This window comes from Papilio polytes, unplaced genomic scaffold (genome assembly GCF_000836215.1).
Source record: "Papilio polytes unplaced genomic scaffold, Ppol_1.0 DF823691.1, whole genome shotgun sequence".
Classification (NCBI taxonomy): domain Eukaryota; kingdom Metazoa; phylum Arthropoda; class Insecta; order Lepidoptera; family Papilionidae; genus Papilio; species Papilio polytes.
In genome coordinates, this window is record NW_013525513.1 from 1851755 (window position 1) to 1994139 (window position 142385).

The window sequence follows — 142385 nt, forward strand, 5'->3', positions numbered from 1 at the left end:
TAGTATTTTCATACCTAAAATAACAATACTTAAATATACACTGGACGAATCTATGTAACAACCATCAAATTCATATAAAAACATTTCTGCACATACATTTTCTTACAACTATACTTTAATACTAAGAGTATGCACAGCGTTGACTAAACTATCGCACAACTGTTTAGTTGCACTTAGAATCCTATGAGCTATGGAGATACACAACTTGATTAGTTGTGCTTAACAGTAGTACAAGCAATATGACTACAAATTGTACCAAACTTTTTTTAAGTATACTTTATTACTATAAAAACATTCCTGCAAAGATTTTTTTTTAAATATAATGTGATTTAGTGGCAAAATTTAATCATTAAAAAGTGTCTTTTTTCAAATTCCTCGCTAAGTTCTAAAACGCACACTATTGGTCGAAGCAAGTGGCTTATCTAATATGGCGTCGCTGTGTTGACAATACACAGTTCAGTTACGTTAGTTTATATAGAAATACACTCTTGAAGTATTTTACTGTAAACACGATATCAAAACCAACTTCAAAATAAAAAATAATGAATAGAATTATTAATTACCACTTATTTGTACTAGGAATAATAAAAATGATTTTCGACTTTTTGACCTTGAGATACTTTGTTTTTTTTTTACGTGAAGTGACATCTGAGCGTATGTTATGAATGGAATAAGACGATTGACGTCAATTGTCCCATGTCAACTCTGACCGCGTTTTAGTCGCTCGAAAATGGTCGTAATTTTATTTTATTATTTTTAGCTCAATGGTTGAATATTTTCGCGTGAATTTTTTTCTGGTTATTTTATAACAAGTAGAATCGTTTAAAAAAAGAAAAAAACACATGTATATTCCCTATCGGCTGCGAAACAATCGACAATCGCACAACAGTTGTGCGATAGTTTAGTCAAAGGCGCCCTCTAACAGACGAATTGTGGAACATTACATATTTAAATATTTCGCTTTTCAGTGTCTTAAATGACAAGGCCACGATTAAATTCCAAATTACATTAAAATCGACGTCTATTAACTGTTACGAATATTTGAGATTCGTTTCAGAATTCGGCCGTAACATAATTTAAAAAATCAATATTTACTTTGTAAAAGAAAATTATTACTATATGGTGTAAAAATGTAAAGTTGTAAAGTAAAATTATTAATATTATCTTAACTAAAGGACTAAACTAAATACGTGAATATTAATATTCGACCAACATTTCAATATTCGGCGACTGCATATCCAATATTATCTGATACTGTGAGAACACACAGAGCCAGCAGTAAATCTGAAAAAAAAGTATTGAATGAAATCTAAAAAAGTTAGTAACCAAACTTTAATTTAAAAAAATAAAGAGCTGACTAACTAAATGTAATAGATAAATATACTCAAAAATATTGAAAAGAAAATTTAGAAAAAAAGTTATAGCAATTGAAATTTGAATTGGGTTTTTCTATAATTCTTCCCTATCTATACATTTTCAACTTTTTCATTCATGTAACTTTTACACTGTTAACAAATCTATACTAAATATATAAAGAGGAAAGATTTATACTTTTTGGATTTTTGTATGTATTGAAATAACTCAAAAACTACTGGGCCAATTTCAAACATTCTTTCATTATTAAAAAGTTCCATTATCAGTAACAAAAGCTATAATATTTTATTTTCACGCGAGCAAAGTCGCGAGCGACAGCTAGTTAGTTGTATACTCACATTATATGCCATCCATAAGAAGTCAACAAGTGCAGCAAATGTAGCATCCAACTGAAAATATAAAAATGCATTAAAAACGAGCATAACCACATCTCAGCATAATTGTCGGTCATTTAGGTTCCAGGCAGTTACAATCAAGTCACTAAATGTGTCCGACTAGGGGTTCAGGTTCAGAGCCTACCCTAAATCAGGGGTGACTAGGACATTGTCTTACATACTAGCCCACTGCGGGTTGACTTTACACATTTCTTTCAATTTACTGATATGTGCAGAATTGAATTATGATTTCCTTTACAGTAGGAACTTTGGGAAAACCTATACTAATATTATAAGGAGGAAAGATTTGTATTTCTGTATTTTTATATTTTGTATGTATTCGCGTAGAAACGAATGGGCCGATTTTAAAAATTCTTTCAACATTATAATTTATCTATGAGTTACATAGGCTATGTTTTTTATTATTTTATGATTTCACGCGAACAAAGTCGCGAGCAACAGCTAGTGTACATATAAAACTCAATAAAACATATAAGTACATAGCAGGAATCAAACCCTGGACACGCAGATTACAACTCATGTTTATACACTGAGCCATAGACACCCTCATGTACTTTAATCTATATCTATACTGATATTATAAAGAGGAATGATTTGTATTTTTTTATTTATTGACATAAGTCAACCACTACATGGCCAATTACAACATTTCTTTCACCATTAGAAAACTATAATATTGCTAAATAACAGGCTATAGTTTCAAATTTCATATGGATGAAGTCGCGAGCAACAACCTATATGTGATAAATGTTATCCTCTACAATCTGTCAATTTTATAGCTTCGATATTACACTATCTTTTTTTGTCATTTGGCAGCATATAATAAAAATACATCTATATTATATACAATATCAATGTTACTTACATAAATATAATATCCACCGAGGAGCCATAACCCAAAAACAAACTGGAATAATATTATTAATCCCATTGTAAATAGCCATGGTAGTATGAAACCTCTCATCCAAATGTTAATACCAATTACCTGTAACAGAAAACACAATTTCTTAAAAATTCAACTAACTTGAACCTGGTATTCAAAAAAATGTACTGGCCATATTTATAAGACAAAAACAAGTAACTTTCTACATTCTAAAATATGTTAAAAAAATTTAAGATTAGAATATAAATTGCAAACAAGAGATTAAAATAAACCTTACTTGTATACTATAGTAAGAGTGGGCTCGCTCCTTTGCCTAAACTATCGCACAACTGTTGTGGAATTGGATATTATTTCACAGTGTATTAAACTGTTTAGTTGTACAACTAAAATTCAGTAGGCGCACCTTCATATAAGGTCATAGGAAACAAAGCAAGACTAAACAGTTGTGCGATAGTTTAGTTTCAGGTGTGCACACTCTAAGAACAGCAATGACAACTATTATTTGACTTTATTGGACCAGTAACTATTAAAAATCTCTAATTTGCAATAATATATAGTTTAAAGAAATTCAGAAGAAAATTAAGATAAATGGAATTATTTGATCATACCATTAATATAGATGAAACTATGAGGGTAGTGAAAATAATTATGAAGATGATTCCAAATACTTGTAGAGCTGAAATAAAAATGTTGTAAATTAGTACAATTTCAAAATGAAATAAACAAGTACTTATAAACATAACTGCTGAAAAATCGATGCATACAGCTCTGAACTGGTAACAAAAGTACATATCATACAAACTTAATTAATATGTGATGAGCTGTCTCTTTGCCCCTTATACTATATTCTAAAAAAAAGATATGGATCAACAACTATGAGAGAAGCTGCGTTTCCCGCCTGGCAACGCCCATGTATACTAATTATCCTTTTCTTTGCAAACTAATAAGAAAAAACTTACATCCTCTAACATCAGCTTCAAATAAAGGATTCCAAAGTTGTGTAGAATCTCCTCCAGCCATTTGGTAAGCAATAAATGTTATTAGAATCAAACTCATTGCCGCTGTGTACACTGCCACAGCTCGGCTGCCGGATTTTACTGTCGAAGACCATATACATGGTGACCAGCAAGATTCTAACACAGGCATCGTCAATGGACTATTTCTTCACTTAATTTTCACAAGATTTCTCTTAAATATGATTCAAAGTACACGTTAAACTATTTCTAATAAGCGTGCCACACCTACAATCACAGTTATTTCAAATAATTCTGCCACAGTTTTAATCGGTGTGCGAACTTTAGTACAAAATCTATTGAATGTTTATAGTGTTAACACGAATTGTTATTGCGATTTCATGATTAATTTAATTCAAACTTTCTAGATTTTTATATAATTTGAATCAAATCAGAAGTTGTTTAAGCGTTTGTTGTCACTTGTCATAGATTGAAAACAAAACACAGATAAAGTATGACATGACAATTGAAACAAAAGGATATCAGAATACAGATAATATATTTTGTACATTCAACATTTTTTTTAATTTATACTTAAAATGCTAAGAATACCAATTAATTAACACAAACATATTAACAGAATCACAGAGAGAATATAAAACCCAATTTTCGTAAGTTAATAGAAGGAAATTTTTACCTGGCAACATTTAGAAGATTAATAAAAACAAAAAAAGGATACAGATTGCTTGATTAGGGAACCAGACGCGATAAAATATTTAGATTTTGGGATGTGTTTTGGAGATTAACATCTCCCTCTTCACCACTCGTGGAAGTTGAAAATGAAAATAAAGAGTAAAAAAATACTACTTGTCGTAAAATGTTAAATACAATGTTTTAAGCCTTAATACTACAGACGTGTTTTGTTTCAGCCTTAATATACCACAGGTTCGTTTCCGTGGCCGTGCTCTGGAGGTAATAGGGACAGGAACTGACGTTGATCGCAATAGACAAAACCAAGAAACACAGCTAGTTTATCAAAAACTGAATGCAACATATGTCATGCATCAACATTCAACCAGTCTCGTCCAAGTTCCGAGTGCTTGACCGATAAATATTGTAGAAATATCAACGTAATCGGTTAAACTCATGATAATGCGCCGGCGCGGAGTTACGTCTCGCGAAAATACTGCAATGTCAATAGTTGATAAAGCTAAGATAATTTTTTAGAGTGTGCAGTCATACATTTTACAGCTGTATATTACAAATCCAGTACTGGGAATGAACAGTAGAATTTTAAGTATTTTAGGATTTGAAAGCTGAGCCGTAAATTACCCATTTTACTCTCTAACTCTCTACTACTCTATTACCGGTTTAAGCCGTGCTACCGCCCTGGGCGAGATATCCATGGCGTCCCCTTTTTAGCATTTGGTTAAAAGGATTATTGAGACTCTGTCATTTGCAGACTGACGCCCTTTTCTATCCAGCGCCCTGGGCGGTCGCCCTATCTCGTTTAACGCCGGCACTGGATGTATCGACTTGTGTAAGTCTCCTAATAAAAAGCAGTTCAAGAAACTTTATCATGTACTTGTGCATTAAAGGGTTTTAATTTTTAACTCAAATAATTTAAATTACACACGTGTGTTAAGCAAATGAACTCTTTTATATTTTTATCCGAAAACGAGTTCACATTAAAAATGAACTCATTTTGATCTATTTTAAAATAAGAATAAACTATTTTTTTTTCATTTAATTTATATTTTCAACTGCAATAAAATCTTTTTTTTTTAGTATAAAACGGTTTAAAAACGAAATACTATGTAAATAGTTTGAACATTTCATGAAGATGTTATGGGTAACTAGTTTTATATGAGAAGTTACTGTATAAACTTACAATCCTATAAACTCTACTAATGCCTTTGTAAGTATAATACGCGGTAGCTCAGAACATACTTAAGTAAAACTTAGGCTTTTTGTTAAGTTTTAGATTGTGTATTAAAGGGATGCTGATTTTAAGCGAGTTTTATAATTTACGGGAATGAATATTACGTATTGCATAAAATAAATTGAATACTGTCGTGAAGTAAGAAGCGGTATCGTGCATGATCGCGGCCGGTTCGGCGACGACGTTCGTACACTCGGTGACTTCATACCGGTTTGATCAGTTTTAGATCGGTCTGCGCCCGCGCGACCGTTCCGTTCATATTACGAGTCGGCGCGCTATCGCTTTTTTTATTATTTTGTATCTTAAAAATCGATATCTACACTTTTTTACTTAAACATTAAATAAAACTGTGCAAGAGTGAGATTTTGTTGTGTTTCTGTGACATAACCTTAAAAACATTGGATGTCGATGTTTTTTTGCAGCGCAACTTTTGCATTCGAGCCTTGTGTTGTGTTGAAGTTTTGGTACGAGTGAAATTGGTACCGGTACTGGTCTATGGTCGGTATCTGATACCAATTAGTTCAGCGAGTCAAGTTCATTGTCAGCGGTTTAATCAAGATTTGAAAACTGGTGAGTGGATTTACGGGAGAGACTTTCTTCATTGTTTCTTATAAGATGTTTACTTCGATCGAAGTACGGTGTTAAAACTGTACGAAGATACTTTTCGTCTTCATTCGTTTCAAATTACTTGAAAGTTGTAACTCTACTCGGGCATTCTTTCTTCGTTGTGTAATTATGAATAAAACTGTTTCCTTTTGTTCAAGTTTTTAAAATGAAAACTGGTGACTAATTTGCTAAATAACCAACCCTAGTCTTACTAAAGTACTAACTCTGGCTAAGTAAGTTTTATTTGGTAGTCAGCTCCGATTGATAGGTATAGTAACCCCCCAATTTGCGTTAATGCAGATAATGTTTTCCTTATTTTTCTTACTTGTAAGATTCACAATATATGCATACGGGTAGATTTTGTACACCTAAAATATATAACGATTTTATTATGGTTAAAAAAGGTATTAAAAATAAAATTACGATCGAAGAAACGACAAAACAAGTTGACAAATGCCGTAATTACAAGGGCAGTAACATGCCAGTGAGTACAATACTTGCAAATAGGGGTGTCAAATGCAAATGTGCGATAAAAGAATTTCTTTTTACAATCTAAGAAACAAGAAAGTACTAAAAATGGGTGGTAACGTTTATAAGGGTATTGGTGTAAGGCTGAGCTCTTTGATGACGGTTACTATTTTATGGAAACCTCTTTTAATATGAAATACACCGAGGACCTTCTTTTATTTCGGGGCCAATATAGCTAAAAGCACAACCATAATTAATTTACTTTACTTGATATACTAAATTGGCGTAGCGACACAAAGTGTTAATTAGCGTCTTAAATAATCTGTTTGTGATTCTTTATTTTTATTACTTGAGTATGGAAACTATTTTTGTCAGCCCTACATATTACAATATACAAGATTGAGCGGGTGTGCATGGGCGTTGCGTTTGCATGCATCGTATGCACTGGGCATTGACAAGAGAAGTGTTACTTGCGACTTTGAGGTGTGACTACACTTAACGATTTACCCACGTGAAAATTCAGTCGTGAATAATACCTGGTTTACACTTGGTTGTAGACAGTAGCATTTGATAACTGGTTTGTGAATACGATCAGTGAATCCATACAATCTATGCCTGGCCTGCTGTACTGGAAAATGTGAACCAGGCATAATGCCGTGAATTACTACTGGCGAAATTTGTATTAAAATATTGAAATCTAAGTGTCTCGTTTCATTTGAGCACAAGAAGTAAAAATAATTAGACTATAATTGTTGATTTAAGATGTTTTGATTTCTAGTTGTAATTTCTTACGATATATGATACTCTACAAATATAGATCGAATTAGACGTAAAGGATTTTTTTATCAATGAATCTCGGTGTAAAATTTGAATATAGAATAAAAATATAGCCTTAAAAACATGAATAACGTCGAAGTTAGAGAAAATTTAGATTTATTAATGTTTGCTAAATATGTACAAGTGTATTTTATGGAGATTAGTTACTTTTATAGTATGTAAATTATATGTTTATTACTTAATTAAGGAATTTATTCTATTTTCATATTAAAACGGCTTTATTACATTAAATAGGATTCGATTTGAATTTTAGATTAATTTAGTTATAAAAACTTTTTATACAATACCTACATCGTACTTCTGTTATTGACAAGATAACACTTTTTTATTATATTTTATAGATGCTTATTATTAACTAGCTGTTCCCGTGCGGCTTCATCCGCATAAAATTATGAAAATTTTATTTTATTGTTTACATGTGTCAGGTTGCAAATGTCAAAATGACATGATGACAAAGCATAACAACCTTGATGTTGACAGCAATTTATGGTCTTTTTCCCATATTATGGTTATTATTCAAAATATTTACCCCCTAAGTTTAATGGCGTGAAAATGTATAGCCTAAAGCGTGACGTAAGTGTAGGGATTTTTAATAATAAAAGGATTATTCAAAAATATGCTGTAATTGCTGACATCTTAGGCAACAAAGTGTGTGTTTACCCTTTATTATAATAGATAAATCAAATATTCCTTTTTAGTATGGGATTCCCAAAGTTCAACTATAATAAATTTCGTTTAGTAGTCCGCCCATGCAACCTCATAGAATAAATACAGATGCGTTGGTGTTGGCTTCTATCCTTGTTAAGAAATGTAAATGTGTTTTATTACGATAATCCTTGAGTTATACTAATAATCAAATTATTAAAGATGTGACAAGTTAGTGAATTTTAAATAAAATATTGCTGCTATCTGACAGGAAATTATCGATTTTATTGTAAAGAATTTAGGTATAAATTACTTTGTACGGATTAAGCTATTTAAATTCTGTTATCATCAAATTATTGAATTAAACTAATTCGGAATTCAATTTTATTATTTATTACTTGCATTTCTTTGTTAAACTTTTATTTTTATACTTATTAGTGTGAGACGAAAGATATATTTATTTGTTGACAACAGTTAATATTATCATCTAGTGCTAGTCATCATCAAGAAAGATATAGAAGAAAAATCTTTAAATATAATGTCAATATCGTGAAGTACTTATTAAACAGCGCCATCTCTTGGAAGATGTCTTTAAACTATACATATTGTCAGAGCTGAATAAATGCAAATTAACTTTACAGAGTACCAAGTTGTCAGTGCTTATGTATAAAAAAGTCCTACAGTGCAACAATCTCCAGAATTATCATGGGAAGTGTGTTTCTTATCATTACCAAGTTTCCATATCATTTTTATCGCGGTTCACTTAAGGTATCTGGGTTTATAGGGGAAATCAATAAAATGATTCAATTTGATTAGGTTTTTATCATATATTCTATATTTGACATGGCCTTTTAAGTGATTCTGGACATTTAAGCGCAATTGTTACGTTTCTAAGTATTTTTGTTCTAGTATTTTCTACGATATTCTTCATTTAAATTATAACATAGATTAGTTATTTTCAGACTGCTAAGACAAACAAAAGGCGAATTAATCTTCATTTCGATTTTTAAAATTAAAAATAAACCAACATAAATACAGATCTAAAAATAACTGGCTGGTAAGCATTTATTCATCTGAAGGCACGTTGACAAACAATTGTCAAAAGGACATTGACCTCTGTGTTAAATTGGCAACACACGATGCCCGATGTATTATTATTCTTTTGAAAAGATTTAATACGACTTCGTTTCGTTCTCCTGACTTGAAACACGATACAGCCTACGTTCATAAATAAAATTTAGTTTGCAGGCGTCTTGTAGGGTTCTGTAGGTGATTATATGCAGAACAGATAATTTGACAGCCTTTTGTTTATAATCAACGATTTTCTTATTATTGACTAACTCTCCCGCGACTCCGTCCGCGTGGAATTAAAAAAAACAAAAGCAAGTAGTCGATGTGTTCTTCCAGACTGTCCTCTACATCTATGCCAGTCATTGAGATCCGTCCAGCAGATAAGGCTACAAACTCTAACATTCATCCATCCATCTAAACTTTCGCATTTACAAAATTATTAAGATTAAAGATGGCCTTATTATGTAAATATTTCTGTAGAATATCAGTTTTAGTTTTGTCTTTGATTGGTACGAAGTTTTCGTTTAACAAATACGGAACCCTGTTTGAGATAATATTCGAAACTGGAGTGAGCTTTCATGAGCACTGCCGGTTCGAGCCACGTTTTGTTTATAGTATATAAGATATGATTTAAAACCTTGTTCTCATCAATCCGTTATCGGATTCTGCAAATGTTACGTACTGATATAATGTTTTTAAAATAAACATCGGTACGGTCTTGATTTACACATTAAAACATTTTTTTGTATGGAAGATAATATGTTATTTAGAGAAAAATCTTTAATCTTACTTAAGAAGTACTTACAAATCCAATAGTTTAGATGGATGGATGTTAGAACTTGTGCCTAAACTGCTGAACGGAGCTCGATCATTGACGTTAATTTAAAATATAATGAAAAATCATAGCCGCCTATGTTACTCACCGATAAAATACCTTTCTAACGGTGAAAGAATTTTTAAAATCGTCCCAATAGTTTTTTAATTATTTCAATACATACAAATATACAAAAATACAAATCTTTCCCATTTTTAATTTTAAGTATAGACCACTACCTATGAATAATAAAAAAACTTAATTAAGAAGTGTTACGTTGGCCATAGAAGTCCACATTTCAATGATTAAAATCATTTAAAAACAAGTCAATGTATAACTAGAATATCCAGATATAGTGTTACATAATTATTTAAAACGTTATCTCTGAGTTATTAAAAGTAGTAGTAGCATATGTTTTTACAGATTATTTTACACATCTAAGGGAAACATTGAGGTCAGTAGAGCCATTCTGGAGATACCTTCATCCATCTATCCGTATCTATGTAAACTTTTACATTTCTATACTTATATACTTATATTATAATATAGCGTTAACACACTTCTTTGTTGCCTAAGATGTCAGGAATAACAGGATATTTTTGAATAATTCTATTTTTAATAAAAAGCCCTAAACTTGCGTCACGCTTTAGGCTATATATTTCAACGGCATTAAACTTAAGGGGTAAACATTTTGGATGAAATACCATAATGTGGGAAAAAGACCATAAATTGCTGTCAACATCAAGGAAGCAAGGTTGTCATCATATCATGTCATTTTGACATTTGTAATTGATAATTTGACAGATGTAAACAATAAAATAAAATTTTCATAACTTAATGCGGATGAAGTCGCACGGGAACAGCTAGTTTAATATAAGTTAAAAAAGAACTTAAAAGTTAGAAAAGTTAAAAAAGAAAAAAGAACTTACAATATGATCACGTATTTAGCAGCAAGAGAATGTATAATATTGAGTACCGATAGGTCTAATTACGTTTTTTCTTTACTATTCACGTTATAACTATTATTTTTTTAAAACTGTTAATCATACTTTTTCATACTAATATTAGAAATGCGAATGTTTAGATGGATGGATGTTTGTTAGAGTTTGTAGACTAAACTGCTGTACGGATCACCATGAAATTCGACACAGATGTAGGGCATAGTCTGGAAGAACACATAGGTTACTTTTAATCCCGGAAATAGTTAAGGTTCCGTGGGATACGTTAATTCTATTATAATTACCGCTATAACAGACCAAAGCTACGTTTGATTTCATCCATTCACAATGACGTCACCAAGCTCTTAGCGGAGGGACCGGCTACGTCTGTCAAAATAATTACCAACAATAATCTCATATTGACGTCGCGATTTAAACAAACAGACATGCCCTCGTTACCATAGACCTATGTTGCTATTACAACTGACATCTATGCTAATATTATAAAGAGAAAAGATTTATATTTTTGTATGTATGCGATTCACGTAAAAACTACTGGGCCGATTTTAAAAATTTCACTTTGAGAAAGATAATTTATGTTTGAGTAACATAGGCTATTTTTTAATTTCACGCGAGCGAAGTCGGCAGCAACAGCTAGTGTTAAATAAAACGCTTGGTAAACCAACATAAATAAAAAGTAATATTGTTTTCGATCCATCAAAAACTTTAATTTCCGGTTTGTAATAGAAAAAACGGAAACAGTAAAGTCAAAAACGTAAAATGAAATGGCATTGATAAAATAATTTGTGTAGAATCATGAAAGCTGCGACTTGAGTCAAAATACGAGGTTCAAGAAAATACCAGGTAAATAATTATGTATTTAGCTTTCGCCCGCGACTCTGTCCGCACGGAATTACTATTGAAATCAATGTAATACATGTTTATGGTGGAACACATAATCTCTCTGACGTCCATAATTTTACTATTTAGATGCAAGTAAGATTCAAAAATCTAAACAATTTAAAATTACAAAATTATCTTGATAAAACTAAATTAGTATTACGGATTGTTTATAGTTCGTAATAGGTCTTATCTCGACGAAAGAGTGTAAAAATAATAGAATAAAAGTGTGTCAGCCACGAATGCGTTGCGTAAAGATCTCATGGGTCCAGTAGGGTTGCCACATCGCAAAACACGAGGAATGTAAAAAATATCTATTTTCTTAATGTTCAATACATTTTGTGAAGAAAACAACATTTTGCTATTATTTGATAGTACAGATTATAAATTTTGGTTGTTAATATTTTATTCCATCGAAGCCCTAACATATTTGAGTCTACAGTAAAATGCCACAGGGTCGGACTAAACAAAAAGGGTAAATATTTTTTCGTAATCAATGAAATTCGCTTCAATTAAAGCTTGATATAGTTTTCATAATTCAGTTTATTCCCTTGTAATATTTTAAAATAATCTATAAGGTCCACTTTATTCCTACAGAAAATAGCAAATATCATACTTCATACTATAATATTATAAATACGAAAGTTTAGATGGATGGATGGATGGATGTTTGCTAGAGTTTGTAGCCTAAAAGGGCTAAACGAATTTCTATGAAATTTTGTATAGATGTAGAGGATAGTCTGGAAGAACACATAGGCTACTCACTTTTGTTTTTTTTTTAATTCCACGCGGACGGAGTCGCGGGCGAAAGGTAGTTATTTCATAAATTACCATCGTCCCAATTGGACATTTGAATGTAACAGTTGTCTCTAGGAGTAGTCTTGTAGAGTTATTATTAATTGAATATTTGATTCCCAAAATATAATTGTTAGTCCGTCCCTGGTACCATATGACAGCATATTACAAGAGACAAATTATACGTTATGTAAGATGTTCGGTGCGTGATTGATGAACACTATTAATCTCGGTAAGCATTACGTCTGTTTTGTTTCGACTATTATCAACTGCTTACTAAAATCTTAAACGCTAACTGCTCTAAGTGTCTAAATGCATTTACGAAATAAATGATATAGTAAATGCTTTACTAAAAGGACAATGACGTAAAAAATGCTAGCTTTTGTAAACTGTTTAGATAGATTTATATATTTACTTTGATATGACTAATTGATCGTGAATCTATCTATACTTCTATCTATACTATTATTAGTATAGATAAGTTTAGATATTATAAAATAAAGCGTAAACACACGCTTCTTTGTTGCCTAAGATCTCAGGAATTATAGCATGATTTTGAATAAAACTTTTTTTAATAAAAAGACCTACACTTACTTCTCGCTTTAGGCTATATATTTTCACGCTATTAAACTTAGGTGGTAAATAAATTGGATAAACACTAATGTGTGTGGGAAAGAGACCATAAGTTGCTGCCAACATCAAGAAAGAAAGAATGCCAAGGTTTGTCATGTCATGTCATTTTGACATTTGCTATTGATAATTCGACAAATGTAAACAATAAAATAAAGTTTTCATAATTTAATGCGGATGAAGCCGCACGGGAACAGCTAGTTAAGTATATGTAATTGAACTGGGAATGTTAATTTACAGTGACATCTTCATGTATCACAAATCCAGTCCTAATAAATTGACATTTTCAAACAGTGTCATATTTGGTTGCCAAATCTATTAGATTCTTAACTCTATGTATTAGGCAAATATTCCGATTAGCACGAAACTGTATGCGAGGCATGTAGAGATAAAAAAGCACTGTCGTCTCTAGGCGTATATGCGCTTCTCGGAACAGTCGGCTTTTTTCTTACGCACCGAATATATTATAAGACATTACAATCATTTAAGATTAACATCTTGAATATTAAATAAAAAAAAATCGGCGACATAAAGACACGACTTATTTTGTAAGTACAGGATCTAACTAATTTATACACAGAGATTAAGCTTGCGGTTTAAAGTTTTGTAATCCGCGTTGTAAGCTGTTTAGGTATGTGATTACGTCATAGAAGAAAAAAAAATATGTCTAACAAACAAGAAGAATGCCTTTCTACTTTTAGAAGACTAGCAGTTTAGGAAACAATAAAAGTGAGTTAGCTAGTTTCCAATATAAAATGGAGATTTTCGAATTCTCTGCAGATCACTTTTTATATTTACAATGATGTTAGCTTTCCGCGATTACGTCCTCCATTAAATTATACTAACCTTAGTGAGTAGTCTATTTTTTGTTCCAGTCTATGTTGTACATATGTGATAAATTTCAACGATTTTTGTTAAGCCGTTGTGGAAAAGCATAGTAACAAACATTCATGAAAACTTTCGAATTTATAATATTAGTAAGATAAGATAAGAAGTAACAGTATGATGTAATATTATAGGCAAATTGAATTAAGAGATAATTTAATAAACAGTTACGATATAAGAAATGCAAATATTTCATTGATTTTAATTAACAACCATATTAACATTTTTATGTTATTTTATCATCTAATTTCTAAGTGCTAAAAGTTTTAAAACAATTGTCTTTTATACATGTTCAAGATAACATACGAATTTATTATCTGTGCAAAATTTTCCGTTTATTCGTCAGGATATCAATAAGAAGACAGATTCAATATCATACATCACACTACCAAGTTTTAGTAAGTGTAAGGATCACTTTTGTTATTGACTTACAAGTTAATTTTTATGTGGTGGGATTTTTTTAAGTTTGATATAGCAGCACTAGTAAATATTCTTTAAAAAAAATCTAAAATAATTCTATCTATTATAAATATTGATTTTACAATAAAGTACGGGTTTATTTAATCATTTATTAAAATTACCACAAAACTGAAGTTGTTACTTCAAAGTTGATGTACATAATAGTTCCAATAAACACTAACTGTTGCTCGCGACTTCGTTCACGTGGAATTTTAAATGTAGTAAAAAAATGTAGCCAATGTTACAGTGATCAGTGATAACGAAACTTTTAAATGGTGAAAGAATTTTTCAAATCGGCCCCGTAGTTTTTGAGCTATTTTAATACATACAAAAACACAAATCTGTCCTCTATAAAATATAAGTATAGATAAAGATATAGCAAACGTACTGAACTCGTTGAATTCTTCCTAAACAAATATTTGTTGACAATCTTTTGTCTCGCCGAGCTTTACCATTTATGGCGTTAGCAGAATTTCGCGCGGACATTAAAATATGTAGGTTGTTTGCGTAAGCACTGCAAGTATGGAAACTTTTTAAATTCGCGTGATTTGATTATGAAATCGCATTTATACGGGACTCTTTAGGAATTTTCAAAGTAAAAGCTCTTTTGTTTTTTATTAACGGTAGGTACTTAAAATGCCATTGATGTTGACAGAATACCTTTTAAGGATTTAAAATTTAGATTTTTTTTTCACCAAAAGACAGGCGCTGTCTTTGTTTTTTTCAAACAGAAAAAAGGGATATCAATATTTAAAACAAATAGTTTCAGTAATTTAAACCTTTAGTTTTAATCAACAATATTTTTAACAACATCTTATCATCCCGGAATGCGGGCAAACAAAGATGGCCGCGTCATAAGGCGCGTGCAGATTTTATTCACAATAGAAATTCCTAGATGCAAACGTCGCAAATGATAACGGTGTAAATATTTGTTGATCGGATTATAGTGTCACTGCTAGGGAACACCAAGGACATTTATTATCCAGTTCTATTTTTATACAAGCCTGCTACAATATGGATACTGCGAACTAAGAATTCTAACTGGAGACATCTAAAACTAATAGATTTCATGCAGTTTTTTGACCGACTTCCCAAAAGAAGGTACTCAATTCGTCTGTATATTTATGTGTTACGGCATAACTCCGCCCCTGGTAGACGGATTTTGTAAATTCTTTTTTTATTCCAAAGGTATTGCAGGTGGGTCCCATTTTTTTGTTTCATTTTTGGATTCGTAGGCTACGGGGTAGTTAATTAAATCACAAATCGATTGAGAAGCCTTTAAAACGAACGTATTAAACACCACACAGTCGTTTAGAAAAGTCATATCTTTATAAAACAAGGAGGCCTATTTTTAGTCCTTTTCCCTTTCCACTCTTTTTTTAGAGGACAAAGGAAAAGTGGATTTGACGGTGGAGGAGACGCATACGAAGGGGAAATTTCCTCTTTATGTGCGTTACCTCTTCCTTTAATTAAGAGTAGACAATGCATCTGCAATTGCGGATGTCTATGAGCAGCGGTCGCTTTCCATTTCGGTGGATTCAGGTGGCCGCTTGATCGTTTGCCACCTTGTATTATAAAAAAATACATCGTTTCGTTAGAATTATGGACATTACCTTTGACTCAAAAAGAGATAGAATGATCTTCGTTAAAGCTGATATTGAAATCCAAAGCGTGGGTTGTGTTCAGATTAAATGTTCCTTTATATTCTTTCATCAATCGTATTCGATGATTGGAAATAGGCACTTTATTGCGTTAATATCTAGGTTAAATTGGATATTTTTTCAAATAAAATAACGCTTTTATTCAATCAACGAATATCTAAATGAAATACGAGACACTAATGATCAATAATTATTGGAAAACGAAATGTCCCAAAGGCGCAAGTCAGCGTCACACCTACGCAAACCTGAATGGTACTTAATTAAGAGACCACACAAATCAATGCGTTTGTTTTTTTCACACCGTCCGACACAAAAGATTAATCAAAAGATTACCATCTGAAAGTTAACTCCGACTAAAATATTACGTGTTACGTACTAATGCAATAACATGAGGATCGTCAGGTGTTCAAGTTGTAGTTTATGTGTGAAAACTAAATTAGGTTATGTTATGGTATACGCGGAATTAAAAAAAAAACCTTATTAGTGGTTTTTGTTTTCTTTTAGACTACTTTCTACATCTTTTAATTTCTAACTAACTTCCAACCAAGCAAGAAGATTTTGTACTATTTGTAGATGAGATTTTTCTTCTCTACAATGTTTCGAACGAAAACTAGAATTGTTTCTTAACTAAATTTACCACTAGTTATCAACTACTAAGGATCAATGAACTAAGTATTTTTATGGTAGCTGATGTCCTTATTTGAAGTGAATACTATTAACGGCTGAGCATAGTAAACCAAGAAATAATCGCAACGAAATTAATATTTAGGGTATCTAAACAACCATTTCAAACACAGTATGACTCATACAATATTTATTTTAAAGACCAGTTTATAATAGGACAAATAGTACAATATTCTGTCTAATTTACTAAGAAATTTGTCGAGATAAAATACAAGACGCTGCATGTTCTTGGCAACGATTGCCAACCGCATTCTCATGTCGGAGATGATTTGAGACAGATTTCATGTGATTTCTAAGTAATACTATGCTCACTACGAATTTAGATAAACCTAAAGTGCTGATGAGTTTCAAAAGCATGTCTTGGAATATAAAATTATACTACAATGAATGACAAAGTAATTTATTTTAGAACTTACTAAAGAACCATCCCACAATCTTTGGTCGGTTTCAAAGGATTTAGGTAGTCATTTATTTTTATGACTAAGGGCATGTCCCACTAAATTACAAACTGCCAGATAACAATCCAACATGTAAAATATGTGATGGAAATATCAGATTTTCTTACTTTATCTGACAGTGACGTCATTTTTAAGCTATCTGAGGCTCTATTAGCCAGTAGTGAGACGGGCCCTAAATCTTTTCATTCAACTATCATATATCTTCAGGTACCCAATTAATATAAAACTAGATAGACAAAAAGGTACTCTTGACAAAAATCCGTACACACTTTGTTACAGGGGTGACGAACCACTGGCACGTGTCATAAATGGCACAATACACAATATTTTGGGCAACTCTACGACGGGCAAAAACGAACGCTATACCACCATGCATCATAGAATTGACGTAATAATCAGTCAAAAAATTTTTATGGCACGTGTAAGACCGCATTATACATTTCTTGATAAAATGGCACTTTGATACATGAAGGTTCACTACCCCTGCTTTAGTATATCACGAAAGCCATTCCTTGGAAGATAATACAATAAGCTACATTTTAATGCGAGTACACTCGCACACATAAATGTCTGATGTAAAAAAAGTTATTGCTATTGATTAACCAGGGTATTAAGAGTATTCAATCCTCTAAATGTTAACTACTTTTGCTCCTTCATTCAAGTAAATTTTGTGCGCATTTAAAAAATAATCGATTTATTTGTAATAAATTTTATTAGTGACAGTACAATATCGTCGACAGTATTCGATCACGGCGTTCGATTAATCATTCGAAAGTAATGTGTTCGATTGAACCGATTGAAACCAGTTCGATGCGTGGACCGTCTTTTGTGTAGTCGATTCATATTTTTATTCTAGGACAGTTAAGCCCCACCCACACTCGTGTTATACATTTTATGAAGTCAATTATTTTACAAGATTCTCCATGTTCGACAACAAGCAGGTAGTAAAACTTTTGTTTTATAAATATAACGAGTAATTTACATTAGCGATAGGCACTGAATGAATTTAAATTTAACTTTTATATAAACTACAGAATTTCTTCTCAAATGACAATGCTTTAACTTCAAGTGATGTGTAATTTATAGATCTTACTAGCTATTCCCGTGCGGCTTCATCCGCATATTAAAAACTTTATTTCATTGTTTACATTTGTCAAATTCTCAATTGCAAATGTTAAAATTACCGTTACTAATAACCTTGATTCTTTAATGTTGGCAGCTTATAGTTTATGCTCCATTTCCCACAAGGTTTTTTTTCTAATTCATTTACCCCTTAACTTTAATCGCGTGAAAGTATGTAGCCTAAAGCGTGCCGTAAGTGTAGGGCTTTTTATCAAGAAAGAGTTATTCAAAAATATGGTTTGATTGCTGACATCCTTTAGGGTAGGCAACGCATCTGCAATTGCGAATGTTTATGGGCAGCGGTCGTTTTCCATTTCGGTGGATTGAGGCTGCCGCTTGCTCGTTTGCCACCTTATATTATAAAAAACAAATTTCCTACTCCACAATATAGTGAGAAGTGTAGATTATTAATATTATTGTTGCGTACATTTAGTATTAATGGATATTATAAAAATTGAATCGAATTGAATTAAATCTGATTTATATGAGTAAAAAAAACGACGTCGTAAATTAAGTTTAAGAGATCGTTATTCGCTTCTCAATCGACCGCTTTTCCTTGAAGGTAATCATTTCTAAGAACTACATCGCATCAGAACAAGTACTGCGTTGCATCCACCTCTCACTTTTCTTTTTTTTTATTCCTTATTATATTGAAATAAACCCTTTACAATAAACAATTCATTAGTACATTTTAATATATTTAGATGATCGTATTTTAATGCAAATCCATGGTAACTAGAAGTCAGAAATTTTAGTATAGAACGTACTTTTTATTTAACAAAACTCAACTTCAAAGATTGTTCTAAGTATAATGAAAAAGAATAGCTGGTCTTATATATCAAAATATCAACCTCATTTAACCTTTAGACATTTATCTGAAACTACCACTCAGAATAGATAGTATCTTTTTATTTTTTTTTACAATAAAATTGATTTGAATCTTTGTAGTCTGGCAACACCTTAACAGTTAACCCGATATATGGACACATTTGGTACAATAAAACTTAAAATATTGCTAAATTATTCCATTACTTGACATAATAATGTTATTAACATAATCAGTCGCTAACTTCATTACCATATTGGTACTAATACGCGTTGCGAACAAAACTCTCCGCCGTAATAAAACACTCGTTTGTTAGTACGGGCGACGTTTTATGTGTAGTGCAGGTCAAAGAGATTAAAAATGTATAGAGGAAGCATAGTTGACACTTTACTTGAGACATTTTTCACATAATGTGTACCTCTCAAAGAAGTTACCGGTAACAAAAATTGTTTATTTTGTCAAGTCTATATATTTCTTTAATGTCTATGACGCAGATGCATTGTTGCCCCATATAATATATCCGATATCCAGGGTCACTAATACATATACCAGAACTCAGTATACGATCTTCGGTTTTGCAAATGCAAGTCTTTTCGGTGCCTGTTCTAACGATCTTTGTTTCTTTGTTTTTATTACGTTGATGGTTAATGTTCTTCTACAAATGTTAAAACTAGGAAGTTTCGTTTTAAATTTTTCCCTAAAAATGCTAAAAATCAGTTCTTAGGGAAAGAGAGTTTACCGTTTTTTTAATCTATACTAATATAATAAAGCGTAAACACACACTACTTTGTGGCATCGGATATCAGTCACAGCATATTTTTGAATAATCATTTAATAAAAAGCCCTACATTTACGACACGCGTTTGGCTATATCTTTTCACGCTATTAAACTGAGGGGATAAATGAATCGAAAAAACCTTCACGTGGGAAAGGGAATAAACGAATACCTGCCAACATTAAGTAAACAAGGTTATTAGGTTTACGGTAATTTTGACATTTGCAATTTAAAATTTGACAAATGTAGACAATAAAATAAAGTTTTTCTAATTACATGCGGAAGCAGCACGGGAACAACTAGTTAATAACTCGGAAAGTTTTATTGGTTTTATTTACGATGATATTATTAACCGTATATCGACGTCAATAAATGTAAGTGTATTAAATTGTAATTGCGGTCACAGCAAATCTAAAGGTCAGGTTTAAGTTCGTTTAACTCTGAGGCCTGTGCTGTTTTGATTTACAATGACCCGACTCACAACCTATTGAAATTTAAACCTTATGCAGTTGGCGTAAAGCTCAAATTTATGATTTTTCAATCAAATACAGACACACGAATTATGAGAAACATTTTATAGAAATTGATTTTTATATTAGATTTTATTGGTTTTACAATAAGGTTCAGTTTGGTAGAACGTAGTTTTGAGTATTGCAAATAGGAGACCATTAATTACATGACGTGAAATGAACGAAGTTAATAAATAAAACTTTTTTTGTTGGAAATGTATGAGTTTGCAGACAATTAAGCTACCGGAATACAACTTTGTTGGAGATATTTATGATGGATAGCAGTGAGGAATAAAATAATGATATTAACAAACAAGCAAAAAATATTTTCTTTGCTTTAAATAAAAAAAAATTACCGCAAATTGTAAATGGTCAACACTGTTGAATTATGTTTTCATTTATTACTGAACTTATTAAAAAGAAAACTTGTTAACCGAACTCACTTTCAAATTATGTTATAGACCATTGATACATGTATCCTAAATGTATAAAATATAGTTTTGTAATGTAATATAGGTCATAGTGTCACCTATCCATATCCACGGAAGATCAGCACATGTGCTGAGTGTTGCATGAATAAATAAATAAATCGTTTGATATAGTCAAGCAAGAATATGTGGCCCGGTGAGTGTATTTTCGCGGTAAGTTTTGTCAGAAAAAGCAAATCCTAATTTGATACAGAAAATGATATAAAAAGAAATGGCAAACTAGCTACAGTGCAATAAAGATATTGTAACAATTTTTTGTCATTGACATGGTGGCGCTAGTGAGCTGTCGAAATTTGACTTTGCCTACTGGCATTACAACATACAGTATGTAACAACCCTGTGAGCAATTTGTCAATATAAATTGAATTAAAATCGCTTAAAAAGGGATGCAAAATGAAGCACCCGATCAAAACAGTCTATATCAACAATTGCCGATAATACAAATATTTGATCAAATCTCCGTCGTTCAGGTAAACACTTGATCGGAATCAGAAGTCAATAAACGATCCAAATCACACAGATCATAGTTGAGTAAATATTTTCACACCTCTTGTAAACACACGTCAGCGTGTAGCATCGGCTTTATATCACTTGTTCTTTGCCTTGTTCAATGCAGGGATACAAAACATTTTGACAAATCAGATTTATAATGGTAAGAAATTGTATACAACATTTTTTTAATATTCAGTAAATTTAGTAATTCTTATTTTTTTGCCTCATTTTCGTTGGTTACTAGATATTTGCAGTTTTGCGCACCTTTTAAAGTAAAATACCATAAAAGGCTATAATAATCTGATAACTTGACACTTCAAGTTAACGTAAATAATTAAAAGATATGAACTCAATTATTTATGATAATTAAAAAAATCCATTAGTATATATCAAAGGAATTTGACTTCATACAAAGTTGCACAAGAGTTCCATTTACAGATCAAGTTTCACTTTTATCAGAAGCTCTAAACATTTTATTAATGGACGCTATTAAAATGGGCAAATATTTTCGCCTTAATATATCGTTATCGTTGCGAGGTGTGAAATATAAGCGATTTATGGTTATATTACTAAAATGAGCTATTATACGCCAATAAATTTTTGGTAGCACTTAATTGATTTTATATTACCTAGTTTGTACAGTTTTTTTTAGAAAACATATGTTTAATATGTTCGAAATGTCTGAATGTAATTTATAACCTTTGTTTGTGATGTATTTTTAAATTAAACAAATGATTTCTGCATAATCTATCTTACTTCATACTTTTATTACCTTATTGCTTTACTTAATATTATAAATGCGAATGTTTAGATGGATTGATGGATGTTTGTTAGAGTTTGTAGCCTAATCTGCTGTTCGTATCTCGATTAAATCTGGCAAAGATGTAGGACATAGTCTGGAAGGACACATAGACAATTTTTTTATATTCTATGCGGAGTCGTTACAAAAGCTAGCATCTTTACCAATATATCTACATCCTAAAGCTAAAGACTTCGGAAAAGATATTAATAAAGATTTTTATAAAAAATAAACGTAGGTACTCGTTAAATTAAAATAGCTTATAAGTTAACTCTAAGAGTTCCATATACACGCGTATCAAGAAAAAAAAGGTAAAAAAACGTCACCTCATGTTAACACGAAATCATAATGCAAGATTAATATTGACTTACCAATGTTATGACAGATCCGCTCGCCCAACTGTGCTTCTTCTTATTTTAACGCCTCGTACAAATTTTGATGTCGACAGAAGGTGACGTGACCCAAGTTTCAAATCATAAATCAATGTGTACTTTTAAAAGTAAATGATATTAACGATATAAAAAAATCTTACACGACCCCTTTTTCACTTATAAACTGGTTATTGTATACAAGCTGTTGCTCGCGACTTCGTCCTCGTGAAATAATTGTTAAAAATATAGCCTATATCACTCTCTGATAAGGTAGCTTTTAGTGGTAAAAGTACAAATCTTTCCTGTTTATAAGTATGGAAAACATAGTTAAATAGTTAGAAATAAAGAAATGCATATTTGTAGTAAAACATTTCAAAAACAAAAAAAAATGGCTTCTTGTTTTTGCAAACAAAAGACAATCGGATTTTTTAAAAATAACATTGTACAGATAGCATTTGAAACAAATAATAGAAGAAGAATTTCTGAACTTGGTCCAGTATTATACTCTAGCCCATTACAGTTAGTTTCTCTGTTACGTAAACTAGAGATCTGTGGAGAAAATATAATATAGGTTAATGCTGGTTACGGAATTAACTTGACGGGTGCTTCATTCAATCACGGATCGTTTAGCTTCTAACGTAATATATCAATCGTTTAGCTTTAGAATATTTTATTAACACTGGATAGGGCTTACTAAAGTTTCAGTGAGTTTTTAAAATTATCACTTAAAACTTTTTGAATTTCGAAACTTTTTTCTAGGTTTTTATGAAAAAAAAAACTTTATTTGTAAGTTAAATCGAAAGATACTATGAATTATTCGAATTGCAACACTGTTATTTTAGTTTTTAAATTACCACTATATTGTACTATAAAAATTACCAAAAAATCGTATTTTATCGACGTCATATCCTATTACTAGAACTCGATTGATACTTTAATGAAAATGTACAATGTTACTTTTAAACCTTATGCTATTAGGGATAGAGATAAAAATTGAGTAACATATTTAAAATAGAACGTAAAAGTTAAGCATTGCATCGTTGCCCCCGCATCAATTTTTAAATTTAGACGAAGAGTGAGTGTACATATGATAAAAATACTTTAGTGTGGGGTTGTATAAAAATCTCGTAGTAAATTATGAGACGTGTCTTTGAAAATATAGTTTTCCTTAATCTAGGTCTCACTTTATTTATACTATTCTTTTTTCTAGATGTAGTATTTTCTTCAAGAAAAGTACAAAAAAGAGATTTTATCTTATAAGTAACAATTTTAGAACTTACGCCCGCATACTGACTTAAAAATTGGAATTTGGAATTGGAATTTGTTACGAATTTAAATGCCGTTTCAATATTCGGCCGTTAAGTATATCTGTATGTGTCTGTCTTATCCACTGTCGATTTTCGTACTTTTACTTGTAAAAATTGAGATAGCATTTTATTTTAGTATGATTGTCTTAAATCTCGTCTAGTCAATTACTTCTAAATAAATAAACACAGTTCTTGGTTCTTGCAAACTAATGAAGAAGGTGTTGATTATGCTTTTAAATAAGAAAATGCGCACTCCTGAAGCTAAACTATCGCATAACTGTTTATTCTCGCTTTGATTCCTATTGGCTTATACGCACACTACTCCATTTTTAGTTATGCAACTAAACAGTTGAATTGGCTGCGAAACAATCGACAATCGCACAACAGATGTGCGATAGTTTAGTCAAAGATGAACTTGCTCTAACCTTACCAATCTTACTAACATTGTGAATGCGAAAATTTAGAAGGATAGATGGATGTTTGTTAGAGTTTGTAGCCTAAACTTAACGGATGTTGATGAAATTTCGCTTAGACGTAGAGTCTAAAAGTCAGACAGATACGCGGGCGAAAGCAAGCGATATACAATGCTATATACGTTATTTGAAAACGTTATAAAAACTGGCTGAAAATCTGGCATAATTTAACTATTTTAAAAAGAAAAAAAGTGACATCAATATCCGCGATCCCCGAGGGTATCATGACTCGTTATGTCTCCAGATAAAACATTAGTGTTGTACTTTATTTGTGGCTATCCGCCAACTTTCATTTTTCCGAGTATTCGCTATTTTCTTGCACTTTTTTTATAACTGATCTATTTTGATAGTGTAATACTTCTTTCTCACAATTTCGCTGCTTTCGCCTGGTTCTTATGATAGCTATATTTTCTTGAATTCATAGGTCACTGACAGAAATAAGGTGTTGTTGATATAAATATTGTACAAGTTTTATATTGTTCCGTGATTGCGTTTGTAGTGAAATGTATAGGTTTATATTACCTGGCAATCAATTGTATTGGAACTTTTATTTTTACTTGCTTGATTTAGCACATTCGGAGTTTTTAAGTAGTCACTAAAGGAGCCCTTTAGTTTTTGTTTAGTATGAAAAATTTACACAAATCGACTGCTAAAATGATTACAAACAACTGCAGCAGTTAATGTGTATTTCTATGTTACCTAATAATATAAAGAAGATAGATTTGTATGTTATTAATATACGCTAAAACAAACAGGTCAATTAAAAAATAAAACCATTTACCATTAGAAAGCTACACTATTCCTTAGTACCATCTTTCGAATATTATAAACGCGAAAGTTTAGATGGATGTTTGTTATATGGGCGTCACAGCCATGTTATGCTTTAATAAAATATAGTCTTCATTACCTCTTATGTTTTCTTCCAATTTGCACAGAATACCTTACCAATATGGCCGTCGTCTCGTCGAGCTAATGCAACACCCTTATTTTTGACATCCGACTACTATTCGATTATTAACATAACAAGCACAATTACGACATTTTAAAACCATGACATAAATATTATAAATAATATTTTGAATCACCATTACAAAGTTATATCGTTATTTCAAACTAATAAACTAAACAATGGCATTGATTTATAGCACAGACTAAATAACCTTCAAGAATACAGAATACATCAAAATAGTTAAAAAGCTAACAGCTAGAGTTTGTAACCTAAACTGCTGAACGAATCTCGAGTGAATTTGTCATTGATGTAGAGGGTAGTCTGGACCAACATATACTTTTTTTTAATTCACGGCGCGGGTGAAAGCTATATATGTTTTTTTTTATTCCACACTGTAAAACTAGTTCTGATAAATTTAGACTTGATATTATCTTTGCATAAATGGCTAATGAATTAATAAGTATTTATATTTAGTTACATCCTAAAATAGTTTTACATTGACCGAGATAGACGTATGTGGTCGTATAATAACATCGTAGTTGATACAATTTATATAATGCGGCCTGGGTCTGCGGTTAGGTAACAAGGCCGTTTGGATATCGTATTGTGTTACAAAGACTAACTGATAACTTGTCGGGATATAAATTCCAGTTAAAAGTGTTAATTATTGTTAAGAACAAAATTAGTACCGTGCTGTAGAATTGGCGCAACACTAGATTGTCGGCATAAACGTCACGTCCCTAGCTGACAGCTGTCAATGTCATTAGAAGGCTTGATGATTCGCGCGCATTCCTGAGTTCTCTAGTGGATTGTTTAATTTAATATCGCTAGTTAAGTATATTAATTGCCTAAAAGTAATTACCTCTTTGTTTCATGTAAGTATACACATAAGATTTATTGAACTCTCTCTTTAAGATACTCTCGCGTTTTTAAAGCAAAAATATTGTTTGGATTAGTTAAACAAAATATTACGAATTGCTATATACCCTCTCTTTTAAAGGCATACAGATATTTTCTACCACATTTTTTTTTCCATTATCATCGTTTGATGCGAAAGATGGAGGATGGTATTCTGGAGAAATCCAATCCAATAGTGGGTAGATAAATATCTCAAACTGTCAAGCGATTTCCGCCTACTTAACTTCGATAAATACAATTAATTACTTTCAAGTGTTACTTGACAACCCTAAGATAAAATTCCTACTTAATAAATCGCCGTTTTGCATAAATCAAGTTAACAATGCGACATTGTATTGAGGAAGTTTTTATATTGTCAAATCGTCGAAACGTTTCCTCGGGTCCTTTGTCTGACCCTTGTTGGGTTTAAGATGTAATTACTATATAAGGCACTGATTGATAAAGTGTGGCGCCAAGTGCGTAACTTATCCTTGTGGTAAAACAGTTTTAATGTAAATAAAAACAATATTTTAAGTTACCAAAGTTGTATAAGTTTGAATTGAATTGGGTTACTTGGTTAATAATCTTTCTATGGGTCAAATAATCTTACTAATATTGTAAATGCAAAAGTTTAGATGGATGGAATTTGGATCTCGATTAAATTTAACTTAGATGTAGAGCATAGTTACGAAAAACACATAGGTTACTCACTTTTGTTTTATTTTTTCAATTTCACGCGGACGGAGTTGCGGACGAAAGCTAGTTCTATAGACGAGTATTTTCTTAAATATCATTAATCCTATCTTATCAACTTAGAAGATTAATTTTACAGTAATGTTTCTAATTAGTTTGAATATTATGCAACTTAACTGTCACAATATGTGTATATAATAGGAAGGGCTTCCGCCTGTTTATTACTTTAAACATTTTAGACAATCTGTTTTATGATACTTCCGTACTCGATAACCGACTCGTAAGTTTAGACGGTTACTGCGATCAACCCGATGGTAAAAGTTTACGTAATGACATCTATCGTCAAAGTGGTGAACGAATCCGCTAACCCCGCCCGCCCAAAACGTGGCCGCCTAAAGTAGCGTATTTTGTTGTGTATCGAAAGTAATAGTCTATTTCTGTTTCGATAGATGGCGCTGTATGTATCTTGCAGTATGATGTAAATGAATAACTTCAAACTTGAGTGCCTTTTTAAGATGAATAAAATTAATGGACTAAGATAGCTTAAGTTGTAAATATAGCATCTACTGTATTCTTAGCTTAAATATTTTTTAGAAAATTCGCCTTTCATTTGCATCTGATATTTTATGTTAACGCCATAATTAGTAAAAAATGTATTTTTTTCATAGGTCCGTGTGTAAGCGTGCGCAGCATGCGTGGCGTCACGTGATCGTCAATGGCGTCCGAGACGCGCCCCCGCTCGCCGCAAGATGGCGCGCGAAGAAGGCGCGACTTCACCAGGTCCCCTGTATTTACCGAATTCATTTTATTTTCTTTACTAATAATAGTATTAAGCACTATATTTTTAAGTATACCTAACTTCTGTAATGCCTGCGCCTGCGCAAGTCTGCAATCTGTTGCTACACATCGGAATGCAAATGTTACTACACATCGGAAGACAAGTTTAAGTTCTTATAATACTAGTTCTAGGCACAAGGCATCAATGTAGTTCTGATATATCTCGCTTATATTTCGTAAGACTAATCCTGTGCTAGCTACGTTAATTAATATCAAACACTGCTAAGGTCTCGTTATCGCGGGTGGTTCATGGAACTAGTATAAATGGCAACTTTGTTCTCGGCAACGAGATACCAGATGTAAACACGAGCGCGAGGTCGTCGTTTGGTGAAATCGTCAACGCCCGCCTATTTATATACATGTTCCGTCTGCCACCGCCACCTGCCGTCTCCACGCGAGCTGCACTCGCGCCTCGCGAACATACCACAGCTTACACGTACAGAATCACAGATTCTCAGTCGAACCCACGGTTCATCAAAGCGAGTATTCATACACGATTCATCCGTTCGGATATAACTTGCGGAGTGGGTCGCGGGGAATCCTCCCGGAATTCAGCGACGCGTCGGCCGGCTCTAAATCGGTCGCACTCGCGGTCCAGCCGCTCGGCCGCTCGGTGGTCGCGTCCGCGTCTAAATATACTTCGGCGTTGCAGGTCGCCGTACGTGACGCTGGGCGCGGTACGCTACACCGTGCGCCGTGTGCCGCCGCCGCGCGCCTGCCCCTGCCGCTGCTGCTCCGAGGAGGCGGTGGCGGCGTGCCTCGGCCGCGCCAAGCCCGACCGCCGCACGCTGGAGCGCCTGCACCGGCGCCTGGGCCGCGGCGCGCGCGACGACCGGCCCTCGCGACATCAGCGCTTGCAGGATCTAACAAAGCGCCTGCTGCCGCGCGCGCAGCCCCCGCAGCCGCCGCCCGCTCCTCACACGCCACCCGCGCCGCCGCCGCACTCGGCGCCAGTGCTGCCGCCCGTACCGCCGCCGCGCGCGCGCCACCGCCACAGCCCGCCGCGCGGCGCCTCCGTCGACCGCTACGACGATTTCGACGCCGACAACATCACTCTCGTCCGCGTCGAACCACGCGCTATTGTCGGCTCTTACGCTCAAAAAACAATACCATACAGGAGTGCATCCTTCTCGCAGGGCGATTTTGCACAGGATAAATATTATAAAGGTGATCGTCAGCGATCGATTTTTGATTTTGGAAAAAAGTCCCCCAAAACAGATTCGGGGAAAGGCGGTACTGAACCTAGTAATGCAGATACGAGAAGTTTAGCCACCGAGGAGAATGTGACAGAAGGCGGGTCAGTCGCGTCCGTCGATTCCGCTGTCGGCTCTGACGAGGGACTATTGGCGCACGCGTCTCCGGCGCCGCGATCTCCGCCACCTGAAGGACCACATAAGCAATTCGGTGGTAGGTCCTTGACCCATCCGTTGCCGCGACGAATACCCCCGGTCCGTGAGGAGGGCCCGACTGAGGCCGGCGGCAGTCTGCCCGCCCTGGCCCCCCGCGTCCTACATGAACTTCGTGAAGAAAGTGACGGTTCCCAAGCCGACAGTGCGCAGGCGCATAGTGAAGGCACCTCTCCTATGGAACCCGCTCAACCTTTCGCTTTCCCACCTCTCCCCGCTCCTCCCCCTAACGCGTGTGCTAACATTGACTGTGAGTGCGGTAGCTTTCCCAGTGTTAATGACGATGAGACCGCGAGCGCCATTGCGAGTTCGATACCCGTGCCCGTGTATGAGTGTATAGTGAAACAGTGGTCGAAAGAGTTGCCTCCGGAGGAAGCGCAGCGCTCGGACGCTGCGTCCGACGGATCGTTGGACCGAGACAAAGAGGACGAGACTATTACTAGTGAACAGGTAGCGAGTTTGTTAGCGGCTGTGCAAAATCCATGTACTGCGGCTCCGATCAGTGCCAGGGAACGACGTCGACCATTGGATAAAACAAAGAGACGAAAAGGAATTTATATAACTACTGCCAGTGACGACGGTGGCGACGAGGACCCACCGTCCTCGGTGAACGGTTGCAAGCGCGAAAGTAGCGACGCCTCGCTGCAAGAGATGCGTCTCTCGGCCGAAGCGCGTACCTCCTCGCTTCTCGGGGATAAATCGGACGATTCTTGCACGAATGGCCCGCCGAGTCCTGCGGAGAGCACCACACCCGTGTGGCCGAGGTCGGAAGAGCTACGAGCTCGACGCGCCAGGTTTTCGCAACAAAGTTCCGACGAAAGAGAGGAAGACAATTACAGAGTGAGACGGAAGTATGGAGTGACTTCACGCGGAGACTCTCCGTCAGAAGCAGATAGCGATACCTGTTCTCGCGACCGGACGGCGTCCCCATCGCCGTTCAGTCCGTCGGATACTTCCGATGTGGAAGCCAAAAGACAGCATTTGACGAGAGGGCCTTTTGGTCGCAACTTAGAAGCGCCATCGAATCGATCTGCCGAAACCGGCAGAAGAAGTTTTTCGGACGCGACGGTTCCGTGCCGTAAGATCAGCGCCGGCGCCGCGCCCACGTGTGGAAGCAGGCCACGTGGGCCCACACACGTCAGAGCAACGTCGTCGCCGTCAAAATTGGCAGGCGTGAAGCCGGGTGCCGATCTGTTAGCGGAGCTTCTGCGTGGCAGCTCGGAAGCGCTGTCCAACTCATCGGCCTTCGACAACGTGATTCTGACGCTTCATCAACACAATGTAAGTACATTTCTTCACTATGTTACGCCGTTCAACACCGTTTCCTTTGCGCAAAGCAACAAAGTTGAGAAACTGAGGATGTTATAATGTTTATCTTGGTAGAAAATAGACTTAATACAAAACAGTTTGTCTTATTGCCAATATTGTTTACATAGCATTCGACGTCATATTGCACTGACAGACCAAAGCATTACAAAACCTGTTAAACGTCATGAATAGAGTTTATTTTCAATTCATTTAATGAGATGATACGTGTCTTTTTAGATTCGTTCCAAATAACACGAAGAAGATAGTTAAACAAGTAGGTTTAATTTTAAACTTTTCGCGCGCGTATGTGATATGTCTCGCAAAATCTTCTTCGCCTCGAACTTTTTTCATCCGTGATAACATCGAGTGGCGCGCATGTTTAAACACATTATTCGTGCTCCCCGATGTTTCTCGGGCCAATGTCGTATGAATCACGGCACAGCTGTTTCACAAACATTAAAAAAATCTTAAGGGCAATTGAGTTTATTAATACACCTCTGACACTGAACTTACCGCGTCTTCACGATAAGGACAAATTAAGAAATTCGTCGAATTTAATTTTTCCACGCTCCTCTTATTCCACGATACATTAATTTAATTTATTTAAAGATAATATTTCACCGGATGTTCGCATCGTTGATCACAATTACGAAAAACATTTAACAACAGAGAAGCTTACTTTCGTTAAGGAAGAGGTAAATGTTCTTGTAAATTGTTTCTTATTAAGCTGACATGTGTAATACTTTGGTTTCTTTACACATTCAATAAAGATCACAATATTTCCGTAACGTTCGATGTATATCAAAATACTGGTTTATGGAAATATTACGCCCAATCTTTCTAAGTTTTTTTTTTTATTATTCATCATCACCAGCTCACTATACGTCCCCACCGAGGGGCTCAGAGCCTACCCTAATGTGGGGTGACTATGCCATAGTCAACCACGCTGGCCCAGTGCGGGTGGGTTGACTTCACACATATCTTTGAATTTCTTCGCCAATATGTGCAGGTTGCATCACGATGTTTTCCTTCACCGTAAGAACGTCGGGTAAATTAGGTACATATGAATATTCGAAAAATCTAAAATCACATTGGTGCATAGCGGGATTCGAACCCAAGACCTGTAGATTACAAGTCAAGTGTTCAAACTACTGAGCCACCGACGCTCTCACGACACTTTTTATTATTATTCTACTCCAGTTATAAAATTGTAATGTAACATTTGTAGGTCAATTCATGACCGAGATTCAATTTTGGCTGGATTTTTTTAAATGTTTACTTAGCTACTGTTCTGATTTCATATTGATTCCAAATGATGGATTTTATAGTCTCATAAAGTAGATGAAAGAGGATATAATAACAGAATAATTTCGACCATTATAAAGTCGTGAAACTGAAAATGCGATTTGAGCTTATGATTTCCTGTTATAATATTTTCGATACAAAGTTGACTTTTTTTAGAATCTTTTTACCGACACATTCATTGATTCTATATTTATAGACTGCCAGTAATATAATTTAAAAATTTGCATTAAGAAATGCTGATCAAAGTGTCAAATTTGTTTGTCCCAATATTTGATGATATTTTGTTTGACACTTTGACAAACACGTTTGATCGTTTTACTAAAGCCTTTTAGAGGATGATATAAATAACGTTAGTACCTTTTAAACAGGGTTGCCACGGCATTTTTTAATGGGTTACCGTTTTTTTTGTTATTTCTTTCGGACAGTAGCAATGGAAGAAATCGGATTTATTCATTCAAATTTTATTTTGGCTTCGTCGTGGTTTTTCAATGTGAAATCTTCTAATATAAAATTCGTTTGATCATTTCTCCCACGGCCACGAGGAATTTTTATTACGTACCCTAATTCCGTCCTCACTCAACGATGTTTTGTTTTAAGTCGCTCACTTCACCCTTCCGATGAATCATTAGGTCAAAAAACTAAAGTTGTTCTTTATTTAGATATGATACGATAGTTACTCTCTACAGTTACAATCTAGAATTACAAATGTAACTTTAGCAAGAGAAGAAAATTTGCCTAAATATCGAAGTTACCGCTGCCCACAGATATCTCCGTTTGCAGTTGTATGGTCTTGTTTAATCGATACAGAACGCATAGAAAGAGGATATTTCCCCTTCATGCGCGTCACCTCCTCCGTCAAATTCTCCTCCTCTTCCCATCCCAACCTTACAATATAAAGTCATATACATTAAGCTTTAGGTCATAACTCCGTCCGCGTGGAATAAAAAAAAATACAAAAGTGAGTAGGTTATGTGTTCATCTATACCAAAACTAACAAACAACCATCCATCCATATAAACTGTCGAATTTAAATTATTAGTATGATTAAGTCTACATTTAGTGATGACATAGATGAGGCAGTTTGTTTATCTTAATAGTCACTCAGGGGGGCACTAAGTAGAGATTTAATATAGAGACAGCTGCAAACTTTGCATTGACGTAATTAACAAACAATCGTTTGTTAACAACAAATGAAGAAATGGAATGCAAATGTCGAGTGTATCGCACAAAGGAAATGATAAATAACACCAGAAAGCAATAAATAACTCTGTCGTGAGCTTTCAAAGCAATCTTTTTATCGTAAAGTGATTTTTGTCCAAATCGGACACACTTCTGTTACTTTGTGGTTTGCACTTAATTTCGTATAAGGAGATATTTTATTACGAATTTTGACGTCAACGACAGATGATTGAAGCTTGTTGTCATATCCTTACTTCAATGTAATTTAATATTTAAAATTTTACGCGTCATATTTGCTAAAAGATTTTTTCCCGAATGTTAAAATGATTTTACATTGACTTGGTCCAAATATTTAGTAATGTCAGGATTGGATGCAAATTGTATTTCTCATAGCCAGAAATTTTATAGCTTTACTTTCATCAAGTCATCTACATAAATGTCTATTAAAATTCTCGTATTTAAATGCTTCACACGATTCACATAAATTATCTTTCAGATTGTTACAAATTGGCTACGAGCTAGTTATACGTGATTTTAATTTATATTTTTTGTGTTTATCAACTATTTTGTTCTCAATCTATTTTACTTGTTTTAATTATGCTAAAATTTGTTATCAATAAATTTGTCATAGATATAGAGGATAGTCTGGAAGAATACAAAGGCTATTTTTTTCCGACGCGCACGGAGTCGGTGATGAAAGCTAGTAGAGAATTTTTAAAGGGTTTAAGTCATCAACTGTCATGTCTTTGACGGCCTATTTCGAATTCTGTAACAGCCTTGAGCTACAACTTTTTGCTGATGTTTCACATTATTTATGTTTTCATGGGATTAAAGGAAATGTATTAATGGATGTAACAAGGACAGAAGTGTAATAAATCCGTTTAAAATTATGCGGATGATGTTTTTCGGTTAAAATTAATGTCACATTATTTAGTCTAGATGTCACATAGTAACTATGATAGCCCTGTATACGAAAGTGTATAGAAGATATTCTTCGTTAATAATTCGTGTATTTCTACTATACCACATTGAGGGAAGATTTGTACAGTTGTATGTTAGTCTATACCGATATTATAAAGAGGAAAGATTTGTATTTTTGAATTATTTTATGTATTCGTTTCACGTAAAAACTACTGGGCCGATTTTAAAAATTCCTTTACTGGGAAGGAAGAAAGGTAAATAATCAGTGAGTAACGTAGGCTATATTTTTTTTATTATTTAGTTTCACACGGGGGAAATTGCGAGAAACAGCTTGTAACAAGTAAACTCAAAAACTATCCATTTCAAAAATCCTTTAGCATATATCCCTGAATAAGATGGATTACATCCGTAACATTGTAAAAAGCAATAAATGACGCATGAAGTCGGGACAGTCCACTTTAGTCTTTCTTCTTAGTCTTACTAATATTATGATTGCGAGCTTTTGTATGGATGTATGTTTGGAATTATCTCGAAAACGACTTCATGGATCTTAATGAAATTTGGTTTGTGTATACGTAGAACTCTGGAAGAATATATGGGTTACATAACAAGGATTTTTTTTATTTCGTGCGAAGTCGCGGACAAAATGTAGTAGGTATAATAAGCACGAAAGAATAATGTGGACTAATAAACACTAAGAATTTCTAGACGTAATATTTGTCAGGTAATAAATTCCTATACTGCATTGCCAGAATATAATTAACATATACATTGTAATTAAATTTATGTTTAAAATAATTATGCCTTTTAGCTTTATTATCATAATGATGTCAACTACATCATTTACATAAATATTTTCTATGACGTAAGGGAATATGATACTGATATGTTCATATGTTGACTTAGAGCACGCGCACACCTGAAACTATCGCAAAACTGTTTAGTCTCGGTTTGATTCCTATGATCTTATATGGAGGTGCGCATACTATTCGATTTTTACTTGTGCAACTAAACAGTGGCACAACTGTTGTGCGATTGTCGATTGTTTCGCACCAAATGTTAAAATTTAGCGGGTTTTAAAGGTAACACAAAAATTATGCTTTTTTACTTTATCACGTAAGTGTATGTTCCATTATTTTTTTTAACATAATACAATAAGATCTTCTATCCCAATACAAAATGTAGAAAAAAATATTAAAAAAAAAATGATATCAACCTTTATACTTAGAACATTTTTTTTTGACAAATTTCATCAAATAATTGAAAGAGTAACGTGTTAAGCTATTTAGTACAAATTCATATTATCAACCTTGTTTACAATTTTTTTTGTCTTAAAAACAATGAATGTATTTCAAGAAATGCAAATAACTGCCCTGTTCTAGACAAAGGTTGAATGTTTTTCTGCCAGTAATTAGGTTCTTTTAATAAGCCACTTCCTTAAGTCCATTAAAAGTTGAAGTCTTATTAACATAAGCGCTTTTAATAACCGAGGGCTTGTTAAGATTAAAGAAAAAGTAGGTCAATTTTGAATTTTTTAATCTGGATATTGCGAATATAACAGAATAATTAATAAGGAAATAATGATTTCTTGCTATATTTTTAACTAGCTGTTCCCGTGCGGCTTCATCCGCATGAAATCGTGAAAATTTTATTTTATTGTTTACGTTTGTGAAATTATCAATAGCAATTTTCAAAATGACATGACATTATAAACCTTGGCAATCTTGCTTCCTTGATGTTGGCAGCAACTTCTGGTCACTTTCCCACATTAGGGTTTTATCCAAAATATTTACCCCCTAAGTTTAATGGCGTGAAAATACATAGCCTAAAGCGTGACGTAAGTGTAGGGCTTTTTATTAAAGAAATAATTATTCAAAAATACGCTGTAATTGCTGACATCTTAGGCAACAAAGAAGTGTGTGTTTACGTTTTATTATAATAGTATAGATCTATATTCTCTTATAACGAACGAAGTCACGAAACAAGTCAAATTAAGGTAATAATTCGGCATTGCTGACCTTTAACAGACCTTCACAGTATAATAAATGCAATATTATTAAATAAGTACTAAATTCAATGCTTTTGTTAAGATTATTGTATACAAGGGATTAATATTAACCATGACCTAAAAAATCGAATGAAGTCGAAGTGATATCGAAACAGTTTAATAGTTAATTAATGTAACCACACAAATCGATGTTTATTTCCATACATGAATTCGAATGAAATCGATTACCTTGGATCGCCGGTCATGAGGCGCCATATTTATTTTCAGTTTTACGCACCAATATATTCTTGTCATTCTATACGATCAAAGACATTTAAATAATATATAGACGAGGCATAGTGTACAAAATATTCTCACCGGTACTTTCTCTGAAAGGTAAATCAGTTGACCAGTTTAGTGCCATCTCGTTATAAAATTATATAAAATATAGCTATTTAAATATAATTAATTGTATCGACATGTGGTTTTGTAGATCTATAAATATATACCGTTAGTGATATGTGAAAAATGTTTCATGTGAAGCGTCAACTATGCCTCCTCTATATATTTGAATGTCTTATACGATGGAAAAATTTATCAGATTTACGTATATTTATTTTTTATTCACTAATAAAACTAAGGTCGAAAAGTTTTTTATTATCAGAAGTATTATTTTGATATATTTCTTTGAATACGTTTTTATAGATATAAAAATATGTAAAACGTAATTTATCGATGTTTGAATATGTTTATTGACCTATATAACATTGTTGTAAAATTGTATATATTGAATTTTATTTTTAAATGACTTCTAAAGATTTCTGTATATCAGATTGTTGAAAGATATACGGTTAACAAAATCATATATGTATTATCTTTTTTATTTATGAAAAAAAAATATTCAGACTCGTACAGAACCTAAAAATATCAAACATTGTCAAAACACAAAAGAAAAAATATTAAATACTTTGTTATTGTTACAAAGTCTGAAATTTGGTGGAATCATAGATATATTTGAAATATTACTCGATGTTAATTTACTAGAAATGATTTCGCCATACAAAACGATTGATTTTAAATTCCCATAATTGATACAAATTAGCTTTCGCCCGCGAGTCCGTCTGAGTAGAACTAAAAAAAAAACGTCACCCTATGTGTTCTTGCAGACTATCCTCTATGTATATGCCAAATCTCATCGAGGTCCGTTCAGCCGTTTAGGCATTCAATTCAATTCAGTTTAGGCATCATTTAACAAACAAACATCCATCCATCCATATAAACTGTCTCATTTATAATTTTACTAGCTTTTGCCCGCGACTCCGTCCGCGTGGAATTAAAAAAACAAAAGTGAATAGCCTATATATTCTTCCAGACTATCCTCTACGTCTGTACCAAATTTCATCAAAATCCGTTCAGCCGTTTAGACTACAAACTCTAACAAACATCCATCCATCCATCCATCTAACCATCTAAACTTTTGCATTTATAATATTAGTATGATAATATGAGTACGTTTTATACATAATTATTCGTATAATTATCCGTATTAATTCTTGGCTATATCCGGGAGATTTGTTACAAAACTTTCGTCGGAATCGAAAACATTTCAAAACCCTACTTCTGATACCGCGACACATGTAAGTAATAAACTAGGTATTAATTATTTTAGTATTAAGTCGCTTACGAATCATGCAGACTATCGTATTACGATGTATGTACGGTTATAATCTAAATTGGTTTTTAAACGACGCGACGTGCGAAATTGCCTTAAGACTGTTTGGTGCAAGTGACTAGCTTAAGAGGGAAATGCTTTTTCCTACTCCTGTTTTCTTCTATGGTATTGATTGATTCTAAAACTGCATAAATGTATTTATGCCGGTAGATTTATAAGTGCTTTTACTGTCATTTCACTGCAAATTAAATAATTATTTCCTTGGAGTAATAAGATCTTCTTTACTCCACTTTTATTAGTATCACTACCTCATACCCACGTTCCCAACTATTCAAAGAACCTAAGAACAGATCTACGTGAACATAAGAAATCTTCTAAATAATTAACAATTAATATCATGATAGAAAATCACACAAAGTTTGTAAATTGGACCACCGGATAAAAAAACAGTCGCTACTTCTTTACCCCATATACGGTAAGCCGACATTGCCTGCACGGTGTTTCTCGCGATTTATGGGGTAATTTGTCGAAGTTGTAATGGCAACTTTCTCTCTTAATTAACTTGGAATGGCGTGAAATATTGTTACAATTTTTTAGGAATTAATGTTGCACATATTTGTATAATTTCAGTCGTATAAAATTGATATATGATAATATCGTATAATACAAAAAAAATCAAATTCTTCTTGTTAGAAACACGTACTTATGTAAATATGTTTACAGTACCTAGATTTGGCAAAGAGTAATCTGTAGAGAGTAAGAGAGACTTCTTGAATTCTTAAGACGAAAAAGGTTCTTAAGTCTATTAGCTAAAAGTTTAATTTAAGTCAGTTTCTCTTTACCACCCTTTTCTTATAAGGAGAGGATGGGAAGGGGGTGTGGATTTGACTGAGGAGGAGATACATAGGAAGGGTAGATATACACTTTATGTGCATCTCCTCTGTCGGGTGAGGGTAAGCAACGCATCTGCAATTGCGGATGTCTATGGGCAGCGGTCGCTTAGCCATTTTGGCGGATTCTGGTGGCCGCTTGCTCGTTTGCCACCTTGTGTTTAAAAAAAAGTTAATTTCAATGTAAGAAGGTATTGGCTCATAGAACGTAGGACGTACGAGGGCGTGATGAATAAGTCGGGATCAACTCGGACGCGCGCGCCGTTCTCCTTCGATCCCGCGGCTTTAATTGCTACCGCACGAGGGAATTCAAAACATTATGTGAGCTTTATAGTGGCATTTCAACTATTATTTATAACTCAAAACAAACATGCTATCCTAGTAGAATTCCAATCATGGTTGCTAGCAGACGAATTGCCAAGATGCTTACTAGTGTTAGTGTTGGTAAGAACAAAAAAAAGATGAAAAAAAGATGTTTGTGATATTGTTAAACTATCTATACATTTAAATACATCCGATAATATTCAATAAATATAATACAAATCATCATCATCATCTCCCCTAATTTATCCTACTCCCATAGGGTCCACGCACAGGGTTTTCGTCCTCCAAATAACTCTATCATCTGCCATCTTTCAAACATAATACAAATTAAAAGAAACATAGAAATCTCGAACTGCAACTTAAACAAAATATCAGAACGCACGAAAATATCTCAATATTTCTCTGACATTCCAGAATTGCAAATCTTACAAATGACCCTAACGCTCTTTGTTTGATGGATTGAACAATTTTAAATCATTTCACATCAATCGATCCTCTATCATTTGCCTCTAGAGTCAGAAAAAATAAATCTGGCAATCAAACTAACCAATACTCTGCAGAAATTCGTCCGTGTTTTTCAAACAAAGCGGGCGGAAGCCGACGCTGGCGAAGTGCCAGTTACAGACTCCTCCGGTTTTTACTGTTATTTTAAAAGCACTAGCCTTCGGTTGTGGATTTGCTCAATACTGAAGGCATACACAGTCGTATACTTGAATAAATTTCTCATTATAAGTATCTTTTTTATTTAGATGTTAAATTGATGATTCAATTTGTTACTATCTGACAAGGAATTTGGTTGTCACTTTCGTTAATAGTAAAGTTATTGGTCTTAAATTACTCGACGTTCTATTGTTGTGGAATCCAGCGAAAATTGTGTTTAAAGTTTCATTTCAACCTTTTTGTCTTTTACTTCACTTCCCTGGCTCATCATTATCATTGTCATTTGCTTAAATTAAGGACAACATCTAAAATAAAATCCAAAACAAAAACTTGCTTTTTTCTTTCTAAATTATTGATTACTTGTTTCTGTTCCGACAGATGCGTTGTAATACTCGTATTATTGTAATGTTTTTAATGTCGTCTATCTATTTACGTCTTTGGCATCATTATTATACGTTCGTTTTATTAGTATAATGTCTATTTGCGTTGTGACCTGAAGGTCGATGGTTTGCTACATCCTCGATGCGATCTCACGTCACTTCTAAATCGTAATTGTCAACAGTCTATTTGATTAAACTTAGTATCATAATGCCTCACGTTTTAATGAAATCAGATTTTTTTTGACCTTTGATAAATTGAGAAGCATAAAGCGTGGTATGGATGTTATGCGACGAGATGATGGGGACATAAACTAGAAAGCGTTAATTATTAATGGGGATTGCTACAAAGGACTGAATAAAGTATGGATGAATTGTGGGAGGAGTATATGCTCAAGTAGGCAGTGAATTCAGTTATGACGACTGATAGAAATGTATGGAAGAAAGCATATACTGTGCCAACCTTCCGTAGGGACAAGGGGAAGTTGATGATCAAATATTTGTTGACCTGTTATTACTATATCAGTCAGATTTATTTACCAGATTACGCCGTACAAGAGTGAAGTTTTTCATGGTTATGAATAAATGTTCATGTTTTGTAGTCTAAAAGTGTAAATTTGTTGATTTGTAGCATATCTAATTATAGAGGTGGCAAAGAATGTTAATATAAAAATAGAGTTTGTTACAACTCGTCTTAAATTTAGATTCTTTAAATAAAAAAAAGAATGTCTCTCAACAGCTGTTGAAGAATTGTAAATCTGTGTAGTCGTTTAACGAGAGTACAGATAGACAGACGTCGTCGTTTGGAGCTATAGATGGGATTTATTGGTATTTAATACAGTTTTAGCCCGTAGCTTAGACACCTGCTGATTTATTTATAGTTGAGAACGTGGGACTGTCGGCCCTAAATCAAATGGAGATATAGCGACGCATTTTGTTGCAACAGATTGCTTCCATGCATATTTCTAAAACATTTTTGGAACCACTTTTTAAACATTAAATCTAGAGAACTCCATTTTCTATAGAAATAGACCCAACAATATGTACCTGAAATATTAATTTACTTAATTTTAACGTCCTTCAACTTGATAATAAAGCTAATAAGTGAGCCTAACAATTTTCATTAAGTAGTAACAACGCAGTGAAGGAATGAATTGCCCATGCCTTTACAGTTACTTATAACTTACTTTTTTGTTTAGATAGTAAGAAATAATCGTTTTACGTGGTGCAAAATCCACCATCACTGTCTAAAGACATCTAAAAATGCAGACACTTGCCTTATGTAAGGGAATGCTGAAGTAAGAGATAAGCGTCATTGGCCATTATCATGAAATTTAATCTTCTTATTCGTGAACGCGTTACTCGAGGATTCATAATTCGCAGGACCTATATTTGTAGGCAAACCGTTTGCACGCCTAGACATTTGCATGTAACCTCCGCGAAAACGTAGATACTTCAGTCTTTTACTATCGCCTTACTTGCGTACGATTTTGATGCGAGACATTTAAAGAATTAGAGCCCGAGCATACCAAAAAGTCAAAGTAAACAATCGTATAACTGTTTAGTCGCTTTTTGATTCCTGCGAAATAATCGACAATCGCACTACAGTTGTGCGATAATTTAGTCATTATGCGATTATGACATTATTGTATTACTTTCCCGGATTTTAGATTATATCAATTACCACAGACTATCCTCAGTTAGAGTGTGACTTGGCGCTTGATATATTTATCTTGCAATTTATTGGCCCCGACATGTCTTCTCGCGATGTCATAAACCTGTCACCCACTGTTCTAATTTGGGATTTGGCAACTAATTTTTCTCTTTTGTTTTGTTACTAACTCACCATTATTTAATGTTTTATTGTTAGAAACTAAAATTGTTAGTTTTCCCACTATTTATATTCGGCATTTCGAGTTAGTGCGTCTAAAAATAAAATGTACAAAAACTGGTAATTCGTTACTGGAATAACATTTATTACTAGAAGCAATATATTATATTATTATAAACTAGCCTTCACCCGCGACTTCGTTCGCGTAGTATTAAAAAAATCAAAGTAGCCTGTGTGTTCTTCCTGACTGTCCTTTACGTCTAAGTTAAATTTCACGGAGATCCGTTTAGCAGTTTAGGCTACAAACTCTAACAAAAATCTATCCATCTAAACTTTCACATTTGTATTAGTAAGATTTGTTATTGTTATTGTTATTGGCTTGGTCAACAAAATCTCTACCAACAATAACATTCTTTATAAAGTTTTAATATAGTATTTGTAACATTAAAAAAAAAGAAGTTTACGAAAATATTTTCAATTTTCTAATCCAAAACAATAGGACAAAATGTTTGTTTCTAGTTAAGCGATGTCCAGGCATTCATTATCTATTTCAGAAGGAAACTGAATGCCATTGCCAAGGAATTTTGCGGTAATTACGCAACTACGTATTATGAATGAGATTCTAAATTATTTTTGGGTGCATTATGGAGTGAGTCATAAGTTAAGTCCGGTGCGATGCGGTTTTGATACCATCATGGTGGATTATTTTGAGATCCTTCGGATTGTAAGGTTCTCTATAAATTATTTCAATCGAGACAAAATAATATTAAGCCTGTCCCAAAATTCTTGTAAATTTTCAGATAACAATCCAAAGTATTAAATATATGATGGAAGTACCGAAAGTACGAAGGAAGAGGAAGACCGAAGAAAGTATGGATGGTTGTGTGAAAGAGGATATGCTTAAGAAAGAAGTGGTTTCAGATATGACGGCTGATAGAGATGTATGGAAGAGCAGCACATACTGTGCCGACCTTCCATAAGGGATAAGGGCAAGTTGATGATGATGAAGTACCGAAAGTGTGAGTACTGAAAGTGACGTCACTTTTAAGCTATTTGAGCCTCTGTTAGTCAGTGGTTAGACAGGTCCTCATAAACAAGACTTCTATATCAGGCTATTGTAATACATACTATGGATTATGGACATAACAATCTTAACCCAATATTATCCGACCTCGTTAATATTTTAACGTAAAACTTTTACATTTTATCTGTTATATTGTAATCCTGTCTACGTCCTTAATATAATCGTATTTATATTTTTATTACTTCCAACTTGAAGTCAAGGCACAATTTTACGCAAACCCACGTGATTTCTATAAACAATAGTATATGTTAATGTAGTATAACGCGTCATAGATCTAGGAATAATAAAAAATAGATAAGGCAGTTCGTTGACTGCTATGAGGCAATTTAAGTTCCGCTATGACTTCATAGCGAGTGATGTACAAAAATCACTCTGTCAAATCAGCGACCTGTATTCATTTGTTTAGCGATAACATTGCTACTGAAATCTCGTGGCAAAAATAAATCAAATACAATCCTAAGAGCGGACGCACACCTTTGACTAAACTATTGCACTGTTTTGCGATTGTCGATTGTTTCGCAGCAAATTCAACTGTTTGCACACCTCCGTATAAGACTATACGTATCAAAGCGTGACTAAACAGTTGTGCGATAGTTAAGCTACATGCTCACACACACACACACACACACACACACACACATCGCTCTGAGACAGAAAGTAAAGCATTGATCAAGATTGGTAGATGATGATGTTTTTGATTTTCTAGGGATATAATTAATTAGTCGAAGTTTGATCGAAACTGAAAATCTAATTTATTGCTAATATTATTAATGGGAATGTTTGGATGCATTGATGTTTGTTAGAGTTTGTCTAAACTGCTGAACAAATCTGGATGAAATTTGGCATGTATAAAACTGGCAGAACACATTGGCTTACTTTTTTTTTTATTCTACGCGGTCATAGTCGCAGGCGAAAACTAATACTCAAAAGTCAACTAAATGAACTGACTTAAAAAAAATTGTATTATTGGTCAAAATATGGTTTATAAACTCGACATTTTTCTACAGATTCCTTTTTTAGAACTTACAATGTCTTATAGGAGAGTTACAAGCATTTTTTCGTTTATATTTAACAGTTTTCACAACGAGCAATTCCAATGCAATGAACATGTAACTGACCTAGATACAATGAACTATTCCCGTAACGTCTAAGTAACTTGTATTTTGTATACCATTACCTTATGCAATGGGACATCCAGTGAACGTAGATCAAGAGATATTCAATAGTGCAGTTTGAAACCAAGTTGAGTTGCATAATTGATTTTTATGACAACGATTTTGTTTTGTCTATAACATAATTGGCGTAACTTTTAATATATCTTTCGCCTTTTTCTCTGTCTTGTTACTTAGTAGATTGTCAATTTTTATTAGTAACAATACGTTCATGTAATTTTAAATAATAATTAACGAATTTCTAAAGATACAACTGTGCTATCACTTTCTTTAAGTTTTCGTATTAAAATACATTCTATTTGTAATTTCTAATTTTCATTCTTAATCATCACGTTTTTTTTTTATTTGGTACTAGCTTACGCCCGCGACTCCGTCCGTGTTTAATTAAAAAACAAACAAAAACATAGTATCCATCTAAACTTTCGCATTTATAATATTAGTAAGACTGACTAAATGATTATGAGACAAGTCTTATTTATAGAGTGATGTGTGGTCACACCAGGGTATGTAAGCTTATGGAAGGAACCAGCACGCCACATCTCAATGTTTACACACTGAAAATGTTTGAGTGACTGCCAAAGTTTTTAGGTCACGGCCGCATCAACTACCGTTATCTCCACCAGTTAAACGATACAGAGATTTCTTTTGACTTGGATTAGATGCTTTGATTGTTGCGCAGTCTAGGCTTTTATTAATACAAGCTGTTGAATGTACTAGCTGTTGAACGCGACTTCGCTCGCGTGAAATTAAAATAATATATCCTATGTTACAGATAAATTACCTTTCTAACGGTGAAAAAATTTTGAAAATCGGCTTAGTAGTTTTGAGTTATATCAATAGATACAAAAATATAAATTCTTCCTCTTTATAATATTAGTATAGATTTATGAGCTTTTGATTTTGTTTTATTAAATTATGTCTTATAGTAAACTAACTATCGACTTTACGTGGAATTAAAAAATGGTAAGAAATTTAACCTATGTTACTCAGTGATGTAACACTGTAGTAATGTAGCTTTCTAATAAAAGAATTTTTGTTATTGGTTCAGTTGTTTTTGGGTTTCTTTGTTACGTAAAAGTACAAATTTTTCCTCTTTACAATATTAGTATAAATTTACATTTAATTAATTGTCAAATCAGGTTCATCATCATCATCTCCCCTGCCTTATCCTACTCCCGTAAGGTCGGCGCACCGGGTTTTCTTCCTCCAAATAACTCTATCATCCGTCATCTCAGTCATCACTCCCTTTTTGATCATGTCATCTTTCACGCAATCCATCCATCTCTCTCTAGGTTTACAGCTCCGGTGTACCCCTCCACAATCATAACTAACGTCCTTCTTGTTACATGCGATTCATCCCTTCTCATAACATGCCCATACCACGCTAACCTTTTACTCCTTATTTTATCAACCACTAGGGCTACTCTCAAACTTCCTCTAATATACTCAAATCATGTCCATCTACTACTTACCTATATAAAATTTTGAAGTGTATTCAAGCAGATATTTTTTCCAACATCGATCGAAAAATCCATTTGATACGAACAAACCCAAGCAATAATAAATTTGCTTTTATTTAACGTATTACGAGTGTATTGCTTCGTATATCAAAATAACGATTGTTTTCAGGTAGCCTTTAAATTGTTACACGTGTAAGCAATTTTAGTTTTTATTGCACATAACTCAAGGTTAAATATTCTTTATAGTCAGTACACTATGAAGGGGTTACTAATGAAGACATGAGTTATTGGCAGTGCTTACGCAATATTATTTGGAATGATTGATAGATCTATTTCGAGTTTTTGAGAATACGGAATTTTAAATTTTTTAATTTGTCTTCATGCAAAGAACATATATTAGAAACCCAAATAGAATGATTATGACCGATTATAAACGGTTATCATCTAATTGAGTAAAAGTAATCTATATTTCTATATACTTATACTAATATAATAAAGCGTATACACACACTATTTCTTGGCGTAGGACTTCAGCAATCACATCATATTTTAGAATGATTCTTTTTGTAATAAAATACACTTAGGACACGCTTTAGGCTACATATTTTCACGCTATTAAAATTAAGAGGTAATTAAATTGAAAAAAACCTTCATCTTGTAAAGGGATCACAAACTACAAGCTGCCAACATTAAGGAAGCAAGATTATGCATAATAATATGATAATTTATGCATTTGATAAATGTAAAAAATAAAATAAAGTCATTACAATTTCGTGCAGATGAAGCCGCACGGAAGCAGCTAGTAAATAAAAGTAAAATAAACAAAAGTTCAAACACGAACCGCCACTTTCGAAAAGAGTTACATGTCTTATGAGATTCTTTAAGTAATGGTACTATTTTGATGAATTGGTAAAATTGCATTGGAGTTAGAATTGAATAGAATTAGATATACCACTTTGATAACGTGAAAAGTTTTATCTCAATTTTCCTCAAATCTAATTCCACAGACATCGGCTAATTGTATTTGAAGAACAATGTTCACCACATTACGATTTGAATTGAAGCTCTCAAACTACGGATATGCAACGGAAATTGAACCCTCTACACTCCTCGACAAACTCGTTCACTAATCCATGCGAAATAATATGGAAGTAACGATAATGAACTAAAATTATATTATGTAGCTAAAAAAGAAGTCTTTTTATGTTAATTAAAAGACAAAAAAAAATTAATTAACATAATTACAAAAAAAAAAAACGTTCAACATCGTTTTTATTGCGTGAAAAGTAATATTATTAAGAAAGGAGTGAACTAAAACGACATTTTTTTCCTTTAAGCTAGCGCTTGACCACGATCCCACCTGAAAAGTGTTGATGCAGTTAAAAGATGGCTCTCGTTAGCTTAATAAATAGCTGTTTATTCTTGTTTTGAAGCCGCCCCTCCTCTCCGTCATATTTAGACGGAAAAACTGACGCCGGTAACTTGTTCCAATACCTTGTTGTGAAAATAAAAGATTTTAACTTGTTACTACAATATTTTGTATTAAGGAGGAGGATTTAATTTAATATTCATGCAATTCCGTCAAGTATTTTGTGCATTTCAGTCTAGACAATCGTTTAAAGCGCTAGTTATTTTATACTCAATGAGACGAAAGATATTAGATACATGAATTGAAATAAAACTACAATCGAAATAAGACAGTAATGTAAAGCATTTAAGTGCAAATTACAACGACCTTCAAATCTTTTTAATCCAGATTTATATTTTAAAACGCGTGGGACGAAATTAGGCGCTGCATTTTCTTAAACAACTCAAGCTTTTTCCACTTTCGTTAGTTACACGTCACTGCGATACAAGCTCTAGTGAAACTAAGCGTCCTAAAAATAGGCGACTAGGTATGTAGCTTGTATTCAATACAAACTGTGCAAGAATAGTCGCAATGACGTCACAGTAAACAATCCAGCATCATCGGATCAAGCAAGCCACAATCTTTGATGTTTAAGAGACAGGATTAGTCAAGCGCGAATCCCCTTTAATCAAAAAAAGAAACAATAAATTCCAAATTTACCGTGTCTCGTGTTCTGGAAGTATCAGGACAAAGAGAAATTTTCTTTACTTCATACGTAGAATTTATTTAATAGAAGTTGTTGCTTGCGACTACTTCCCCGTGAAATTAAAAAATAATAAAATGTGTAGCTTATGTTACTCACAGATAAATTACCTTTCTAACAGTGAATTATTTTTTTTGAATCGGCCAAATTTTTGAGTTATTTCAATACATACAAAGATACAAATCTTTCCTCTTTATAATATTAGTATAGATAATGGGTGCAGGCGGCTCTTTGTCCAGTCCATTTCTCTATAATCAAAGGCCACAATCAATGCTGACTGACACATTCCGAGCGATCCGAAATGATTCGAACATTAGCTATAAAATTTATGTGTATCTAAGAATATTTGATTTTAAACTACGCTCACACATCCGCGTCATGTGTGTACGTTCCAAAGTATGACGTATTCACACTTTAAAATAATATTTTTGATAAATAAAGGAAGTAACAGCTCAGAAAAGCTTACCTGATTGATAAAGCACCTCTCATAGAGTAGATGAACTAAACAACAAAAGATATCTCAGATATGTTTTATCAAAGAAAACGTTAACAACGTAACGACTTACAGTCGAACTCGTCTCCAACCATTTTTGGATAACCAAGGTATTTGTTATTTAAGTGTCTGTTTGTAATATCATAAGAAAATTCCAGATTTCGGGAAGATGATGTATTTGCGTTGCTCATAACGAAATCGCATTTATAAAATGTCTTTCTCTCTGTCCGTCCACAAGCCTAGTTTGTTCCGGGTAATCTCCGAAACGGCTGGGCCGATTCCGACCGGATTTTCACTAAAGGATAGCTGACATAGACGGGCATATTATAGACTACTTTTTATCATAATATTGCGTGAACGAAGTCGCGGGCAGCGAGTTTTAAATAAATTCTATTTGCGTCTGCTTCTAATTATATCGGCTTATGTTAATTATATCGTATTATTTAATAGGGTGTGGAGATGAATAAATCTATGAGCGTATTCCGACGTGTTTACCAAACACATTAGATTAACTCATAAAGGCGTTTTTCACTGACCTAAAAAGGAAACTCGTGTCTACAGCTTCTTACGTTTACCTTATAAACAATTTAATATGCCACTTGTCACTTTAATGTTTCGGAAACTCTTTGAATCGAGTCATAAGAATAGAGCAATTGGTGTCGCCATTAAATAGCTTTAAAAAATTTAAAACAGATTTGAACATAATTTTAAAAAGTTTATGGCGATGTCCATAAATACCTATAGAAAATAGATTAAAAAAGTCAACTTATAGCTGTTAGAAAACTTTATATAATACTAGTAAAAAGAACGTTAAATATTAAAATTAAAATCTGTACTTCTATACTAATATAATAAAGAGGAAAGATTTGTATTTCTGTATTGGAATAACTCAATCTCTAAGAATAACTAAGTCGATATTAAAAATTCTTTCACCATTAAAAAGCTGTTATCACTGAGTAACATAAGCTACATTTTTTATTTATTTTATAATCATACGCGGACCTAGCTAACAACATCTAGATAATCATAATTTAAACATGTCGCTGTTCTTAAAATTACAATAGAAAGAAATATATTCACAAACAGTGCATTAAAAAGAGAATTAGTAGGAAACTAACATTAGTATAAAATCCAAGAACATATAACGAAATAGAGATGTTTATTTTATAGGTTACTCTGTTGTCGCTTGTTATAAGTGCATTTGATCTCAGGTCGAGGTTATACCACACGTAGCGCGTCCGTGACGTATCAGGACAGTGGAGCGGACGTAACTAACTTACTAGACTACGTGCTATGGGATCCAATTTATGAACTTTGCTTTACTGTGTTAAGGAGCTTTCACACTCGCCTGTATTTAAAATGCATTTGTATAACATTATTGTTACATTGTCTGGGATATTAAAAAAACAATGACGTTTGTACTTAAGTATTATTGTGTTGATAATTATTTTTAGCCATTCGATTAATAATATGGGACCTATTTAAACATTTTGTGGCAATAGGAATAAACTAAGAAAATATTTATAAATCGCTTCTTAACTAAGTATGTGTTCTTGCAGACTATGTTCTACATTTCTGTCAAATTTAATAGAGATTAATAAAACTAACATTTTGGAGATAGGTAGTAACATCCATCCATTGTAAAATATCGCGTTTATAATATTAGTGTGAAGTATGATATACCGTTAATTCTATTTTTTTTAATAAATCTTTCTTTCCGCTGTTACGAACTTCCACAAAAACATAAGTCCTAATGTAAATGCAGTCTCAGTAGAAGTGCATATTAATAAAAAAAATACGCAGTCTTAAAGTAACCAGAGGAACTGTTAATATCAGTATATTGAGGTTTCAATTTAAAATGTAATAACGTCCGAAGCTTTGCGCCCTCCGTGCCGCCCTGTCGCCTTGTCTCCTTGCCGCCCTGTCGCTCTGTCGCCCTGTCGCCCTGTCGCCCTGCCGCCGCGCCGTGCCGTAATACCCTTCGCCTATCGATCAAAAAGTTATTTCAGAGAAGTCCCAGCGGCGCACCGGCACCGATAGCACGGAGAACATTATATAGTAAACTATTCTGTCTATTGCGTTTCAAAGAAATTACTTCTTTAAAAATGACCTTCATTCCTTTTTTAAATAAAATCTAACTAATACTATAAATACGAAATTTGGATGGATGTTTGTTAGAGTTCGGCTAAAGGGCTAAAGGGATCTCGATGAGATTTGGCATATATATCGGGGATAGTTTGTAAGAACACATCGGCTACTTGCTTTTATTTTTTTAAGCCATGCTGACAGTGTCGCGGGCAAAAGCTAGTATTAGCATGTTTGTACAACCAATCGAACTGATATTTAAGGGTAAGTAAAGTTCACTTTAAGTAACCAAACTTTGAAATGGTAGACAAACAAAGATATCTGGTTCGGTTAGTCAAAAATAAAAAATCCGCCTCTAGAATCAAAAGGGTTGACAAATTGTTATAACACTTCAGTATGTTCAAGCTAAAATGTGTTAAACACACTAAGTTTTTTTATCGTTTTGCCGATAATTTTGATATCAGAATCTTTGAATATCTAATGTTTTATAGAAACAATACCACTGCCTACAAAACATGATATTGTGAAAGCTCCCTAACATATAGGTACTCGTACATCCTTTCAACTTCTTACCTTGTACCTTGTTTAAAACTATTTTACTACGAAAATCTTCTAAAAGCCACACCTGGGCTAGAATATCCCAGTACCTGAATATATCGGAAATATTACGTAACTAGATAAAATCAATACCAATATAAGGCGAGTAAGAACTAGGTCAGCTATGAATATTGAAGTCAGGAAAAGTTCAATTTACATTTTGTACTTCGGATATTCTATGCGTACTTAACTGTTGATAATTACCTCACATGTAATAAATAAAAAATGATATACCTGTAAAAGTATCTACATTGTATATCTCCTTCTTTATTACTTTTTGTATACAAATTATCTCTTCATAACCCAAATGATGTCAATAAAGGTCATAATGACTAAGATTAGTAATATTATAAAACAATAAGGATGATTTTTTTATTTTTAAACTAGCTTTCGCACGCAATTCCGTCCGCGAGAAATTAAAAAAAAAACAAAAGAGGGTAGCCTATGTGTTCTTGCAGATTCTCCAATATCTGTACCAAATTTTACCGAAATCCGTTCAGCCGTTTAGGCTAGAACTCTAACAAACATTCATCCATCCATCCATCCATCTAAACTTTCGCATTTATAATATTAGTTAGATACGTTAATCTTCTCTGTCATTTTCAGAATACTTCACCAAAGCTTCATAACAATCTATAAAATTTAGGATACCATAGAATACAAGATTTTTGATAATTGATTTTTAAAGTTACTATTTATTTATGGATAATTTGACTTATCCACGTTCAAAAATAACTCAGATTTGAGGTTAATTTGACGCACAATAAACGTATTCCACTTCACCAACTAATTAGTTCGTTTCAATAGGGCCGTCGTTAAAATGAGGACAGTTATATTTTAATAACCTTTAAAATATACAAGAAAGTGTGTCGTATATAAGTTTAAACGTTTATTTATATACTAAGATTTAGAAAAAAATATACACTTAAAGTAAAATTAACAGTAAAGTTCTTACTTAATCAAGACAAAGAACATAATTTAAGCACATAACCCAGAGTAATCTTGATTTACATATGTTGCAATATTTTGCTGAGAATCTTAAAGCTAAGAGATAAATTTAAAAATAACAAAAAACGACATATTTCCTTTTACATTTCATGTGTACAGAATATTCCTTTACGGATCCCTAAAGTACTACGGATATTTAGAAGTTGCGAGATTTTGCAACAAAATGTCAACGTAAATCCTAGGTGTTGGAGAAATTCGTGCGATGGCAAATTTGAATCCGATCTGGGAGGAGTGAGAAATTAAAATATATCGATTTTTCCCTAAATAAGGTAATCAACGGCTCTGGATTTAAACCTTTGTACAATTAAGCAGTAAAGCAAAATAGCGATGCAGAACAAAGGGTCGACTAAACCTCTTATATAGACCATAAGATAGGTTTTCTCTGTTACATCTTAATTAAAAGGCTTTATCAAATAAACATTACAAATAAATGAGAAATATTTACAACTTCAGGTAACACCTGCAGTTTATATAACGACAGCACCGCCCTAATGAAACGAAATACACTCCAAGAGCGGAACAAGCGTGTTCCGAACAAAAGGGACATCCTGATATCTATCTATACGTAGATCTGTATTCCCATCAAAGGATCGATATCGTAAACTAGCTCCTAATCCCACGTTATAAGGACGCTGTGACGTGAAAATGTAATTTTGTTTTGTTCGTTTTGAGCGTTCCTGTACCCAAAGGCCGGTTTTCAGTCAGTGCCGCGTGTGGCGCCACTGTCGACGGTGGGCGCCGCGACGCTCCTAAATCCCGACCCCGCGCTTTTCCCTATCAGCGCCCGGAAAAATGTATACCATTCAGCATAAGTGAGACATTTAAACTACAATCTGAAAGGATTATGTGTTAGATAAAGTGATCTTAACTAACGTAGCTACTTTGTGGTCGGTTGTACAAAATACAATTCGGTTTACAAATAACGATACAAAAATAGTGATTTTATATGTGTTTTACGGTATATCGGCATGGCGGTCACCCATGCTGAATATTTAGCATGTTTTCATCAAACTCAGCCATATGTAGTTTTTATATCAACATGTTTATTTACCATTCGCTTTTAAATCGTTTCTTGAAATTTTTCCGTAGTTAGACGTAGTTAGGGATGAATAATTTTCGATTTAATGTTCCCGAGTTGCCTACTTGACTTTATTTTGCCTAAACATATCATTGATAGTGTAATTGGATTTGAAGTGCTCGTGGGAAGCGAAATGTGTACACAGCCGGAAATAAAAACCATTATTGTTATTACGTACAAATTTAAAACACTATAAATAAGTATTTATTAATGTTATTCAAGATTTAAAATGTTCGTTGTTTAAACAATACATGTAGTAGAAAAAGATTTAATTATAAAGGTAGATTTGTTTTGATCAAATAAATGTATCTACGATAAAGGACCAAATAAAAACTATTTGGTTTATATTTTTTTTATTTTACTTTAAATAAGCTTTACGATAATAAAACTATGTTGCTCGTGACTTCGCTCACATATAAAATATACGGTACTCACTGATAACGTAGCTTTTTAATGGTGCAATAATTTTTAAAATCGGCCTAGTTATTTCAATACATTCAGAAATATATAAATACAAATCTTTCCTCGTTATAATATTAGTATAGATAAGAATGTTCTATTTGAGTAAATCACATCAAAATAAAGACACATGACGGAAGAAATATACGCTATTTTTTGCTAAATATAAACTGTCAAGGTTTTGAAATGGAGTATTTTTCTTCATGCTTTTCTTTCAAGATTTTATCTTCTGTTATATGGAGAGTGTTCCATTATGTTTTGTCTAGTACCACCTGTGGCATAACTCCATTACGCGCAATTTCGCTTTCGCAATTTCTTATGTTCTTGAAATCTCAATAATTAATCTTATTTCTTACTAATATTATAAATGCGAAAGTTTAGATGGAAGGATGTTTGTTAGAGTTTGTAGCCTAAACTGCTGAACAGATCTGGATGAAAATTGGCATAGATGTAAAACATAGTCAAAAAGAACACATAGGCTACTTATTTTTATTTTTTAATCAAGCGGAAGGAGCCGCGGGCAAAAGCTAGTACGTTTTATTACCGGTTTAGTTTAATCACAATCATTTCAGTATCCTTTGTACCAATAACTGACCGAGGTTTGTATAGCGGCTCCTTGTTTAGTACTTTAGACGGGTGGGGTTTGAACATTAGTTAGTCTGACGTAACTATAATTCGCGCCCTGGGCGGAGGCCCAACAGCGACCTACCTTAACGCCGCCTTTGCTTTGAACTAATAGAAATAATTCGACACACAGGAGACGTGCGTGTAGTGGGAGCAATCCGCGTTTCGTCTGATGAGTGTGGTGCCGGAGGCCCAACTTTAGCCCCTTTCTCTCATAAGAATAGGATGGCAAGGGAACGTGGATTTGACGGTGGAGAAGACGCATAGGAAGGGGAAATATCCTCTTTATGTGCGTCTCCTCCTCCGTCGATTAAAGGGAGGCAACGCATCGCTATTGCCAATGTCTGTGGGCATATAAGAAAAAATCGAATGTAATCGCTCCTTTCTCTCTTCTAATACATACGTCACAGTGATTTTGTTTTGTTTGCACGTTTCGGTACTCACAATGAATCCATATAAATTCATTACTTCGGCTTTCCTATCCATTGGTTCGAATTTTATGACATTTTTGATACTTTTATATTGGAAACTAAGGTTTATATCACTTACATTGTTTATTAATTCTTAAGGCCTGTCCCTCCACTGGGTGATAGAGGCTCAGATAGCATAAAAATGACGTCGCTGTCAGATAAGGTAACAAAATCTAATATTTCCATCACATATCTTACATGTTGGATTTTTATCAGACAATTTTCAATTTGGTGGGACAAGCTCTCGACTTCTTAAACATTACAACTAAACGGTTACTCTTTCAGATTTTTGTATGGCACATTAGCTTTCGCCCGAGACTCCATTCGCGTGGAATTAAAAAGAAAGAAACTGAGTAGCCTATGTGTTCTTCCAGACTATCCTCTACATCTATGCCAAATTTCATCGAGATCCGTTTAGCCGTTTATGCTACAAACTCTAACAAACATCCATCCATCCATCTAAATATTCGCATTTATAATATTAGTATGAAGTATGACAATAGATATATGCGACAAGACGATGGGGACATAAACCTGAAAGTGTTAAGAATGAATGTGGATGGCTACAAAGGAAGAGGAAGATCGAAGAAAGTATGGATGGATTGTGTGAAAGAGAATATGCTTAAGAAAAGAGTGGATTCAGATATGACGGCTGATAAGGAATAAGGGCAAGTTGATGATGATGATGAAGTATGACAATAGATGTGTAATGATATACCAAAATATTTGGTATAAAATATGACTTTCAGCTTTTAATAAATGAATAGTCGCATTTCTTAATAAACATTTTCCCTTTTTTTCAACACAAATGTCTTTTATTCCAAGAACGTATGACATTATCATAATAACATCAGAGGCCGGAGTTAAATGTCAAAGTTCATTTATTGAACATTTTTGAACGGAAAATATTTTTCACTTTTCGTTTTATTCTTCACTGTCATACTTCATTGTTCCCTTGTTTTAAAAGAATGCTTGCAAAAATGTCACTTATTTTAGCTGAAAGACCAGTTTTTGTCTTCAGTTTTTGAAGTTTGCTCCTTGAGTTTTTTTTTACATTTTTAATTAAGCTAATTAAAACAGCATATGATTAAAAAAATGTGCTCTAGTAGAAGGGTACTTTAGATCCCCATCTATATCTATACTAATATTGTATAGGGGAAAGATTTGTATTTTTGTATGTATTGAAAAACTCAAAAACTACTTGACCGATTTTAAAAATTCTTTAACCGTTAGAAAGGTAATTTATCTGTGAGTAACATAGGCTATATTTTTTATTACTAATGTTGAGAAACTATTAATATATAATACAAAGGTAGCGAATTAATACTGAAGCAGTTATTTCCTGGTATATGGAAAATGTATTCATGATAATAATATGCTATTAAATAAACGAATTTAATTGTTATTTTAATAGCAAGCAAAATTACTTAAAAATAACAGTAAACAAACAGTAACAATAAAATACACCTAACATTTTTTTAGGGATGGTTACTTAAGGACATGAAAGCACAAAAGGGTAACATCGAAAGGTCTCATCTTAACCTCGTGAACAGCGTGAATTTATGTTACATATGACTCGTAATTCCATTTAAAACACACACAGTACAATCATGCTACAGAACAACAATGATAATCGCATTAATATTATTCTAAGAATTCCTTAAAGTTATTGTATCAATACTGGGCACGGAACAAAGAACATTACTCTATTACCAAAACATACGGGAATTTACACACTCATGAAAATCTCAAGGAATTTGAACTATGATTTGGCAAACAACTGACGTTTTAATAGAAATCTAACATATCATATTTTGAACATTGTCTCACAATTACACAAGGAAAATTAAAACTACAAGAAAATGTCCTTTCTGGACATAATAAATTTTAAGTTTTACGTTAAACTAGCTGTCCGTCCCAGGTGCGCCTCGATGGTCAAGAATATATCTTATATTTGTGTCATAACTATACCCTTTAAACATACATACTAATGTTATAATACGAAAGTTTAGATGGATGGATGTTTGTTAGAGTTTGTAGCCTAAACAGTTAAATGGATTTTGATGAAATTTGATATAGATGTGGAGGATAGTCTGGAAGAACACCTAAGTTACTCACTTTGTTTTCTTAATTCCACGCGGACGGAGTCGCGGGCGAAAGCTAATAATATTATAAATGCGAAAGTTTACATGGATGGATGGATGTTTGTTAGAGTTTGTAGCCTAAACGGCTGAATGGATTTCGATGAAATTTGGTATAGATGTAGAGGATAGTCTGGAAGAACACATAGGCTATTCACTTTTCTTTTTTTAATACCACGCGGATGGTGTCGCGGGCGAAAGCTAGTATTTATCTGAATGAAATAAAATGAAAAATGCATAGGTATTGTTTATAGCAATAAAATGATAAATGTGTTACAAAAGCTCTTGTTTATGAATGTAATATCGATGAAAATTACATCTCAATAGCGCTAGTACTACCTGATACAAGTTTACGATCCAAATTATATTTAGAATGTCCTTGCATCAAACTTTATACTACAATTCCACAATACGTTGTCTTTTATAACATTTTATAGTTTGGTTCGTCATGCTTCTGGAATTCGTACATTCCGCTAGTTAAGGAAGGAAGCATTTAAAAGTTCTTTTGTTTCTGATGAAAAGTACTCTGTTATAGTGACTATGATTTTATAGAAATGCTACTGGGTTTTATAACTAAAATTAGTTTCTAGATACCATTGTCATCTTGTCCTTTTTCCTACGATGTGTAAGATGTGCTTTGCCATTTATTGCTTAGCCGTAATATCTCAATTCATTCATATACAATTGTAGAGACCATATATGGTATAAAATATAGGACAGTCCTACTATCTCTTTATTTGACTTATCGAAAAAAACTTGTGTGTTCATCAAAGATGTCAAAAAGGACATTTCCATTAGCATCTACTTTGAAAAATCTAGGACTTTCGCTACAATATTTATATTCTGACAACGATGTAATTCAACTTGTTCAATCTTCAGAGTGAAGTCAAGAAATGACTCGATTAATACAGCTTCCGACTTTAATAACTACGCCTGCGACATTCAATCTTATTTGCGCTGCGCCAAGCGCTCTTCGCTTTTATGTAGGGCTGCCAACTTCTAATAATCAAAGACTCGAACACTACTGACGAAAAAAATACCAGTGTCAACAATTGACGGACGAAAAAAAAAACAAATGACGTTAAATGCCTTGTATTGTCAATGACGAAAAACAAATGACGGTCAGAAACTTTGACACATTGAAACTAGATTGTCTTTCGGAATGATCGTAAAAGAAGATGTGGCAACACTACTTATCGTCTCTACAATTTAATATAAACTCCACCTCCTTATTCTAAATGTACCATGATTTAATCCGGACTTTCACACTTTTTATGAAAAAGACAAATTACGTCCTCTTACGTTTTTTTTAATTAAACAATTTAACACTGGCCATTCATGTAGCAGTAAATGCTAGAATCTCATTTCTAATTCGTAAACCCACTAGTTTATATTAATTTTATACTCTGACGACAAAATCAATAACTATTGTTGACAAAAACCATTTTCTAACTATGCGTCCAAAGACAAAACGTCTGACATGAGATAGGTATTAATTTCACCGATATTTATCAGTAACAAAAACATTGTTATTGGTTAATTGGCGTATGATATCCAATTACTATCACGATAACATAAATATTTTGACATTTCTTCTGTATCTTAATTATAACTCCTGTTTAACAAGATTGGGATTAACAAACGAATAGTTTTTATGAGTTACAAAAGTACGATTTATGAGTTACAAAGGTAGCGACTGAACAACGTTTAGATGGATTGTGTGAAAGAGTATATGCTTAAGAAGACAGTGAATTCAGATAAGACGGTTGATAGAAATGTATAGAAGAGCAGAACGTACTGTGCCTACCCTCCGTAGGGACAAGGGTATGCTGATAATGATTTATGACAAAATTATTTGACTGACATGACACAATTTTTTTAATTTTCGAATATAATATGTACATAATTTATCCGACGTTATTATGGTGAAGTAAAACATCGTGATGAAATCTGCACATATCAGTGAAGAAATTTTGAAGATATATGTCAACCAACACGCACTGAGCCAGCGTGGTTGACTAGCCCAATCAGCAATAACTTTAGCTAGACTGCAAGCCCCTTAGTACGTATAGTAGATGATTTTGATGATAACATGATACAGTGACTAAGAAAGTTAAGGTAGAATTTTAAATTGAATGTTATTTAAAAATTCTGCGCAAATTAACCCTTGTATTATCTTTTTAATACTGTAAACTATGTTGAACGAGTTGGTTGTAAATTATTCTAGTTCTAGGTTACACAAAGCGGTCGTCATTCGTAATAAAGCCGGTTACACAGGTACACCGACAAAAGGACGTTCATTTCATGTGTGACGGGACCTTTACGTGCTCTATCGGGTTACACATGCGTTGCGGTTGTGTATAACTCGCATTATATGGTTTCAAACTTGTTTTAAATTTAACTACACTCAGGTCTATTTAATGGTTACTTAAACTGTTCCTTAGTGTGGATTTCGTACTAAATCTGCACTAAAGGCCTTTTATGAATATTTTACAGTTGGCGTTGCAATGTCATAATAATTTCTCATCTCATAATTTTATTTTCTTTGCTTAGTTTATTTGCAATTATATCACCATTATGCCTGAAATTACTGACCAAAAATACAAATAAAATGTAGGCACAATTAAAAAAAATATGATGTAAATACTCTTAAAACATTCCTAAATAACTCAACCAAAAAGACGATGCCAAAGACTTAAGTGATAACAATGCGAAGAGATTGTTTGAAGCTGCGTCTAACCGATCCGAAGCCGGGCTCCATCAGCCTATCCTACCACGGCTCTGATTCGGATGATGAGAGTTCTGACCACGGCAGGAGTTCGCGCCCTGCCGATGACGTCAGCATGTTGCCTTTCAATATAACTGCTCAGGTGAGTGAAACGCGAATTTATGTAAATTTTTTCTCGATACCGCGCCTTTGATCCAACTGGATTTGAGCTTGTCTGCTCCCGTATCTTTTTAGAGTATGATTTCTTTACTTTTACGAATTTTAAAAATGTATTTATTTATCTGGGGAGCTTTCGGAGGTATACCTTGAATAATTGAATGATGTAAGCGTAAATCGATTGTTATGCGGTACAAATTTTGTACACTAGCCACGGGTAATTTGGCAACTATTATGAGAATTTAAAGTTCCCGAGAAACTAAATTAAAACATAATTAAGAACATAAAAGTAGTTATGTACTTAACTAACAGTAAATTACATTAGGCATTCATTTAGTAGTTGAAAACTAACTTCAAAGCGGGCGGAATTACTGGAGGATGTTTACTTTAAAAATATTAATTTAAAGGCCCCTCCCGCCCGGGATGCAGCGGGCGAGGAAGGGGTGGCGTGGGCAGCAAGGGGAGGGGAGGTTGTAGATCGATACGCAACTATGTTAGCTTTGAGCGTTGAAATGCTTTTTACATTTTGTTCAAGAAATCAGTGTTCTGTATTTGCATTACAATATTGTGGCAGAAGTATCAATGTGATTGGATGATGGAATATGACCATCACCTTTTGTCGCTTATGATCAAATTTTTTGATCATTTTTAGTAAAATGCTGGCGAGAACTTTTAGCTACAACTATTTATGAAGATAAAGTTTTTTTTAATTTAAAATCAAATAGGTAGCTGGCCAGTATTATCTTTACGAAACTGACGAATTATTTCATTGTGTATGCACTATGATTTAATGATTTTTGGAGTAATATTTCAAACTGTAGCTTAACAATTGCAACTTCTTGCGAATGTGTCAATATTGATGTATGCGAGTGTTTTTTCACTTCATTCCATCAATCAAATCTATTACACAATCCATTTGTCCTACACAATCCAATCTTTTATTCGAATGCCTACATTATTTTCTCATTGAAGCGAAAGATTTGTGTACTAAATATACATTTTTACACAAGCAAAAGTACGTAACGTCAAATGAACTAAGTTGTCGATTTCCTGCATCCCATACAACGTAATTACATGACAGGATTTCCTGTCGCGGTGTCAATTACTCAGACCACTAGACGTAGAACAGTTTGTTTACTATTTACTATGCATTAACCTATACTTTTAGAGATACATAAGATTTAATGAATGAATATGTATTTATTGTCACAAATAGGAAACAAAAGGAATTAAAAAAAACTTGCTTATTCTAAAGACAACATATTAAAATGTTAAGTGTTGTTTGTACCGACGACAAAAATGAATAATTTAATAGTAGGTATATTACTAACTTTAAATGTTTTCATTTTTAAATTAAGAATACAAATATTTATTTAAAAGAAAATTAAGATGACAGATAATAAAACTTAACAATGTATTTTTTTGCATTTAATATTATCATTAAATTCAATTGTACGAGAAATACCAGATAAAACATAAAACTGGCCATTAAAACGATTATATCGATTTGGGATGCCGTTAAATCGATTTACGAAGACTTCATTGATATAGAGTTTACATTGCGAGTCAAAACAGTTTTATTTACAGCCCCAGTTTCAACGCAATCATGTGCCAATCGACAACCATGAATATGCATAACATATCTTTTATTTCGAAGAATTTTCTTGCACACTTTTAAAATGATTCAAAGAACATTTACGATTCGAAGAAAGGATTCTATCCTGTAGTAAAATATAATGAAGAATTAACAAATAGTAAACACACGCGACACAAACAGAACTAACAGCGTGGTTGACTATGGCCTGGTCACTCCTTACTTAGGGTAGACTCGGAGCCCCTTAGTGGGGGACTTATAGTGAGCTGGTGATGCGAAACAAACGAGAATGTAGATATTGCATAAGTTTAGTTCACTAGATGAGAGAGCAGAAAAGCTAAAGCCTACGTATCCGATAATAACGTGACTAAACGTCGATTTCCATTGCCAGAACACTTTTGAATAAAAAATATTGTCGTCACGCTTATTGTGTTTGAAAAAAGAAAGATAACAAAATGTTTTCATACAAGCAAGCAGGCAGTGGACATATTTTAATAAAGCCCGTTATACACCATCATTTTTAATAAAACACTCGAATTCTACAGTAATATCCCATGTGTATAGCAGGCTTGAACTAACAAGTTTTTGTAAAAAATGTAAAGAAAACAAAAACAGAAAACCTTATTCATAAAAATCTTATTAAGGCAATAATATTGAGAGTCTGTTTTATGTAATTCTGTATGAGTTTCTTAAAAGCAAACCTACATTATGTACCGTGCGACGTGAAAATAACTCCAATAATAAAATATGAAATACTAAACTTCAAGGCAGGGCAAAGGAAAGGTCGAAGTTCAGCGTTCAGTACAATACCAAGAATCAGAAAGAAACAACGAATAAGATTCAAACAAAATAATAATAAAAAAAAACAAATACATAACGAGTTATTTTAACGGTTAAGAAGCTATTGTAAATAAATTTAATATTTCTTTCGCCTTTAAATTCACAATTATCAATGAATCCAGCCCATTATGGTTTTTATTATAAGAAACGAATACTAAAAAAAAAAAAACAATTCGTGATAGTATTTCAAAGGTGTCACCATTTTGATTCCAACACAAAACACCAAGGCAAATATCAAAAATGTTGCAAGATTAATTGCCGAATTACTTTCCAAACTTAAGTAATTTCAAAGAAGACAAAAAGTTCACAAACTTACGAAAATTACGTTTGAATTTTGAATAAATTCGTTAAAGCCCTTCATAATGTTTCACAATAGATGTGCTTTTAGAGTTTGCTTTACACTTTGATCTAAAAAACTTTAATTCAAGTGTTTTTTTTTTCAAATCAGTTAATTAGTTTTAGAGCATATTCAATGAAAAAAAGCTTTATTCTGTACAATACTAATGTAGATAAGATGTATTATATCTATACTATTATAATAAAGCGTAAACACACACTTCTTTGTTGCCTAAGATGTCAGCAATTATAGCATATTGTTGTATAGTTATTTTTTTAATAAAAAGCCATACACTTACGTCATGCTTTAGACTATATATTTTCACGCCATTAAACTTAGGGGGTAAATATTTTGGATATAAACCCTAATGTGGGAAAGAGACCATAAGTTGCTGCCAACATCAAGAAAGAAAGATTGCTAAGGTTTGTCATGTCATGTCATTTTGACATTTGCTATTGAGAATTTGACAAATGTAAACAATAAAATAAAGTTTTTATAATTTCACGCGGATGAATCCGCACGCGAACAGCTTGTAAGAAAATAAAGTACAAAGCATAAATAAAGGAATTACTAACTTTATAAATAATCTACAATTACAAGACATGCACACACAAGTAAGAAAATTTCACATAAACCACAAAATATTAACACCTACATAAAAGAAAAAACAAAGTATTAACAAAACATTTCAAAAGTCTTATTTGAGGTTTAATTAAACAATTTGAAAGTCCAGTCTTAAGATTAAAGCAACAAAACTTGCAGAGTTTGCAAGAACTTAACTCACAGACTTTTAATTAAGGAATTTTTCAGCTTGTAATGTTTGTGAAATTTATTATTTAATCAAATCCCTTTGTTATTTTACTTAAATATATTATCTCAATTAAGAATAAATAAAGAGCTATAAGTATTGTAGACTTGTAGGCTTTTCCTTAAGCCTTAATAATCTATTATTCCCACATAACAAGACCAACTAGATATCAAACACTGTCATGTCAAGAACGCATTTCAATTATTACCAAATTCTTGCGACATGGAAATACTGAACAAGGAAACGACAAAGGACATTCCTCAAATCTATATATCGATATCGATATTCCATTTTAGATCTAATTTTACGATGTTAATGTTCATTTTCCTTCGATGCTCGTCCAAAGTCAATCGACTTCTGCCATGTTGTGAAACTATTGGTTTAGTATTTAGATTCTTCTCCATTGTAGAATGTAATAATTAATTGTATTTATCAATGAGACATTTGTTAGATCATAAAAATGATCGGAACTTCCATTTTTAAGCGTCAAACAAAATTTTATTAAAAATGTCATTTGAAAATGAATATAAGACATTAACAGCGGGCGCACACCATTGTCTAAACAATTGCACAATTCAATGCATAAGAAAAATGTTACCACATCATAAAAAAGACTCTAACAATTTCAGTAAGACCTAGACATACATTTTTAAATAAACGAGTTCTATATGGATTCGAGTATAACCGCAGGTTCGTCTAGGGGACATCACTAGCTGTTGTGACCCAATTCATGGCGGGTAATTGCAGATTTATAAGTCATCAAGGCGGGCGAGTCCGACCTTAATAGAATTAAAATCTAAACGCAATTAGGTCAGTTCCCTGAATTATTTATTTGTTCAATCTTAATTGCTTACGTGTTAAAAAAACTTGATAACCGAATGTCATTACTCTGTTCACACAATTTATTTAGCACACAAATGTTTTGATGAAATTTTTCCTGTTGTCTTTATACCAAATCTCAAATTCTCTTTCTCAATATTGTCTTATCACTCCCGTTACATCAGAAAAGTATAGTAAAATCTTTGTGTTTAACAAAATACCAATCAACGCCGCTCAAAGAATTAAAACGCCGGTTTAACTAAACAGTGTCTAACTACCATAGATTGTTTGGTGTTTATTATAACCATTTTCATAATAAAACCGTATATTCCGTATTCATAGTAAAAGCTTTAAAGTAGCTAGAGTCGATTTTATATCGAAAAACAAATGACTTCTAACAAAAAATCGATATTGATTAGGGATTGTACTATACTTACGTTAGCATCCACGCGTTACATTTGCGACGGGGAAACTCCCAAACATTTCGAGTGTGCGTGCGCCGACAGTTTTAGCTTTCAATAAGCCATCGACAATTTTATAGGCTAAGAGGCAGCCACGCTGAAATACCATGACGTGTTTTCGTGTAAGTAATGAAAATATCCAAGAAAACAAAAGTAAATGTTGAATTACATACTTGCGTATAGCTTTAAAAAAACTTTAAGGCGAAGAAATGTACAGAAATTGCCCCTTGTAATTATTAAAAATTTGTATTACACTTTTCCATTTTTATTTAATTTGCAAGCTCCCTAATATGTTATTCAATTTACTAGAATTTACTAGCAAGAGACTATATCCAATTATAAAGATCTTAGAAAAGCAGAAAAACTCAATTTGTAAGTCTTAACGTTATTTTCTTCGTGATAAGGTTTTCTTTTTAACGGTAGCTCCTAAACTATATTTACACACATTAGTTTTTTTTTTTACCACGCGTTAAAAAAGTGTGCAAATGGGACAAATGCATTTTCATACTGCAACGATTTTTAAACCTTGATTTTGTAAAACTTGATTTTTTTGTCGCGTAGTGATTTCAGCGTCGGTCGCTCGGGAGCCAACGCCGAGTTTTAACGCGGCGTTAAAAAAGCGTCAGTGCGATTTTCTAAGATAGATAATGTTTTGATGGCACATTTGCTGTCAAAAAAAAAACCGTTTCCTCAAACACCAATCAGACAGTTCGTAAACTTTGCATTTATTGTTTTTATGTTGTACGTTGAAAGAGATTTAGTATACGATGAGGAAAATCCGACGTTGAATCATCAGAATAACAACTAAAGCTTTCAGACGCGTCTAGAAATCTAGTACAAGTCGATTTAGTAGCTTGAGGATTATCCAATGAACTAACCGACCCTCTTGGAATTTTCCTTCCACTTTGTAGACGTAAAGTCAGTATTTCATATCATATGTAACTATAAATTAGTGTAGAATTTGTAAATTACAATTTTTTAATTCTAACGCCCGTTTTAGTGATCATTTAACTACGTTTAAGTACGACATCTTAAAAAGGATCTACCTTTAGAGTATAAAAATAATATAAACGAATAGTTCCAATAATTTTATTAGAAAGTGTAAAAGTACACACTTTTGAGTTAAATTAATGAATAAGGGTAAATACTTGAAAGAATTAAAAAAATCTTTTGATCAGAGGCTAAGAAAACTTTAAAGTTACTTTTTATTTTTGTTAATCTTAACAACCAAATTAATTTGATACATTGATAACCTACTTGCTAGTAATTAATTGGTGTCTCACAATGTTGAACATGTCCGATCACATTTGTATATGATAATGATTTAAGAACTGTTATCAGTACGGGCCGCGACCTCGCGCGCGATCGATACCTCATCAATTATGTCCAAGTGCGCTACTGTAGCCTCTATACAAGGTTACTGTACTCTTCTCTTAATTCTATATTGGCGCCAATGTTTGACCAAATATATTTGATCAAACATTTGTAATTTGACTTCCGGTATACCATAGAAAAATTGTCACAACATGACAGTTAACGGCACCATAAAAAAAGACATATAATGGCACACCAGTTTGCTATTTCTCATCGGGTCCGTTTAGTTAGTCGCACTCGCTTAATGTCTTATTATAATTTGATCCAGGATCTAAGACAAAATCCATTATCCAGAGCTCGGGATATCGATAATGTCGCGAGAATATCACGTAATCCGTTAATGGAAGGTTCTCGTCTTACTGTGATATTATCTTTTGTTAGTATTAAGACTAAACGTAGGAAAATAACTTCTTATTACTGAGTTTCCACTGGATAAAAACCAGTACTAAAACATACATGTTATTTACTCTTATTTAGACCACAGCTTGTTTAATTTGAACTCTTACGTTGTAGTTGAAAAGTTACGGTCTTTTCAAATTTAACGATTACATTTATTACGTAAATCTAATCTTAAAACCAAGAGATAATATGAAAAATTCCAATTTAATTTTTCGATTCCATTCTCAACTATGTTGCGTAACTTTCAAAAACAAATTTGTTTTTTTTTTAACAAAATGTTAACAATATTTTTTTTATAATTCCAGGACACGAGGACGCACGTTGTTGTCGAGCTGTATGAAACAGAGAAGTCATACGTGGAGGCGCTCGAGATATTAGTTAAGGTAATTTAATGTAATAATTTTGTTCATTGAAAACGAAACAAAAAAGCATTAAGATCAAAATTCATCCATTTATAATTGATATCTTCTGCTAAAGAAAATTAATAAATAAAACACGTATATTGCAAATTACTATGTTTTGTAATGAAAATAAAACTAGGAACTTTTGTAAGTCCTTGGCAAAGGCTGTCAAAGCGTGCATTTATGCTGGGTTGCTAAAGTATTAGGTTGACCTAAGTTTCAACAGAGTAAAACTCAAATTACGTAGTTTGGAAACGAATTTCATGATGTTATCAAAACCAAAAACACTAACGAACGGTTAAATGTAGCTGGAAAACTGGCCATTTACGAAGCCAAAGGATTATACTTGTATGAACCGGAGACCTAGTTTAAGTCCCTTTCTCTTTACCACTGTTTTCTTTTAAGGAGAGGATGGCAAGGGGAAGTGGATTTGACGGAGGAGGAGATGCATAGAAAGAGCAAATATCCTCTTTATGTGCGTCTCCTTGTCGGGTAAGGGTAGGCAACGCATCTTCAATTGCGGATGTCTATGGGCAGCGGTCGCTTCGCCATTTTGGCGGATTCAGGTGGCAGCTTGCTCGTTTGCCATCTTATGTTATAAAAAAAAGTAAAACCCATATTTAACTTTTAATTTTAATTTACTAGAAGATTTTATTAATATTTCGAAACATTTGTGTATTTATGATACTAAATTAAAAGTTATTCGTAAATCAATATAAATGAGAAAGGAATTGTCGTTATAATATTGTCTTTTAATTGTAAATTCGACTCTAAACGTCAACGTATGAATCAGGTATATTTAGGTAACATTTATTTAAACTACACGACAACTTTAGTAGTTACGGGAAGCTTTTATTGTTGCCAAACTGCAAACGAGGACATATACTAATAAAGTATATATGTTTACGGAAACCGCACTCATAAGAGTTATTTAATTACCACTAGTTTAGCGATGTATATATATAATATATACGATAATATAATATTGTTCGATAGTAGTTTAAGTACCATTGTATTCGACCTAGAGTATAAAATCGATATTAAATTTAGCCTATGTGTTCCAAACTATCTTCTACATTTATACCAAATTTTATCGAAATCCGTCCAGCCGTTTAGGATACAAACTCTAACAAACATCCATCCATCTAAAATATCTCATTTAAAATATAAGATAGTATGAATGATTGTAACTGATTTATTATGAATTCGATTGTTGCAATTATTTTGTACAAACAGAATTGGAAATATAAATTAGACTTGAGTTACTGGCTAAAAATATAATCTTAAATTTATCTTCAATTCACGATGAAAGCATTCTATGCAAAACGACTAACGATTTCTGTTAATCAATTTTGATTCAAAGAGCTTTAGTAATAAGGTTTAATATGCAACGAATTTAACCGACTACTTTCCCTGCGCTTGATTCACATCCGTAAATTGCAAGGGCACAGTAAAATTATAATAAGTCAGTCTTTCCGTCCATCCGCTCCGAATTAACTGGCGAATGACAAATTCATTATATTTATGAGGCTGATGAAATACCAGGGCTGTCTCCGGATTTATGGCGTTTTCCTCGTTCGATTAATCTGTCGTTGCGTAAATTGAATGTCGAAGCCGGCGCTTTGTCAACTAAACAATTTGTATTGAAAGTATAAATTAACATGTAGATAACGGTCTGGTTTTTCATTTTAAAATTTCAACAATAAAGAGAAAACTAAAAAAGTTTCCAAAATTATGCAAGCTACTATAAAATTCTATTATTCCCAATTCAATACAGAGTATATTTGGAATTGTCTCGCTTGAGAATTTAAAAATGTGAAATCCGCCATATGGTTTGGACACTCTAATTAAATTTGTTAACCTGTGAAGCACTACGAAGCGAATTATTTTTTCATTGGCTTGAAGTATAGATTAAATTACATTATAATATAACAATCTTACTAATATTATAAATGCGAAAGTATGTATGGATGTTAGATTTTGTGGCCTAAACTGACGAATGGACCTCGATGAGATTTGTCATAGATGTAGAGAATAGTTTGGAAGAACACATACTTTCTTTTGTTTTTTTTAATCAAGCGGACGGAGTCGTGGGAAAAACTAGTAATGTATAATGTTGAAGGAATATCCTTTTAAAATATGGGCGTAAAGATCTGCAATTTATTTCATAAAATATTAAAGTTTAGAGGTCATGTGTTACTCAATTTTCGCAATGCCAATCTCGTCGGTGGGGTGGAAATTTTCCACCCCCTGTACAGGAGGGTGACACCCTTTACACCTCGTCTCACACCCTCATCGTATGTACGACGGACTCGGAAAATATGCTTACGTTTTCTATTTTCAACACTCGAAAACTTTTTTTGTTGTTTTCGTTACACGCAGTTTTGCAGATGTTTAAATTCTTTGATCTTGTACGTTCCCCTTAAGCAATTAAAATTTTTCAACAAAGAGAATCCCATTTCGTTATTTCGAGTATTCTTCGTAAAAAAAATTATAATAAAAAAACACTATGTGCAGCAAAAAAATATTATTTTTAGTAAATATATTATCAATTATTTATTTACATTTTTTTATCGCCTACTTTGTAACAAGCCGCCATAACAATAGACTTAAGAATCAAAAATATCAAATTTCATCAATATCATGCATGCAATGCATGAAATTTGCATGCATGCATGCATTTTATGCATTATCTTCTATGAATTCTGTAGTTCAAATTACTACCGGTTAGTATTTACCGAATCCATTTTAAAAGTGAGTCTTAAATCCAATGCGGCTATACTGCAGACGTGCGTCAGTTTTTTGTCTCTTTTAAAACAGCAGTAAGCCTGTTCACACACATCAAAATGCACGCCGTTATGTACCTTCATAACGAATTTATAGCGAGTAGAACGCCCTTAATTCTCTTTTTAAACATACTCGACGAATGTGCATTTTGAATATTTTATCAGCGTGGCGGCAGTTCGTTCTACGAAGTCATTTTTAGTGTGTTACCACTGAAAGTTTGAGTAAATATTCCTTTAATATTACACTGGAGGCGTGTTAGAGCACAAGCATTAACAAAATTTGTGTTAGATTTGTGCAGCGCCCTTACCGGGCGTAAATACATCAAGAAATATTCTTGTTAGATCCTCGAATTTCACATGACAAAATTAAAAGTTCCAGATGAGTTTGAATCCTAATGCCACAGGGGGATTATTTACTTAGTGAATTCGCAAATTTAATCTATATCCATTTAGCTGTATATCTGATCTTAGGCATAACCTTAGTAATTAAGCGACTCTGTAAACGACAGTAATAACTACGTGTCTAAGAGCGGGAGCACACGTTTGACTAAACTATCGCACAACTGTTATTCGATTGTCGATTGTTTCGCAGCCCATTCAATAGTTTTGTTGCACAAATAAAAATCGAGTAGTATCCATACGTCCATATAAGCTCATAGAAATCAAAGCGCGACTAAACAGTTGTCCGATAGTCTAGTCAAAGGTGTGCGCGTGCTCTAATAGAGTAATTTAACACTTTATATCGTCGGAGAAGCGTTAAAACGTTTTAAAGGCGCTTATAAATTTCACAGCTGATTTGTCATAAACTAGGTTTTATCGTTACGGAGTTACGGCGCGATGCGTGTCGGAATCCGAGGTATTGAGGCTTAATACGCGACATTATAAGTAAAGCTACAAGCCATGTATACAGAACTTTATTTTTTTTTGATCGATGTTTTATTGCGACATTTAGCTAAAAATGACAAGAATTATGATGTTTTTAGTTGCATTTTTAACTTAGTTATGGTACAAAAAAACAAAGAATTAAGGTTGCTTAAGGTTATAGACAAATGCCTGTCCCACCAAACTGTAAGTTGTCTGATGACAATCTAACGTCCAAATATGTGTGGGAAATATCGGATTTTGTTTCTTTATCTGACAGTGACGTCATTTTTAAGCTATACGAGTATGAGCCTCTATCAGGTAGTGGTGGGACACGCCCTAATTGTTCATTAAAACTTCAATCAAAAACAAAAGAATGACATAGAAGGGATATTAACATTGAAATTGAATTATTCTCTTACCGTTAAGAGTGTATTATCTATGTTTTTACTTCTTTCAGAAATATCTTCATCCACTAAAGAGTCCGGAGAATGCTGGTCTTCTGGACGCGTTTGTCGTCGACGAGATATTCTACCAGGTGCCGGCGATATTGAACGTTCACCAAGTGTTCCTTGAACAGCTGAGACGAAGACTTGAACAATGGGACCTGCAGCAGAAAGTCGGGGATGTCTTCTTAGAAGTGGTAAGAAATTTATTAAGTATGTCGTTTTTTGTCACATTTTGACTTGACTTATTGGCCTTTAATTATACAGCACTAGCTTCCGCCCGAGACTCCGTCCACGTGTAATTAAAATTGCCTATGTGATATTTCAAACTATCCTCTACATATATGCCAAATTTCATCAAGATCTGTTCAGCAGTTTAGGCTACAAACCCTAACAAGCATCCATCCATCCATCTAAACTTTCGAATTCATATTATTAGTATGATTTTGAAGCAATTCTCTCTGGATTTCCAGTTTACAAAACCAACAGTGATGGACACTTACATGTCGTTCATCAACAACTTGAAGAAGGCAAAGGAGACGATAAAGACGGCGGCTGCGTCTCGGCCCGCGTTCGCCAAGTTCCTGGACGCGATGGCGCGGGATCACAAGGGCAAGCTCTCGCTGGACAACCTCCTCATCAAGCCTGTGCAGAAGTTCCCTAGCTACAAACTCTTGATACAGAGGCTGATCAAACACACAGGTAAACATTGTTTTTGAAATCAGCTCATGAAATGGTATGAAAATGTTGGTAATATTTTTGCGGTAATATCATCAGTAGCCAAGGTACTTAATAGAATTAGAAGAGAGATAACTTATATATAATGACGTGATGATTGTGTTTTTTTTTATTTGGCTTTTAAAATATAATACATGTCTTTCAACATGTCGACGATTTTTTTACATTCTATTATTTAGATACACGCTTTGTTTACAAGTTGTCTATACTATTATAATAAAGCGTAAACACACACTTCTTTGTTGCCTAAGATGTCAGCAATTACCACATATTTTTGAATAATTCTTTTTTTAATAAAAAGCCCTACACTTACGTCACGCTTTAGGCTATATATTTTCACGCCATTAAACTTAGAGGATAAATATTTTTAGGATAAAAACCCTAATGTGGGAATGAGACCATAAGTTGCTGCCAACATCAAGGAAGCAAGGTTGTCAATGTCATGTCATTTTGACATTTGTAATTGATAATTTGACAAATGAAATTGAAATATTTTTTTTTTATAATTCCATGCGGATGAAGTCGCACGGGAAGAGCTAGTTAGATATAAAGACCTTCTAAATAACTCTTAAAATTCGACTTAAATTAAAAATACTATTATTTGACATTAATATTTCCTTTACATAATTTACAGATCAATCGCATCCCGATCACAAACTTCTGCTAGAAGCACAGAAAGAGATCCATGAACTTTTAGAGCTGATAAACTGCACGGAGAGAGAGAGTCTAGAAATGGAGCAGCAACAGCAAACGATGCGGGAGTTGGAGCAAATGATCGAGGGGCTATCGAGCCTGGTGACCGCAGACAGGACGTTCATTAAGCACGAAATGGTCACTATGCCGTCCGCACAGGGGACCATTAAAGATAGAGCTCTCTTCCTTTTCAACGACACACTACTTATAACCAGTGTTAAGAGGCGAACTGGGACTATTAAGAAACCTATTCCGTAAGTATAATATACAAGATGATCATTTTGAATTACTAAATCGAAGTGCTAGAGCCCTCTTTAACATCTTCGCACTGTATGGCCGGCTCGCCCGGTGTTATACCACGACCACACAGAAAACAGGCGTGAAGTGGGAGTAATTCCGCGTTTCGTCTGAGTGTGGTGCCTGAGGCTTAACTTTGGTCCTCTTTCCTTCCCACCCTTTTTCTTATGAAAAAGGATAGGAAAATGGATTTGACGGCGGAGGAGACGCATAGGAAGGGAAAATATCCTCTTTATGTGCGCCTCCGTCGATTAAGGGTAGGCAACGCATCTGCAATTGCGGATGTCTATGGGCAGCGGTCGCCTCTCCATTATGGCGGATTTAGGTGGTCGCTTGCTCGTTTGCCATCTTATGTTATAAAAAAAAGTAAAATTCTCTGTACACAACTGATATTTAACATTTAATTTCAGAACATACCAAAGTAGTATTGCGAGCCAAATGGAAGGGAATAAGTACAAACTTCTAATGAGGATATCTTTGGCTGATCTTGAAATTGTTAAAGGTAACTTTTATGTCACGTTCAACGTAGTTATTACGCAATCCATTAATCTATACTATTATAATAAAGCGTAAACACACACTTCTTTGTTGTCTAAGATGTCAGCAACTACAGCATATTTGTGAATAATTCTTTTCTTAATAAAAAGCCGGACACTTACATCATGCTTTAGGCTATATATTTTCACGCCATTAAACTTAGGGGGTAATTTTTTTGGATAACAACACTAATGTGAGAAAGAGACCATAAGTTGCTGCCAACATCAAGGAAGCAAAATTGCTAAGTTTTGTCATGCCATGTTACTTTGACATTTGCTATCAATATGTTAATAAAATTTTCATAATTTCATGCGGATGAATCCGAACGCGAACAGCTAGTATTACAATACACATGATTCCATTTAATTTATCAATCTGAATGGGTATTTAATATTTAATATGTAAATATATCTCTATTTTACTAAGCAACCAGAGGAATACGACGTTCCCCTGATGGTAAGTGTTCGAAATAAAATAAAAAAAAACTGTTAAGTTGGTTGCAATCGCATTTAGAGCGGTCGCACACTTTACTAAATTATCGCACAACTGTTCTGCGATTGTCGATTGTTTCGCAGCCAATTCAACTGTTTAGTTGCACAACTAAAAATCGAGTAGTGTGCGCACTATAAAAGCTTATAGGAACCAAAGCGCGACCAACAGCTGTGCGATACTTTAGTTTCGAGTGCAAGCAACTAAGCGTTTCGTCTGATGAGTGTGTTGCCGGAGGTTCAATTTTAGTCCCTATCTACCCTTTTCTTATAAGGAAAGGATGGGATGAAAAGTAGATTTGATGGTGTAGGAGCCGCATAACGGAGAAATATCCTATTTATGTGCGTCTTCTTTACCGTCGATCAATCGATAGGTAACACACCTGCAATACGGATGTCTGGTCATCGGTCGCTTCGCCATCTTAGCGGATTCAGGCCGCTAGCGCATATACATATTTGACGATTAATTTATTTCTAGCCAAAGATGAGAACGTGCGTCGCATAATGCAAGAAGTGGCATCTCTGACAGAGGACGTGAGCACGTTGACGCAGATCTCGCGGCAGGTGGCCGCGCTGCACGCGCCGCACGCGCAGCTCGCGGACCTCGTGCGGGACGCGCTGCTCGCCGCCAACCGCCAGCTCAGCGACCGCCAGGCCAGCGACACCCAACTCTGCTATATGGAACTCAGCGTTAATACTCCGTTAGTTATTTACTTATTAAAATTCCTGACACATTATACCTTACTTCTAACTTCTAACTAATATTATAAATGTGAAAGTTTAGATGGATGGATGGATGGATGTTTGTTAGCGTTTGTAGCCTAAACGGCTGATCGGATCTCCATGAAATTTGGCACAGGTTTAGAGCATAGTCTGGAAGAACACATAGGCTTTTATCCCGGGATAAGTTACGGTTCCCGTGGGATTCATTAGTTTAGTTTTTTAATGTTTACTCGATCATTCTGCAACGGTTCAACATATCTTATTGAAATTTGGCACAGATGTAAAACAAAGTCTCATGGGATAAGCTTCAACCCCGAGAAATGTCCGGTTCCCGAGGGATACGTAGCTATTTGTAATTTATATAGCTCTAATGTTTTCTAATACCACGCGGACGAAGTCGCGGGCGAAAGCTAGTATATTATAAATGCGAAAGTTATGATGGATGGAAGTTTGTTAGAGTTTGTAGCTTAAACGGCTTAACGGATCTCGACGAAATTTAGTACAGACGTAAAAGGTAGTCTGGAAGAACATATAGGCCACTCAGTGTTTTTTTTAATTCCACGGGGACGGAGTCTCGGGCGAAAGTGAACTCATGTGAAAGCATTCGGTGTAGGCACCGACCAGTTCCGATTAATCCGTTATTATTAAAAAAACGAAGCTGAGTCTATTCGTTCTACGATCTGTTAGGACCCGGTGAAACTGTAAATGCCTCTTCCACACAATTAATGGGTTTGGAAAAGAATAGATTAACAATAATGTTAAATAAAAAATTTCGGCTTTAGTAAATCTTAAAAATAAAATCGGACTTATGATAATTCTAGTGTTAATAATCCTTTTGATTTTATTTCAGAAATGGACCCGAAAACTTAACTATAATCTTTCCCAAAACGGAGAAGCGCAGCAGTTGGGAGGAATTGATAAACGAGACAAAACAAAAGTTATGTAAGTATTTAATTTATCATTATTACAAAGAATTACTCCTAAAAATTTAAAATACATTTACTACTTGTGATGAATCAGTTAATGATAAGAGACTTGAAATCTTACTAACATTAAAAATGCGAAAGAAAGGATGGATGTTTGTTAGAGTGTAGCCTAAACGGCTGAACGGATTTAAATAAAATTTGACATAGATGTAGTCGATAGTTTGAAAAAAACAGAGCCTACTTTGTTTTTAATTCCACGCTAACAGTCTTGGACGAATATTTAAATAATTTAAATATACAATAAAATCGTCACTTTAATTACAGGTGTGTACGGGCATGAAAGGCCCGCTCCTGAATTCCTCTCGCCTGTTCCTATACGCAAGACGCGAGCTGGCTTGCAGTTCACGTGCGCTGCGCCCACTTTACCACCCAAAGGACAAGCCCCGGATGTTTGGGTAACTTTTACTGCATAACTACATCACTAATAACCAGTTTCCCAGCTACAATCTGTTAGTTTTTAGAGCAAGCGGCCACTAGAATCCGCCAAAATGGCGAAGCGACCGCTGCCCATAGACACCCGTAATTGCAGATGTGCTGCCTACCCTTATATCCTATGCATCTCCTCCACCGTCTAATTCACTTCCTCTTCCCAACCTCTCCTTATAAGAAAAGGGTGGTAAAGAGAAAGGGACTTAAATTAGGCCTCCCGCACCACACTCATCGGACAAAACACGGAATTGCTTCCATTTGACGCCTGTCTTCTGTGTGATCGTGGTATTACACCGAGCGTGCCGGCTCATTTGTGCTAAGATGTTAAAGCGGGCACTACCACTGTAGTGTTTTTGGTTCGGTTACTTCGTGAAAGTTTCCGAACTATAACAATTTTACTTGGTTGAAACAGGTCAGCCTAACACTAATGAATAGGTATCAATAAAATTAATAGAAGCTTCAGAAACCTAGCATAAACAATACACATTAACTACAGAATATAGTTCTTTAAAAACACGTCAAAGAGCGCGCACACTTTTGACTAAATCATCGCACAACTGTTTAGTTTCGTTTTAATTCTTATCAACTCGATTTTGTTATAAACAGTTGAATTGGCAGCAAAACAATTGACAATCGCACAACAGCTATGCGGTTTAGTTAATTTTGCGCCCACTCTTAATGAAGTTGAACCCAAAGTACGATAATATAGGTGGCGCTAGTGTTGACGATACTAACGCCATCTGTTTTTCTAATTGGATTCGAGCTAGTCTTTCTACTATTTTACATATGACTCCCAGGCCAGTTACAGTGCGCCGTGTTCCCGGTCCTTTTAAACATAGTTCAAGTTTGCTAGCTAACTTCGGTCTCTCGGAAATAAGGTTCACCATTGTCCACGTCATGAAGGATATCATCATCATCCTCTGTTTAGTGTTCCTAATGTGTTTAACAGTGGTAGAGCCCGCTTTAACATAATCACACGAATGGGCCGGCTCGCCCGGTGTAATACCACGACCATACAGAAAACAGGCGTGAAGTGGACGCAATTCCGCGTTTCGTCTGATGAGTGTGGTGCCGGAGACCTAATTTTAGTCCCTTTCACTTTCCACCCTTTTCTTAAGAGGCAAGGATGGGAAGAAAAAGTGGATTTGACGCTGGAGGAGAGGCGTAGTAAGGGGAAATGTCCTCTTTATGTGCGTCTCCTCCACCGTCAAGTAAAGGTAGGGAACGTATCTGCAATTGCGGATGTTTATAGGCAGCGGTCGCTTTCCATTTCGGTGGATTTGGGTGGCCGCTTGCTCGTGTGCTACCTTATATTATAAAAAAAAATGTAATGAATCTGTAGGTTTGCAACAGCGACGGGTACGTAGGACAGGTGTGCGTGCTGACGCTGTCCCCCAAGCCGCAGGTGACGTCATGCAATGGCGTGTGCAACGCACGCATTCTGTGCGTGGCGTGCGTGCCGCCCGCGCCCGCTCTCGCCAGGCAACACACGCTAGATATACCGTAAGTAGTTTTGTACCTTGGATTATTTATAACATTACTAGCTTTCACCCGCGAGTCCGTCCGCGTGGTTTAAGAAAAAAAAAAACAAAAGTAGGCAGCCGATGTGTTCTTCCAGACTATGCTCTACATCTATGCCAAATTTCATCGAGATCCGTTCACCCGTTTAGCTACATACTCTAAAAAACATCTATCCATCCATCCAAATTAGTAATATTATAAAGAGGAAAGATTTGTATTTTTGTATGTATTGAACTTGAATTGTAACTCAAAAACTACTGGGCCGATTTTAAAAATTCTTTCACCATTAAGAAGCTACATTATCAGTGTAACATAGGTTATATTTTTTAATTATTATTTCTTATTTCACGGGGATGAATAATCTATAAACTGTCAGTTAACTGCAACCCATATAGATCATTACTTTTCATTCATACGCGGTTAACACTCGGCCAGTACAGTTGGTCAATAACTGGACTGTCAAGTGTGCTGGTACAGTGTGCATGATAACTGCTTTTTTACTGTCTATAGTATATTTCATTTGGTTGTATATTTGAAACATGCAATTTGTGTATCTTTCCAATAAATAAATTCCATTATTGCATTATATTTAACAGACGTAGTCCAGCACTAGATTAGGTCGCTGGACTGGATTAATACAAACTGGTATATATTGCCGCAATCATTATTAATATTCAATAACTACATAGTCAAACTTGTTCCAGGAGTACCAGTTCTTTGAATAGTACTGGATCTACTGGGAAGCCGGGTATCAGCATATCAGATCCTGATGACAGCTGCAAGAATATTCGCCTTGATAGGTATGCAAGTATAATAAATTATGTACAGTCGGAAACTAGCGGTGCTCCACCTTCAAAGTTACAATAGTTTTAACATTTGAAATGAGACGCGGAATATAAATACAATGCAGCTTATAAATGTATCTGTAGGAAAAAATTGGTTTGTTTGTAACATCAAAAGAAAAATTCGAGATTTCTGAAAGAATTTGTGATGCTGATAAAGAAAATCGCGTTTAAAAAAAAGTTTGTCTGTCTGTCTGTCTGCAAGCCGCGTTTGTTCCTTAATCTCCGAAACGGCTGGGCCGATTTCGACCGCACTTTCACTGAAGGGTAGCTGACATTAACAAGCATATAGGGTACTTTTTATCTTAATATCGCGTGGACGAAGTCGCGGGCAACAGCTAGTAAAAATCAAACGTTTCTATTATCATTTACTTTTTTAATCATAATATTTTTTTTATTCACAGTTCATCTTCAAGTGATGACGATGACGAGGGTTCATCTAGCGAGAACCCTGAGGGTGAGCGCGGGGAGCGGCCGGCCCCCGTGCACTGCAAGAGCCTGAGCTCGCCGCACACGGGGCAGGCGGCGCCGGGGGGACAAGCACACATGCAGGTGCACCCTGTCATCAAGTCCAGCTCAAACCCTGCGGTTGATAAGCAAGCTATGGGCATCACCAGCGGTGAGTTTTCATACAATTATGAAGTAGGGACCTTCAAAAAGCACTTTAATAGATCGTCGACCAAATCATTTAAATGCGTGATTTTTCCCTTTACTCTCCTCATTGTGATATTAGTATAAATGAAATGTATACAGGATGTCCAGAAATCATATAGAATAAAATGTTGTTAAACATTTCTCTTTCATGTTTAAATATATTACAGCACAAAGTAATTAACGGGCATCCTGTATAAAGACATCCTTATTATAAAACGATTTTTTTTATTCAAAGCGAAAGAAACTTAATATTTTAATTAATCTCCATATATTTTAGTCAATGTAATTCCTTCGTAACATGATCTACCTTTACGTATGTATGTCCTTTTCTATCTCACTTATTAACCAATATGTTTTACCCTTTCTAACACAAGTACCCGGACGTATTATGGCTGGTAGGAAAATTTTACATTCTCTTCGTTGCATGCCTTGCTTTTTTTAATTAACACATTGCTTTTTATTTAGTAGAATGTATCTGCTTAAAATAATTTATGTGTGTAATTTTGGCTTCTTAAAATATATCTTTTAATCGCGACTTTGTCTGCGATAAGAAAAAGTAGTAATAAATATAATTTGTTATAATATAGCTTTCTAGTCGAAAAAAAAATTAAAATCGGTTTTTGAGCTTATTCATTACATACATATCTTTTCACTAAATGTATTTATTTTCATAAATGTAAATGAAACCTATGTAATATAAATTAAAAGGGAGAACCAACCATTATAAGACACTTACTAAAATAATAAATCTTAATAAAAAAATATCAAAGAACAAAATCTTATGGCCTTCCATGTAATTACAGGCACATTATCATCGCCTACAAGCCGCCAGTCTTCAGAGGATAGCAGCACATCCGGCAACCAGCCCACCATGTGGCTGGGGACAGAAGACGGCTGCATCCACGTCTACAACTGCCTCGACAACATCCGCATCAAGAAGAACAAGATCAAATTGCAACACAACTCGGGCGTGCATTCCATTGTGTGAGTTTTTTTTTAAGATTTTTAAAATCAACTCCTGCCCATACTATACTTAAGTAGTAGTCGAAGGATGTTACACGCTAATTTTAGAAGTATCTATTCATCCTTTTCTTGAAAGCACCGTTATAATTGGTTGGGAACACTGACGCCGGCAGCTTATTCCATTCTTTTGCGTGTGAGAAAAGACGTCTCAAATCGCTTCGTACGAATCCGTGGCACGTCAACTGTATTCCAACTACAACTTCAAACAACACTCAATAGATTTCATCATCTTATTCAACTTCCGTAATGACGCAATGGTTTTTGTCAATAATTTTATCATCTCAGCCATCACTCCCTTCTGTCATCTTTCACGCAATCCATCTCTTTAGGTCTACTACAGGTGTACGACACCTCTAACTAACGCCCTTGTTACATATGATTCATCCCTCGTAACATGCCCATACCATGCTAACTTTTTACTCCTTAAAAAGTCACTTTAAAAATGTTGTTATAAGCTCCGGTAGAGGATAGACCTAGGTAGACCTAGAAAGAGATGGATGACATGATCAAGAAGGGAGTGAAAACTGAGATGACGGATAGAGTTATTTGGAGGACGAAAACCCGCTGTGTCGACCCTACGGGAGTAGGATAAGGATGAAGATTATATATTGCTAAGTCTAGTCTAGATTTTAAGCTGTATGTTGCGCAGCGAATTCCCATCTTCTATTTACACCTAACATGTTCTGGGTGAAGAAATTTGAAAAATATTACAATTACTATACAACTTTATATGCCATGTGGAATTATAGTGTAACAGTTAACTTAAAAATTAACAATTCCGCCATTTTGTATTAAAAACATAATGTAAAATGACATTTGTTATAGGTACATGGAGGGCAAGGTATTTGTTGCTCTTGGCAACGGCGATCTTGTGGTCTATTGTCGGGATATTGGTGAGTATGACCTAACTTATTACTCTAGATGACTTCTTATAGGCGTAGAATAGAAGGTATCCCATAAACGTAGATAACTAGTTAAAATAGGCCATAGATTACCGCAACATGATTGGCGCGAATTTTACGTCATATGGTATCAAATGATCAATATAGATTGTAGCCCACTAAGTTAAATGTCTACTAAATCTAGTAACTTGCCACCTAAAATCGCCAAAATACCGAAGCCAAGCCCATAGATAAACGCAATTACTAATACGTTGCCTGACTTATTCCCGGAGTAAAAGACGCACATAAAGATGCGTCCCTTCCACCTTTAAATCCATACCTTCCTTTATAAGAAAAGAGTGGAAAGGTAAAGTTGAAGTGAATAAATAGGCCGCCTTTCGCACTCAGACGAAACACAGATGTGTTGTTGTTAAAAGGTTTATGAGTTTTGTGGTTAGCGTGGTGAGTGTGGTGAGTGTGGTGAGTGTAGTGAGCGTGTGTTGTGCAGACGGGTCGTGGTGCGAGCGCGCGACGCTGGGCGTGGGCGCGGGCGGGCCGGTGAGCGGCATGCTGCTGTCCGCGGGCCGGCTGTGGTGCGCCACGCACTCGCATATCAAGATTATCAACCCACACTCCTTGCAGGTACACAAACGTCTATTATAATATAATACTATATTCTATTCTACATATTTTTAAGAGTATGCACAGTTGGGTAAACTGGCGGTGTTCCACTTCAAAAGCTACAATCGTTTGAACATTTAGAAACGACAACAAATGTTTCTGTACGAAAAAAAAGTCGGTTAGTTTCTTTTTGTTATCTCTTCGTTTGCATTCACTGCTATCTAATTAGTTATTTGTAGGAGGCGAACGTTGTCTCGTAGCAATCAATAAGGCAATTTTTCCTAAAGTGGATCCTTTAGGAAAAATTTTCGAGACTGTACATAAAATGAACTTAAAGTAATTTTCTTAGTACCATTAGACTTATGCCTGGTTTCACCAACCAGACCCTAAATTCTTTCTAAAATAAAATTATTAATGGCGACCCCTAAATACTTCTAAACGAACCCCTAAAAGGTGGTAGTTATGGTCATTATTTCTTTAGATGAGGAAGTTTATGATAGATAAGTTCTACGAGTAATAGGGACGGAAGATATTGAAGTTGTGTTAAAACAATTTATATTATAGTTTTCTCCAAAAAAAAAAACGTTTTATTAATTTTTAATATTTGTACGTTTTCAGGTTGACGAAACATTCCAAATAAGTTCAGAATCGAAGCCGATAAGCCACATGGCGGTGGCGGGCGGCTCCATCTGGCTGGCGCTGCACAACGCGGCCACGCTGCGCTGCTACCACGCCGCCACGCGCGACCACCTCGCAGAGATCAACATCACGCCGCAAGTCACCAAGATGTTACATGGTACTGATTATTTCCAACTGTCACCCTGCTCTGTCTCCACGTAGGGACAGATGAGAATAAATAGTTTAAGCTGTCTCACCGTTGCGTCGAGGGGACGGTTGAACTTATTTTATTTTATAACTGCCCCACCTTTCACCTTGTGTGTGATAGTGGGACTAAAAAGTGGGACAGGTGGATTTTTTTAATCTCACGTGGGGACAGAGCGGGGTGTTCTTTACATATATACAGTCGTGGCAATTGGCGGTATTCCACAAGGAAAAAAAATGAACTAAAACTATTTTAGATATCAAAAGTAGCTTATTTGTTCTTTCTGACTATTCTCCACATTTATATCAAATTGTATTTAAATCCGATAAACAGTTTAGGCCAACTCTAACAAACATGCATCCATCTAAACATCCGCATTTGTGTTAGTAATAAGGAAGATTATCTATGTATGTAGTGATCTAGGTGTAGACCCATTCAGATGGACCTACCCATCTCTCCCAAAATATAATATAATAACCATAAACACTCGACACTGGCCCAATCCGGTAAGGTCTACATCAGCGGAATCTATTTCTTGTTTACGGCTCTAGCCATAGATACCCATTTTATCGAGAACATTTTTCCTAACAAAACATTTAAATTTATTCCAATTAATTTGTATAACATATTTTGTAATGACTTGCAAGGTTGCGACGAGATAATCCGGCAGCACAAGGCGGCGTGCCTGCGCGTGACGGCGCTGCTGGCGCACCGCGACACGCTGTGGGTGGGCACCAGCGCCGGCGTGCTGCTCTCCGCGCCGCTCCACAACTCGCCCAACAAGCGCACCGGCGCCTTCACTGTGCCGCACCTCACCGGTACACACTAACACCTATTTACACAACATTTTGTACACACTCTTACTCATCGACTCCAATTGTCTTGCGGAGGAACGTTAATTTCCTCCATTCTTTGTACATCCCTACTGAGGGGCTCTCCTATGCCACCGATGCTCTAGTACAATACACACTACAACTTATTTGTACACACAAGAAACATTTACACATTTTGTACACACTCTTACTCATCGACTCCAATTGTCTTGCGGAGGAACGTTAGTTTCCTCCATTCTTTGTACATCCCTACTGAGGGGCTCTCTTATGCCACCGACGCTCTAGTACAATACACACAACAACTTATTTGTACACACAAGAAACATTTACACATTTTGTACACACTCTTACTGATCGACTCCACTGGCCTTGGAACGTGAGTTTCCTCCATTCTTTATACATCCCTACTGAAGGGCAATCCTATGCCACAGACGCTCTAGTACAATACACACTACAACTTATTTGTACACACAAGAAACATTTACACATTTTGTACACACTCTTACTGATCGACTCCACTGGCCTTAGAACGTTAGTTTCCTGCTTTCTTTGTACATCCCTGAGAGGCTCGGAGTCTACCTTAAGTGGTAACTAGGCTATAGTTACTTACGCTGTCCCACTGCGGATTGACTTCACATATCTTTGAATTATTCGCCTTAAGTTCCTTCTCAACTGTGCGGTTTTTGAAAAACTTTCTGCCTCGCGCAGCTGCCTTGTGGAATGATCTGTCTTTGATATTTCCAATGGAGTTAAGGTCCTTCTAGTAGTTCCTGTCGTATTGCTGATGTCCATTGATTTCGATAATCACGGTGTTCCCGCTGCTCTTTTGTCCCTTTCTCTTATAAAAACACTTACATAAACATTAATGCATATATTTAATGGTAAAATATGATAAATTAGTTACAGAGACAATTTCGAGGTTATAAAGTCAACTTTCCTTTCTAGGTATTACCTACGGCCACACTGGACACGTACGATTCCTCACCGTGGTCGAGAACCCGGCACCTCAGAAGCAACCAGCCAAGCCAACGCAGACGCTAAAAACTAAAGCATTAAGCCGACGCTCAGCTAATGCAGAGAAAATGCAAAAACAGGCCGAAAACACACAAAATAACAAAGAAACTTTAATCATTTCTGGAGGAGACGGTTACGAAGACTTCCGAAGTTCCACGATGTCCGAAGACGCGGGACGAGAGGACTCGACCAATCATTTGCTTCTTTGGCGAGTCTGAAACGAATCTACGGCCTACAGGGTTTCAAGCAAACGAAACGCGACCGTATGCGTATCGTATTAAAGTTTAAAATTGATGTTAGGTGTTTTGTGACGCTCGATATGTCCAAGAGCCTAATCGTTAATTACGGATAGATGGCGCATGAGATTATTATGTTAGGACATCAAATGTCACGCCGTTTCGTCGAAATTACGAATAATTAACACGCAGTATTATTAAAAAGGTTTCGGCTATGCTATATACCTTTAGAAATTTTAATTATAATAAAATTTTAGAGAAAATCTTTACTATAACTTATCCATATCATGAATATTTTGGATGTCCATATAACTGTTTTATTAGTGTCTGATGTCAGAATTAACTGAAGTTCTTTGGTTAATTTTGAGTTACAGACTTATTGTAAATGTACAGAATTTTACTATTAGATTTTAGAAAGAAATATAGATTTAATAACAATGTTAACGTGAATCGAATAGTTATATAGTTTTTTATTTGCAATTTAAGAAGAGCACGTGTACACGTTGATATAGTGGGTCGAAATATCCTTGTAATTGCTATTTCACTTTTATCAGAGAGAATGAGTGAGATAGAAAAGGAGTCGGCAGAAAAATTTAAATTTAGAATCTGTTTTACGCTTCTATGACACTATTATTAAGTTTTACCATTTCTTTGAGGCTTATCTAATTGACCGCTTGTACTGTATTCAAATAGATACGTTTATAAAATGCATTAATAGTGCAATTTTAATCATAAATATAGTAAAAATAGATGGAAATTTCCAGTACGATTTTACCAATATCTCTATGTCTACATTATAAAGATCTTTGTGTTGTGAAGATAGTAAAGAATAATATAAATTAATTGCTCAAAATGTTCTCTTCAAATGTTACCTACAGGAGCAACTGATTGTTAAACGCTTGGAAAACGTAGGTATCCTGTACTTATTGCAAAATGATTAAATGATGTCGCACTAAACAATTCTTTTATTTAAAACGCAATAAATAATAACGAGCGTTGTGGCTCAGTTTTTTTTTTTTTATTAACATCTACAGACTCGTGGTCCGTACTCTTTTTGGCTCAGTTTATATCTTTTTTTTTTCTTTTTTTTGGTTGCGTATTCCTCATTACATTAATGAATTCTTTTTTTTATTATGTATAGGTTTTTTCTTTTTTTTACCATTACTTTTACTAATATTTTAAGTAATCTATACTATTATAATAAAGCGTAAACACACACTTCTTTGTCGCCTAAGATTTCAGAAATTACAGCATATTTTTGAATAATCCTTTTTTTTTTAAAAAAAACCCTACACGTCACGCTTTAGGCTATATATTTTAACACCATTAAACTAAGAGGGTAAATATTTTGGATAAAAACATTAATGTGGGAAAGAGACCATAAGTTGCTGCCAACATCAAGGAAGCAAGGTTGTCGTCATGTCATTTTGACGTTTGTAATTGACACATGTAAACAATAAAATAAAATTTTCATCATTTCATGCGGATGAAGTCGCACGGGAATAGCTAGTATTAAATACAGTAACACTACTATTAAACAATATTTTGACTTGACTTGACTTGTAATCTACAGATCTAGGGTTCGGATCCCACAGTACCAATGTGATTTTCGAATTTCATATGTACATAATTTACTCGACGTTCTTACGGTGAAGGAAAACATCGCGATGCCTGCACATATCGGGCAAGAAATTCAAAGATAAATGTGAAATCAACCCGCACTTGTAGAGCGCGGTTGACTATGGCCTAGTCACCCCTAACTAAGGGTAGGATCTAAACCCCTCAGTGGGGACGTAAAGTAAGCTGGTGATAGATTGATGGATGGAAATAGTTACGAAGGTTTTTACAAAGCTCCTGGAGGTAACACGAAAATTTGTGAGAAATTACTCGTAGTATGTCGGTAATAATTGCATTAAATTTTTGTAGGTTACCCCTAATTTGTTTAAACACAATCTCATACAAATTTTGTCGATGACATTAATACTTCTAACAATTTTTATATGCTAGCTCCAATTCATAGTATATTGTCATCCCCCTTGAAAATAGAGATTGATGCAAATTTGATAATTTCTTTTATACACAAGATTATATTTTCCAGTGTAAAAAGGTTAAGGGATGTTGAATTTCAATAAAACACGGTTATATGCGACAAAATTTAATTCATAATTATACTACTTATAAATAACTAAAGGTATTGCAGCCATTAGCCGAAATACTCTCTATCGTTAGACTATAGACTTCTGTACGTAGCTCCTATATTATAGCGTAGTGTTTAATCATATTTAAAGAATTTAGTAACGTGAAACGCATTTAGACGCCATTTGGTTAATAAGATCTAAAGTTCCATTGTCTGCACTGATATCTTTCTTCCCTCTACTAACAAAATAAGGATCATCTTGTAATTGTGCTGCTAATTTCTTCAATATAGTTCTCCTATCTCTATCACTCTCATTAACATCTCTTTTCACTTTATTCTTATCTCTTTTTGACAATAGATCAATGGTTGAACAAATTAATTCTGATGCTTTATCGAAATCATTTTTTGAGACCTTCGAGTTTCCAATTTTAACACCTTCAGGACTTTTTTTACCTCGAGCGATGTAATAAGGATCGTTCTTGACAGATTTAACAAGTTCTTCTATCGCACCTCGCCTTCCTCTAGGTGATTCAAATTTAGAAAACTTTTTGCCTCTTGTGATAAAGAATGGATCCTCTTCAGCCGAAGAACGGCTACTTCTCTCAACTAAAATATAACGCGGTTGCTCTGCATAAATTCTATCATCGAGAATCGTTTCTGGTTCCGTTGGTTTGAAATGTAATCCAAAATCAGACGTATCAGAGTTTACTTTGCGTCGTAATTTATTTCCTTTAATCCCTGTTAATAATTGTAATAGTTTCCTTTCTTTACCTTGGTTAGAATAATCTATGACGTCATCACTTCTACGTAACCTTGTGCTTGCCATATTATTTTCAAAACTGTTCATCGTTCTTAAAATGTTATCTCTTAATTGTGCTTTAGATAGTCCTCCTTGCATGTTTATGTTACTGGACCGATTTTTTCTTTTACCACGACTACCCCAAAACGGTTCAATAGCATCTCTTCGACCTCTGTTACCCCAAAACGGCTCAACATCATCAATAAAAACACCGTTGGCTGTAAGTTTTCCAGCTTTTCGTCGTATTCGTTTACCCCAAAAAGGTTCAAGTTCATCCTGTTTCCTTATTCCATTTAAAATCTTCTCGTTGTCTTTTATTTCTTTCCTTCGTCCTCTATTTCCCCAAAATGGGTCATCTTCGTCGTCCTGCCTTCGTCCTCTATTTCCCCAAAATGGGTCGTCTTCATCGTCCTGTCTTCGTCCTCTATTTCCCCAAAATGGATCATCTTCATCGTCCTGCCTTCGTCCTCTATTTCCCCAAAATGGATCGTCTTCATCGTCTTGTCTCCGTCCTCTATTTCCCCAGAAGGGATCGTCTTCATCGTCCTGTCTCCGTCCCCTATTTCCCCAGAAGGGATCGTCTTCATCGTCCTGCCGCCGTCCCCTATTTCCCCAGAAGGGATCGTCTTCATCGTCCTGTCTCCGTCCCCTATTTCCCCAGAAGGGATCGTCTTCATCGTCCTGTCTCAGTCCTCTATTTCCCCAAAATGGGTCGTCTTCATCGTCCTGTCTTCGTCCTCTATTTCCCCAAAATGGATCATCTTCATCGTCCTGCCTTCGTCCTCTATTTCCCCAAAATGGGTCGTCTTCATCGTCCTGTCTTCGTCCTCTATTTCCCCGAAATGGATTAACAGGAATAATGTTATCAATTTCTTCAGAACTTCTTCTGCCACGATTGCCCCAAAAAGGTGATAAAATCTCTTTTATATCACCTGTGTTAGTCAATAAGCCTTTATAGCAGTTTTTACAGCTTTTCTGTGGATCTGCGTGTAATTCTTCGGAACTTTCCCTTCGTCCCCTCATTCCCCAAAAAGGTTGCTCCAAATCGGTATTTATTTGGTTTTCCTTTTTTAATTCGCTTTCTATAAATTTCGAGTTTAGAGGCAGAAGTATTTTTGCAGCTTCACTGCTCAATGATCGTTTCATTCGGTTTTCTTTTATTCTTTCCTTCATGTCATGTTTTTTATTTGCATTTCTTTTCAATAATGTACCATTTTTGTGACATGATACTTGATTTATTAAAAGTAACAGATATATAAACAAAAGCAACCACTTTATCATCATATTGGAATCTGAAAAAAAAAGACTATCAATATTACAACTGCATGTAAATTAAATTAAAACTTAAAAACAAATTATTTCTAAACCAACTTAACTATTTTTTAATAAATTAAATGAATTATTATCAAACTCACTTTGAATTAAAAAACAAAAAACAACTGAAACGAATTTTACTTACAGTTTCAATCCAATTTTCGATTTATATCATATCAAAATCATAGTCATCAAAGACCTTTCTTCGAATTCTTCAAAAGGAGTGAACAGTAGAACGCTTGCTCCCTTTCTGAATGCGGTTTGATTTTTCCACAGGTTTATATAGGAGCGCGCCAGCCCTATCCCCTAGGGCTGTCACAACGTATTTCACTTTTTACCCCTAACCAAGCTCTACCGGGACTGTGACTGTTATTAAATTAAAATATTGTTAGTTACGTATTGCTTGCGACTGTTATAAGGCGAAGTTTCCTGTCATTATTTCTTTTGTTACTATAATTTTTTTTTAAATGTATAGGCGAATCATCATCAACAGCTATCTGCACACTGATACGCAAAAAGGAATCTCGAATTAAAAAGAAAATACCTTGCCCTTTTTCCTTACCCTACAGGATTTGGTACCTTTAGCAGACCACTAATAATTATTACTTAATATCCAATCATCGCATTGAAATATAATTTCGTCAGTGTTGTTAGCAGCCCTGAATTATTTTAACAAAAAAAGGACCAACCAATGAATATATTAAAGTTATTTTCACTATATGTAAATCAATTGATATCGGCCTCGATTTCACTGAAGCAAATTACACTTATAAGTAAGAATTTTCAACGCATTCCGAAAATTGGCGACGGCTAAATTCCATAATTCAGATGAAGAAAATGTACACTAAGGAACTGCTTGTAACTATCAACTGTAAATTGCTTGTGGTAATAATTAGTACATTTTTATCCACTTTTTATTAAAGCTCTCGTTTCTAGTGACCGCATCTTAACAAAGGTACGTGCGCGGTCGCTTGACATTTGTGTCCAGTTGCTTTGATTACATTCGGCCACTAAGGATGAGGGGATGTGTGGCTAAAATGGGCAACCAGTACCTATTTTTAAAAAAAATTAAATATTTTTGTCCACATATGTGTGAGCAATAGAGTTAAAATTAAAACATGTGAAATGTTGTTCTCTTATTTCACTCTATTGTTCGTTTATGATTATTAGTTTGACAACTGGTATGTGAAGTACCATAGTGGTAGTGTCTGCTTTAACATCGTAGCACGAATGTGCCGGCACGTCCGGTGTAATACCACGACCACACAGAAGACAGGCGTGAAATGGAAGCAATCCGTGTTTCGTCTGATGAGTGTGGTGCCGGAGGCCTTTTTTTTTAGAGTGGGGAAATGCCTTTTTTTTTTTTTTTATAACATAAGGCGGCAAACGAGCAAGCGGCCACCTGAAACCGCCAAAATGGCGAAGCGACCGCTGCCCATAGACATCCGCAATTGCAGATGCGTTGCCTACCCGTATACGACGGAGGAGGAGACGCACATAAAGAGGATATTTCCCCTTCCTATGCATCTCCTCCACCGTCAAATCCACTTCCTCTTCCCAACCTCTCCTTATAAGAAAAGGGTGGTAAAGAGAAAGGGACTTAAGTTAGGCCTAGACGCATACTCAACTTTATAGGGGTAAAGATGAGTGATGTTGGGCTTGCACCAACTAAAAACCCCACGGTGGTCTCCCACAGCGCTAACGAGGGGCCACGGGATCTCCATTTGGAACGCGACCGTGACCCCCCAACGCTTTGCTACGAATGTAGCTCGTCCTGCACATTTTTTACGGCCATCTCAGAGTCTCGGTATTGGTGCTTAGGGCCCTATCCTATGCACCCGAGAGCGATAGGTACTTTCGTAACTAAATTAGGAGCCACACTCACGAAACATTCCGAGGTCTTCGGCGGCGTCTTTGGGCGGGATTTTCCTTCTCCCTAGCGCGCTCGGCGGCCTCTTTTTTTTGCATGACAGCCTCGCAGAATGAAGACACTGCTCCCCACGCTTCAGTCCCGCTGTGGTGCCGGAGGCCTACTTTAAGTCCTTTTCTCTTTACCACCCTTTTCTTATAAAGAGGGGATGGGAAGTGGAAATGGATTTGACGGTGGAGGAGATGCATAGGAAGGGAAAATATCTTCTTTATGCGTGTCTCCTCCTTTGTATAAGGGTAGGCAACGCATTTGCAATTACGGATGTCTATGGGCAACGGTCGCTTCGCCATTTTGGCGGATTTAGGTGGCCGCTTGCTCGTTTGCCACCTTATGTTATAAAAAAAACCGTAATAATTTCAAGATAAATGTTTAATAATAGACAGGTATCATAGTAATGGAATATACACGATTACTAAGAACTAAGTTAAGCGGTCTTGTAATATAATTGGCCAAAAAATCGTCATAGAATGGATCAAACATAATTTAACTAATGAATCTTAATGGCATAACAGGAAGCATGAACAGCTTGGATAGTAGCGTGTATTTTTTTTGACTAATAAAAAATATTGCATACTCGACAGAAAAGTAGAATATATAAAAAGATACAACATATAAACATAGCATATGTACAGTCCTTTAAACATATGCTATGTTGTATCTTTTTATATATTCTACTTTTCTGTAGAGTATGCAATATTTATATATATATATATATATATATATGTATAATATATATATATATATATATATGTTTAAAGGACTGTACATATGCTATGTTTATATGTTGTATCTTTATATTGTATATATATATATATATATATATACAGTCATTTAAAAAAAATTATGTTATGATATCTGTACCATTTCACCCCGACTACCCTTTTGTTCCTCTGTGTGTTAGTTTAACAAGATTGCTCTTGTACACATTACACGCGCCGGTAAACACTTGCAATACTGGAAATGTATAAATACACAGTTTTTTCAGAAAACCTCACATTTCGCCTTTTATCGCCCACTGTGCAGGTTCGCGAGCGTATTTGAAGCAGTATATAAAATACTAGCTGTTGCCCACGGCTCCGTCCGCCAATAAATAATTCCGAAATAAAATTTAACCTTTGTTTCAGTTGGTGAAATAATTTTTAAAAACGGTCCAGTCGTTTTTAAGCCTACCCATTACAATGAAACAAAGTTTTCCTCTGTATAATATTAGTATGATGTACTTAAAATCAATCAATATAGATTTTAGATTAATCTATATGTATATAGCTTCTTTTGTATAAACTCAAATTGCTAGTATATATCTAAGATTTAATTGTTTGGTATAAATCCTGAAATATCTCATATATATGGGTCGTGATAATCTCCCATACGTCTCTTCGCTGCTGGGTCGCTAGCTTCTCGGGTGCAAACATCCTCTCCGCGTCACATCTGCAAAAATCCTTGTTCAAAGGAGTAAAGAGAGATGATGATTGCATAGAACTAGCCGTTCACTCTCCGACTTCTGTCGACTTAAGTCTAGTGTAGAACCACCAATTATATCGCAGTACCATGGTCCAACTTTAGTTCCTTTTTCTTCCCACCCTATTTCTTGTATGAAAAGGATCGGAAGGGAACGTGGATTTGAAGGTGGAGGAGATGCATAGGAAGGGGACATATCCTATTTATGTGTGTCTCCTACTTCGTCGATTAAAGGTAGGCAACGCATACGCTATTGCGAATGTCTATGGGCAGCGGTCGCTTCGCCCTTTTTGGCGGATTCAGGTTGCCGCTCGCTCGTTTGCTACCTTAAGATATTAAAAAAACTGTACTGTGTAAATTTGGTTTAAGTGGCCGTCTAATTTCGTTGTAGTTTGAGAATTATCATTCACAACTATATTATAAAGTAGTCTAACTATTAGGTGTTTGGGCATTTAGTAAAAATAGAACTAAAATTAAAGAGTTGAGTGTGAATAGCAAAACGATATTCCATCAAGCATTTGATTTCTTGCATTACGTGAATTACGTTAGTTTCAAAATAAGAATTGGTCGTGATAAATCCATCGTATTCTGTAACCGGCCGTGACGCCGCGTAGATTTAGAAACATTTATTTTTGAACACACAAATTGAACACATCGATATTTTTTCGACGCGTTGATATCTATTACGAAAGACTAAAAATAGTTTATGCAACTTGTTCCATAGAACATTGAATGTGAGTCTATTCAATTGTTATAACGTATTTTACTTTAGTTATTTATTTAAAATAAAAACTAGACAAATTTTATGTTATAACGCGTAGCACTAGCTCGTAGCACCAAAGGCTCTACGAGTATTACAAAGGCGGGAGTTTGATGGAACAGCGACTGTATCTTCCGCGACGCCAGACGTTGAAGTACATTGCTGTACTTTTATGAATTGAACTTGTATGATTTCGATAAAAGAATACAACTGCCGCGTGGCTATCGCAGTGCTATAGCGAAAGGCGACGACAGGTGACAACCGTATAAAACACAATATTGCCGTTGCAGTTATAATGGACACTTTTACAGATGAAGAAAACGTATTAATAAAAATGTATTAGTTAATAATAATAAATATTCCTTATTGTATACTAAATGTCGTAAATCAATATTGTCGTAATTCCTTAGCAAGATTATTAAGGAGTTTATGACAACCATTTTCTAGGACATCTTACAAAAAATGGAAATTTAATTAATTACAAGATATGTAAAGTTGTTAATTAAAAATCTTAACCACTTAAAAATATCGACATCCACATTTTTTACAACATTATTACGTAGTACTTTATCAACAAACTTCTTAGTGGTTACGTTTGAAAAACATAATTTCAACATTTTATTAAAATTATTTTTACAACCCTTGAAAATAATATTGCTTATTTTGCTTGTAATATTAGCTCCAGCACTGAAGTTTAGCATCGTCGCTAGAATATGTTACAGTGAGACAATACTTAGTCGAGACGCAATCCCCGAGAGAGTTTGCACACACAAGGACATTTTGCTGGAAAATAGCAGCGCATGTTACCCCCAATTGATGTTCACTGTTTTTACACTTCCAATTTTATAAGACATTTCTCTTGAAAAAGACGTATGAGAAAAACTAATTTCCACAAAAGCTTAATGTAATACTAGCTTTCGCCAGCGACTTTGTCCGCGTGGAATTAATAAAAAACAAAAGTGAGTAGCCTTAGTGTTCTTCCAGACTTACCTCTACAACAATTAACAGCTGATCAAATCTTAGTAAAATTCGGAATAGAGAAATGTCTTGAATGCTGCATCAGTTGTTTTTTTATTCCATGCGGACAAAGCCACGGATAATGGCTAGTTTATAACATGTGAACAAAATAAACATAATGCAAAACTTTTCTTGTTAGGTTTTATAAACGCGGTGATCATCGACGTCCATAGACATTCATACCTGAGGAACTACTGGTACATTTTTCATTAAGACTGTTAATCTAAAAGAAAATACCTATTATATTAAATTCTAGTTTTCAACTACATTAAATTCTGACCTAGATTTCTTTAAACAAGGACATAAACGATGTTTAAATGTCCCTGACCTCTTTACTTTGTCTAGGTGCTTAATATCCAGTGCAGTCGGTACGAATATGCACGGACATTTTGACAGCAGTATAATGTCGCTATTAATAAATACAAAGCGATATGTTTAACGCAAGAACAAAGAAAATGGCACGAATAACGTATGTGATGCTTCTATTACTGAGAATTGTTACTACCGAAATACACGTATTGTCTCTTCATCTATACATATAATAAAATTGGAGAGTCTGTTTGTAATATCATAAGAAAATTCCAGATTTCGGGAATAAGATGTATTTGTTTTGCTGATAACGAAAATTGCATTTAATTTTTTTTTGTCTTTCTGTTTGTCCGAAAGCCGTGTTTGTTTCAGGCAATCTCCGTAACGGCTGGGCAGATTCCGACCGGACTCACTGAATGGTAACTGACAGACGGGCATATTATAGGCTACTTTTCAATCTTAATATTGGATGTAGACGAAGTCGCGGGCAAGAGCTAGTCTATACTAATATTGTAAAGAGGAAAGATTTGTATTTTTGTATGTGTTGAAAAAACTCAAAACTATTGGGTCGATTTGAAAAATCCTTACACCATGACAAAGCTACGATATCAGTAACATAGGCTACATTTGCAATTTCTAGTTATTTATAAAAAAAATGGTATACAGTAGAACCTCGATAACTCAAAGCTCTATAACTTCCAAAAATAATATATTCCCTTCCTATCAGAGCCCAAAACCTCTATATAATAAACCTATGATAACTTGAAACCTATATAATTCAAAATATTTTGTGTTTCCTTTGGGCATTAACTTATCGAGGTTCTACTGTTCCTATAGGTTTTTATATTGTTGTTTCTACAGTGGAAATGGTAAAAGTACAAGGCATATAATCGCCTTACGTATATGTGAAATATCAACACATTATTCGATAGTTTTAATTTGTCATAAATTTTGTCATGAAGTCATTATTTTCTATTTATGTTAAAAGCTTCCAATAAAAATGTCGTATGTTTCAAAATACATAATCGATTGAAATGAAAAATAGACGATGTATTGAAAGCAATTTAATAATATTGCTTTTTTATTTATATCATTTTAATTCGAAATTATGTCATAAACGTATATCATGATTTGATAAAAAGTAGACTTTATTAATGCGAAGTTGAAAATAGTACTAGCGAGGCGTTTTTAACATTTCCCACAGTAATAAAACATCTCTATCCTAACTAACTAATATAAAAACTCTAAGTTAGTGTGTAAATTAACTCAAATAAAAATCTTTATTTGAGTTAGATTTAATAACGTCAAAGGGACTTAATCCAATAATGAAAAGAATCTTCTTGAAAAGAAATATTTTTTAGATATTATTTAATTACTAGCTTTCGCCCGCGACTCCGTCCTCACGGAATTTAAAAAAAATCTAAATTAGTATCCGAAGTGTTCTCCCATATTATCCTGTACCGCTATGCCATATTTCATCCATTCAGCAGTTTAGGCTACAAACTCTAACAAACATCCATCCATTTATACTTTCGCATTTATCATATTATTAAAATGAGAGATAAGATGAATAGTACAATTAGAAGCCTGTCCATATTAATTATATTGAAAATGTCAGCATCCCTCCCATCACGTCGACTTTCAGCAATTTCCCAAGCACATGTGCGCAATTGCAAACACTCTGTCCCTTACTGACGTTCGGAAAACTGCCATATCTCTCTCTTTCTTCAGTATGAAGGCGGGAAAACGAGATACCGTGCCAGTTAGACCTGTAGATTCGCGCGAGTAGACAACACGCGTTTTATTTTCGCAATTTCGCTACTAAATAACCGCATCAACTTTATTCTTTTTCTCTATTCAGTGTTTGTGCTTGTGTAGTTTAGATAATCGTGTAGTGTATTTTTAATTATTGAAGGTATTGTTAAAATTTAGTGTCTAAGAAAAGTGTAAATATTGAAAGACGTAATAGTGAGGTAAGTTATATCTTAAGACAATTTCATTTATTTAAATGCATGTTTAAATTAAAATAAATAAACAATTGTAAGGGAATTAAAGACGGAAGAAATAAATTATATCTTCTAAGAAAATATTTATTATATGGGAAATTTTGTAACTATAATTTAGTTTAATAAGGTTTTATTAATTAAAAATAACCTATAAGATTAAAAATAATTGTGAAATATGCTGTATAATTTATCGCATCCTTCCTAGGACCAATGTAATTTCAGGCTATCGTTAAAAAGAAACATTAATACCTACAGAAATCTTTCAATATGTTCACGATTTATAAAATCCTGTATAATGCATATATTATGAAACTTTCAGCGGGACAATACTGAAATGGAATATAATTTTCCGTCAGGTATAACTCTCATCGTGTTAGCGTTAGTTTTTAGGTCACAGACACCATTCATTTTATTCAGAAACTAATTTAAACATAAATATGAAAAATAATTCAAATTTGAAAATTGAAATAACTGTTTTCTTCATAAAAGCGTTTTCGACAAATTTAGCTTTACAAATGTTTTATGTTTTATTAATTTTGTGATAAAAATGGTGTAGTTTATAACATTGTAAAATATTTGCGATTTAAAAAAAATCTTAGCATAAAATTAACATACATAGTTTTAGCATATTCATGGTTAGTTCTTAATCAGACTATTTAAATGTATCTTCCTATTCGAGAGATAGGCAGTCGTTTATGCGAATATTATAAAAAGGAAACATATTTTTTTGACTAAACTCAAAAACTACTGGGGCGATTTCAAAAATTTTTACGCCATTAAAAATCTACGTTATCGAGTAATATAGGCTACATTTTTTTTATTTCACACGGACGAACTTGCGAGCAACACCTACTTTGTTATAATTGTGATCAACCAATGAAAGTCACCTTTAATTAATGGTTTTTTTTATGTCGCCCGCGTCAGTTTTTTTAGAGTTGTCGTCGGGTCGTCGCAGACAAAGCACAACCCTATAAAATAGTTCTTAGACCTGTAAAATAGTCGCGCCGACCCTACGGGAGTAGGATAAGGAGGATGATGACCTATAAAGTAGTTCTGTGAAATTAAAAGGAAAATCTGCTTGAAAAAATCTTTCGACACGTTCGTCAATTTAGTTATGAATGTGCGATATGAAACTTTACAGACGGATACTAGAGAAGAGTCGACCTAAAATTATTAGTTATTACACACTAATAACGTATCGTAGCTTCGCTTATGAATATTTTTACCGCAATCTTACTACCTTACTAAAATTATAAACTAGCTTTCGCCCGCGACTCTGTCCGCGTGGATTAAAAAAAAAAACAAAAGTGAGTAGCCTATGTGTTCATCCAGACTATCCTCTACATCTATACCAAATTTCATCGAAATCCATTTAGCCGTTTAGGCTACAAACTCTAACAAACATCCATCCATCCATCCATCCATCTAAACTTTCGCATTTATAATATTAGTATGATGTAAAATGTTAGATGTGTTAGGTTTTTAACTATTTTTGATGTATTCTGTATTCTTAAAAGTTATTTGTTAATCTGTGCTATTTATCAATATATTTATCTTTTTTTAAATCAACAATATTGTTAGGAACATATTAGGAAACGTAAGGAATAGTGGGGGGTAGTTTTATAAAATATATGACAAGGAGTGGCTCAGGCGCTCAGTTGCAGTCTCGGCGGTCAGTCGCCAACAAGCTCAGTATTTTCCTAGTTGTCTCCACGGAACGTTCGATATCTTTGCGTTGTCACATTGGAGTTTGTGTGTTTTAAAGTAAATTACAAGTATTGTTAATATGGCAGTCCGTCTATATTTTAAAGGAAGTAATTTGTGTCGAAATATGTAACAGATGGATAGATGTCTGTTATAGTTTGCCGCCTAAACAACAGAACGGATATCGATGTTATTTGGCATAGATGTAGACCATAGTCTGGAAGAGCATATTTCGATGATTCGATTCCATGCACGGAGTCGTGGTCAAAAGGTAGTAAAAAATTTTTTTCAACAAAATAATCTCTCCTGATATTTTCTTTTGAGAGAAGGTTTTTGCAGTGAGACATAGTGGGCTTATAAATAATGTATTTAAATATTTTTGGAGACTTAATAATTACGCGGAAATTTTCATACAAATGTATAGAAAGATATAGTTCTTGTAAAACCAGCTCTATAGAGAATATTATGGGCGGGGAAGCTTACGTTTTGCTGCTCATATTACGACTTTTGATAGTAAAAACGACCTTGTTACGATCGTTACCAGTCGAGGAATAAACATAATTTATATCTACTTTTATAGCGTAGATATTAAATAGAATAGAATTACTTGGGTATAATGCAAGAGGTTCTTTGATAAAGAATAAAAATACCTTTAAAGGCGTTATATTTATAAAATTACACTAACAATTTCTTACCAAACAATGATTTACTGTAACTTTAGTTTAACGACGTCAGCAGTAAGATTTTCGTATTTAAATGTCGGACATATCTTGAGTTAGAAAGCTCTACATTTCTTTGTTCTTTCGATAGATACATGTTTCTTTTGTACATAAAATTATTTTCTATAATAATGTAAAGTACACATATACTAATTAATTCAAAGACGTACCTTCACCTTTTTGTAACTAGCTGTTGCTCGTAACTTTGTCTGTGTAAAATTAAAAATAATAAAAATGCCTATTATACACACAGATAAAGTACCTTGCTAATGGTGAATTATTTTTGAAATCGAACCAATAGTTTTTACGTTATCGATTACATACAGAAATACATATTTTTTCTCTTTCTATACTATTATATTATAATAAAGCGTAAACACACACTTCTTTGTTGCCTAAGATGAAAGCAATCACAGCATATTTTTGAATAATTCTTTTTTTAAAAAAGCCCTACACTTCCGTCATGCTTTAGGCTATATATTTTCACGACATTAAACTTAAGGGGTAAATATTTTGGATAAAATCCCTAATGTGGTAAAGACACCATAAGTTGCTGCCAACATTAAGAAAGATAGATTGCTAAGGTTTGTAATATCATGTCATTTTGACATTTGCTATTTATAATTTCACAAATGTAAAGAATAAAATAAAATGTTCACAATTTCATGCGGCTGAAGCCGCACGGGAACAGCTAGTATTACATAAGTATAGAAGTATAGAGAACGAAAATGCTAACAATATATTTTTTTTGTTTCAGGTTAATTAGCGAAGCGTGAAGCGTTTTATTATAAATTTACGTTCTTAAACGTACGCTGTTTGCCAAAAGTATCTTATAAATATTTATATCATACGCTAAGATTATATTTTAAAACTATTTGACTAAAGTAAACTTGGCCGTCTCAGTTTATGATAGATTCGGTAATCTTTATTATTGGAGCTTCGGCTATTTATATTATCGTGTAAGCTTACTGTGAAATTTATTATAAATAAATAATCTAAACAAGATAAACAAATCAAACATAGATTTAAATACAAATACACGAAATATTAATCATAATGAAAATTTAATGATATTTAAATCGCTAAAAAAATTACGATGAGTTTAAAATGAGACCAGATAAAAAACTTAAAGTCAGTGATAATTAATATGTAACAGGAATTGTGAATTTAACATGTAGATGTAACGGTTAAGAAAAACCTTTATATACAACAAATAAAAAAAATATTTAAAAACAAATATATTCTGAAAATTAATTTAATATAGTGGAAATATTTATCATGGAGATTTTAGAAGAATTCATATTTAAAAATAAAAATAAGAAACACTTTTAATTAGATTTAATTAAATGAAAATAATTTAAATAAAATTGCTACGACTACCAAGAAATTAGACTTTAGGAGATAATTTAAAAATAAAAATGGCGTCTCCATCAACAACTCCTAAAGCACCTTCACCTCCGCCCCAAGTTCATGGTCCTAGCAAGATGGAAAGAAGAATGTCACATTTCAAAGAATACAAGTTCTTCAGAAGCTTCAGTGCTAAAGTAGAAAACTGGCCGATGAGAAAAGCCGAGCAGTTATGGAGGAAAATGAGAGAACGAAAAATTGCAGGTGAGCAATTTTTTTTTAAAATTTGGACTTAAAAAAAGGAATCGCCCAACGTGGGGCTCGAACCCACGACCCTGAGATTAAGAGTCTCATGCTCTACCGACTGAGCTAGCCGGGCTTGTGTACTAGTTGCTGAATTTATCGATTACAATATTACCTTGAATTCTATATCAACAAATTAAGATTTTCTATAAAATAAATAAAAGGGATTACTCTAACCACCTGCAGCCTTAATAGTTTTTTTTTTTGTATTTTAAAGTCAAATCGATAGCGTCATATATTTTTGCCAAGAAACGAGTGTAGGTCTGACGAAACGACTTTTTTTATATAATTGGAATACCACGAACGAAGGTGACTATATTATTCTGAACTTAACAAGTCCAAGTTCGAAAGGGTATAAAAGATGTGAACAATCAAAGCGTTACATTTGTACACCTTGTTTGGTACAAGTTATGTACATATATAAGTATATGTACAAGTTGCTTTGTGTAATACCGCTTTGTACTTGAAGGGCCTCTTGTCTACGGAAACTGCTCGCGTATCTCGACTTTCTAAGCTCAAGTCACTTCAGACATAGCTTTAATGTTCTACAAAACTTTATAAATGAACTATCGTAGTGCAGTGAAAATGTAAAGCCTTTTTTCAGTCGATTTAATTACAGATTAATATAATTGTTTTTTTAAATAAACTCAAACTACTGAACCGTTTGAAATGTTTCCAATAAAAACTCTACCTATGGTAATTACATATACTTGGATATAAATATTTTGTTTATTTATCTATCCAACGACTTAACGGATTTCGCTGATTTGGTACAGATGCAGATTCATAGTCTGGAAGAATATAGGTTTACAAGTGTTTTAATATGCGCGACTAAAGTCGCTGGCAAAAGTTAGTCTTACAAAGAACTTTGAACAGAATAATACTAGCTGCATATTTTTATCAAATTGCTTTTTTTTTCTACAAAATAATTTAAAAGGTAGTGCAGTTTCTTTACCTATTTTTAAAGCGAGGTTCATTAAAATTCATTGATGGGAAAAAACTTTGATATCGTTCTATTTAAATCGTAGACGATGTTAGAAAAAAATAATTGGATTTTTGCGACAGTCAATACAAAACTCAGATATATCGATAATAGAAAAATATTATTACCGTAACCAAATTTAGTTTAATTATGAATACTTACTTTATTTAATTCTACATGCAACATTTCACGATTTGTGGATTTGACGATGGAGGAGACGCTTAGGAAGGGGAAATATCCTCTTTATGTGCGTCTCCTCCTCCGTCAATGAAGGGTAGGCAACGCAACTGCAATTGCGGATGTTTATGGGCAGCGGTCGCTTTCCATTTCGGTTGATTCAAGTGGCCGCTTGCTCCTTTGCCACCTTATATTATAAAAAAATATAATTACTAAAACATTTTGCGTAAAACCAGATGCACTTTTTAACCAATTTTCCGAGCAGTGTAAAGTTTCTTTTTTAGAAAGCTTTTTCCATATAGCCTTTAAAAGCATATAAAAAGTTAGTATGCAAATGACGTAATAGACTTTGCACAACACATAAACGGGTAAAAGATAAAACATGGAAAAAGGTTTACGGCACCTATTTTCATTTTTCCAAAGCTCTCTCGGTAAAGGAGTACTTTTATGTCATAAAATATAATGTGTATTAAATGACATTGGGTTCACTCTTCAATTCAAATTATGCTCAGTCTTCTGTGAAAACTAAACCTTAACCCTATTATATAGGCGTCACAGCTATGTTATGCTTTAATAAAATATATAGTCTTCTTTACCTCTCATGTTTTCTTCCAATTTGCACAGAATAACCTTACCAATAATCATATATCAACGCTCGCCACTACCAATATGGCCGTCGTGTCGTCGAGCCAATGCAACACCCTTATTTTGACATCTGAGTACTGTCCGATTATTAACATAACAAGCAGAATTACATTTTAAAACCATGACATAAATATTTAAGTAAAATGTTGGATCACATCACAAAGCTTATATAGTTAATTACTTATGTAACAAGATAAATTAAGACTACTCGCGCCATCGTATGCCGAGTAGTAAAATCGTGCATGCGGCGCCTTAATGCATTGATGCAACTGAACAATCACGCCGCTTGTCACTAGATGGCGCCGTGGTTCACTTACATGCCACTATCAATGTACATAGATGGTTTCGTGACCTCGGCCGCCGTGACCAACTTTGAGTGAGCTTGAAGGGAGCTTGAAGGGAGTTCGTGAAGAGCTTGGTGTGCTTGGTTACTCGTGGTGTGCTTACGCTAGGCACTCTTGGTGCTTCAACCATTGCTTGAACAATCAAGGGTCCTCGGAAAAGCATTAACTCGCCATACATAACTGCGCCTCACCTAAGTTGGGTCATTTATGTAAGCGGTGATCGCCCACGTAACGCTCGCCCCGCACCCCCCGCTACACTTATACTTATTATGACCAATGGTATTGATTTATAGCACAGACTAAATAATCAGAATAGTTAAAAAGCTAACAATTAGTTACATTAGTTTCTTTTAAAAATTTCAAAGATTAAATTTCAATTTTCATTGTGATGTTTCTTATTTTGAATTAGTACTTGTTTAAAAATATTTCCACAGTCCATATGTAACATATTATCAAGGCATTTAACTAATCGTTAAAATATATCACGAATAAAGCTACACGTCTGTTAAAAACTAATTTCGTGAGCCCAAATAGCCTAAAACAATGTCAGATTTTATTACAAACGAACGTAATTAATGGTGTAATTAAAAAGAGGCGATTCTAATTTTTAATGTGGCAATAAGAATTATAATGAAATCTATTGCGTAGCTTATGAAGAAAACCAACTTTAATGAAAGTTTATATGGAAAGATTTTTTTTCTTTTAATTTTATACATAATAAAACGGTGATTAAATGCATTTGACCATTGCCAAAAAATTGTAATTCCTTTTATGTTGAGTTTGCATGCATGATTGTCAAAACATGCATGCTGCATGCATTTGCATATGCCTGCAAACATGTTTCTCGGTTATAAATAAATTAGGAGTTTCAATAAGTACTTAAAAGGTATTCATGGAATATTTTACTTGTGTTTGCAGTATTTACAAGTAATAAGTATGTTTTTGTAAAAAGTATTCGAAAGCTACTGCAGAATAGTAATGTCGGTTCCCGCAAAGTTTATGAATACTCTATTTGTAAGATTTTTTTTTAAATGGTAACAATAAATGAAAAAAAAATGTGTGTTTAACTGTGCTTCAATATAATTTGATGTCACATTTTTTAAAGTTTAAATTGTGTAGAATTAGGGCCTGCTCCACCAAATGGTAAATTGTTTGAGGACAATACAACGTGTAAAATATGTTATGGAAATGTCGGATTTTGTTCCCTTATCTGACAGTGGCGTCATTTTAGGCTATCAGAGCCTCTATCAGCCAGTGGTGGGACAGGCTTATAGATACGTGAACTAAATAATTTAAATATTCAGTGTTAAAATTTATTAATGAAAATAAACTTTAGATGGAATGTTAAAATATTCGTAGTTTTCTGCAAGTCAAGTCTAGATTTAAGGCTACTCGTATATTATTGTTGTTTGTGATTTAAGGGTTGCAATAAAACGGTTGTAAAGTTCCCAATAAAACAGATAAGGAGGTCCTATAAATGTTGTCCTTTACGAAATGGCTTGTAAAAGTGAAGACAATCTCGTGATGAATTGTGGTCTGTTTAGAAGCCCTCTAGCGGATAAACTAAGTATAAATACATGGAATACTTGAGCAAAGTAATTTGTAGTTAATATCTATCTATACATATAATAAAATTGCAATGATTGTTTGTAATATGCAAAGAAAATTTCCAGATTTCGGTGCTTCCGTTGCTGATAACGAGAAATTCATTTAAAACTTTTTTATCTGTCTGCAAGCCGCGTTTGTTCTGGGTAATCACCGAAACGGCTGTACCGATTTCGACCGAACTTTCACTGAAGGGTAGCTGACATAGACGGGTATATAGGCTACTTTTTTATCTTTATATTGCGTGGACGAAGTCACGGGTAACTTTAACGTAACTCTACGCAGACATAATGTGATTAAGAAATACGTTTGAATTACTGTGGTAAGAGGTTTTCGTCTTTCAATTCGCTTGTTAATAAATCGTTAAAGTATGTTTCGTTGAGAGTCGGTGTAAACAGTTTGAGGATGTTGGACGTAACGTTAGAGTTTATCGTTTCCGTTAGTAAGAATATATCGTCTGTACTATTATAGTACGTACACTAAGTAGCTATAAAAACGTTCCATTTGTGTCCTACATTTACGACTATAACAAAAATTTATTAAAATTTAAGATTATTTGTTAAAATACGACAGATGATGTGATAACAGTAGATGTTGCGGTTGAAAGACAAAATGAAAACATAACACTAAACATTTTTATTAAAATTAAAAAATTTGCTTTACCTTGTATTCTTCTGTAAAAATATAAAAAAGATTGACGATGGATTTTTAATAAAATTTCGCTCAAGTTTCAGTTTTCAAATATTTGTATCAAAGAGAATAAACATTTGCGCCGATGTTATACCGCTGGGGGTTTTTAATAAATTTTGCTCGAAGTCTTTTAATATTAAATTAAATTATCCAGAAATGGCTCTAAAATAATAAAGGCCACCAGTGTCGACATAAAATATTGAGCGCCTGTCTAAACAAAATGGTTATTTTACTATCAAAAAGAATTGCCGCTGCAATAGGGAAGGAGACGTAACATACAAAACTAAATGTTTTGAAAACATAATTTTTTAGGATTCAGATTAAATTAGCAGACTAGTAGACAAACCGAAAAAAATCTTTAATATTTTGGTAATAGCGTTTTCAATAAAACTACATTTGGACATGTTCTGGGCTTCATATGTCGTCTATTAAGTTTTCCAATTAACGAAAACCAATTTATTACATTTATATACCTATAAAATAAATAAATAAGTATTCTATTTATTATATTAGTAGTTTTTTTTTCCCAATTACATTTTAATAACAGTAAATTTTAAACTTGATTAACTTATAATTAAATACTAAAACACTGCCGTGAGAGTGGGTTTATGTAATTTTGTGGTCAGATAATATTGTATCTGTGAATTCTGGTGGCCACGATACAGGCATTGCCTAGTGTGGCCATCACCAGATAAGCTTAGCTAGAATAACTTAAAATAACGACTATTTTTAACTTCCTGTTATGTATAATTTTAAGGTATTGTCAAAGTTATTTGTTTTGTACAATCTTTTTGGTTTAATAAATATTTTTTCATTTTTTTTTTCATTTCATTTATTGTTATGAAAATTAATGTTTATAGTACATTTTGCAATAAAAACAATAAAATGCATAGCAAAGTTACCAGACAGTTGGATAAACACAAGATGGGGTGAAAGACCGATGAGTGTTGTACGTTCACCAAGCTTCATACAGGGCGTAGGACTTATGTATACTAAGTATAATTAGACTGAAATTGCTTACATTTCGTCTACAATTTATAATTAAAAAAACAATTTAAATGTCCTTAAATGGACTTAATTTATTTTAAATTTGGTTTTCATTTAATCTATACTAATATAAGAGGAAAGATTTGTATTTTTGTATGTATTTGTTTTACGTAAAAACCACTGGGTCGATTTACAAAATTCTTTCACCATTAGAAAGGTAATTTATCTTTGAGTAACATAGACTTTGTTATTCATTTTATACTTTTAAATTTAATTTCACGCAGACGAAGTCTCGAGCAACAGCTAGTCTCTTATAAAAGGATTTTCATATTCAATTGTTATTATTTATTATTTCTTTAAAAAGGTTTCTAAATCAAAATTTTGTATCAAATATGCAATAAACCACTGTCTGAGTAAATGAATGACTGAGTTTATGAACATCGTATAAGTCCGAGATATGACCACATTTGTGGTTAACACCGTCCCCATAGATGCTCCGCACGCACGCATTGTATGGTAATTGTTAACGTGCGTGTCGTTAGCAGTAGGAAGGGTTAGATTAGAACCGAGTATCGAGGAAGTCACTACTGTGAAATACAAATGGACAAGTAATTAGAAATATGCACATGTCTATTTCTGTTAGTGACTCTTCTAGCTATTTTTAATCAAGGTTTTTAGTTGCGTTATCAGATTACAAACGTTTAATTTACCTTTGTTGCCAGCGTTTAACAGAGTTAATTAGTAAAAACATCGGATTATTCCCAACCGTCACCCTGCTCTGTCCCCACTTGGGGATAGATAAAAAGTTTCATCCGTCCCACTTTTTGCAATGAGTAGACGGTTGGAACTTATTTTATTTCATAACGATTCTATCTGTCTCCTTATTAGTGATATGACTAAAAGGTGGGACGGTTGAAACTTTTTATTCTCACGTGGTGACTGTATGAAAATTACGGCATAGGCGACTATTAAGTCTCAGTGAGGGAGGTATTAACAAAGCTATGGTAAATTCAACCTTAGGCTGTGTCTACACTACATATATCACATTCTCCTATATCATAGATTCATGCGTCTTTCTGACGTTTTCTATTAAAGAAATCAATCAAATGTCAAATCAAATAAATTATAAGAGTAGTTTTGTCATCAGTGATATCACTTTATTATTTAAACATTTATCTACAACGTAGGGTCAATTAAAAAACGATAATAAGGTCGCTATAACGGATGTCTGAGTAAGATATAAAAATATCATTCGTCTAGTGAAAAAGTTTTACGACGTAAGCGATAAAACTTGGTGACGCTTGAGTGAGTTTCTTTTATCAATACAGAGTAAGGTTTAAACAATTAGTCCTCTGTTACAACAAATCAATTTAATGTTTTATGCTCTGCTATGAACATTTATATACTAGTCTTCAGTTACTTCTTAGTTAAATATTTAAAGGAAGGAAAAGTGGATTTGACGGTGGAGGAGACGTATAGGAAGGGGAAATGTCGTCTTTATGTGCGTCTCCTCCGTCAATTAAGGGTAGGCAACGCATCTGCAATTGCGGATGTTTATGGGCAGCGGTCGCTTTCCATTTCGGTGGATTCAGGTGGCCGCTTTGTTGCCGCTTGCTCGTTTGCCGCCTTATATTATATAAAAAAAAATTAAATGCAATATTTATATGAATGGATTGATGTAGAAATTATTACTATCACGTAACTTATCATAGACTACGAGTGTTTACTAAGTTTTTTCAGTACCGAGCAGAAGGCGTGGGTAACAGCTAGTCTTGCGATAATTGGCAACATAGCTAATAAAGTTATTACATAAGACCACTTTCCGAGATTAACTCAACGATGAATAACAGTATGTAATAATACTTAATTTCACTTACCTTTGTGTAAGGTTTTACTAAATCCATAAAACTTATTCACAACTAGCTGTTGCTCGCGACTTCGTCCACGCAATATTAAGATGAAAACGCAGCCTATAATATGCCCGTCTATATAATAATAATAATAATAATAATAATAATAATCATTTAATATCAGCTACTCTTCAGTGAAAGTCCGGTTGAAATAGGCCCAGCCGTTTCGGTGCTTACTCGGAGCAAACGCGGTTTGCGGTCAAACGAAAAGACAGTCAATATTTTTTTACAGCAACGCAAATACATCATCATCACCAGCTCACTATACGTCCGCACCGAGGGGCTCGGAGCCTACCCTAATAAGGGGTGATTAGGCCATAGTTAACCACGCTGGCCAAGTGCGGGTTGGTTGACTTCACACATATCTTTGAATTTCTTCGCCGATATGTGCAGGTTGCATCTCGATGTTTTCCTTCATCGTAAGAACGTCGGGTAAATTATGTACATATAAAAATTCTAAAAATCTAAAATCACATTGGTACATGGCGGGATTCGAACCCAAGACCTGTAAATTAGAAGTCAAGTGTTCAAACCACTGAGCCACCGACGCTCCAAAAACATCATCTTCCCGAAATCAGGAATTTTTATTTTGATATTACAAACAGACGCTCCAATTTTTTTTATATGTATAGATAGAGAGATAATTTCTAAACGTTTAAGAGTACATTGAATACAAGAGTACATTGAATAGGCGTCTTAATACTTTCTACATAATGACAGCCGATTGGCCACTCACGGAACTTAATTAATTTCATTTAAGCTCGATTTAATTAATCAAGTGTACCTTGTAGCAATTAATATTGACAACAATTTATAAATGGAAGCGTGCGGTGACGTCAAGGCGGAACTTGGTAAACCATATTTTTTTTTTCTTTTTTTTTTATAACATAAGGTGGCAAACGAGCAAGCGGCCACCTGAATCTGCCAAAATGGCGAAGCGACCGCTGCCCATAGACATCCGCAATTGCAGATGCGTTGCCTACCCTTATCCGACAGAGGAGGAGACGCACATAAAGAGGATATTTCCCCTTCTTATGCATCTCCTCTCCCGTCAAATCCACTTCCCGTTCCCATCCTCTCCTTATAAGAAAAGGGTGGTAAAGAGAAAGGTAAATTAGGCCTCCGGCATCACACTAATCAGACGAAACACGGAATTGCTTCCATTTCACGCCTGTCTTATGTGTGGTCGTGGTATTACACCGGGCGTGCCGGCCCTGCAGTGCTAAGATGTTAAAGCGGGCACTACAACTGTTTTTTATCCCAACTCTCATATTTGACACATTTATCATTTTCCATTATCATACTTTAACATGCGCGCAATTGTAATACAACGCTGAGTTGAAGTATGCATTATTTGTGGATAATTTTATAAATATATTTTTAAATAAAGTGTAGCGGAGGGACATTGAAAGACATTGAGGTAAGGTCTTCATCCAGCAGTGAGCAGACAAAGGCTGATGATGAAGATGAAAGTGTAGCTATTCATCGTTAGTTTAGATTAAAAGATTCATCCATCCAACACGAATGAAGATCGTTCACGTAAATTATATATTTTTTTTATATAATAAATGGGGGCAAACGAGCGACGAGAACACAAAGGTGGTCAACGACGCCTATGGACATCCGCAAGACCAGAGGAACTACAGATGCGTATAATTCTTAACTTACAAGGAATTTTCTACTCAAGTATGAAAAATTTAAAATACCTCATTGCAGCAGTTATGTTTGAATAAGTTACTATTATAATAACAAAAATCTTACGTTAACATTTGCTATTATGGTTTTTTGATAGATTTTTTTAATGATATTTGATTGATTAAATCCATAAACAAAATTGTATAAAAATCTGTTGTTAAAACACTAGTTTACTAGTTATTGGCTTCATAATGCAGGAAGTCACTTTTACTTTTGCGTTGTGATAAGAAAAGTATCTACACATAATAAAAACTTGAACCCGTGTTAAGTTTTACTTTCTATATGATTTATGGCAAAGTTAGATTATTAGCAACATTAAAAAGCTGTTACGAAAGCTTTATGTAAGCTTTCCATTAATTTTTATAGCGAAAACATTATCATAAAGGCGTCCATTTTAAAATACAGAGGCCTATTGATGTAGTTTGTAAAACAATACGAAATTATTATTTATTTATTTTAACCAAAAATGTTGTTTAAAATTATGATTACTTAAAAAAACTATATTCGCTAAAGCCCGCTACACACCACAGTTTTTAGGTAAAACTGAGTACTGTGTAACTGACATTTCTAATTCAGCCTACACACATCCGTTTCAATAGTTTTAACTGTGCAGTTTAATTGTTCCCTGTAGGTATGTAGCGAGCTTTATTATTAACTAGCGGTTGCTAGCAACGCCAGCGTTGAATTAAAAAAAGTCTACTAGCTTTCGTCTGCAACACCATCCGCGTGGAATTAAAAAATTAAAAGTAAGCAGCCTATGCGCTCTAGACTATGCTCTACATCTATACCAATTTTTTATCCAATTTCGTTAAGATCCTTTCAGCCGTTTTAGCTACAAACTCTAACAAACATCCATCCATTTAAACATTCGCATTTATCATATTAGTAAGATTTATAAAAGTAACAAATAACTATTTTAAGTAACCTTAAAAAAATTTCGTAGTTAAAAATCTTATTTTCCGTTTCACACATTTTAATGAGTGCAAACGCATTACATCTTGTGTTACACCATTAAAATTAGTAAGATGATAAAAATAATTTATGCGAGACATTAATTTGTTATGAAGCTTGTAATATGATTTATCGATCACCGTCCATATATCGCAGTGTTATAGCCACGAGGTGTCTTATTAGCGGCCATAGAAATCTTTATTGACAGATCGATACATGTGTATATTGGAAAACATTAAGATCCGACGTGACGGATTATTAGAAATCTTTTTCGCAATACACACAGTAAAATTATGTAACTTTAATACTATGTTACCTTTATTTTGCTAAAAGATAATATAGTTATGTTTATTTTATTTTATAAAAATATCATTTGAAAAGAGAGTAACGCATTTCATTAAACCATTCAAATCTGGTGAACCATTTGGTTGTAAAATGGTTGAACCCTTTTTGTAAGTCTTTGAGTATAAATTGTTAACTATTAAATTTAAATAAACTAAACAATAAAATAGTAAACAAACTAAATTTTCAGTATAGATACAATTAATTTCTAGGGCAAAATGTAGTCCAATGCAATCGATTGGTAGATATCGATTTTATTTCTTGAATATTTTATACAGAACATATGCTGGAGTTATAATGATCGACGAAGCGATATACTGGGTTAATAAAACATATATCTAACTCTCTAAAACACAACAAAGAAAGTATGCAAACTTGCACATCTAGTCTATGTTAATCTATTCACAATAATGATTAAAGTTTAATTACGTTAACGAGTATTATGACATTCAAACTTTATGGTGTCTCAGGTCAGGCGATGTGCCGAATACCGTAGATACCAAAATAAGATGATAATTCATATGATTACGCCATCTTCTCCGCCAAGTCTATCTCCTCTTCCCATCCTTACCTTATTAGAGACTAGAGTAGTTAGGAAGGGGATATGGACTAGATAATTGCGTCCACCTAGTATGTTCATGATACAAATGCGGAAATAACATCCACATTACGCTTGTCTTCTTTGTAGTCGTAGTATTGCACTATTGAGTCATTCGTGCAAAATACTTCTGCGATCTTCTGTTAGTCACGAGCTGAAATACTATTCGAATCTTATAATACATAACAAATTATAATGCATTGTTCTGTGTAAGCCTGTGTTAGGATCAATAACTGCAGGCTGCAGAAGACATGAAGGGTTACGTTTTGTATAAATTAGGCAATTTAAAAGAATCTAATAGATGTTTGAAATCTGGTTTCTCATATATCCAACTATACAAAATCCATGCTTCGAAATGTTCATCATTATCAACTTGCCGTTATCCCCACGAAGGGTCGGCACAGTATGTGCTGCTCTTCATACATCTCTATCAGCCGTCATCTGAATCCACTCCCTTCTTTAGCATATCCTCTTTCACACCATCCATACTTTCATGATTGGTAATATAAAAATAAGGAAACTCCAAATATTTTACAACTTCAATTCTTTAATCGTTTGTGTCAAAATAATATATTTGCTAAATAATATCTATCATCAAATCTATACTATTATAATAAAGCGTAAACACACACTTCTTTGTTGCCTAAGATGTCAGCAATTACAGCATATTTTTGAATAATTCTTTTTTTAATAAAAAGCCCTACACTTACGTCACGCTTTAGACTATATATTTTAACGCCGTTAAGCTTAGTGAGTAATATTTTGGATAAAATCCCTAATGTGGGAAAGAGACCATAAGTTGCTGCCAACATCAAGGAAGCAAGACTGCCAAGGTTTATCACGTCATGTCAGTTTGACATATGCTATTGGTAATTTGATAAATGTAAGCAATAAAATAAATTTTTCATAATTTCATGCGGATGAAGCCGCACGGAACAGCTTTTCGTTAATAAAAAATATGATTATTGGAATTAATAATTGATATCCTTCCAAGTTAATCCATCATTCATCATCATCATCATCATCATCATCCTCCCTATCCTACTCCCGTAGGGTCGGCACAATAGGTTTTTGTCCTCCACATAACTCTATCATACGTCATCTCAGTCATCACTCCCTTTTTGATCATGTCACCTTTTACACAATCCATCGATCTCTGCGTAGGTCCACCTCTACCGGTGTACCTCCACACTCATAACTATCGCCATAATTTATTAACAAATCTGACTCTAAGTATGAATTATGCATAGATTTCTAATGAGGTTGAAAGTTATTATAAAATTAATTTTTAACATGATAATCGTTTGCTAAAAGTAAATTGATTTATTGCTAAATGTACGATTCTTATACAGATCTTTGCAAAATTCTTTAATACACGAGGTGTGGCTGGTCTTTGGATGATATATCGTTTTCATTCGTTCAGATGTCTAAATGAATAGTCTTTGATAAAGGTATATAATTTATTGATATCCATTTCAAATAAGATTTAATCTTTGATGCATTCATGACGTAAGCGTAGAACAAAATTATAGATAGAAAATGTCAATAGTACGGAAGTTCAATTTACAGCTTTAATGACGACTGTCAATAGTACGAGTATAGATGACGTAAATGCTGACGCGTTATTGATATGCTGTATGTTCTGTTCTTCATCTACTGAAAATCTTATTTCTTACTAATATTATAAATTCGAAAGTTTAAATGGATGGATAGATGTTTGGTAGAGTTTGTTGCCTAAACTACTATCGGGTCTCTATGAAAATTAGCATACGTGTAGAGCGTAGTCAGATAGAACACAGGCTACTTGCTTTTTTTTTTAGTTTCATGCAGTCGGAGTCGCACGCGAAAGCCAGTATTAAATAATGTAGTTACTTATTGAATAAAAAATGTTAACACTTTAATTAACGTTATTTGCAATCTGGTTTATTAGATTGTTTTCTCTGTGTTGAATGAGAATGTTTTTTTTTTACATTTTTAAATCAAACTTATAAATGTTGTAACAATCAAGAATAATATTTATTTAGGATCGAAGTGGATTTAAAAAAAGAACGTTTTCTTTACCAAAAGAAGCTTTTTTACAAGGAAATTGTTAAATAAATATTAGCTAGAGAATTTTGCGGAATAGAATAATAAAATAAAAGAGTAAATTACCGAAGTTTTGAACATGAACATAACATGCGGTCTCTCCCCATAAATAAAATGATGATAAGGTATCGGTTCTAGAGGTCTATCATGGATCTACAATATCTGTATGACATTTGTTAGTGTAATTTTCTTTCTTCTTTTCTTATTTATTTATTTATTTATTTATTTAATTTACAACCGGTAGAGGCGCTGTACACATCTGTTACTTTTATCGATGACTTTACAAAAACTTTTTCCCTATAACCCCCTTAGTAAAGTTTTGTTAATACAAAACGTTTCTTGTTTAAATTAAGCATATCACCAAAGTCACAATTTTTGTAAAAAAAAATGCAAATTAACATACTTAATATTTGCAAACAAAAAACACCCTTGAACAAATACGCAGCAAAAGAACATTTAATACATGTAAGTTTGCTCTTATGAATCATTTCGACGGAACATGAAGGACGATAGCTTTTTTACTTTTTAAATATTTCACAGCGTTGGTAATTAGATATCAAAGGGACGTTGTTGCAAATGTAAAGGAACAAAGAATGATAGAGTCGATATTCGACATGGAAACATTTTTCGTTGCTTCTCAGGTTTCTCTATGGTTATTCTTAAACACAGTAAGATCTAATTAAAAACATTACTGGGCAAAAGTAATGATGACATTTTTCCATTGTAACTTGCTAAGTACTTAACTTAGAGTTAAAACTCAGGTCATAAAGTATTGGCTAACGCCTTAGTAGGGACATAACCACTTTAATAGGATTATTTTGCAATCTGCTTAGTGTATATTGAAAAATACTAGCTATTGCTCGCGACTTCACCCGCGTGAAATAAAAAAGTAAAATCATAGCCTATGTTACTCAGCGATAACATAGCTTTTTAATAATGCAAGCATTTGAAATCGGTCCAGTAGTTTTGGAATTATTTCAATACATACCAAAATCCAAAAATACAAATCTTTTCACTTTATAATAATGGTATAGATATCGATAAGAATTTTCATTGAATCTACTCTTCATATTTTTCTTTCTTCAGCCCTCAGTCCTATCGGGTGTCACTACATAGGGAGCCTTGTTTAAAAATACCATCCTCAACGCCTGATTCTGGTCGATTCGATTCATTCGTCACGTTAATATATCGCTGTCTCGTTTTAAAGTTGCGGATAAATAAGGACAGAATATGTGGCTTCGGTGACTACACGAGAATACGGTAATCGGAAGTACTGGCTTTTTGTTCGTTTGCAGTAACACTATCCGCAGTCGAAGTAATGAGCGTATATTGTGAAGGTGTACCCTAATGAATAAGATTACAGCGGTTTTAAAACTAATTATTATGATCAAATACGTATCCTTCATAGTTTATCATTTTACTTTCATTGCCTAATGTAATATACCAAAACTAAAATTAACAATCTTGGAAAAAACGATCTCGTTTAGAGTACTCTGAAATATTAAGGTGACGCTAAATCAGGGTAATTAAAAAATGTGTATCGCGCCATCGTATTTAAATTTATAGAAAGCTTATTAAAGCTTTCTATAGTACATTAGTACTGTTGTCTTGTTGGTCATGGTTTTTGTTTTTGTTTAGGAAGTTAAAGGGGAAATATCCTATGACTTGGACCACACGATCCTTGTGAGTCACACGTTAGGTTCACTTTCGCGCACGCGCCGTGTCGACGCTTCCTGTCGAAATCTGATAACATTTTAATGTAATGATCGATTGATTGGAACAAAGGCATTGTAATTTAAATAAATTATGAAAACAATAATTTAAATCGACACCATCGTTTTAATTTAAAACGATATTTTGCTTATCTTACATGTCCAATATCACTTTTAGCAAAGAAGTCTTGAAATTTGAGTCTAAAAGGTAAAAACATGTATAGATAGTATAACATAAGGGTTCATTTTATAGAGTCGTCTGGAACGTTGTATTAGATTACAGCGCTCCTACTGGGAGTAAAGTACACCAAAAAATCATACAAATTTTGTCGATGACGTTACGGATACGTTTCGCAACTATTACGCAAATAGACCCTCAATAATTCACTTAACGAAACCTAACTCATTCGTTAGTTTTTAAATAAAGGAACAAACAATATATCTCTTCTCATTTAGTCGTATGTTATTATTGTTAACTAGCTGTTCCCATGCGACTTCATCCGCATGAAATTATGAAATAATCATTTTATTGTTGACATCTGTCAAATTATCAATTGCAAATGTCAAAATGACATGACATGATGTCAAACCATGGCAACCTTGCTTCCATGATGTTGGCAGCTGGTCTCTTTCCCACGTTAGTATTTTTATCCAATTTATTTACCCACTAAGTTTAGTAGCGTGAAAATATATAGCTTAAAGCGTGACATAAGTGTAGACGTTTTTATTGAAAAAATAATTTTTAAAAAATATGCTGTATTTGCTGACATCTTAGGCAACAAAGTGTGTGTTTACGCTTTATTATAATTATTATTGCTAATGGGCAAATACTTTACTAAATAGAAAATAGATCACTCATAATCTGTTATACGTTATAGTAAATCCTTTACCTCACCGGTACATTGTAAAACAAAGGATTGAGATGTACATTCGGGTCAGTACTTGAAAACGCCCACGCCGTTTATAATATCATAAATAATACAATGTTCTCGGTGGTAAGATCCGCTTTCTCCCAGTTGAATTCGATTCCAAGATCAATTTTGAAATTAATCACTAAAACAATTCTCTATACCAAAACCTACGCTTTAATTATTATGTTTAGTTAATGTATTTACTATTCGCAAACTTTCTGTTTGCACAAACATTAGTTTACTGAAATTTGAGATTTTAGTTTTATATTTTTAATTAGATGTATGGCCTTGTCACCCCTAACTTATGGTAGGCTCCGACTTGAGCTGACTGTAAAGTCAACTATGTCTATTCCATATATTTTTGAATCTCTTTGGCTTGGTCACACGTATTCGTTTCCTGACCTGACATGTTCGAGGAATGAAAATTCTTATTTACATTTGAATTCGATGAGACGTGTAATGTATTTCGAAATTGTAACACGTTGTGAATTAAATCAATTATTTGTTTGTTGCGCCACGGCAGCTCGGCCGACATTAACACTTACTTAATCGATACGGAATCGATTTCACCTAAATACCTCTCATGGTCAATGTAATACTGATGGACTGTATTGACTTGTTTCTAAAGGAAGATTATAATGACTGTTATGGAAACAATCATAACAGATGACACAACGTCATTATCAACGGCCTTCCTACACTTATACATATCTTCTACATAATGTGTTACTTAGCCTTCCGTATCCAACGTTTCCCGCCAAGCACCCTAAGTCGTTGGTCCACCTGAATGGAGGACAACAGCTGAAACAAACAACAGAGAAAAAAATAATTATGGCGTCCTCTAATAACAGCCTATGTTCAAGTGTACTAATTTTCGATCACGTGCTTTAGACCAATGATTGTATTAAAATCTAGATGTTAGAATGTTAAAATACATTGTAAGCAATTAATGAATAGATTTAATTGGAATTTAATTAGGTTTCGATGTTAATGTATTTGCTGATTCGTTTGACATGATTTCGTATGTCAAGGTGAGCGACATTAATAAGAACAAGTCATCCAATAAAAAATGCATGACGCCAAAAAATTTAATAAAATATGTACCTTTTAGTCCGGTGCAAGACCACATGGAAGACATGCGTGAAGTGGAAGCAATTCCGTGTTTCATCTTATGAGTGCCGGAAGCCCAAATTTAGTCCCTTTCCCTTTCCACTCCTTTTCTTGAGAGGAAAGGATGCGAAGGAATAGGATTTGACGGAGGAGGAAACGCATAGGAAGGGGAAATATCCCCTTTGTGTGTCAATTATTTATTAATTATTCAGGTGGCCGCTTGCCGCCTTATAATATATAAAAAAAACCTGAAATTAACAGTATCAAGCTAACGTTACTTTTAGTACGTAAGCATTGTCTACATCTAAACGTGTTGCTAAATAAATTAATTGCCTTGAAATATGACCTAACTTCTCGATGTTAACTGATTTACTTATCTATGATTTAAAGGCACAGCATTCTTAAAATTAAAATCATTTTAAAACCACACTTGGTGATAACCATCTTATTGCGAGGTTAGAACATCACTAGAACAAATGAAAAACGTTTGCAATTCGATTAGCAACACCGAGCGGAATGGTTTTAGAACATTTTGTGAAGCTATTAAAGTTGTTAATTGACTCTTGGCATTAATTGCGAATTTCGAATTAGTGGTACAGATTTCTAGCTATATTTGTGGTCTAATTAGACCAAGTGAGCTACATTTCAGGCCAAACTCTGTCCTAACTGAAAAATCCTTTATTGATATCGGTAGCTAATACATTTACTCACTTGTAAAAGATTGTTTTATTCTTTTTATTTAAGGATGTCTTAGTTAGTTTATAGTTATGTTATTTGTTCAATAAACAATTTCATACGTAATGGAAATTATCGAGACTTCCAATAGTTTTGTTTCGTAAATTCCCCGAAGTGCACAAACGCTACGAGTTTCCGATGTTATGATTGATGATATTATTAAGAGAATAAAAGATTCTATTTTACGCTTCATAGAAGAGATGTTGATCATAATATGGTTAAGAAGACGTGAGATTGTCTGAGAGGGCAGCTTTCTTGGCCAAGTCATCTGCGTGTTCGTTTCTGCGAGGCCTGTGTGTGATTTAATCCACGCTATTTTTACAGTTTTTTCTTTCAGTTATAACGTATTAATTTGGTTTCGGATGGCGACAGCGAGAGGGTGTACTGAGTTGGGATCGCAGATCATGATATGAATGGATTTAGTCATATTTAATCTTGATTTAACTACTAAAGTGTACTAAAAGGCGATTTTGATTAGTTAAAATTAGTTTAGTATTGTATGTGTTATATGTCATTTATTATATTATTATTATATTGTTATATGTCATTTTCATCATCAGAATTTCATTGCAAATATTTCTGCCGAATGTTGAAACTACATTTAGTCAACGTTTGTTAGATCGTAAGTCACGGAGCGATTTAAGATCGTTTTAATATTCGGCCGTTTATCTTTTAACTTGTTACTTACAATTAAAATAAAAGGTACCAGCGATGATGTTAATTAATAAAAAAAACATTTATCTGATTTATTTCTTAAGGTTAACATGTAACTTTTAGAAAGTAGGAAGAAATCAATGAAAGTGAACTAAATAGTTTTTACAGCCTGCTTTAACGTATTTTCCAAGGCCGTAAGATACATCCTGGTTAATATTTCTGCGATCACAATTTTACTATGCCTTAAAATTAATACACAATTGTCTAGAAACTTACAATTTAAATAGACATTTAATTACAGATTACGATAACCTTTGATCAAACTATCGTACAACTGTTGTGCGATTGTCAATTGTTTCGCAACTAATTCAACTGTTTAGTTGCACAACTAAAAATCGGGTAGTATGCCTCCATTTAAGCTATATAGGAATCAAAGTGAGACTGAACAGTTCTGCGATAGTTTAATTTCAGGTGTGACCAAAATTTCTCTAATCTAATTTAACTAAGTTATTTATAGGGTTGTCAACATTTTACCCGCTTACAGATCGTTAAATTTTATAACTCCGAATACAATCGGAGTTGGTGCGAACATCGCGACAAACATGCAAACAAAACGACTGTTACACTAATAAACGTAAGATATACAAGTCAAGGTTGTAAAGAGGTGTTAAGTGGCGACTCCCACGTGGGCATTCGAGTCGGTAACAGGTACAAAACGTCAGCAAAGCTCGCAATCAACTTAAAGTCTTTGAGTATACTGGAATGGACTAGACAAACACCTCTATTGTCTACACTAATAAGAGGAAATATATGTATTTTTATATGTAATGAAATAACACAAAAACTACTCGGCCGGTTTTAAAATTCTTACACCATAAAAAAGCTACGTTATCAGTGAGTAACATAGACTATATTTTTTTATTGTCATGCGGATTAAGTCGCGAGCAACAGCTAGCACTAAATAAAATCTGTCACGTGGGGTTTGTGTATCTGTTTCGTGGGCTTTGAAGTAACGATGAAAACCCCAAATATGCATAATATGCTGACACGCTACACCCAAAACGTCAAGATAAGCAAGTGTGAAATCTATTATTCGTTTTTATTTGTCAGAGTTTAATCGACGCTTGACAGGTCCTGTCGTTTAAAGTCACAGACCCGGAGCGATGTAAAAGGAAATCCGCGAGAATGCGACGCTTTATTTTTATGACGTTGAACGAGATCGGCATTGGCCCTTCGAGTCATTGTTAAATTTACTCACGACCTCTCACGCTCTATACTAAAATATGAAGTTATGATACCTTTGTATTTTAGTATCAGCATAGAGCTTAGAATTTCGAAACATTTTAATTATTGAAGTAGATTTTTTTAATTAAATATTAACATTCTTTGGTTACACTTATAGATGCATTAGCTTTTGCCCACGACTCCGTCCGCGTGGAATTAAAAAAAAAACAAAAGTAAGTAGCCTATGTGTTCTTCCATGTCATGTGCTACATCTATGCCGAATTTCATCCAGATCTGTTCAAAACTCTTACAAACATCCATCTATTTAAACTTTCGCAATTATTATATTAGTATAAAATGTGATATATGCAATTTATCGTTACAAATGCAAACAAAGTTTATAATCTGCGCATGAAAGTGATTTCTAAAATGAAAAAAAATCGCTCTATTTCCGGTAGTAATGGTCTAATAATCTGTTCTTAGGAATAATTCGAAGTCATGTACAATATAATAGACAGGTTATTGTCTCACATAGAGTTGTGACCCGAACAAACACATTCACTTGTACCAAACAAAAAGCATTAGCACCGAAAAAGTACCGTAAATAGATTTGTAAAGGGCCATTGCCTTGCGTCGACTCGCATTTATATTGCGGTCGTAATGCGATTTCAATTGAAAAATCGTGACATGGATTGTTTCGGATTTTTGTCACGTACAAAATATTTCGCTTACTTTCCAAACGAAATCCAATCGAAGATCTATTTGAGTTGTTATAACGTGTACGTACAAGTCTCGAAAATTATTTACGCTTAGTAGATCATTAAGCAAATTTTGGGTTAATTATCCATAGGGGAAAAATATGTTTCGGGATAAATGCCACTTTTATATTTGGTGTTGTCGTTGAGAAACATTCTTAACTTTAATAGTTTAAACCTTACTATTATAAATTCGAAAGTTTAGATTGATGGATGTATGTTTGTAGCCTAAACTGCTGAATGGATCTCGATGAAATTTGGCAAAGATGTAGAACACAATTTAGAAGAACACAAACTTACTAAGTTTTTTTAACTCCGCGCGGACGGAGTCGTGGGTAAAAGCTAGTAGCTCTATAAGTAGCAAACTCTATGGAACTTTAACTATTTTAATAACGTTATCTGTAAGCTTGCATAGATAATAAAATCGTGAAATAAGTCACATCTCGAAACTGACGGCGGTGTTGAGTTTCGTCATATGAATTAAAAGATAAGGCCCATAGTGACGGGGAAATTAAACACATAACTGACAACTTTAGACCTGTTTAAACGATTACATCACGTGTTTCCCAAAAACATCTCATCTTGCGTACATATTTGTAATATTTGAATTAGCCTTTTTTTACTTGACCGAATACTTTTAAATTTTTACATTTTAAAGGTTCCGATATTTGTTTAAAGAAACACGTATAGATTTTTTTTTAAATCATTAAGCCCATCGAAATAAAGAGGTATATTTGCAAATTATTATCAAATTGTTTATTTTTTCTACGTTATAATTAATGACTCATGTCATCCTAGAAGACATGCACAGATCCATTGAGTTGAGATGAGGCAAGGGCCCGGTGCGGTTGAGGCACTCTCCATCTTGCTTATCAAACTGTCATCGTTGAGTTTTTAAAAAAGTTGAACAGCTAGATGCTCTAGTTAATTTAGCTTATTAAAGCCGGCTGTAGGTACATCTTATATTGAATTGGCGTGGGATTGATATAAACGTCTCTATAGTTTTAATTGTTATTTACATTCTAACTAAAATTTAAATTCTAAGCAACAGACTTTTGAGTCTGTTGCTTAGTATTCATTACATTTTTTACACTTAATGCTTAAAGTTATGATGTAATGTACTTAATTCGTCATCGTATGCTTATGTTAGTTAATTCAAACGTGGGCGTAATAAAATTTTACGAACTTAAAAGCGAGAACAGATGAACAAATAAAATTTGCATGAGAAAAAATTATTACTATGTTCCACTAATTGCTCTTAAACCATCAACAAATCATTAAATTGCCAAATAAATAAAAATCAGCGATTTAATTGCAAGTTCGAAACCGTCGTAAAACATTCGCGGAGGCTATATGGGTGTAGTGATGGCGTATTATCGATTTTAAAGCAGTAGTTATCGATAAAATTTTAAGGACGTGTGGTGGAGTCGGCCCCCCGCCTAGCGCGCCCGACCCGGTCAGCAGCCAGTGTGCTAAGGCGACGCGCAGTGCGCGCTTGTGTTGTGTTCGCGCGCATTCCGTTCGTTAACCCTGCGCGTGCGATCGAAACATCAGCTGTCAAAAATTGTGACGTTTCGTAACAAAACCCTATGACTGTGGTCGTATTGTTACAGTTAGATGTGACACAAGTTAGAAACGCTAGTTATGGCGCGAGATATTACAGTATGAATAATTCAAGTAGCATAAAAATTTGACGTTCCGCTTGGCGGGTTTGTGTACTAGTGTTGTGATTATAGTGTTGTGGTGTTCGCACAGTTTCGCATAGTTCCTGTGGCACTGTTGTGTAGATATCATGACACATTAATGTCTTTCGAAGCTGATATGTCTATAATTAGAGAGCTGCGATGGTTGCAAGACGAGGAGTTGTTTGCTCTTTCATTGCAAAACGGTATGTTCCGAGATTATGTTTTTTGTTGCACAAACCGGTATCGAACTATGCGATTGAATTGGTAAATAAAACTGTTCATAGCCTCTATATTGCTTTAAAATTTCGAATCAAACTTAAATACTAATTTATATGATGAGAATTTATCTTGCAGTCTTATGTTCTGTCAAATGTACGTGTAGATAAACATTTTGTTAAATATTCAATAGACAAATAAGTTTTGAAATATATTACAGCTATAATCTATAGTTAATTAGATTTAACTTGTTTTTTTAATGTGTTCATCGTCAAATAGAAACGTGGTTAAATATTGAATCATTAAGTAATAATTACGACTATTACAAAATTAAATCGACAACGGATAGCAATTTGCTAAATCACTTCCACTACAAACTCCATTAATACACAATTAGAGAACGAGTGAGTTCACGTAATGGTTAAACTCGCAAAATTATCAAATCAAGTACATTTGAACGATGTAATAAATAGATTATTTAAAGTAAGTCTCGATAATTCTATTTTCAAATTCAAAGCAGCTAGAAATAGTATTATTGGATTAGTTCTGGATTTGATTCCCGCCAAAAAACTCTATAATAGCTGTTTTGTCTCAGAAATCTAATTTTTATTGACCGACTTCCTAAAAGAAGGAGGTACTCAATTCTTCTGTATGATTTTTTTTTTAAATAATATCAGAATTCAAGCCTAAATTATTTATATCTGGTTCTTTTTAAACAGCAAATTGCACTAACGGTAATAGCCATCTAATAACAAGAAGTTGCATATAAAAATTAACCTTCTACCACGAAACAAATGGAAATGAATTTCGTTTATAGAAACATGTATTAGCGATGGATTTTATTAATTGAAATATATTTAATGGTACAGGGGCGATGTTAGCGTTCCGCAGTAAGTAGGAAATAATGTCCAAGGTGAGCTAGATTCTTACCGGCGAAACTCTTGTTTATTATACTTGAATACTTCATAATGAAGTCTGATAGTGTTTAGATATGCTTTACAGTATTTATTATTAAAGATTGTTACCTTTATATAAAAAAAAAAACAGACGAATTGAGTACCTCACTGTGGGAAGTCGGTCAAATATTTAAAAGAACGAAATATACTAAAACAGATTTACGTATTAATCAGGCGTTAGTAACAGCTATTTGTGTGTTTGGCCTTTTTAATTAGATTGAAATGTATAATGTAACTACTGAAGTCTATTAGTTAACGTTATAGATATATTCTAAAAACTCTAACAAACATCCGTCTAATCGCATTTATAATATTTTAAGTGTTATGAATCTACACATGATTTAACTTTTTAACGTAATATTAGTGATAAACGTTTAATACTCAACCGGGGACTATTTGAGAAGAATTAGGGCCTGTCCTACCACTGGCTAGAGGCTCAGCTAACTTAAAAATGACGTCACTGTCAGATAAGGGAACAAAATCTGATATTTCCAACAAATATCTTACACGTGATTTTATCAGACAATTTACAATTTGGCGGGACAGGTTCTTAATATTCTATACATGTATGAGTTGAATTTTGTAAACACGTACATTCGCCTACCTCCTTAGGTTACCAATTTCGACCTTGCAATAAACATATGAAATTATGATATCTGTCCGTTCTTTTCAAGACAATATCAGGTTGCATTTGAATATGTTCAAACAGTTACGATTTAGGAGCCTTCAAGAAAAGCGTAAGGCCGGCAGCGCATCTGCAGTTCCCTTGGCGTCGCGGATGTTCATGGGCGTCGGATCACTTGATACCAAGCGGTTCGCTGCTCGTTTGCTCGCTTATTTTATAAAAAAAAAATGTCGGGTGCTTAGAAGTTGTACAATATATTTCGATCCAGTTATATATTTTAAACGTAAAAGTAAAAAGCAAACTCTACGAGTTTTAGTCATCACCAGCCTACTATATGTCCCCACCGAGGGGCTCGGAGCCTACCCTAATACGGGGTGACTAGGCCATAATCAACCACGCTGGCCAAGTGCGGGTTGGTTGACTTCACACAATCTTTGAATTTCTTCGCCGATATGTGCAGGTTGCATCACGATGTTTTCCTTCACCGTAAGAACGTCGGGTAAATTACGAGTATGTACATATGAATCACATTGGTACATGGCGAGATTCGAACCCAAGACCTGTAGATTACAAGTCAAGTGTTCAAACCACCGAGCCACCGAGTTCTAGTCTAATACTTACATTTTATATTTTTACAGTAAATTTATACAAAATCTATTTGGAGTTTATACACTAAATCTTCCTTCACGAATTACTGATTCATGAACAATTAATGAAAATTGAAATACCCTTAGAAATCTAGATTATCAATACTAATATATTAAAGAGGAAAGATATATATTTTTGTTTGTATGAAGTCACTCAAATACTTGGCCGATTTCAAAGATTTACCAAAAAAATACATTACGTTATAACTATGTAACATAGGATATGTTTTTTTTTTAATTTGACGCAGACGAAATCGCGAGCAACAGCTAGTTGTAACATAAAAATGTAAATGATTTAGCGTTTCGCTTGTGTTTTGTTTAATCGGCAAAAACTACGATTTTAACACATTACCTTTTGCGATGTGTTTTGTTATTTTTTTTCATCATTTTACATCCTGCCAGCATTAACTAAGGATATACCAGGAAATTAAGAAATCAAGGTGCGTCTTTAACGTGAATAAAAACCACATAAAGTCAAGATATATTCGTTAATTTACATATTGTCAAAATACATTTATATTTGCATAATGTTTACATCAGTTTTCTATTAACATTAACCATTTCGATTACAGGCTTATACGACTTAGTCATTATATCACTAACTAGCTGTTTACGTGCGGCTTCATCCGCATTCAATCATATAAAACTTTATTCTTTTGTTTACATTTGTTAAAATCCCAATTGCAAATGTCAAAATTACCGTTACCATAATTATTCCGCAATGTTGGCAGCTTGTAGTTTATAGTCTTTCCCACATTATTTTTTTCCCAATTTATTTAACCCCTAAGTATAATAGCGTGAAAATGTATAGCGTGTGTGTAGGGCTTTTTATTGAAGGAATAATTATTCGAAAAAAATTTGTGATTGCTAACGATCTGTGCCACGAAGCAGTCTGTATTTACGCTTTATTATATATAGAAGTATAGATATATATATATGTATATATTCATTCTTTAAAACAATATACAGTTATAGATTCATTCACATTCCGCATTATCGTAATAATGTTATTACGCCCACGCGTTAAACAAGCCGCCATTTACAAGTTCTACAAGATGCGATCTGTCTTTTGTTTTTTCTTGTTTAACGTCTATCATTAGCTTAGATTTCTTTTAAATATTTATGCATACAACCAGTACGTTGACCTTAAAAACTTTACTATTAAATAACATAAAGTTTAAAATGCATAATGAACTAACGTTTTATTACTAGTCTAATAAGAAGGTAATACTCGTAGTATACTTAAAGGTAAAATATGTCTTATCCATATTATCTTACTAATGTTATAAATGCGAAAGTTTAGATGGATGGATGTTTGTTAGTTTGTAACATAAACTGCTGAACGGATCTTGATGAAATTTTGCCATAGATGTAGATAGTCTGGAAGAACACGTAGGCTGCTTTGTTCTTTTTAAATTCTACTCGGACGGAGTCGCGGGAGAAAGCTAGTTTATCATGACGTAATAGTGCCAACTGTTTCAACCAATTTTGAAGAGCGGAGTCAATCGAATCGTACAGCAATCCCTATAGTATTATTCCCTATAGTAAAGGGCCTATATGTCTGTAGCTACGTGATACAAATTATGAAATTAGGAAGAGAAATATTTGATCTAATTGATAAAAGGGGCGTGCATGTAAGTATTGAGGTTATACTGCCCGTATTTAGTGCTCGTTGTAATGATGCGTTAAGTAACTCGCCTGTCATTTCTAAAGCTGTCACTCATCGTCACACATGACAGGAACTAAGTAGTGTTTAGCTGATAATGACGTCTGTGAATCGATGCATCGATTATTCGGTGTACATGACTATAATGATGTATCGATTAAAATTAAATATAGGCTTAAAGTAGAACAAAGCGGCGCCCAACGTGAGTTTATAATGTTATGGTCTTTGTCAAAATTTATTACGGTCCCGCTTGTATTTCTTATTATAATTTAAGCGTGTTCAAACCATCATGTTTTAAACATCGACATAATAAAACAACTTAAAGTAAATAAACACTATTAAGAGGTTTTATGTAACCTAACAAAATCAATTTTATAATAAAATAAACGCTGTGTAATATGAAGCAAAACAAGACAATTACATTGAAAAACAATTGAGTATTCAAATAACGATTATTATTTAACAGTAAGAATGCCGTTAGAATTAATTGTTCCTGTTAATGTAATGTGTAGCGTGTCGTAATTACTAATCCACGTGCGGAGTGACGAGAGACCGATGATGTCACTGCGACCATTCAGAGTGGAACTGTGATCTACTTTTGACCAAACGTGCTGAGATATAAAAATGGGCCATTTCATTATGTGGCTGGACATTTCATCGATGCGTGGACCTAAAATAGTGAAATAAAAAAAATAAACCTGCTGTGATTGTTTTCAGTCATCAGATAATCACTTCCCTTGCTAATTGAGTGACGTAAGCCTTCAAATTATGTCTAATCATTATTGCGTTTAATGGTAAATTGGTGCACAAATTATCTTCAACTTTACCAGCTCACTATATTGAGAGGATCGGTGTCGATCGATCTTCGGATCGAAGTTAGGGATTACTAGGCGTTATCCATAACTAATCGAAGAGCGAGAATGATATTTTACGTAATCTTTTCTTGAAATCAATATAATCTTTATATCAATTTATTCATATAAAGCTTGGTGATGACAAGACCTAAATTAGACAAGAATCTGTCCAAAGCAATCGTCGTCAATTAGAAACAAATCATCACATTTAGCCGTCGATGGTAGCATGTTAATAACTCTATTGTCGTCACAATGTTTTTGATTCATCCGTTGATTGGTTGATTGACCGTAAAGATAGTTTAGCTACGGTTGTGAAAGCATCATCCAAGCAATAGTGTTAACGGTTGAGTTGACTTTTTAGTATTACACATGTAGCACGCGTAGAGAAAAATGGATCAAAACTAACAATGATTTGAAAATTAGATCTTACATTTAATCCACATATAATAAAATTGGAGTGTCTGTAATATCAAAAGAAAAGTTCCATATTTCGGGAAGATGATTTTGAGTAGCTGATAACAAAAATCGTATTTAAAATCTTTTTGTCTGTCCGTAAGCCACGTTTGTTCCGGGTAATCTCCGAAACGGTTGGGCCGATTTCGACCGGACTTTCACTGAAAGGTAGCTCACATAGACGGGAAATTTTTATCTTTATATTGCGTGGACGAAGTCGCGGACAACAGCTAGCATAGTGAAAAATTCCCTATTAGTTATAATGCTGGTATATTAATAATTTTTGTTCTGTCCAACACTAGTTAGGAAAATGAAGGAACAAACGAATAAACATTGAATTGATTTGGTACCTGATTCAAGAATCGTAATGACAAATGATATTTATGCCGTATTTGTTTTGTATAAATTCTAATAAGTTTCCTGGATATCGATTTCACGATTTTATGACTACGGGTCATAAAGCGATGCGTTTTGGTGCGTGACTTCGTGCTTGCGTGTCCGCAGTATGGGCGTGCTTTACGTTCGGCATACTAATATTGTTTGAATGGCATGATTATTTTGCACGGTGACACATGGTGCAATTATTTATAATACAATGTTTTGCTCACGCTCCTCAATTGCCTTAGAAACTCTATTGTTTTAATAGGTTTCTTGCGTAGTTCAATTGTTTTATCTTCTTAGAAAAAACTGTGTCCTCTAAGCGTTTGTGGTCATTGAACGAGTTCTTAGGATGTTAGAATCAGGTGAATGTCCTGTTATTATGTTTAATATTGAATGATCAATTGTTTTGAGCTGAACAACGTCATCGGAATTTGTTTATAGGAAACTCCCTTGACAACACAAAATGTAGAATCTTGTCTGGTTCTTATCTCTTTCAAAACGGCTGATATTATTTGTTGTATTAACCTTTGTCATAAGAATTGTTTAACTTTTTTTACATGAAAAAATATCTAATGATCGAGTTTATTCCACTTTTTATAACATTCACATTTTGTCCTGAACATTAAAATTAGATTTACCGCAAAATGTATAACTGTAATTTTATACAAAAAACGACTTACAGTTCCCATAAAACCTGCAAATGCATTAGGCTACGCCTTTGGAACTAGAGTAGCATATAACGCACACCATCTTGCAATTAAGGAGTGCTAAAGGCGAACTAAGCGTTCATGTAATGGTCTTTAAATTATTATGAATATCAGCGAACTTGCCTTACTCTGGACATAATCGGTTTAGTAATTAAAGAAACGTATAACGACACAATAATAATGTAAAAATACAAGTTACTAACGATGCAAATTAATAAGAAGAGCGGGTTTACTAATGAAAGAATATATACAGAGTTTATAAAAAAATTAAAACAAAAGACGACGTTAAACGTGCCTACTTAAAGTTCCTTTCCCATTCCACCCTTTTCTTGAAAGGGTGGAGTGGGAAAGGAAAGTGGATTTGACGGTGTAGGAGACGCATAGGAAAATAGGAGGGGAAATATCTCCTTTTTGACTGTCGATGAAGGGTAGGCAACGCATCTGCAATTGCGGATTTTTATGGGAAGCGGTCGCTTCGCTATTTTGGCGGATTCAGGTGGTTGCTTGTTCGTTTGCTATCTCATATAAAAAATAAGTTCAAAGATTTTCATAGTGCTTGTTTTTACATTTGCGCCGAAGTGACTGATAGTCGATAATTTCTCTTACAATCAGTTTAATTCATGTTTATCCATGACTAGCTTTTGCCTGCGATTTCTCATGGATTTAAAAAATAATAGTTTTTGGCAATTTTCATTCTGATGAATCTCCTAAAATTGAGGAGATATAGTAAAGATAGTATGTATACATTTACAAATTAAAACATCTTGAAATGTAGCCAATCTATGCAAATATTTTGACTTCAAATGTGTTAATTCAATCAGTGGCTTATCTTTTGTTTTGTGGCCTGCCTTCTGTTCTTTCTTCATTGTGTTGTAAGTCGTAAGGGCGGATTAATTACATTAAAAACAAAAAACTCATTATCTTAAAATTGTATTGAAGTGTTATATCTGTAAAGGGTAAGAATTGTGTCAGATTGATAAACAAGGTGCTAAATATAAAACAATAACCATTAATTTATATCGAATTTGTCAACAGACAAGTATTTTAAAGTCATATGTAAATTTCCGACAATATCACTCGATTATCTCGAGATTAAGTTTCGAGTTTATTGCATAATTATATCTGGACATAATTAAAATTTCCAAATAAAGATAATCGCAGCGTTTTCGCACACTTTTAATCAAGACCTCGTTTATTTCATGATGCAAAGGAAATTATTAGTGCAACAGTGTAAAAGTCAGTCGGTAAACAACAGTGTAATTTTCCGAATAACTACAGAAAACCACATGTGTTTCTGTACACAATATTTGTAATATCATTTAAATGTTTCAAGTATTTATACATGATACTAGGTTTTCAAAAGATGCAAACAGTTTGTCAATTTGATTATGTCAATGGTGTATACGATTTTGGTAACCTAACGGGAAGTGACACAACTCTTAACTAGAGTTTAATCGTAAATTTAATTGAAACTTTAGTTATTGACCACAATAAACAAAAACCGCTAGCACAAAAGGCTGCAACGATTGTGGTATAGCGGATGTCCATGGGCGCCATTGAACACCTCGGGGTTCTCACCGTTGTCTCGCTTTATATAAAAACAAAAAAGCAATAAAATGTACTCATAAACAACCATTTCGTAATTTTAGCTTTAAAACTGTTAAGTTTTTCTTAGCGTAAGCTAGTAATAAGTGACGTATTCTAGCGTTAAACGGTTGAAACAAGTGAAGCGTGGGTGAGGACAAGTCCACTAGATGTTACATAAGGGCGTTTATCAATCACTCTGAGGGCAGGAATGCGTCTGATAACGGATGCATCTGACCGCGGGAGTACAAGAAGCTACCAACTAATTAGTGATGTAAACCTGCTTTGAGACTAAATTAAAAAATCAACTGAAGTTGTCAGATCAAATGTAAACTAAAGAATTTTTTATGTTATTTTTTTAATAGGTAAAAACAATTGTAACATTCATGATGACATGTTCTGTATTAAACAGTGCAAAATTTATGTTTTGTTTTTAATGTAGAGATAATACTATATTTGTTTCAGTAAATAAATTGCTCACCGAAACGAGGTGGCTGCACGATGCCGTAATATTTTTCTTTCATTTGTTTATCGAAAGTTCATTGACCCTTGGTTTAAGATAAGCACGTTTTGTCGAGTAATTATAAAATGTGGCCTAGATATAGACTATACAAAAGAAGTTGGATGGTTCGAATTACTAAAATTAATTTTGGATGATAATAACTTAAAGAGCGAAGAAGAGCGTCGGTGGCTCAGTGGTTTGAAAGAGCGTCGGTGGCTCAGTGGTTTGAACACTTGACTTGTAATCTACAGGTCTTGGGTTCGAATCCCGCCATGTACCAATGTGATTTTCGATTTTTCGATTTTTCGAATTTTCATATGTACATAATTTACCCGACGTTCTTACGGTGAAGGAAAACATCGTGATGCAACCTGCACATATCGGCGAAGAAATTCAAAGATATGTGTGAAGTCAACCAACCCGCACTTGGCCAGCGTGGTTGACTAGTCACCCCATATTAGGGTAGGCTCCGAGCCCCTCGGTGGGGACGTATAGTGAGCTGGTGATGATGATGATGATGAATAACTTAAAAATCTTTCGACTTTTAACTCATTTGAGACAGGTAGAGATTGTAACTGCGAAGATATTACGATAGAAATTCCATTAACAAGGATTACTAACGTAATAAGTTTGAAAAACTTAAATTAACAAAACATTGTTAATTGGATCTAAGTTAATAATGGACATTAAGTTAAAAAATACTCCCTTAAACATTGTCACATGAGAAATAAATAGAAATTCTGGACACAAATTCAACTTACTGATAAAGGTATTTAAGTTGAGAATTGAAAAGTAAAAGTTTAAGTGCTACTTGAACAGCTGTCATTGTAACATTAAAGATTCAAGAGCGTCTCTGAACTTGGAAGGTCTTTTTCACATTGTTAAGAATGCACTTATTTTCAATAATAAAATAATTAATCATCACAAGAAATAATAACATGAATTATACAAATAAAGCGTTATTAGTTTTTACATAATTATACAAAGATAACACTATGTTTCAAATATATTTATATTAAAGTACAGAAACCAATTATTATTATTATTAATATGGAAACACCCGCAAATTGCACAGATTAATACATATATTTATTTTCAAGGAACATAATTTTGAATATCGTAAAGTTAATGTTCAGAAACATTTAAAACACTGGCAACATTAAAGGTTCTTCTAGTGAGAAAAGACCTTAAGAGTACATTTATAATTAAAAACTACTTTTATTGTCAACCGTGGAGCGTCCTAGGAATACCTTTATGCAAGTCTTATGGCGTTTAAGTACAAGCAGAACAAGTGCCTCAGCTAATGGAAGAAAATTACGAGGAAGTCGTTTTAATGAAAGCCTTTTTGTTTTAAATAATAGTGAAAAGAAAGATAGGAATTTTTAGTAAATATTTTCTTAGCTATCGTCAAGCCACTTAGAATTGATATTTCAGTATACTGACACACACATGTTGCAACATTCGATGTAAATATGATGATAGTGCAAGCAAAAAGTTATAAAACAAAGTCTTTCTCGAATCATACCATACTATATTATAAATGCGTAAGTTTAGATGGTGTGGTGGTGGATGTTTGTTAGAGTTTGTAGCCTAAACGGATGACCTGTATTCGTTGAAATTTGGTATTGATGTAGATATAGTCTGAAAGAACACATATTCTACTCACTTTTGTTTTTATTAATATTGTTTTATTCCATCCGAACGGTTTCGCGAGCGAAAGCTAGGAATACATATTTCTAAATGAACTCTCGTTTATTACCACAATTAGTGTTATTAACCAAGAATTAATTAAAAAGATTGATTTAACGTATAATCCAATCATCACTGTAATCTTTCATTAAAAAAAACTTTCGATTATGCTAAGTTTGGCCTCTTTTAAAGCAAATAAACGTTTATGACGAATGTGTCGTTCGTGTATAATTTGCTTAATTACGATGAAAGTTTGATTTGCCTACGAGAAAGATATTTTTCTTTCTATAAAAGGTAAATAACAATAAAGTAAGCTATGCGCTTACAATTAAGATGAAATGGGATTTTTAAAATTACCATTTGGAACCAAAATTTAACAAAGTTAAAAATATGCATCAACTAACATGAACTGGGAAAGAAAGAAAAAGTCTCTGACGATGAGAAAGTCAAGGGTGGACGTAAAAAAAATGAACTGGGACCTTTAGTTCTTTTGTGATATTGATTACCTCTAAGCCTTTTATTTCTGTCTATCTCAACAGAATTTAACACACCTAAGTGTTATTTATATCGAAATTCTAGAACCGTCCAAGTTGTGCTCAACCTCTTGACTCTGCCCATATTTAGACATAACTAATGTTAGAATCTGACGTTGGTTTAAATCTGGTGAAATCAGAAATAGTGACATTTCGGACAAGAAAATGTATTTTAAAGATGACGGAGAATGAAAACACTGGTGAAATAAACAAATGATAAATAAATTGTGGTTCAAAAGGTTAATTTAGTACGACCTTGTCATAAGAATGGAAGATCGGAGTACAAGGGGAGATAATACTATAGATATGAAAGTTTTTGGTACCTTAGACAATGAAGACAGCATGAATTAAGAAGAAATTCCTAAATAAATTGGTTTAATCAATGTTGCGAGTCGTACATCGAATAGTAATTTAAATAAAAATATATTACCTCACTACTACAAACACAAGGTCAATCGTGGCTAAGCGATATTCCTTGTTTCTATTAAGAGAACAAACCGAGTCGTGTCATGGTAAGCGTCGGATTTATTGCATTTGATCTCCGACCTCGTGGATTGAATCGGGACTTCGGTTCCATCAGACAACGATCACAAGATCAAGTTCGCGCGACCGGTTACAATCGTCACTACCAATCGTTATACCATAAAAGTTGTAGAGAGTTATGGCAATACCCTTTGACCGCAGTTTGAATATATTTTCTATAAAGAGTGGCGAGAAGAGTTCAGCGGCAATGGGAAATCACGATTTCACCGTAACGTTCACTGTTGTCGTATAGATTAAGTATGAAGCGATAACAGGGGCCATTTTGTAATGATTGTTATGATGTTTTCCTCTAAGATATTGCTATACAATAGCGTTTATATGTTTTTCTATAATATCGACAAAAGGGCAGCTTTCTAGGGATCTTCTTGGAGATGTAGGTAAATCATTTATTCGACTTTTAATCTTACGTTGAAATTAGAGTATCAGTTCATAAAGCTTTGGAAATCATACATAAGGAAAATATGAAAAAAGATTACGAGAAAGAATTCTTCTAGTACCTTCTAACGTAAGTTGGCAATCATGTTGGCAACTTGAACTTTTGTACAAAGCAGCTCGAAATATAGAAGGAAGCCGAGGTTTTTAAGCCAAGAAGGATCTTGGAAGGATCCTGAACTTCTAGAAAAAGACAGTATTGTGCAATTACTACAAACATTGCTACTTGAAAATATAAAGCTAACAAACATTATAATGTATTATTTTAAGACACGAGAATGTGCACGTAAACACTTAGCCCCCGACAGCGTTACAAGGTCGGACAAGATCATTCCGTACTCAGACTTGAAATTGAATATTTAAACAGAGTTCTCTGCATTTTCAATATCCACTCTCGCGGCGCTCTTTACAAATGTTAATTAAACTTTGATTCGCTTCGAGGTGGCTGTGTTTTTGTCTTTTTGGTATGCTAATATTAATATGAATAAGTTTACCTTAATGTTCGGTCTCTTGTTTTAAAGTGCGAACAGGTGATCATTAATATCTTTTAGATATTTTAAGATTCAATTTTATTAGATACATACATACAAACTCATCATCCACTTACCTTTATCCCTTACGGAGGGTCGGCACAGTTTGTGCTGCTCTTCCATACATCTCTTTCAGCCGTCATATCTGAATCCACTCCTTTCTTAAGCATATCCTCTTTCACACAATCCACCCATACTTTCTTCGGTCTTCCTCTAACTTTGTCGCCGTCCACATTCAATCTTAACACTTTCAGTCCTCAACGTCTCGTCGTATAACTTCTCATACGCTAATAATACACCACATACTCGTACATATATACTGGCAAAAGAAAACGGATTCACTTGGGAACATGTCATTATCATCATCATCACCAGCTCCGAGCTTAAGTTAGAGTGAATAGGGAACATGGATAAAATATTAAAAATGTAATAATGCAACAACACTATGATCAAAAAGAAAAAAAAAATACTTACAGTACATTTTGAATGATTATCAAAGTCTACTGATTTTAAAATATTTTGTCAACGGAATTACTAACATAGTCATGACACAATAGTCTTTCAATGATTTCACAATGGTTGATTTGTTAATCAAATGTCATAATATGTCATTGTTGGATGCTATGACATCATTGGATAGAAAATTTAGGTACAATCGTGGAATCTGACGATGCCCCACCACAAAAGTTACAATCGTTTCAACATTTTGAAACGAGAGGCGAAATATAATGCAATTTATAAATGTGTCTTTACGAAAAAAGCAAGTTTGTGATGCATGACTAGTTTCTTATTATAATTACCCCTTCGTTTGCACCACTCATTGTCATCAAATTAGTTATTTATAGGAAGAAATTGAATTCGTGTCATTTCAATAAACAAGGCAATTTTTCTAAAGTTTAACACCGTGGATGTCCTCAACTGTACAAAAGAAGTATTGTTTGTGGCTGTTCATAATGTAAATCATTACAGAATAATTTTGAAATACCGATCGAAATCGTAGTAATTTAGATTAAGATCGATTTACCTGCATATTTAGAATATTAGTGTTAATATTGCAACAGACAGTGGCTAATTCACAAATTCGGTATTCGACTTTGTCAAAGGTCGACCAACTGCATTCTAACAAACTGGTTGTTGGTCAATTATATATAAGTTTATTGTTATCAATAGTTGCTGTTTCTTGACTTTTGAGTGTTTTGTTTTATTGTACGTATCTGATTGGCATATTTTTTTATAGTTCGATGTTATGCTTTACTAGCGGCCAGTATTAACTTCGCATAGGTTAACTTTTTTATTTTTTTACTACTACTGGCCAAAAATAGTGTTGTAACGGTGAAGGATTGTTAGAATCGGTATTCTTTGTTCTTTAATTAACTGCATTAGTAAGTGCAATTATCTTATTCATTCCGAAATCTAGATAGGTATGTTAATTTCGTTAATATGTGTTTTTTATTTCAAATTCCGCTGCTATTTTAACACTATTTTGGAGTATTGGTAACGATCTTATGAGAAATGCTGTCAAACTTTAAGGCAATGTTTTTCTTTCCCTAGAGAATGCTAAATAGTTCACACAACTTCGCTAAGTGTCAAATAGAGAATGATTTAGTTTTGTTATGTTTCTTGTACCAAAATATTTTTGTGTGCCACTGTAGTGTTAACGTGGACGTCCACTGGCGAAATCAACTCCATACTCATTATAAACAGAAAAGTAACATGTATGAAAATCTATATTAATATTATGGTAAAATATTTGTATTTTTATATTTATTGTAATAACGCAAAAACTACTAAGCTGATTTCAAAAACTTTTTCACCATTAAAAAGCTACGTTATCAGTGAGTAATAAAGGCTATATTTTTTGTTATTAATTAATTTCACGCGGGTGAAGTCGCGAGCAACAGCTAGATGTTGTTGAATTTTTAATCTTGAAATTTACTGTCTGCATAGTCCTAGATATTAAATTGACTAAGTGTACTATATAAGGTTAACACAATATACGAAATGTAAACTCAGATATAACTTAAAACACCTTGATCAATTAAGTTATTCGTGTTATCTAAGTTACGTTACAATGCTTTCGCATTTTTTATGTAATTCTAAGTCAATTTGCATTTGATTCCTGCCCTTTCACATCGGATCATTAAACAACTTTCACAGCAAAGTGCTGTCATTAGAGTATGTCGTAATCTTAGAACAAAGGTAATAGAAAACCGAAATTTTCACACGTCCGAGAGAAATCATCTATTTTTAGTAAACTCTCCCGTGTTTATGTTGGTTGAGGAAGGGCGTTAGTAACTTTGATTTCATAAGTGCATTACGAATATACGAGACACGAAATTCTAATATCTATACTATTATAATAAAGTATAAACACACTTCTTTGTTGCCTAAGATGTCAGCAATTACAGCATATTTTTGAATAATTCTTTTTTTAATAAAAAGCCCTACACTTACGTCACGCCTTAGGCTATATATTTTAACGCCATTAAACTTAGGGGTAAATATTTTGGATAAAAACCCTAATGTGGGAAAGAGACCATAAGTTGCTGCCAACATTAAGGAAGCAAAGTTGTCATCATGTCATGTCATTTTGACATTTGTAATTTGACAAATGTAAACAATAAAATAAAATTTTCATAATTTTATGCGGATGAAGTCGCACGGGAACAGCTAGTTCGGATATAAATCTCCCAGTTTGTCATATATTGGTACAAATAAAAATCTTTTAAACGGATTGAAAATAAACAATAGACCAAAAAAAATTAACAGAGAAACTATATTCTTGGTAAGAAAAATGTACTTATTGTGTTTACATAAATTTTATATTCACCAGAGCTTATTGTTAGTTATTATAAATAAATAATTTTACTATTAAAGAAATCACACGATATGTATACTTCAATATTCTACGGAAAAATCTAATAAAAGTGAACAGGAAGGCGTCTTAAACTATTTTGCTTCTTAGCGGAGTTTCGTCAAACTTTTGTCCGCTTTGGAGCGTGTTTGCTCAACGAAAGTGGGGTCACATCAGTACAGTGGCGTCATTGACTGACTATAATTTGATAATGTTTGCTTACGAATGCTAGAAAGTGAGAATTTTTGATATCCTCTTTGACAGATGTGTGAAATTTCACTCTCATAAGTTTATTTAATTCATTTGTTTTAAATAGTCACACCATAACGAGTTTCTTAGTTGTTTTTGTTGAAAATAATTTTACACGCCTTTTAATTAAAGGTATTAAAACAAATGTTGTTAGTGTAATTATTGTCTAAATCCTTCGTTCAAATTACAAAGAGAAGTTTCTTTAACAAATAAAAGCTGTATTACGTATTGAAAATGGATAAGATAGTGGTATTTAACTGTTTTAAAATTCCCTATAATAATAGAATGTGTTACATAAAATAAATATACGTTTAAAATATTTATATGATGGGCATATGTTTCATATATCCTTGCACGAATATATTTTTGTAACAAAATGACGTACTTTAAACTTGGGTGGTCTCAAGGTTTACCAATTTTAGTTTATGATCGATATTATTTAATATCTATACTAATATTATAAAGAGGAAAACTTTCTATTTATATATTTTTGTATGTATTAAAATAACTCAAAAACTACTGGGCCGATTTTAAAAATTCTTTCACCGTCAGAAAGGTAATTTATCTGTGAGTAACATAGGCTATATTTTATTATTACTAATGTTTAGGAATTATTAATAAACAGCGTGTTTCAGGACGTCGGCGTTAACTATTTATATGATCGCAATAATAACCTTAAAATAAAGGTCAGCGATATAGACATATGAACGTTTGTAATCCTGTGAAAATTGGCGACTAACCATTTTGGTTGAAAAAAAATAGTTACGCGATAGAAATAAAATTAGAGTGTTTGTAATATGAAAAGAAAAAGTCCAGATTTCGGGAAGATGCTGCATTTGCGTTGCTGATAACGAAAAACGCATTTAATTGTTTTTGTCTGTTTGTCCGCAAGCCGCGTTTGTTCCGGGTAATCTCCGAAACGGCTGGGCCGATTTCGACCGAACTACCACTGAAGGGTAGCTGACATAGACGGGTATATTATAGGCTAATTTTTATCTTAATATTGCGTGGGCGAAGTCGCGGGCAGCAGCTAGTATAGCATAAATATAAAACCATGTAAGGGTGATGTTAATTCGTGTTTTTCCATTACGGTCATAAAATCCTAATAAACTATGACTCAAATGACAATCTGAGTTCTAAGAATACCAGGAATAAGGAAAAAATAAGCTCCATAATCCACTTTATGCTATACAATTTTTTGTTCGTTCTTTTTGTTACAACCTTATACATTTAAACTAATACCCATAATGGATAAAAACCAAGGAGTGACTAAGGCGTCTCGATCAAAACAACTTCTGTATCATTGGATTGAGCAAAAAAGAAATATGAAATGTAATGCTCCTTATTCAAATTAAAGGATTTCGAATCAAGATATCCGCGGACGATTCGCCGCATCATGATAATCAAACATCTGGTTTTGAAGCTTAATGTATTTTAAATTGAACTTTATAGTTAACACAATAAGAGCTACTTCGTCTGCATTGTTAACATTGTTATTGTAAGTCTATACTATTTAGGTAAGCGGTAATTGCGTTCAGATTGACAGTAATTCTTTACTGCGCTTCTGATTAACATAAAACCGTGACCGGTTACTATATTATGAATAATTGACACTAATCCTTGTGCAATATTAATCACAGGCGTTTGTTTGAGATTTAAAATTCGCGTGTATTGTTCGTAATTTATTCTTTTTATATTAGCATACGAAACTCGTTTATTATAACTATTATGTTCACAGACAGGTGTGGCGTCAAATTCATATAAGTTAGGACATTAATATTAAACGTACAGGACAGTTATACTACATAGGTTACAGCTATGATATTTATCTTCAAAAAAGAACAGAAAATCATACTAATTTTATAAATTCGAAAGTTTAGATAGATGGATGTTTGTTGGCGTAAACGCCTGAACGGATTTCGATGACATTTGGTACGAATGTAGAGGATAGCCTGGAAGAACACTTTTGATTTTTTCCACGCGTATAGAGTCGAGGGCGAAAGCTAGTATGTTCCATTTTACATTAACGGAAAGGGTAAGGATATGACGGAAAATATATGATGCGTAATTTGCCCAGGCAAAGCTGGCGCGAATCGCTAGGTATTGTATAAACTCCATAGAACCAAACAGGATTATGAAATATAATATCCTTGCAACAATGTCTTGTCTCAACACTAAGAGACATGATATTTGCTTTTTAAGGCTTAAGATTAGCTTAAAGTAAATTTTCAATAGTTTGTTAAAACATTTAACTATTCAGTGGCAGAATACCATCGTTTTACTAACGAATTATGTTGGTAAACAATAAAGTATTATTTATCAATAGAAAAATGAATATTTCGCCAGTGACGTCAGAGATATTTTTTTTTGTTGTTCTTAAGCCTTCTAGATTCGTACCAATGAGGATTTTAACAAAGATCGATCATCGCCACCTCTACCGATAGCGCCAACCCCATCCAGTTAAATCTAATTGTAATTTTTGGCGTCTAATTTAAGTCTAGACTCTATAAGTACGAAAGCATGAAAGAAATGAAAATACCATTTATGTAAGACCATCATAAATATCACTTTCACTTACGTCTATAGATATAACAAAGTAAGCAGATAATAAAGATATTGATTTTACAGCACGAAGACTTGTTAATAATAAACCTTCTATACAAGTTAAAGGAAAAATAACAGCACAATTCGCAACATCAACACTTCGGACAATCGTTCATTTCAATGTCGAACAGGTTTCGTAATAGAGAACCTGTTAGTGGCCGTGACTCGATAAATTCACTGATCTCTAATAATGCGACGTCGCTCGCGCCTAATCAGGGCTGTAAAATTTATAAAAAAACTCATCACAAAAATATTTATAACTTAAGATGAATATAAACAAATTTACAATAACATTGCAACTTCGCCCATGTGAAATTACAAAAAAAATGTCTATGTTATTTACTGTTGACGTAACTATTTTATAATTTTTTTTTAATCGGTCCAGTAGTTTTGAGTTATTTCAATACATACAAACATACAAATTCTTACTCTCTATAATATTAGTATAGATGGTGCAGTATTCAGTCTCTTTAATATTGGTCTAGACGTCATTCTTGCAGAGTCAAGTAAGACATTTCCTTGCATCTCTCATTTTACTTAACCATTGCTGTTCTGTTATAATACAAATAAGTTATCTTTAAGTGATTGGCTTTTAAAACCCTTCAGCTACATAATTAATTCATTCGCATACTATTATTGAACACAATATTGCATCCAATTTAATAAGCCTTTACTGCTACCTAAAATCTAATTTGATCGTAATGCGTAAAGCATGTTGGCGTGCGAAAGCGCTCCGGGCACCTCGCCGGACCTCGGTACATTGTTGACCTGTTGGGAGTTTGCACAACTAAGGGGTTTTACCGTAACATATTTATTATTCAATGGCACTCGCGTATAAGTTTTCTAAAACCATATCTAAACATTTCTAACACTACGTTCAAATAATTACCAAATACGAAATTCCGTTGTAACTTCAACCTATACTAATATTATAAAGAGGAAAGATTTGCATTTTTGTATGTATCGAAATAACTCAAAAACTACTTAACCGATTTTGAAAATTCTTACACTATTAAAAAGCTACGTTAGCAGTGTGTAACATAGGATGTTTTTTATTTTTTTTATTCACGCGGACGTAGTCAGGGGAACAGTTAGTTTTAAATAAGAAGTTTCATTAACTTTTTTATTTTATTTTTCGAAAAGCGAATTCTTTTTTTTAATTTTGGACATGAACTTGAGCTGAACCACAATATATAAATGCATATATCAGCTATCCAAAATAGTAAAATCTATTTATTAAATACTAGATGTTGCTCGCGACTTTGCTCGTGTGAAATTAAAAAATTAGTAAAAATATAGCCTATGTTGCTCAGTGATAACATAACTTTTAGTGCAAAAATTTTTGAAATCTAGTACGTTTTGAGTTATTTCAACACTCTTTATAATTGTACATTACAAAATACATAATACCATTATAAAGGTTGTAAAATTTAATAATGCTTCGATAATTTAAAATGTGACAACCCTACGTCTAATCTGCACTTAATCCTCTGTTTACTTGTCGTATAGTTCATTCACTATCGATGCGGGCAAATAGTAAATTATATTTATTAACTAGACATTGTGTATAGCTCGGATGCCTCCATATTATGCCTGGTATTTGATGAATTTTATAAGGGAGTTTGTCTGAAAATGTAATAACGTAACTTATAAATAACCCAAGGATACATATGAAATAGATTTTGTTCCTTGGTATTTTAATATCAGGGAAAAAATTACAAAAACTGATATCAGGAAAGGACCGAAAATATTGTTATAAAATTACGAGATGACGATATCTGAATTGTTTAACGATCAACAAATTTCGATATAAATATTATGACAAATAAATATAAATAATTAATAATGTAACCCTTAGAGCGCGTGCACCTTTGACTAAACTATCGCACAACTGTTTAGTCACGCGTTGTTTCCTATGAGCTTATATGGAGGTGCGTACACTACTCGATTTTTAGTTGTGCAACTAAACAGTTGAATTGGCTGCGAAACAATCGATAATCACATTCTGCGGTACTTTAGTCAAAAGTTTTCGCCCGCTCTTAGTATATTAGCTAGTCTTAGTTTTATAAAACAACTAGCTTACGCCCGCGACTCCGTTCGCTTTAAATTAAAAAAAAAGGAAATAGCCTATATATTCTACCAGACTATCAGCTACATCTACACCAAATTTCATCGAAATCCGATCAGCTAAAGCCATCCATCCATCTAAACTTTCGCGTTTATAACATCAGTACGATATTATACCACTTTACAAAACAGTTTATTTTGTAATTAATTAATTATTTACGGCTTACTCACGTATAATTTTCTTTATCCGGTGACGGCACCGACCAGTTTCGGTTAATAATTTAGTTTATTTTGTTTTTTATTTATGGAGACAAAGAGCGTAGAGTTCATAAACGTCTGATCATTATTTCAAAACATTGACATCCTCCATAAACACAATATGGTGGACACATGGCCCGCCTATGACGCCGTCATTGTCACTTCTAAAAGGAAATAATTGCAACATCAGACATATGCTTGACGTCATCTAGTGGCAACAACAAAAACTAAACTAAATAAAACACCGCTGTTACTTTGTAATTTTATTGTTTCTTACCAACAAGATAAATTATCCTTCAGTTTTATACTGGAGTTCTTACCTCCTTTTATTTGAGGATCATATTTTCTCATTGCTTTTAAATCTTAATAGTTTGTAATTTGCTTGATATTTTAATATTTGCAGTTAATTTTTAAATCACAAAACAAAATACACTAAAAACAAAATATTCTCAAAAAAACAGTACACTAAAAAGTAACGAAATAATTCCTTGAAAATAGTAAACCTACC

General features: G+C 33.8%; 3 protein-coding genes and 1 non-coding gene across 7 annotated transcripts in view; 2 read left to right on the forward strand and 2 right to left on the reverse strand.

The window, feature by feature from the left end:
- Positions 1 to 838: 838 nt before the first annotated feature.
- LOC106104121 lies at positions 839 to 4101 on the reverse strand. Its single transcript, XM_013284073.1, has 5 exons — positions 3612 to 4101; positions 3261 to 3328; positions 2635 to 2754; positions 1713 to 1763; positions 839 to 1284 (listed from the first exon to the last, which is right to left on the reverse strand). Exons 1-5 carry the CDS (start codon positions 3796 to 3798, stop codon positions 1198 to 1200), a joined length of 513 nt encoding a protein of 170 aa, XP_013139527.1. The 5' UTR covers positions 3799 to 4101; the 3' UTR covers positions 839 to 1197.
- Positions 4102 to 5752: 1651 nt separating this feature from the next.
- On the forward strand, positions 5753 to 84933 carry LOC106104230 (rho guanine nucleotide exchange factor 17). 2 transcript variants are annotated; one of them, XM_013284207.1, is made up of 20 exons: positions 5753 to 6117; positions 27768 to 27879; positions 28589 to 30623; positions 66400 to 66477; positions 70603 to 70785; positions 71062 to 71290; positions 71961 to 72273; positions 72727 to 72818; positions 73820 to 74042; positions 74915 to 75006; positions 75315 to 75445; positions 76822 to 76982; positions 77705 to 77800; positions 78247 to 78461; positions 79300 to 79480; positions 80345 to 80412; positions 80909 to 81042; positions 81640 to 81817; positions 82492 to 82662; positions 83623 to 84933. In XM_013284207.1, the coding sequence occupies exons 2-20, from the start codon at positions 27815 to 27817 to the stop codon at positions 83907 to 83909; spliced, it is 4932 nt and encodes a 1643-aa protein (XP_013139661.1). In that variant the 5' UTR covers positions 5753 to 6117; positions 27768 to 27814; the 3' UTR covers positions 83910 to 84933. The 2 variants fall into 2 exon arrangements, with proteins under 2 accessions (XP_013139661.1, XP_013139662.1); XM_013284208.1 differs by lacking the exon at positions 5753 to 6117 and having other exon boundaries at positions 27773 to 27886.
- Positions 84934 to 99466: 14533 nt separating this feature from the next.
- LOC106104226 (rho GTPase-activating protein 7) overlaps positions 99467 to 142385 on the forward strand; it is a 200433-nt gene continuing 157514 nt past the window's right edge. For 2 of the 3 annotated variants that reach the window (XM_013284199.1, XM_013284200.1), the window contains exon 1: positions 121319 to 121730. In XM_013284199.1, coding sequence (XP_013139653.1) covers positions 121646 to 121730 — 85 coding nt within the window. In that variant the 5' untranslated portion in view covers positions 121319 to 121645. Of the gene's footprint in view, positions 99692 to 121318; positions 121731 to 142385 lie in introns of those variants that run through there. The other variant, XM_013284197.1, reaches the window with a different exon arrangement.
- On the reverse strand, positions 99734 to 99806 carry Trnak-cuu. The gene has a single exon. It is a non-coding gene; the product is annotated as a tRNA-Lys (tRNA).

Coding starts and splice junctions, on each gene's coding strand:
- LOC106104121 (XM_013284073.1), bottom strand. CDS start 3,798: ATGCCTGTGTTAGAATCTTGCTGGTCACCATGTATATGGTCTTCGACA. Junction 3,329..3,611: donor TGAAGCTGATGTTAGAGGAT/GTAAGTTTTTTC, acceptor TTTTTATTTCAG/CTCTACAAGTATTTGGAATC. Junction 2,755..3,260: donor TAGTTTCATCTATATTAATG/GTATGATCAAAT, acceptor TTTCTGTTACAG/GTAATTGGTATTAACATTTG.
- LOC106104230 (XM_013284207.1), top strand. CDS start 27,815: ATGGCGTCCGAGACGCGCCCCCGCTCGCCGCAAGATGGCGCGCGAAGA. Junction 27,880..28,588: donor AGAAGGCGCGACTTCACCAG/GTCCCCTGTATT, acceptor TCGGCGTTGCAG/GTCGCCGTACGTGACGCTGG. Junction 79,481..80,344: donor TCGGGCGTGCATTCCATTGT/GTGAGTTTTTTT, acceptor CATTTGTTATAG/GTACATGGAGGGCAAGGTAT.